The sequence below is a fragment of the Ambystoma mexicanum genome, chromosome 12 (genome assembly GCF_040938575.1).
Source record: "Ambystoma mexicanum isolate Mex_15411 chromosome 12, UKY_AmexF1_1, whole genome shotgun sequence".
In the NCBI taxonomy this organism is placed as follows: domain Eukaryota; kingdom Metazoa; phylum Chordata; class Amphibia; order Caudata; family Ambystomatidae; genus Ambystoma; species Ambystoma mexicanum.
The window spans coordinates 1,138,348,962-1,138,493,140 of record NC_090936.1 but is presented as its reverse complement, the minus strand read 5'-3'; positions in this window follow the sequence as shown (position 1 = coordinate 1,138,493,140).

Sequence of the window (144,179 nt, the reverse complement as noted above, 5' to 3'; positions counted from 1 at the left end):
CAGGAAACGCAGAGAGAGAATGAGGCTCTCTGCCAGTATAATGATAGACTCCAACAACAGGTAGCGATGCAGGAGAGACTGATAGAGTCTAGTAAGGCCTTAACTGAGGAACTGAAGGCGCAGGCTCTTGCATTGCAACAGGGAGCAGGGGCGGATAGAGATGAGGTTCGCTGGGAAAGAGAAACTCCTGAGCATAACCCCAGGAGCCCTAGTACCAGAGGCCTTTATTTCTCTCAGTCCCTGGACTCTGCCACCCCCATGTCCCCTGGCGCACATGAGCACAGGGCCACAGGGATGGCAGATTACTATCCAGCCAGAAGCATGGGGCTCATAGGCCAGTACCACCCAGGAATGGAGGGGCGGGCATCCGGGTATGGGCACCCAAGCACAGTGCAATTTAATGGGGAACCCCAGGAGAGTAGGCCCATTAAGGGCATCCTGAAAACCTCTGCCCAGTTAGGTCAGTGGGGGGGTACCCATCAAATCCTGGCAGCAAGGAGGGATCTGAAGACTCCTCTGAGCGGTACAGGACACAAGAGACCAGGTCCCCACATTCTGCCAGCCATTCCCAGGCTCGCAGAATCCGGGAAAACCTGGAAGAACAGACGGGAACCTCTGGGAGCAGTGCCTCTGAGTCAGAAGATGAATGGACCAGGGTTACCCGGACCAAAAGGGCCAATAAGACAAAAAGGGCCTTGCTTAAGGACCCCTTAAAGCAGATTAAGGCAATCAGGAGCGTCATCACGCCGTATCATAAGAATGCCAAGTATTCTGTTTGGGAGCACTTAGAGTTGTTTGAGCAAATGATGGAGACTTTCCATTTGAAGGACAGCCAAAGCTGTATCCAATATGTAAAGTGGACATTCTCACCAGAGTACTCCAGTTTCTTTGCAGGGCTGGAGGACCAAAATCATTCCAGGTGGTCCACCTATAGGGCGGCCATATTAAAACATTTTTCTACTCATAGAAATCCTCAAGAGGCTCGCAAGGCAGCCTACAATTTACAATGTGGGGAGGATCAGGCCCCACAAGAATTTGTGCAGGAGTTAAAGCGTGCTTTTGCACAGACCACAAGAAGGGTGCGCACGGATAGCAGAGAATTTATTAATACGTTTTTCCATGCCTTGCCCGAATACATAATGACCCAGCTTGTGAGGGATTTTCACGAGAAAAGATCTTTAGACTGGGTCATTGGACAGGCGACCCGGATCTATGAGGTGCAGAAGCCAATAGAAAATAAAAATAATGCGCCCAAAAACCCCAAAGCCAACAACACCCCTGCTGCTGCCAAGGTGACAGAGGTAAAGGTCACCCCCGTTTTAGAGTTGGAGATGGGGGGGCCTAAAAACCTACCTGCACCTAATAATGCTAGGCCCAGAAGGTCCTCGGGCCAGTCACAAACAGGGAGTCAAGGAGGTAGTCCCACAAATGGGGTCCCTCGCTCTCCTCACTATGTAAGCCCCCGTTACAAGGGAAACAGACCCATCCTGGGTTATGTGTGGACTCCTCCAGCCCAAGGGGGGGGATCCAGCCAAGCACCTAACCCAGGGAACTTCCCTCCTAACTTCCCACTGGATGGCAGAAATTCTCCAAACCCTGGGCAGAACTTCTTCCCCAGGTATCCACCCAACTTCCAACCCCAAAATCATCCATCCTTCTTTCCCCAATTCCCTGAGCCCAGACAACCTAATCCGGGAGAGGGGAGGCCAAGGGTGGAGGGGTATCCAAATCTTCCCAACCAGGGGTACTACCAAAGAAGGGATAGCTACCCGTCCCGGGATCAGCCCAGGGGAGAAAACAGGGCCCCGTATCAGCCTGGGCGGGTTTCCCAGTTAGAGCGCCAGGTTCAAAATATGGCACGGGATCTGGGTCACATACTGAGGGCGCAGCAGAACCCTCAGATGGGCATGCCGGCACAGAATGCCCCAAACTCTGGACCTGGTGCTCCCGAACAATGACGGGGGCAGCACCCCGATAACTCACCGGTTCCCAGGAAGGAGGCACAAGGGGAAGGGGGGTGTAAAGCCTTGGAGGAAGCTTCCTTCCTCCCTTGTAAACAGCCCCTGGAAACGGAAACAAAATCTCTTGCCCCTGAAAGTCTGCCTCCTAAGGAGCAGAGGGGGGGTAGGAGAAACAAAAGACCCAAACAGACTCAGTTTGAGGAGGAGGTACAGATCTTCCAATTTGAAGGAGAGGGATCCTCAGAAGATCCTGGGAAAAGGATCTTCTCCTTCAGAGAGGGGGGAACTCCTCCCAAAGAAAAATGGGTCCCTAGGGATGCAAATCCAGACTGGGGAGATGTGGAGACTGAGCTACCGCCGCCCACCATCTCATCCCAGAACCAACAGCAAGAAAATCCCCTGGTTCCAACCCATCCTGGTGACTGCCTCCAAAAAGGGGGGGCGGCCCGGAACCGGAGCCAGGGGAACCCACAATGGCTCTGGTCTCCAGTTGCCAACTTTTTCTTTCAGATTCCCAAGGCTCTCCACAGGAGTCTGCCCAAATCTCTTCGCTGGCGATGTCCAAAACCAGAAAGTTAGCCCACCAGTTGTCCAAAAATGTGCATTATCTGTGCCCCCTTGAGGAGAAGGAGGGAAGATACTATGCCCCGGTACAAGTACAGGGACAGGGTACAATTTTGGCACTGGTGGACACGGGATCTCAAGCTACCCTTCTGTCCAGAAGGGCCTTTGATGAACTGAATGCAGGAAGGGGAGGGAATTACCAAATTCCTCTCACCTCACTTCCTGGACAACTCCAGAACTTTGACGGGAAGGAAATTCCCGTCGAGGGGACGGCAGACTTCGACATTAAAATTGGGCGACACAATTTGAAACACCCAGTCATAGTAGTGACTCCAGAGGGCACTCCTTGTTTACTGGGGAATGACCTCCTGAGGAGGTTGTCACCCTTAATAGATTGCGTAAACAAGGTCCTCTGGACCCAGACTAGCCGACCAATAAAATTAAAACAGAGTGTCAACCATGTTAGTTTAAACGGCACCTGCCACATGGTTGAACAAAAATCTGACCAAGTAGAATTTCACTTCCAGAATAGCCAAATTCCAGACGTGACAGTAATAGCAGTAGGACAACAGACTGGTGATGGGGGGTCCTCTCTATTTCTGAAAATCAACCTTCCTTCCAGTTTAAGGTGGTATTCCACACTGGAAGGAAACACCCTGAAATTCTTTACCAATCCACAATCAGAAACTCCCACTCCTATAGTCCAGAAAGATGTGAAATCAGCTCAGAGCCTGGCTGATATTCAGCAAATTGGAGAGCAGTTGTTCATCCCTGTTCAGTTAAATGATGGGAAGGACTCTGTTCTCGCTCGAGTGTGTGTGAACAACGGTAAGAGCTTCATCAGCGAAGCCATGTTCCGCCAACTCCCAAAAGATCCAGCCATTCCCACCTTCAAACTGATAGACAAATGGGAAATGGACCTGAAGCACCTAATTCCAAACATCTCCTGCCAAGCAGGTGTATGCTCAAAATCTCCATTGGCAACAAGAGCATAGTCCACAATTGTTGGGTCGTGCGAGACGTCCCTGCCGCCTTTTACTTAGGCAGTGACATTCTCAATCGCTTTGCCATTAGTTTGGACCTAATAAACTTCAAAGCTTGGTCCCGATTAGCGGATAATCCCATGGGCTTTGATGATCCAGAAAAAGCATTTAGGTCAGCTCAATTGCTACCTTATGCAGTTGAAATTCAGATCAAAGAGGAAGTCACCATCCCAGAAAGGACCCGACAATTCTCCCTGGAAGTGAAAGTTAAAAGAGGACAACATTTGAAAAATCCTGATGCTTACATTCATCTAAACGCTTCTGTCCAACAGCAAGGGTTGGGGGTAAACCCAACTCCATTAGTCAACATAGAACATGACACCATTCCAATAGAGGTGGATAACAGCGACTTAAAGAGTATTACTCTAGCCGCAGGCACCATTATTGGAATGGCGATTGATGACCGACGTTTTTCCATAGATTTAGGTAATGAACTGTTAGGGCCAATCCCCAAGGACTGCTTTGACAGTGACAGTGATGACAATACAACACCAGACAGGATTTTTACCCGGCATGGGGGGAACTTCCTGGTGTACACTTCTTGCCCTTATGGTAAGGAAGATGTGACTTGTGACTTCAGGAGGGATGAGGTGATTTTCCAAGTCCATGAGGGCTGCCTTTCCCACCTGAAGCCTCCAGTCCAAATCAGCACTCTGACCAGGGACTTCTCCACCCAGCTGGAGGAGGCCGCTGAGATAGCCAAACCAGAAGTCTTCCCAGGCTTCAGGCAGATGGTGGAAGAGAGAGTCAACCTAGCTGATGCCTGTGTGACTCTGGAACAAAAGCAAAAGTTGAAACAAGTTTTCTTGGATTTCCAAGATCTCTTTGCGGTAGACTCATATGACTGTGGTCGCACCGACATCCACACAACAACAATCCCCACGGACCCTGGCATGACTCCTGTGTTTGTGAAGCAATATCGCTTGCCTCTCGCATCAATGGAGTCCCTTACTGAAATAATTAAGAACCTTGAGTCCCGGGGAATAATCCGTCCAGTCCACAGCACCTTCAATAATCCGGTGCTGGGAATATTAAAGCCAAACGGCCAGTGGAGACTCTGCGCCGACCTCAGGGAGCTCAACAAACGGGTCCATACTTCCCGATGGCCTCTTCCCTACATTGACCAAGGGCTGGCCCAGATCCAGGGGTCACAGGTATTCACTGCAATAGACCTGACCAATGGATACTGGACTGTGCCTGTCAGTAGGGACGACCAATACAAACTGGCTTTTACCTTTGGGGGCCAGCAGTACACATGGACCCGGACTCCCTTCGGATACCTTAACTCCGGTAATGAGTTTAACATTTTCCTACATAAGGCCATGCCCGACCTGGGTGCGAGGGGTAACCTGGCTTATGTAGATGATGTCCTCATCAAAAGTTCATCTGTGGAGGAACACATAGCGGAGATCCGTTATGTTCTGACCCAGTTGAGGGCCGCCGGAGCAAAACTTTCCTTTCAGAAAGCACAGTGGTGTAGAACCCGTGTTAATTTCTTGGGGCATGAGATTACTCCTCAGGGTCTCTGTCCCCAGGAAAAGAAAGTGGAAGCACTTCAGAAACTGAAAGACCCCACAACTCTGCGGGAACTAAGGAGCCTCCTTGGACTGACTAATTACAGCAGAAAGTTCATTGAGGGCTACGCAGAGATCACCAGACCCCTGATTCATCTCCTGAAGGGGGGGGTAAAGTGGGAATTGGGTCCAGAACAAGCCGAGGCAGTAAAACAACTCAAAAGAAGCCTCTCACAAGCGCCTTGCCTAGCTTACCCTGTCAGAAACAAGGAGTTCTTCCTGGAGACGGGGCTCTCTAATACGTGCTTGACGGCAGTATTATACCAAAAGCATGACAAGGTCAATAAAGTAATCTCCTATGCGAGCAAAACTTTATCCTCTGTGGAGGAAAAATTCAACGATTGTGAGAAGGCACTCCTGGCAACGGTGTGGGCATTGAAGAATTACCGCCCGTTTATCCAGGGGGAACACATCATAGTGGAGACTCCACACCAGCCTCTGCAATATCTCCAAAGTGACAGAATCCGGGCCGGAAATGTGAGTAATTCCCGAATTACTTCCTGGATTCTGTCAATGCAAGGCTTTCCTGTGGAGGTCAGATATGGCCAAAACAAGAAGAGTCCCCTCGCGCAAGGTCTGGCTGACTTGCATGATTGTGCCAGAGAAAACTGTCTCGAGGACGAAAGTCTAAAAATCAAGGACAACACGGAGGCATACCTTAATTCCCCACACAAAGTCTTTGAAGAAGACAAGTGTGAGGGAATGCCCACTGTGTATGTGGATGGATGCTCTTACCATGTTGACAACGACGGGGAGAAAGAACTGGTGGCCGGCGTAGGGAATGCATGGGTGAATGAGTCCCCAGAAACCTCCGCTGGATACAAAATTGGTCCCCGAAGTAGTCAGGTGGCAAAATTGATGGCTGTGCATCAGGCCATCCTCACTGCTGTCCAGCATCAACTCCACGAACTGGTCATAATCACAGATTCGGATTATGTACGGAACGGGTTCGTGGAGCACCTGGTTAATTGGAAAACCAGAGGCATGTTATGTGCTAACAACAAACCCTTGAAACATGGGAAGTTGATCCAAAACATTGATGATCTGGTCACCTCGAATGAGATGACCATCTATTGGAAAAAGATCAAGGGTCATTCCAAAGTAGAGGGACCAGACAAAACTGGAAATGACTTAGCTGATCAGCTGGCCAAAACCGGGGCCATCCAAGGGGATCTAATTGAGATTGAGTCGCTGTTGGGGGAAATCCAGGTCACTGTTATCACTAGGTCCCAGACAAATGCTCACAACGGCCTTTCAATTGCACAATGGAGTAAGGAGACCCCTGATGCTGATTTGATTACAGCTCAGAAGGGGGATCCAATTATTGGTAAGTTTTACCAACACCTTGAGGACCCTGAGAACTTTCCCCTGATGGATACCGATTACATTGGGAAAGAGGACCTAAGAGTGTTGATGAAATGTCCAAAAATGTTCCGAATCCAAGACGGTTTACTGGTAAGGAAATCCAAAGCTGGCCACGATCAGTGGGTGGTTCCTACCTCATTCCGAAGCCTGATGTTAAGTCACGCCCATGATGCGGCCACCGCCGGTCATAGGGGGTTTCACACAACATTGGAAATCTTAAGAGAGGTTGCATACTGGCCACACATGGGGCAGGACCTTGACCAATACTTGAAGGGGTGTCTTGTGTGTGCACAATTTCAGCCATCATCCCTCACGCACCGTACGCCTCTCCAAAAGAGGGGGATGACACTGCCATGGTCAGATTTACAAATCGACTTTGTAGGCCCCGTGATTCGCTCTGCTAGGGGGAATAAGTACATGTTGACTGTGACATGCTTGTTTACCAAGTGGGTGGAATGTCTCCCAGCCCCAAATTGCAAGGCAGAAACTGCAGCTGCCCTGATGATTAACCACATCTTTTCCCGTTTCGGTCTACCTCAAAGGATTGAGTCAGACAGGGGTAGCCACTTCACCAGTGAAGTAATGACAAAGATGTGGGAGATACTGGGGGTCAAAAGGAAGTTGCATATTGCTTACCGGCCAGCTTCTTCTGGGGCAGTAGAGAGATATAACCGAACCATTGTGAGCATATTAAAGAAGTTTGTGGCAGATTCTGGGCCAAGTTGGGATATCCGATTACCTCTGGTCCTAATGGCCATCAGATCTACCCCTTCATCTGCAACCAAAATGTCACCATTTGAGTTGATGACTGGGCGCAAGATGGTGCTTCCGCAGCATTTGCTCTATAGGACCCAAGAGCAGACACTGATAAATGCCTCCACAACTCATGAGTATGTGGAGAATTTAAGGAAACATCTTCAGCATGCTTTTGCTTATGCTCAGCGGAATCTAGAAAGATCAGCTGATAGCATGAAGACCCACTATGACCTGAAGACTTCCAGGAAGGAATATCAGGTGGGGGACCGGGTCTATCTATACAATTTCCAAAGGAACCAGGCCAAACAGCGAAAATCTTTGCCTACATGGAAGGGACCCTTTGAGATTATAGACAAAATCTCCCCTGTGGCCTACAAGATCCGCATCCCCAAAGGCGGTTCGGCAGAGGGGGAAGACAAGTGGGTCCACATAAACCAGTTGAAGTGTTGCCATCCCAGGCACACTCTGCAACAACTGGAGGAATCCTCTGGAATCCTAGCGGGTACTGTCTCAGACTAATTCAGTTCCAACCATAAAACATACCACATCTAGTCTCTAAAATATTGTGATTTGCATGAAACTGTCTCTTAGTTATACTGTTTTTTTTCAAAATAAGAATGTAATGTTTCGTTATGATGAAATGCATATGCTGCCCCACTATCTCAACAGTGGTGGAAAAATGTCTATGAATAGGTATTGCCGCTCTTCCTTTGTCGTCCTAGGAGAAAGAAAACCTGGAGATGGGACAAGGAGGACGATCCGGAGACCGGGAGCAGAGACGCAAGGGGCCCGGTGTACCGCCCAATATTCCCATCAGGACCGGCGAGAAGAACCGATCGATCAGTACCGGATGGAGGAAAAGATGCTGAACTGTGCCATTTGCAGAATTGGAAGAAGATTATGCGGACAGACCAGAGCGTGGGTCAAAACCCTTGTGCACCCGACTCCCCATCGACTCAAACTCAAAGGGCAGTCACGTGGGGGGATCTGTTGGGTGTCCTGACCCACGTTTGGACTATTATGCTACAACATTTGGTGCTGTGGGCTTAGGAAATCCAAGATGGCCGAAAAAGCCCACATGTGCGCCAGAATCTATGAAAACCGCGCAGTTGTGCACACTAAAATGGTTGCCTAACCTGCCACCCGCCAGTGCGAGCATGATAGGCCGGGGTGCCATGAGTGAAATGGGTTGCCAAAGGAAAAACAGTAGCGCCGGTTAGCTTCAAAGCGCTTTAAAATTACCTTTGGTTTTCCTGAATGCAAGCTTCAAATGCCCATTTTAAACATTGCAGGATATGCAAAATTTTCACTGAACACCAGCAGACATTTGGCAGAATGGAGTTTTGTGTGCTTATAAAATCTGGAAGATGAAGAGCCCAGAACAGTGTTGATACCAGAACTAGCTGAGCTATGGAGTCAGCAGTTTTAAATTAAACTGAACTACAGACACTAAAAATCTAAATGTTTAAAAGAAATGAGTGACCTACTTCTGAGTGTCACATAGGCTGCAATTGTTTAAATGTCATAGTTTTAAACTTAGAATCAGCATTCTAGCTGCATATGTAAAAAATTGTTAGTTATTTGAATGCAGAAAACTGGGGAACAGAAACGACATGTGGCTAAAAACTGGCTTAAAGAGATTCCAATTTTGCCTGGCAACTACCCCCATCAGGAGTGAAACTTGATTCACAAGTAACTTCCCAGGCCTGGCTGTTTCCTGCTGGCCACACTAAGGATATGCCATCTCTCTGATAATTGAATTAAGGGGAGCCCCCACAGAATACAGGAGCTCTGAACAATGCAACCCCCTTCACCCAGGCAGATGGTTTATTGCAGATGTCGTAAAACAGCTTCCTCTTGGCAGAAGCTGGGAGGGGCAGGGTCGCTGAGCTTGGCAGAAACTGGAAAGACTGGTTTCTGTACCATGTGACCTGAAAGGACACAACCCTGTAGCCAGAATATGGTTTTAGAAAAAGATGGATCATTCATAGAGCGGACTTGTGAAAATTATTTAAATGATACCATAATTCTTGTGATTTTTCTGCCCACATTTGAAGACGTGTTAGGACCCGGTGGTATGTTCAGGGGGGTTTTAGCGGAAAAGAGGATATTACTCAAAATGTATGCATGTTAAAAATCTGACACTTCATCAAGTAATGTCCATACTCCTTGCGCACATGTGTGTAAATTTGGGGTAATGTCCGATATTGCGAAACCAGTTAAAAAGTGCAAATGTCGCCATTTCTGAATGCAAGCTCCCAGAAAGAGCAGATTTGGACAGGGTATACCTCCTTTAATGCATGATGGGTGCATATGATTTTAAAACAATATGTACCTCTGCAAATATGTATTTGGTTCAAATCTAGATTTGTGTGCAAGTTGACAGGAGGAGTGGACTTTCTGCAGGCTGTAAAATGACATCACTCTGACACAACTTAGCTCCCCCAATCAGGGGAGAAATGAAAGCTTGGCCAATGATAAGTGGAGAGGGGTAGGGTCTAGTGATGCTGCATACACACCCATTTTAAAAACAGATAAAAGCAGACAGACAGGACAGATAGGGACATTCAATTCCATCTGCTGCGGGACGCTCTGCCGGGAAAATCCAGACTTCAAATCCATCAATCTCTAGAGAAAGCTGTGCAGAAAGATCCAGACTTCAAATATATCAATATCCAGAACCCGAGACCCAGACCAGACCAGCAGAGCAGAGCTGACCCAGATCACTGTGAAGTGCAGAGACCAGACCAGAGTCCAGTCTAAAACCTGACCAGATTCGTGGCGAGGCCCATCTAATTCAAGAATATAGTGTGAGTACCTAGCAAGACTGTGCAGAACCCATCTCTTAGTTAAAATAATATAATTCAAGTTATTTTAATCTAAGTAGAACTGCCTCCTAACTGTCACCTGTCTTTTCTAGTTGCTAGCTGTCACTTGTCTTTTTGAACTTTAACATTTCAAATCTGAAAAACGACCTTTATTTAATCGCTCATATCTCCGTGACCGTTTGTGCTAGAGACTTGCAGTAACTTTCCTCTGAAAGCTGAGAATCGTGGCTTTCCTACGAACCTAGGACTGTATTCCTACCCCCGATACTTTTGCTGTAATCGCGAAAAACGCACTCGCGAATTTGCCACGATTTGCAAAATTTCTTCACGTGTGAAAACAGCAGTTTTCTTGCTTTCAGTTGCCAAAAATTCGTTTAACCTGCTAGTTACTCCTAGATCCTTGCTAAAGTGAGCCTGGACTAATATTAACTTGATACCACTCACCCTGAACCTCTAGAGGGAATTAAAAGCATTTTAGCATATTTTTACTTCATTGCCAGCACATGTAAAAGCATTTTGGGCCTGTGTTTAAAACTCCGATCTGTAGTCTAAGCTTGCTGGGGTGAACTGAATTACATTTGATTGCATTTCTGAGAACTGTGTGCTTTCCTTCCATTTCCTTGCATTGCATAAAGGGGGGAGGGGATTGCCAGAGAAAAGTGATTACATTGTTTTGTTGAACGCATATTGAGTATTTTCTGTACTGCATTTTCATTCCACCTTGCATCCATTTGAAACCATAAAGGATTGTTGCTATCTTATATCCATCCTATAACCACTCATCATTGATTATAAAGAAGTGTGCTAGTGCCAGACTATCCATTATTGATTACTGCTCAGATTCAGTGTGATATTCAATTATTAAATTATTATAAAGTGTGATATATATATCTATTGTTTAAATTATCAAATAAATCTTTTCACTTGCAAAACAGAACTACTTCTTGGCTCAGTGGGGTCAGGGGGATTCAAAGAGAGGGGTGTTATATAGGGGTAGTCATCCAGAACGCATGAACTGGACATAAAGATATATCAATAAGGGTTTCCATTCAGTATCCCAGACTAGGCATTGTCTTAGCTGTAGTGTTGAATTGAATCCTCTTACAGTACGTTGGGTGCTTGGTTCTTTCGGGGGTGGGGGGGTCTTGTATGAACCAGTTCATCCCTAAGATTCTTGCTCCTCTAGTAGACAAATACTGGCAGTTGGTCAAACAATTTCTGCACTCTAACATCATTCTTAAAAATACTCCAATGTTTTTTGATGGATTCTTGATCTTGTTACTTTGAACAGAAAATCTTGAACCATATACAGGTGATTTGAGTTTTCTTTTAGGTTTGGTGGTACTGGACAACAATGTGTCGCGATCCTGAGCATTCACCTTCTGGCATGCTTAATCAAGTTCTTCCTGCTTGTAGCCACGTGACAAAAATGTATCCTTCATTTCTGATTGTTGGGCTAAACATTCTTCAGGATCACTGACAATTTTTTTGACTCGCAAGAGTTGACTGTACGGTAGATTCCTCAGGAGACTGGGTTGATGGAAGCTAAGACGGTGTAATAAGTTATTCCGATCATTGGTTTTGCGGAACAGAGTAGTGCTGTAGCTGGTATCTTTCTTCTCTACTAGAACATCAAGGAATGTAATTTTGTCTTTAGATATCTCACTTGTAAACTGGATGCGCGGGTCAATACTGTTGAGGTATTCAAAGAAGACATTAAACGTGGCTTCAGTGCCTATTCAAATTCCAAAAATGTCATCAATGTAGCGTGACCACAAATGTATACTGTGGTTCCATTCTTGGTTATTTAGTATATGGTCTGTTTCAAATTTATGCATAAAGCAGTTGGCATACGATACTACCATGGTGGCACCCATCGATGTACCGGAGGTTTGAAGAAAGAACTTGTTACAATATTGAAAATATGAGTTTTCTGCAATGAATTGGAGGAGAGTTAGTATAAATTCCTTCTATGCACGAACTACTGGTGTTTCAAGTAAAAGCCATTCAACAGATTCTATGCCAAGATCATGGGGTATGGATGTATATAAACTCTTGACATCAATAGTGAACATCAGGTGTTCACGTTGGAAGGTCGTGTTGCTGAGTTTCTGCAGAAAATGTGTTGTGTCTCTGATATAAGTGGAGGTTTTCTGTATACGAGGTTGAAGAAAAAAGTCTATGTAAACTCCCAAAGGTTGGTTAATGCTGTCTATGCCAGCCACTATTGGTCTTCCTGGTGGTTTGGACTGATCTTTATGGATTTTCGGTAAAGTGTAAAAGTTGGGAATCCTGGGATGCGTGTTATTAAGGAATTTGCAGGTATGTTCATTTATCCAGTCGAGTTCCATAGCTTTATCCAGTAGAATCTCAAAATTGTGTTTGATAGATGTAGTAGGGTCGTGATCTAAAGGTGCGTAGACTGTCTGATCTTGTAGTTGTCTGGTACATTCTGTGTCATAATCCGCGGTATTCATAATAACCAGAGCCCCTCCTTTGTCTGTTGGACGAAGGGTTATGTCTTTGTCACAATAGAGGTCTCTAATTGTTTTCATCTCATGTGGTTTCATGTTCTTATGTGGTGGAATTTTGTAACTGATGCGTTCAAGATCTCTGGTAACCATTTTCTGGAAAATGTCTACCGTCAATAGTACCGTCAATAGACATTTTCCAGAAAATGGTTACCAGAGATCTTGAACGCATCAGTAACAAAATTCCACCACATAAGAACATGAAACCACATGAGATGAAAACAATTAGAGAATGTACCAGACAACTACAAGATCAGCAAAAGCTCAAGTCAGAAAACATCACAGCGGTGGACGGGTCTCAACTGTCGTCTGGCCCTGTGATGCAACATACTGACAAAGTCATGCTGATATGTCAGGGCGGCCATCGAGAAGACATTATCTTCGACCTTATTGGAGCTCCACAGTTCCATATGATCTTAGGAATGCCGTGACTGGAAACACATAACCCAAGGATCGACTGGCAAACAAGAGTGCTGACTTTTCCTCCAGAATGCACTAACATTTGCTTCCACCAAGAAGAGAAGATCAAAAAACTCAAAACCAAATCCATTTTGGGACATTCTGATTCTCTACCCCTGGAATATCTGGATTATCAGGATGTGTTCCAGAAGGAACAAGCAAATACTCTTCCTCCTCACAGGCCTTACGACTTCCAAATCGATGTGGTGTCGGGGGCACAAATTCCATGCAGTCGAATGTATGCTCTAACTGAGCAAGAAAATCAGCATCTGAAATCTTACTTGGACCAGTACCTAGCTAATGGTTTCATCCGCCCGTCTAAGTCCCCTGCCTCTTCAGCTCTATTCTTCGTACCCAAGAAGGAAGATGATTTGAGAACTTGTATAGACTATAGAACACTGAACCAAATCATCATAGAGAACAGGTATCCCTTACCACTTATCCCGGAATTGCTCGATCAAGTTAAGAATGCCCAAATCTACACTAAATTGTACTTACGAGGGGCCTACCATCTCGTGCGGGTAAAAAAGGGGGACGAATGGAAAACGGCATTCCGAACCAAGTACAGGCTTTTCGAGTATCAGGTCATGCAATGCTTCTGCTGCATCTCAGTTCTTCATGAATGATGTACTTCACAAATTGTTGGATGTTTGTGCACTTGTGTACACTGATGACATTCTCATTTATTCTTCATCCAAGGAAGAACACGTCACTCGTGTAAGAGCAGTTTTGGAAAAGCTATGTCAACACCGGCTGTTTGCCAAATTGGAAAAGTGCTCTTTCCACGTCACAGAAGTCACATTTTTGGGCTTCATGCTTACCCAACGAGGTGTTCATATGGATACACGCAAGGTGGATGCAATTCTACAATGGCCATCACCAACATCCATCAAAGGAGTGCAGAGCGTACTCGGATTTGCTAACTTTTACCAACGATTCATTCCCGGATTTTCACTGATAGTCCATCCAATCACTTCCTTACTGAAGAAAAATAAAAGATTCCTTTGGTCTTCTGAGGCAGAAAAAGCCTTCCAGGCACTGAGAAAGGCCTTCACTTCAGAACCAGTTCTCCAGCATCCCTCCCCTTCTTGACCTGTCATATGTGATCGAAACAGATTCTTCTAGTATTGCCATGGGAGCCGTCTTATCACAGAGAGATCCGGATACTGGACAACTGCACCCCATAGCCTTCTGGTCCCGTAAGTTCTCTGCGCCAGAGTTAAACTAAGCAATTACCGACAAGGAACTATTGGCAATCAAAGGGGCCTTCAAGACATGGAGACACTATCTTTTAGGAGCCAGGCACACGGTCACGGTTATTACAGATCACCGAAATGTACAATATTTAAAGACAGCCAAGGCCCAATCCTCGCGCCAGCTCCGATGGGCTCTTTTCTTTGCAGAATAATATTTTGTAATTACATACAGACCAGGGGTGCGCAATGGGAAAACTGATGCCCTATCCCGCATGGGAGAAGACAAGGAAGCCTTCACAACATCCGAGCCTGTGGCCATTATACCGGAAGAGCGAATTCAGAATCAAATCGCTGCAACCTCCTGTTTGGAAGAATTGAAAACTGATCTTTGATCTCGAATGAACCCAACTCGACAACAGGAATGGCTAGCTCAAGGAAGCCAGTACTCCATTAAGGGCGATTTGCCCTATTTCCGATAAAGGTGATATATCCAAGACAAAACCTTGCAAAGGCAGATAATAGCGAATTACCACGAATCGCTAGTGGAAGGGTATCCTGGAATTGCCAAGACTCGGGCCAAGATCCAAAAGAGCTATTGGTGGCCAACCTGGATAAAGGACATTGCACAATACATCGCCACCTGTGGGGTGTGCACACAAAATAAATCTCAGAAGCAAAGCCTTGCGGGGCTATTACGTCCTCTAGCGGAACCACCAGCACCATGGCACACACTGTCAATGGATTTTATCACCGACCTTCCTTCTTGCAACGGGTTCAATACAATTCTGGTTATTGTAGACTTGTTCTCCAAGATGGCTCATTTTATTCCTTTGAAGGGGCTTCCAACTGCTTCCACCCTTGCCACTGTGTTTTTAGAGCAAGTTGCTAAATTACATGGCTTCCCGTCGGTGCTAATTTCAGATCGCAGAACACAATTTGTTTCTGCTCTCTGGAGGAGATGCTGCAAAATAGCCAAGATTGACCAGACCTTAGAGCAATACCTCTGGTGCATGCTGCAACAAACTGAGGAGCCTTGTAAAAACATTCTCTGGTTAATGGAATTTGCCTACAATAACTCAGTCCACACTAGCACCGGCCAGACCCTGTTTTATACAGTCCAAGGTCGTCACCCTCGAACATCCATCTTTGATTCTCCTGACGATTTGGAAATGCCAGCAGTCAAAACCTTACACAAGACTATCTCACAAACTCTAAAAAAGACTGCAGAGACACTAACCAGGGCTAAAGAACAACAGAAAAAAATTGCAGACAGACACCGAAAGGAAGCTCCACATTACCAAAATGGGGATAAAGTTTGGTTGGCATCCAAGAACATCCCATTGAAAGGACCCTGAACCTTCCGACCTAGGTACCTGGGACCCTATCCCATCAAGGCTATTATTAATCCTGCAGCCATTAAGTTAGATTTACCAACTAACATGCAGATCCATCCAGTATTCCATGTCTCCCTCTTGAAACCAATGAAGCCAGATACTCGGATTGAAAAACCACCCAAACCAGATGTCATAAAAGGGGAACCAGAATACGAAGTCAAAGACATTTTGGATTCTAAGGTAGTACGATCCAAACTGTACTACATAATTGATTGGAAAAGCTACGGACCACAAGATCGAACTTGGGAGCCCCATGAATTTGTCCATGCCCCACGGCCAGTTAGACAATTTCATCATAATAATCCCACCAAACCAAGACCAGGAGGGAGGACAATCGTGAGAGGGGCCTTGAGGGGGAGTGCTGTCATGGCCACTGGACAGGAACCCCAGTTCACAACCCCTAAAGGGTCCATTGGCGCCAGGCTCATAAGAAAGTGTGCTCTGCACACTTTATTCCTTGGGCACGTGATATTCCATCTCATATTGATCGTCCACGTGCTTCTGGACCAGGCGTGGCCATTGGAATCCATGAAGCTGCATGTGCAGCATTATTTGGGAGTGGCAGGGTGGAACCATCTAGCAGAGCAAGGGGGCGTGGCCAGGAACAGACTATTTAAGCCTGCCCTGCCCGCAGGCCCACGCTTTGCGTTATTCTGCTTCAGCAGCATAACACTCACTGCCGCCTGAGAAGCATCTTACCTGTTTTCCAGTGAAACCATCTCGGAGAAGCCTCTTACCTGTTTCCCAACAAAACCATCTCGGAGAAGCATCTTACCTGTTTCCAGCTAAACCATCTCGGAGAAGCATCTTACCTGTCTTCCAGCAAAAACATTGCAGAGAGGCATCTTATCTGCAGAGTCAGCAAAACCATTGCAGAGGCGCAATTTACCTGTTTTCTCCATCAGAGCCAGCAGAACCATCTCTGACGCGTCTCTTACCTGCTCACAGTGACTCGATCCGCAATCGACCAGAGCGCACTTACCTGGCTCATGGAATACTACCACCAGCTGCGCACCTTACCTAACCCTCAGCTCAGACACCAACTAGGGAGTTCTACATGGTCTGCTTCATCACGGTCGCAGGCACCCTTCACCCGCAGACAGGTCTGCACACTGTTACTCTTCTCCAAGCGCCGCCAGACTATACCTGCAGGAGGAAAGAACAAATAAGGTTAGAAACCTAATAGGGACATTTGTTAAGGTCACACGCCATCGCCTTTAGCGCTTACCTTAGGATTACAACTTGTCATCTTCTTGGGAACACTTCGAGTCCTCCACCGGCGCAACGGCTCAGCTGGGACGCCATCATCTATAAGGGAAAAACAGACATTATTAAAGATACAAACTTAAATCATGTGACAAGACATTAATAATTATATGAACAATAATCATCACAAAAACTCCTACCTTCGAAGTGGTTCGGTCACAGCCGGCCTGGGCCACTGCATCTATGGACCAGTGAAGCAACTGGGTCATCTTGAAGCGCCCGTGCTGATGAGAAGCAGGACGGAGAGCTCACCCTCACTATATATCAGGTGAGTCTATATGGGTAAACGCTTACTCACCTCATTTTGGCACGAAAGGTCAAATGGGAGTCACGATACCTCCCTTCTCATTACCTCTCGTGTTCTTGCAGGGGCAGTATCAACATCCAGAGCAGTGTACTTGGCAGCAGCTGGGGGAGAGAACCGATGCCAGGGAGCCGAATCCAGGGAGGGCTCCAACCGTGCCCCAACGTCCCCGCAGATACCAGGTGAGCGTAACAGAAAGAGTGTGTTGACAAATGTGAGCCCGGCCGAGGGATGTCCACTAAGAACTGTTTGAAAAGACATTAGGAAGACAAGGAGAAGTGCACTGCCCTGCTTGTCATTTTGGGGTCCAAGCCCAGAAGAAGGGGGCCTCAAGGGGTAAAATATCACCCGAGAAATAAGTAAAGCAGAACTTTGTGTTTGCTGTTTTTCTTGAGAATCCTATCGGGCCCACAGGGTAAGGAAGTGAATGACAAAGGGGGACAGGGACAAGAGAAATAACTTTGGGGTGAAAAATAAAATACATTTGGGGTGGCAACTTTTAAAAAGAAAAAAAACAAAAAGAAAATATTACCAATGGATTAATGGGTCGCACTAGAAGTACTGGAGCGTCACTCAAGTGGCCACCTCTGCTCATGGTGGCAAGGTAACCCAGTGTGCACCACATAAATACATAAATGGGTAGCAAGGCAATCACGCACTTGCAACCTGTGGAATTGCACCGCTGGAACATATAGGGCCTCATTACGACCCTGGCGGAACGGGTTAAACGGTGCCGTAAAAGGCTGCGGCGCCGTTCAACCCGTTCCGCCACATTACGAGGTCCCCTTGCGGGACACATTAAGCACGCCTGGGAAAACCAGGCGTGCATACCGGGTCCCGCGAGGGGAAGAGGGAGCAAACAACGGGCCATCTCGTAATGGCCCGTTGTTTACTCCCTATGGGGGCTGAAATGGGAATGGGGATGAACCGTGTCCTCGAGTGAGGAATTACCGGGCCATCCGAACTCGGAAAGGTCCGTTAAGTCCTCATTCCGAGGACACGGACACGGATGCGGTCTTGCCGGCAGCCATGCCGCCAATAGCGGCAAGGCTACCGGCATACCTCGTAATGAGGCCCACAGTGTTTATGAATATTTTGTACTCTGATGTCTCTACTTCTGTCCCCTCCTAGGAGTGTAAACAAGGACAATCTGATTTCCTGCATTATGCACCTGAACAAACATGTCCCCTACATTTTTGCAGCAATGATCTGACCCCTTACTAGTGTCGTGAAGAGATGAATCAGCTTCAATAGAACGTCATTTTCAATTTTAAAATAAGAGTGCTTGTATGACCAATTTGGCCCACACCACTAATGATATATATCGTGCCAGCATGTGACCCATGTGGGGAGGGAGGCTTCAATGGAGGGCTGCCACATGTACTCTCCCACCACCAGGCCATGCCAACACTGTTCTTAAGGACCTTTGGCTTCACCCCTTTCCGTTAGCATCTCTCTGCCTGGTTCACTCTTGCCAACCTTTACGAAACAGTTCGATATGGGTCTTTTAGACTTCGCCCCTTCGTGTTAGCATCCCTATGCCGGGTTCATTCTGGCCAACCTTTACGAAACAGTTCACTGTTCATCACATTCATTTCACCAAGCAGGATTAATTTCCCTCAGTTTCCCAATCATCTGTCGGTCAAAGACTTTCAACGGTACAGAGGATTTTACAAGACCTCTGTATGACCCCTTTGACATCTTCTCACCTTTTCCCAAGGCTTTCAGTTACAGTAGTTTCTACCATCGGGTAATTGGCCAGAGTGTCCTGCTTGAGCACCCACGTGGTGCCGGACTCCTCTCTTGCTGGTTTTCCCCCTCTTTCCTTAATAGTATCTTTTGCTTTTCAAAGTTCAATTTAGCCATTGGCTACTTTTTGTTCAACACAGTTTGGTTTCTTATCGACACTCCCCTCGACTCACCAGCTATGATGAACCGCTTGGCTTTCTTTCTCCTTGGAGTCAAGGTTGGTACCACAGAGACAAGCATCTCTCCCCGGCTTGGTAATCGTTGGAGGAGGGTCTTGTGTACCACCTGCTGCAACACATGCTGGCTATTGTTTGTGGTTTTATGTTTCCGTCTGCAGCGGTTTCACAGGCCTTGATCAGAAAGAGCAAGGTCGCTTCTCTCCTGTTCACCCTCTCGGTATGTGCCATCTTTCACCTCCTCTTGAACTGCTGTGCTGAGTTAGCTCTCACGTCGTGTGGTCTGCCTTGCTAATTCTGTGCTCTCGTGCTCCACCTTTTATCCCTGTGGGGAAAGGAAAGGGCAGTCCGTTATGTGTAATTTTTATCAATTCATATATCTACACGCTATATACAGTGTGTAAACCTATTTTCTACATCAGCCCTTATGCACCCTATCCATTCCAAGATGGCGGTCCGTGAACTTCTTTCTTTAAATGAGAGCATAAACTAAGCTTTTACAGGCAGTGCGGTTGCCTTGACGCCCATTCAAGCTACAGCCAGCTTCGCCGGCTTCTGAAATGCTGTGTTCTCTTTGATACATAAGTAAGCAGTTTCTCTACACACGATCCCACACTATCTATCACCCGATATAGTGCAAATAAAGTTAATAATCTGTATCCACAGGTTCCTCAGAACCACAGCGATCGAGTGATCGTCAGTGTTAACATATTACACAGGTTTTGCTCCATTGCTGAATGCCCTGTCTCCAGCGAATCACCAGCTTGACTCCTAAAATGACAGTGAGCAGATTTGATCTTATTAGCAGGCACCATGCTCTGACAATAGGATATTTCCATTGGTTGTCACACAGGACTGTGCTTTATTCTTTACAGATGGCTTTTATCTACCAGGCGAAAAATCATTGATTCAGCAGATTACATCTCAGGAACCACTAATAACCATAATGCTCTGGGTGAACTCACTGTTTTAGGTGCGTACATTAACCATAACATTGATAAAACACATGACCGTGTTGTGGGACCCAGCGCTTTGTTTTGAGCGACTGGTCCCACATGCAGTCATTTAAATTTTGGCTATTTAAGATCCTCTACATTTCGCCTTTAGAATCCCTGCAGATTTTTAGTTTGCTGCTGCTCTACGTCTGAATCAGATGTAACTGAATATTTCCCTTGACCACTGGGCTAGTAATTGAAACACATGTCAGTCATTAATTGTCGAACTCACTTAACAGAATTTGACCTATTAGTATTAGAATCTAAAATCCATATTATTTACTTATGTATTTCAGATACTTCATTATGCTTTGTAACTGATGAAGGTCTAAGCCTGAAACACGTACGCATAAAGGACAATACTGTACCCCACAATCTTTACGCAGTTTTTAAAATTGTCCACACAAAATCACATATATTTTTCTATGCCAAAATTGTTGAAATAATTGGGTTTATTTCTAACATTGCTGTTAATTGTTAGAACTTAAACGTCCTATTTATGATTGTTGTTATGTATTTATGTTGAAATATGATTAATGCATTTCCAATGTAAGTTTGTACATTTATGTTTTAAACTATGTACTTTTTGATTTAACCACATGATTAAATTATATGTCTGATTGTGCTTGTGGCACCATACTACTGATCATGGAACGTTGTTTCTGATGTATATCAGACAATAGTGCCCTGCTGTTGTCCCCCCACAAGCGGACAGACCTTTGCTCTCTTATTTGAATTTTGATCAATTGCCTGACTTTGCCTGACCCTTAGGTTGGCACATGTCAGGTGAACAGCTCTGGAATTAGTCTGTTGTTTTCCTTGGTGCAGAAAAGTGTTTGTGTTGGAAGGGGGTTGGGGGCTAGAGTATCCTACTGGATATGGAGAGGAAGAGGTGTTGTATGGGATTATAGTTCTCTTCCTAGGAGTTTGGGTACATTTGTAAGAGTGAGATTGCTAGGGTTTGTGGAATGAGTAAGAGGGTTTGTGGGAACTGTAGTTGTTGGTTACATTCGACTGGGAAATAGGAAAATGACAATCAGAGGGACAGGATCGGTAGGATTTATGAAGCAAACAGGGATAGCCGGGATCGTGAACTGAACAGTGGGGATTGCGAGAACAGTAGTGTTTTGTCAGGGTAGATTGGGTGTCTGGAAATTAATTATCAGAGGGACATGGAGAAGAATGGTTGGGGTTGTTCTGGTGGGCAACATAAAAACAGTGATTATGAGAGAGGTTGTTTCCTACTGTAACAGGGTTTGGGTTTTTAATTAGTTTACCCAAGGTGTATGGGTGGTGGGATTTTAATAAGGGAGTTTTATTGGGAAGAAAGGAGATAGATGTAGTACAACCTACAAAGGTTTCAAGGATCTCATTCTCCTCTCCTTCTTCCTCTGTATAATACTCTGTGTCACCTAGGGCTTTTTCACAAGCACAACCATGGGCTCCCCTAACAAGGTTATCCTCCCTCGCTCGTCCACCCCCAGAGTTGAGATCTGAGAGTCCCAACCCTCTCTTGGCCAGGTCATCTTGGGAGAATACCCTCAGGTTTCTCACAGGTGGTTCCAGAGAAAGCAGGCTACACTACGATGAATGGAACAGAAGATATTGCCCCATGAGGACAATGATAGAAGATTGCTCGAATGCAGATTACATACTGAAAGGCTCAGACAAAGGAATTGTAACGCAAGTGGAAATGCAGTGCCTCAAAGGTGGATGAAGAGAGGTGGGAGGACTGCCTGAATGCTGAATAAAAAAAAAACAGCTACCAGTATATGGACACGGGTTTGCAGGAGAAGAATGGGTCAAAGTCTGCAGGGATGCATAGCACAAGTGATCTTAGCAGTTCCAGTGGAGATGGTGCAGAGAGAGAAGGATGAATACATGAAGGAGTGGCAAGAAGTTCAAGCTGCTCACATGGGTAGAAAACAAGTTATGCCTCTGTCCAGAATGCCCTCAGGAACAATGCCACTACATTGCCAGGATGAAGGTTCAGTAAGGATTGGAGAGAGAGAAGGCTGCAGACACATCTGAAGGGTACATGACACAAGAGGAGGCAACAATATTTGTAGACCAACATTAGGCCTGAAGCTCACATGCATATGCCACCCAAATGGAGGAGAAGAATGTACGCTGGTGCTATTGAACACACCAGCTTTGATGGTGCCCCAGAAAGACAAAGAACTGGATGATTTCCCAAAACTGGATGCACAGTGGAGGAAGAAGAGGTCAGAGAGAGAGAGCGGTCAGAGGGAGAGGAGGTTGCTAAAGCTGAGCAGGGTGAAGAGGAGGAGATGACTCAGGACATGAACCAACCCAGAAGGAGCTCAAGCGACCTCAGGGGGGTGGCGAAGGTGTGGAACCACAATGTAAGCTGATCCCTATTCAACTCTCCACTAGAAATCAACGGCTCAGGTGTAACGCTCACCTGCTATCCACGGGGATGTCACTCAGCCTGTTCTGACCTCTTACAACCTCGAATCCTTCCCTGGAGGCTATTCTACTGGAGACTGGGCCTGAAACACAGGATTGGTACAGTTTAACTCCCTATTGTCTCTGTGTGCTTGAACCCCTTCTTCCCCGGGGTCCAACCCATCCCTTTGATCCACAGCTCACCTTGTTTTCTTGGATAGTGTGCTCTCCGTCCTGCTTTCAGCGCAGGGGCGTGTTGATAGATGCAGGCTCGTTGCTGCCTAGTTACTTCACTGGCAAGAGTCTGACAGGTAAGTATAATGAGTCTTTTGAACAGTTCTCTAGCTTTGTTCCTTTCCTTCCTTAGATGATGGCCGGCGTCCGGGGATGGTGGCGTGCTGCTGAGATGTGTAGCGCGCTGCTGAGATGTGTAGCGCTGAAGGTGAGTGAGAGCGTGATGCGCGATGCACCCCTTTCGTATTTGTATTGAACTGAGTTCTTTTCCTGTGTCTTTTAGGTGCCACAACGTTTTCAGCATGGATGCCGGTTATGAAGAACAAATGCGGTGTGTAAGCACGGTATGCGGCGCCTCTAGATGTTTCCACGCTAACCTGGAGTGTCTTTTCCCTCTTGCAGATGGATGAGAAGTTCCGGAGACAGAGTTCCCCCAGAGCGGCTGGGATTCAGGTAAGCGTTTGAAGCTCATACAGTATTTAAAAATAAGCGAAGATTTGCAGAATGCTTACTAATGCCTTTTTTCTGTTCTTTTCCCTTTTCCTTAGGAAGCGGCGTGCCGGGATGGGAATGACACCGCCGAAGATGCCTGCAGAACAGAAGGAGCGATGAATGATGGGTAGAAGCGCCGCAAGGTAAGGCTGTTCCTAACAGTGTTCTTGTTCTTGCAGGAGCTGAGCGCAGAAGAAAGATGCAGTCCTACTGGAGACCGATCCGAACACGGTGAGTGTCACACTGCAGGTGCAGAAAACACAAAGCATGTTTCTCAGCCTGGGCGTGGCTTAAATAGTCTCTGGGTATCCCAGGTGTCTCTGGGATGAACCACACCCAAAAGACTAGACTGCACATGCAGTTCTGGGAACCGAAATATGTGGGGGCATCCATCTTGTCCCCATCAATGCACTACAAGTCCAACCCCCAATGTTATCCTATGGGAGTGAGTGAGTCTGGTGCCACAAGCGCCAAGTCTGACTCCAAGTGGGTCTTTAGAGGGATGGAGAGGCCCTTGAGGGCCATGTAGGTGATCGTGGCCTGGCTCCAGCCTGACATCTTGGAGTGCTGGGGACATGAGGGGCAGGAATCATGACATCAGGTCACGAACCTTCAAACACCTAGACACCAATGCCACCACTCAAGGCAAATCCACTCCCATGAAACCTACAGTGGAAAGCCCACCAACATTTCATCATAAAGCCAACCCAAAAACCAACAAGTATCAAGTCACCCCAAATAAAAGTAGCAACACTCATGCTGTACCTAAACCGCAAACCTAACCCATCACTGAACTCAAACTAGCACTTGTTAACACACGTTCCATTGCTGCACATGCCACAGATGTACATGATCATATAATCGATCAGGATCTAGATATTCTCATAGTAACGGAAACATGGCTTCACCAAGCCTCTGGGCCTATCCTTACCATTGCCATTCCACCTAATTACACCATTCTTAGAATGGATCGAATCAAACCAGTAGGTGGAGGAGTAGCCATTATTGCAAAAAAAACCTTAAACTAAGGGAATGCCTTATAGACAATCCAGAACGATATGAAATTCTACTCACTAAACTTGCCACTAATCATAAAACCACTATCAACATAGTAACGATATACAGAGCTCCAAATAATAACTCTCAGCCCGATATAGACTTACCATTACTGCTACTCCCATTTATCAAACTGCAAACAAAATGTATTGTCCTAGGTGACCTAAACCTTGCATTCAATGATAGCAATGATCACAAAGCAGATGCGTTACACAAAGCATTCAAAGACATGTTATTCACACAATTGGTGAATGCACCCACCCATAACAAAGGGAGAACACTCGATTGGATACTAGCCCTATAAACTTCAGTCTCCATAGAAACTATCACGCCTCTGCCGTGGACAGGCCACGATAGCATTAAATTCTCCTTTTTATGCACTGAATCTGCCCCAACCAAACCCACTACCATGGAACCATATGTAACAAGAAATATTCATAAACCATCAGCTGAAAACCTCAACCTCATTCTAAAGAAGACCCTTACGGGGAAAATAATTACAAATGACAACCCCTGTGACCTAGGAGATACATACCATACCTGCCTCACTAACACAATAGATACCCTAGCTCCCTGTGTCACCATAACCGGACAGTTAGACAAAAAAAAACCTTGTTCTGGTTCAATGAGGAATTAGTAGCACTAAGGCGACTCAAACGCTCATGCGAAACATCGGTACATCAAATCTCAAAGTCCTGAAACAACTGAAGCCTTCAACTCTGCTAACAAAAAGTACAGAAAAGCCATCATTGCACATAAAGCAATTGCAATCAACACCAGGATTAGCAATGCATCCTCAGACTCAAAAGAACTCTTCTCCATCCTTGAAGAGTTGGAAAACCCCATCCCGATCATCAACACTGTCCAACCAAGCAAAGAATGGTGCACTACCATTCAAGTTGCCCCCGCCACCAAAATCCAATAATTACAAATTAAATCACAACTAAAAGAAAAATACTAGCGGAAAAACACACTATGGCAGACGCTAACGCTAGATCCATAGTATGTAACACCCCAGCCTTCCATTTCTCACCTGTCTCCCAGGAAACAGTGCTTAACACCATAAGTAAACTTACTTTCCCAGCACATCTAATTAAACTATGTGACCCCACCCTCACCCCTATTATCACAAATGTTGTCAATGCCTCCTTCAGCAACAACCTGGTCCCTGCCAGCATTAAAAAAGCTTGGGTCACACCTTTACTAAAAAAAACCTCGCTCGACCCACTAATTCCATCTCACTATAGGCCTATAACCACAGCCCTGTTCCTTCTAAGAATTATCGACAAATTAGCGTACAACCAAATTCAGACGCATCTCGAACAAAACAAACTCCTAGGGGCCAGACAATCAGGGTTCAGACCTAAACACAGCACCAAAACAGCCCTCACAGACCTCAAAATACAAATAGACACCATTAGAGACACAGGAAAAATGGCCATACTACTACTGTTGGACCTCTCAGCAGCGTTTGACATCGTAGACCACGACAAACTATGTGACACGTTAGCCAACGACTTCAGCTTCTCCACTAATGCCACCCTCTGGATCAAATCATTTCTTGCTGAACGAACATCCAGAGTAGCCATTGGGAAAGATGCAGCCGACCCTATAGCGGTCGCCATCGGAGTACCCCAAGGTTCGTGCCCCTCCCCTACTCTGTATAATGCTTACACCAAACTCCAATTCTCAGACTTAGACGATATCGGTGTCATCTACACAAACTTTGCAGATGACACCCAAATCCTCATCCCTATCACTGGGGACTTGTCATGAAGTCAGGGGCACAGGGATGCAGGGGTCGCATGCACAGGAGACCTTATGAACAAAAGTAAACAAGAATATCCATTTAACACCAAAAGGTTTTTATTATGGACATAGCACTTCAGATGCATTAACCTTGAACATTCCATCCATTAAACAGGATGCATTAACCTTGAACATTTGATCCATTAAGCAGCCCCAAGTGTATTCTTGGGTGTGCCTGCTAATGGATTGCCTTTGCACGTGCTCACTCTCTAGAAGTGGCAGGGTGTGGCTGGTAAGCCGGCCCTAATGGGCGTGCCCACGATCTGAGCTATATAAACTGCCCCGATCCTCAAGACAGATGCTTTGCGTTATTCTGTACTTGCAAGCATAATAACGCTCAACGTCGCCTGAGGTCAGACTTACCTTTGAAGATCCTGCTTCCTGGACATCCTGCTTCCTGCCAGCATACTTACCAACTGGGGGAAGCTGTTCTTACCTGTACATCACTTCAGCGAACCAAGTATTCATCTTTACACTTTCCGGAATGCCGAAATCTTCATCTTGGCACCGCAGCATGACACGCTCCATCATGGACAGTAGTGCCTGAAAGGAAAAACAGTAGACAAGGTTAGACATCGAAAAAACAGTCCATTTAAGGTTGCGCTTTGCCATACTTCACGCTTTTCCTTAAACTATCACTTACCTGCTGTCGAACAGTGTGGTAGAATCTCACAGCTGCATTGAGGCCGCATTTCCATCTAAGGAAAGAAAACAGAAGAGAGACATTATTGCGAGCATAAATTGGAGCAACATATAAAGACATTAAACAGAACGAACAGCATCACACAAGCTCAAAAATGACTCACCAATCATAAGGAAAAGCATAGTCGCAGCTGGACTGGACTAATCCTTATTTAGGGATCAGTGAAAGAACTAGATCCCATTCGATGCACCCCTGCCAGAAGTAGTAGGACGGAGAGCTTATCTTCCATAATTCAGAGATGAGCTTTATGGCCGGCGAATGCTCACAGAAACCATACTTTGGGACGAAGGGTTCGAGAGGTACAACAATCACAGATTGGCGCACTCACACACTGTTATCTCCACGCAGGAGCAGTATCACCACGTACCACCGCTCACAGCTTTTCTACTGAGGGAGAAGCCTGAAGGGGGTGATTCAAGTTCAGGGAGGGCTGCAACCGTTCTCCAACGCATCCGCAGAGATCAGGTGAGCGTAACAGGACTACACCAAAGACACTCTAACCATTAACAAAATCTACGCTATCATCCAAAACTGGATGGCATTGAACAGCCTTTGCCTCGACAATGAGAAGACTGAGGTTCTCATCGTAGGCTCCCGGTCCAGAATAGGTTCCCTCCATCCAGAGTACGCACATATCAACATCGACGGCACTCTAATTCCAGTACTCAAGCATGTTAAAACTCTCTGTGTCCATCTAGATGCCAATCTCACTATGTATAAACACATATCTGCCTTAGCATCCTCCAGGGCTTACACAGCCAAACTCATTGCTCTGAGCCGCCAATTCTTTACACCCGCCAATTGCATAACACTAGCCAGAGCCTTGATCTTAACCAAGCACGATTAATGCAACATACTGTTTCTAGGAACTTCCAATGCCAATACAAGCAAACTACAACTGCTATAGAATAAAGCACTCAGAGCAGCTTTAGGCATAAAGAAATCTGATCACATTTCCAACATTAGGCGAGATAACCACTGGCTACCCATCAAAGCCTGAATCATTTTTAAAAACTTGTGTGTGGTATACAAATGCCCCACCAACAAAGCCCTGAGCTACTTAAGTAATGACATAAACAAAAAAAACATCAATCGAACACTCAGATCGAATAACAAGGCACTACTAGAAATCCCACACCACAAAATCACCAAGGCTGGAGGGAGCAGTTTTAGAGTCCTGGCCCCCACCCTGTGGAACTCACTACCACTCAGAATCAAAAATGAGGAAACTATCTTTAGCTTCAAAAAATTTCTGAAAACATGGCTTTTCAACAAATATTGATTAACTAGCCTCTCCGTCCAGCACAATCCTAGACAGATTCGCCCATAGACTATCAAATGTGTATAACTGTTTGTTTTATTATGCATTACTGTAACATTGTACAAGAAACTTTATAAGCTGTCTGTAACCTTGCCGTGATACCCTAGGGTCTGGGCGAGTAACAAATGAAAATAAAAATAAATTAAAAAAAGACACCCATCAATGGGGAGAGGCTTTGAGTATGTGTGGTCCAGACTGTCTGGAACAGAGGGGGGATTGTTGAGTGGTGCCCCCTACCCAGCATACCCACAAGATGACATATGCCATCCACTGAAGCAGCTCCACAGACCATAACTGGATGACATCACCAAAGTAATCATGTAAAGACAACATGGCTGAACACAGCCGTAGATGCATTAGCCAGGTGTAAAAGAACACACATGAATTGGTTGCAGAAACCTACATGAAAAAAGCAACTACATGAACAGCTATGAAAATAAAGATGGAAGCCACAGCTGCTTTGAAATGAATGGAAGACACTGGAAAGTCTCAAAACACAGGGAGGGGCCTCACACATTGATTACCAGCATGAAGCTGGAGGCTGGAATGCCCTTGCTCAGGGCTAGAGGAGTCAGAGAGGTGGTAACATTGGTGGGAAACAGGTGGGACCCTGAAGCCATTCTTTCCACCCATTATTGTGCTCACATGCTGGTAAATTTCCCAAGTTAAGAAGGCTCACACTGGCTTCCTGTGGGTGGTGCCAGACAGAGCTACCTTATATGGCCAGGCCAATCAGATCATCTAACCCCTATAGGATGTAAGTCTGGCTATACTGTTCACCCAATCCCAGCTCGCCCAAGGTGCAGAAATGTAACGTTTTGATGGTGATGTAACGGTGGAACCAAACCTCGCTACCAGCCTGTAATGCAGAAATACGTGTGCCTATCCCTGCTTTTGAATTAATAAAAGCAGCAATTTGTCACATTTCTGAACTCCTTTGTTTCTTGGGCACGGGGGATTTCACTCGAGCCAACCTCTGGTTTTTAATTCTGCTACAGTGCAAATGTGACACCAGCTGTCTGGAGGTTTGTACTCTGTCAGAGGATGTCAACTTTGCACGGTTGGAAGGGAACATTTGGCGTAAGGCCCTCTCACAGCCCAAATATGCTCCAATCCCAATCTAACTATATGAATCTGGGCATCGCTCTCTTTATGTGACATATTTATGGAGGATGATGTTTTTCCTTACAAGTATTATATCTTCCCTAAGGAATATTCTCTTTTATGATTTACAATGCCAGATGGAGAATCCTAACCCAGGTATTATGAGAACTTTTAGAGAGAAGTGTGCTAAAATGTTGGACATATTAAAATTTAGTCAAGAGGACATTCGCTTGAACCCGATTGCTGCTAAGAGGAAACGGGGACTGGTGCAATACCTGTGATATACTCTATATAAGATATAGCACAAGAAAACAAAAAACTTGGCATTTTTCCAAATTACTTAGAGAACTATCCAGATGGGCACTACATGAACTACTTCGTAAGATTTAGATTATATCTTATCTCGACTAGGGAAATAGAATATGTCAAGAAGATTGCTGTTGATAATACCTGCAGATTCTGTTTAAGAAAACAAGAAACTGAGACCCTTCGACACATTGTGATAAACCGGCCAGCTTTGCAAACCCTCAGACAGGAAATATTTATAAGATTTGTATATGAGGAATATTGGCTAATTGCGAGATTCTGTCACTTCTCCCCAGGGCGAAGCCTTTCCCTGTGAGGCTTGGGAGCTGACCCCGCTATGCAATACCCTGCCTAGTGGTAGAGGCAAGCGGGTCCTCGGCATGCGATGAGAAGCAGAAGGAAGATCGGGCTTGCAGCGTTCTATGCAGACTGAAATCCCTAGTACAGCAGTGGAAGCCTGGCAATGAAGAGGAACAGAGAAGCTGAGTATTGAGAGGGACACAGGGCACAAGTGGTGGCGTGACCACAAACAAGCCCTGTTGGACTAGTCGGGCCAATCACAAACACCAACAACACTTTTGCTGAGAGACCACAGCAAACTGAGGGAAGAAGTAGCAGATGAAGTGAGTGAGAATCATTATTTGAACACTCATACTCGTACAAGTCAGGACAGTGTGAGATACCTGTTGGTATTCTCCCACCTACTTCCCCGGGATCTTCCATTCAGTTGACCATGGAAAGGCCATCTCTTTTGGATTCCAGCTCTGGGGGAGGACAAGCGAGGGAGGATCACCTGAGGGTCATGGGGGATCGGGAGCAGAATGCCAAAGGGCGAGACATGGTATGTCCCCTTTTCCCATTACACTTCAACCCACTCTCCCTCAGTCCTAAAGGGGTATTTTCAATCACACCCCATCTCCCCCTCCCCATTTCCAACAAGTACTGGGACGAGGAAAAGGCGAATGAAGATTACCCAGAGGAACAACATAGGGATACAAAGGGAGGACTACCATGTAACACCTCTGAATTGTTCCCCCGGATGGAACCAGGAGGCCAAGGAGAAGGAGGGTGCCAGGAGTGGAGCCTGGACAAACCTGGACAAACCTGTAGAGTGCAGGACGCCAAGACGCTGGCCCGGTGTGTGAGAAGGGCTGCAGCGTGTCGAGGGAGACATGTCTCCAGGGAGCAGGGCGGTAGGCAGCCTATCAGAACTTGTTTAGGCCAGTGCACATTCTCCTGGGACATGTGAAAGTCCCAGGAGTGTCTGAGGGGCAGGTGGTGAGACCCTGACCTTGACCCAAACCCATTTGAACTGGTTTGATCTGCTCGCCTGCGCTGCGCTAGTGTGGATGATTTTCACGAAACAGAGAGAGAAGCTCAGTAGCGTGCGGCTGGCCAGAGCGGGAGGAGCAGCGCCATGAAAGGAAGAACCCGTTGAGCGAAAGCGGGAAGAAAGCAAAGCAAAGGAGTGCTGTGAAAGGAAGAGCCGGGTGAGAAAATGCGGGAAGAAAGAAAAGCAAAGGGAAAAAAGTTAACAGCAAAGCGAAGCAAAAACGAAAGCTTGAAAGTGGCAAGAGAAAGAAAGTGAAATGTGGGAAAAGGTGTGCAAATGCACAGAGTGAAAGAAAGATGGAACAAGTCTGCTGGTGGCGCAAAAGCAGCTTAGAGGGCGTGCAAGTGACCCGAAAGGAAGGAGAGGGGCACAAGCGACCCGAAACAGAGAGAGACAGTACAGAGACAGTGAGAAGGAACATTTTGGAGAAAGTGTTGTACGATTGCCAAAATCGATCTGCGGTTGTCCACAAGCCTTCACCCTCCACTTGATGGGCAAACTGAACAAACCAACGAAACTTTAGAGCAATATCTCAGGTGTATGTTGCAACAGTCTGAGGATTCTTAGAAAAATATACTCTGGATAGCTGAGTATGTATACAACAACACAGTTCACACAAGCACAGGGAAAACTCCATTCTATACTGTGCATGGAAGACATCCGAGGACATCAGTATTTGATCCACCCGATACCCTGGAAATGCCAGCCATAAAAAACTTGAATGAAACCATCACTCAGGTTCTTAAAGAGGCGACAGAGCATCTGACCAAGGCTAAGGAAAGACAAAAACTGTTTGCTGAATGACATCGGAAGGAAGCTCCCGCCTACCAGATTGGAGAAAAGGTGTGGTTAGCATCCAAATATATTTCCCTGAAGGGGCCAAGAGCTTTCCGCCCAAGATACCTGGTCCCCTGTACTATAAAGTCCATAATCAATCATGTCGCCATGAAATTGGAGTTACCATCTCACATGAAAATTCACCCCGTATTACATGTCTCTCTCCTCAAACCAATGACGTCCAATGAACAGCTTAGTTCTCTGCCAGAGCCCGAAGTAATAGATGGAGAACCAGAATATGAAGTCAAATCCATCATGGACTCCAAGGTGGTTCAATCAAAATTGTATTACCTAATTGACTGGAAAGGTTATGGACCTCAAGACCAAACTGAGGAACCCAGTGAACACGTCCATGCTCCGCATTTAATCAGACAATTCCATCGCAATAATCCCACCAAACCAGGACCGGAAGGAAAACCACCCTTAAGAGGGACCTTGAGGGGGAGTGCTGTCATGGTCATGAAGTCAGGGGCACAGGCATGCAGGGGTTGCATGCACAGGAGACCTGGGTGGACACTGTCCTTGTGCCTTTGGCGCCAGGCTCATGAACAAAAGTAAACAAGAACATCCATTTAACACCAAAAAGCTTTTATTATGGACATAGCACATCAGATGCATTAACCTTGAACATTCCATCCATTAAGCAGGATGCATTAACCTTGAACATTCCATCCATTGTGCAGCCCCAAGTGTATTCTTGGGTGTGGCTGCTAATGGATTGCCTTCGCACATGCTCACTCTCTAGGAGTGGCAGGGTGTGGCTGGTAAGCCGGCCCTAATGGGGGTGCCCACGATCTGAGCTATATAAGCTGCCCTGATCCTCAAGGCAGATGCTTTGCGTTATTCTGCACTTGCAAGCAGCGTAATGCTCAACGTCGCCTGAGGTCAGACTTAACTTTGAAGATCCTGCTTCCTGCCAGCATACTTACCAACTGGGAGAAGCTGTTCTTACCTGTACATCTCTTCGGCGAACCAAGTATTCATCTTTACAATTTCCGGAATGCCGATATCTTCATCTTGGCACCGCAGCACGACATGCTCCATCGCCGACAGCAGAGCCTGCAAGGAAAAACAGAAGACAAGGTTAAACATCAAAAAAACAGTCAGTTTAAGGTTGCGCTTCGCCATACTTTGAGCTTTCCCTTAAACCATGACTTGCCTGGTGTCGAACAGTGTGGTAGCATCCATCTTCCATCCGACCATGTCTCACAGCTGCATTGGGGCCACATTTCCATCTAAGGAAAGAAAACAGAAGAGAGACATTATTGCGGGCATAAATAGGAGCAACATATAAAGACATTCAACAGAACAAACAGCATCACAAAAGCTCAAGAAAGACTTACCAATCATAAGGAGAAGCATAGTCTATCATCTAGATGCCAATCTCTCTTTGTGTAAACACATATCTGTGTCATGACCCTTGCCCCTGGCCCTCACTGGCAAGTCAACCTTCCAGTTAGGGCCAGGTCAAAGGCCTTAAAACCTCATCCAAGGCTCTCTTGGAATCAGTCCTGGCGCCTTTGGCGCCAGGCTCATAACCATCATGAAGACCAACATTAGAATGGGACTATTTACTTGGGACTATTTAACTTGGGGGTGTTCAGCCAACATGGAGGCACACACACATAGCTCAGTTACAAGGAACTGAGCTATGCGGTCTAGTCTTTTGGATGTAGCAGGCCTGGGACTACTTTACCTGGACCACTTTGGGTGTGGCAGGCCTGGGACTATTTTACCTGGACTTCTTTACCTGAGACTTTTTAAACCACACCCAAACAGCAGAACATGCTTTGCGTTATTCTGCTGTGGGCAGCGTAACGCTCACTGTGTCCAGTTCTTTTATGCCAGTTTACCTGAGACCAAGGGCCTGCAGAGAGAAGAAGAACACTACGAAACTTACCTGGAACAGTATCCTGTCTTCAATCCATCGCCGACTTCAGTTCCACTCACCTGAAGGTACGAACTCCATCATCCGGCACCGCATGCATCCTGGAATACCATAACCTGGAAAGAGGAGAAAGAAAGACAGCATTAGTAAGCGTTTACTCACGTTTCCTCCCAAATGAAGAAAGCTACACAATTCTTACCTCGGTAGTCATCTCCTGGTCAGTATCATTGCTGGAACATTACGGCGCTCGGCGAGGAACATTGCAACCTGCAGGGAGAGAAAAGACACAGGTTAGCAATATAAAAGGCGAAACAGTGCCGCGCATCGTGCATTACTCACCGGACAGCATCGTGCACACCGCGCTTTCGCCTACCGGCCCATGCTCATCTTCAAACTGCATGACAACACCAAAATACCTTTCCATACCTAAAAGGAAAGAAGCAAGACATCATTATTCAAACTAAGAGGAACATAATAACTGCACATAATGACTGTAAAGCAGCAAACCTACAGAGTCTCAGCAGGCCTCACCAGTGAAGTAACTTGGTCGCTGCTTGCCCCCCCACACCAACGCGCCACGAGGAGCAGAACGGAGAATCCACCTTTTACAATATCAAGACCCATTTTTAACCAGAGGCCTTACCAAGGGACCGGGAGAGGGTTCGAGAGTGCAAATCATCCAATCAGGGCTGGGTGGCGTCGCCGTGGATACCAGGTGAGCGTAACAATCTGCCTTAGCATCCTCCACGGCTTACACAGCCAAACTCATTGCTCTGAGCCGCCAATTACTTACACCCGCCAATTGCATAACACTAGCCAGAGCCTTGCTCTTAACCAAGCGCGATAACTGCAACATACTATTTCTAGGAACTTCCAATGCCAATACAAGCAAACTACAACTACTACAGAATAAAGCACTCAGAGCGGCTTTAGGTATAAAGAAATCCAACCACTTTTCCAACATTAGGCGAGATAACCACTGGCTACCCATCAACGCCCGAATCATTTTTAAAACCTTATGTGTGGTATACAAATGCCCCACCAACAAAGCCCTGAGCTACTTAAATAATCCCATAAAATAAAAAAAGACACCCATCAATGGAGAGAGGCTTTGAGTATGTGTGGTCCAGACTGTCTGGAACAGAGGGGGGATTGTTGAGTGGTGCCCCCTCCCCAGCATACCCACAAGATGACATATGCCACCCACTGAAGCAGCCCCACAGACCATAACTGGATGACATCACCAAAGTAATCATGAAAAGACGACATGGCTGAACACACCCGTAGATGCATTAGCCAGGTGCAAAAGAACACACATGAATTGCTTGCAGAAACCTAAAAGCAACTAACATGAACGGGTATGAAAATAAAGATGGAAGCCACAGCTGCATTGAAATGAATGGAAGACACTGGAAAGTCTCAAAACACAGGGAGGGGCCTCACACATTGATTACCAGCATGAAGCTGGAGGCTGGAATGTCCTTGCTCAGGGCTAGAGGAGTCAAAGAGGTGGTAACATTGGTCCGAAACAGGTGGGACCCTGAAGCCATTCTTTCCACCCATTATTGTGCTCACATGCTGGTAAATTTCCCAAGTTAAGAAGGCTCACACTGGCTTCCTGTGGGTGGTGCCAGACAGAGCTACCTGATATGGCCAGGCCAATCCGATCATCTAACCCCTATAGGATGTAAGTCTGGCTATACTGTTCACCCAATCCCAGCTCGCCCAAGGTCCAGAAATGTAACGTTTTGATGGTGATGTAACGGTGGAACCAAAGCTTGCTACCAGCTTGTAATGCAGAAATCCGTGTGCCTATCCCTGCTTTTGAATTAATAAAAGCAGATATTTGTCACATTTCTGGACTCCTCTATTTCTTGGGCACGGGGGATTTCACTCGAGTCAACCTCTGGTTTTTAATTCTGCTACAGTGCAAATGTGACACCAGCTGTCTGGAGGTGTGTACTCTGTCAGAGGATGTCAACTTTGCACGGTTGGAAGGGAACATTTGGCGTAAGGCCCTCTCACAGCCCAAATATGCTCCAATCCCAATCTAACTATATGAATTTGGGCATCGCTCTCTTTATGTGACCTATTTATGGAGGATGTTATTTATCCTTACAAGTATTATATCTTCCCCACGGAATATCCTCTATTATGATTTACAATGCCAGATGGAGAATCCTAACCCAGGTATTATGAGAACTTTTAGAGAGAAGTGTGCTAAAATGTTGGACATATTAAAATTTAGTCAAGAGCACATTCGCTTGAACCCGATTTCTGCTAAGAGGAAACGGGGACTGGTGCAATACCTGTGACATAAGGGGTCAATATACTCTATATAAGATATAGCACAAGAAAACAAAAAACTTGTCATTTTTCCAAATTACTTGCAGAACTTTACAGATGGGCGCTACATGAACTACTTCTTAAGATTTAGATTAAATCTGTTTAGAAAACAAGAAACTGAGACCCTTCAACACATTGTGATAAACCGGCCAGCTTTTCAAACCCTCAGACAAGAAATATTTATAAGATTTGTATATGAGGAACATTGGCTAATGTGACGAATTGTGAGATTCTGTCACTTCTCCCCAGGGGGAAGCCTTTCCCTGTAAGGCTAGGGAGCTGAGCCCGCTATGCAATACCCTCCCTAGTGGTAGAGGCAAGCGGGTCCTCGGCTCGCAATGAGAAGCCGATGGAAGATCGGGCTTGCAGCGTTCAATGCAGACTGAAATCCCTAGTACAGCAGTTAAAGCCTGGCTATGAAGAGGAACAGAGAAGCTGAGTATTGAGAGGGACACGAGGCACAAGTGGTGGCGTGACCACGAACAAGCCATGTTGGACTAGTCAGTCCAGTCACAAACACCAACACCACGTTTGCTGAGAGACCGAAGCAAACTGAGGGAAGAAGCAGCAGATGAAGAGAGTGAGAATCATTATTTGAACACTCATACTCGTCCAAGTCAGGACAGTGTGAGATACCTGTCGGTATTCTCCCACCTACTTCCCCAGGATCTTCCATTCAGGTGAAAAGGGAAGGGCCATCTCTTTTGGATTCCGACCCTGAGGGAGGACAAGCTAGGGAGGATCACCTGAGGGTCACGGGGAATCGGGAGCAGAATGCCAAAGGGCGAGACATGGTATGCCCCCTTTTCCCATTACACTTCAACCCACTCTCCCTCAGTCCTAATGGGGTATTTTCAATCACACCCCCATCTCCCCCTCCCCATTTCCAACAAGTACTCGGACAAAGAAAAGGCGACTGAGAATAATGAAGATTACCCAGAGGAACAACATAGGGATGCAAAGGGAGGCCTACCATGTAACACCTCTGAATTGTTCCACTAATAGAGTCAGGCAAGGTCGGGCACTTTTCCCCAACTGTGCACACCTGACTCCTATTAACTCTTACCTATGGTATTTAAAAGGTGATTCTACCTGGTTCATTCAGCGAGCTTGGGTTGCTGGATGGAACCAGGAGGCCAAGGAGCAGGAGGCTGCCAGGAGAGGAGCCTGGCCAAACCGGTAGAGTGCAGGACGCCGAGACCCTGGCCCGGTGTGTGAGAAGGGCTGCAGCGTGTCTAGGGAGACATGTCTCAAGGGAGCAGGGCGGAAGGCAGCCTATCAGAATTTGTTTAGGCCAGTGCTCGTCCTCCTGGGACGTGTGAAAGTCCCAGGAGTGTCTGAGTGGCAGGTGGTGAGACCCTGACCTTGACCCAAACCCATTTGAACTGGTTTGATCTGCTCGCCCGCGCTGTTCTACTGTGGATGATTTTCACAAAACAGAGAGAGAAACCCAGTAGCGTGCGGCTGGCCAGAGTGTGAGGAGCAGTGCCATGAATGGAAGAACCCGGTGAGCGAAAGTGGGAAGAAAGCAAAGCAAAGAAGCGCTGTGAAAGGAAGAGCCAGGTGAGAAAATGCGGGAAGATAGCAAAGCAAAGGGAAAAAAGGTAACAGCAAAGCGAAGCAAAAACGAAAGCTTGAAAGTGGCAAGAGAAATAATGCGAAATGTGAGAAAAGGTGTGCTAAAGGCACAGAGAGAAAGAAAGACAGAACAAGTGTGCTGTCGGCGCAAAAGCAGCTAAGACGGAGTGCAAGTGACCCGAAATGAAGGAGAGGGGCACAAGCGACCCGAAACAGAGAGAGACAGTACAGAGACAGTGAGAAGGAAAATGGACAATCATGAGTGGGTGAAAGCAACCCAAAACTGAGAAAAGGGTGCAAGCGACCCGAAGGAAACATAAAGCGTGCCAGAGAGCACTGTGAGGAAAAGAAGGTGCAAGAGAGCACAGTGAAAAATAAAGAGAAGGGTGCAAGAGGCACTGAAAGGGGGAAGGAAGGTGCACGGGTGCACAACAAGAAAAGAAGGTGCACAGCAAAGGAGAAAAGGACAGAGTGAAAGAGGCACAGAAAAGGAGAAGGTGCTGCAGAATAAGGGTAGGGGGTAGAGGTCAGAGTGGTTGCGCCTTAGTGGAGCAAAGGACCCAGCATTCTCAAAAGTCTCTGATACTACCCCCATGAAAGAACTGTACAGTGAAAGGTACATCCTGACAAGAGGAACTTTTTTAGTTTGTTCGAGACCAGAGGGGCCTACACTTGGGGAATGGACCCCTAAGAGGCCCACCAGAGGCATTGGTGAACGTCGTAAGAAAGGGCCTATGCTTGGGGAAGGGAACCATGGGAGGCCTAAGCGGAACTGTGAATCCTAAATTGAGTTGTAAAGGAAGAAACTGTGAATCGTTTGACCTAGAGGGGCCTAAGCTTTGGGATGGGAACCCTGAGAAGCATAACAGGAACTGTGTCTTTTTGTTTGTAACTGGAAAGATCGACGCTTGAGAAAGGGAACCCCAAGAGACCCAGAGACTGTGTGAACTTTATTGGTTTGCTGCAAGAGCCCTACATGGAAGGTTCCAAGGGCGACCATTTTGAGTTGAGCTATTTTGAACTGGCAAAATTACATCTGTTGGTAAGACTACTTGAAACCAACTTAAATTTACATTTTCTTTTGTGGAATTCATCTACCAGCCCAGCAGAATCCCCCACCTCACCAAGTTCCATCTCAGCAGTCACCAGCAGAATGGCTGCGCTGGGTCTGTTGAGCACTATCGCCTTGAATTAAAACTGCGCTTTGCCGTCTCCAAAATGATGGTTGTGCCATTTTACCAGCCACACATGGGGCAAGATGAAACACAGAGCACCCCAAGAATTGCTGCCAGTATTTTCTTCAATTGCACCAAAGAAAAGAATTCAAAGACAGCACTGCTATGCTGCCAGCTCAAAACTGTTTCACCGAGAAAGAAAATAGTCTGCCTTTTAAAATAATTGCGCCCTGATGCTCTTTTTAATCTGTTCAACAATACACAGTTCTGATTCAGTGATACCCAGCTAGGTCCCTCCATATTCAGGTTGTGCTCCAGCAAAAAGGGGGGCATTTCTCATTGAATGACAGGCTGTGTCAGGCAAGATCTGTGAAATAACAAAGGACTTCACTTCAAGCCGTACGCAAAATGCTTTTCTGTTTGCAACAAAATGACACAGATAAACCCTTCATAAGAAGCTTTCTCTCTCTTTGCTGACAGCAAACGAAAAATGAACCACATGTAAATTGGGGCTTTTTACAAACAAGAAAAGATCTGTTCAAAAGTGAAATGTTGGCTGAAGGCCCTGTCCTTGCATAGAAATGTGATGGGGGTTTGTGTTAAAACATATATAGGATGTTTAATGCCAACAGTCTTGCTTTCTGGTTCAGGAAAGAAGAAAAAGAAAAAGAAATAAAGTTACTGTGAAACCATCAGGACAGGTTTCTAGGCCATGGCTTCTAAGGACTGACTACAGGATCTACCTTCCCCCAAGTGTGCCAGCATGTGGGGCATATGAATAGGCAAGGGTGATGCGTCTCACACCCTCATCAGACTCTGTTGCAGTGCTCCAGCCGGGTACAATGGATTTCTGGGAAACGTAGGTGTGACTTTTTGAGCAGCACCTCCCCTCAACTTAAACTGAGGAGCTTCAAAGACAATTCCATGACAATAGGGCTAGTGCCTGACAGTTGGCTGTGGGTGAGGGAAAAAAGCCCTTATTTGGAAGACAATGCTGCCCATTTGTGGCAAAAAACAGTTCTGAATTAATAGACTTCAGGACTTTTATTTCTGCAACTGGGAAACGCAGGCATGCAAACGTTTAACAGTTTAAGTGTAATTTTTGTGGCATTAAAACAAGATATTGTGGCTTTCCCTAGCATGTATGCGACGCAAATGGCAGAAAAATGTAATTCATGTTAAAAGTGTAGATGATGCAACCTTAAAATGTAATGCAAACATGCTCTGTGATAATAGGTACACATATATAAAATTGTAGAATTTTAGGTGAAATATTTCCCACTGAAAAGTGCGAAAGATTATTAGGAGAGCAAAATGACAAAGTACAGACTTGGGAGTCGGAATGCCATGCTCTGTATGAAATGTGTCGTTTGCCTATGTGATTTTCAAAAATGACACAACTGTACTAATGTGCAATTTATGTCATAACTTATTTTTGGCAAAAATGACTGTGGGAGGGCATGGGCAATTGAAGCTCACACCATAAAACGGATGTCCTGTCCTTGAATCCCAACCAGTTGACAGAAAGGAGGTAACAGTAAACCCTGACCAATCCAGTTGTTAAAGGCATGTCAAGCCAAAGGCCTGCCCCCATGGTAAATCTTGTGAAGTCACCCGCCTTATAAAAGGGGGCGACTCAGAGAGACAAAGGACACTCTCTTCTGAATTTTCCAGCTCTTGCGCATCCAGATATTCCATCTTCACTCTGCAAGATTCCAAATTCCACTGCCAGGCCAGAGAATAGTTGACCCTGTCCAGACAGGACCATTGATCCAGAAAAAAACCCACTAAAAAATCCCAATAGCTCAGGGAGAAAGGGGAAAGGTGGCTGAAACCTCATTTGGATATCTCGTGCTGCCTGCTTGCCCTGCCACCTGCTCTATCCAGCTGAGGTGCTGCTGCCATGACCAGACCTTTGCCCAGCTGTTTTCTTCTGGGAGAGCTTGCCACTGTGACCAGTGACCTGATATTGCCTTGCTGTCCAGAAACCCGGTACGCTGTCCAAAATACTGCATTCAAGTGCTTGTTGTGAGTATTTCCCTTCCCCAACATCCACAAACTGCCTCCCTTGCTCTGTACTTTGTATTAGATTCCACCCCATAGAAATGCCATGACTACCTTAGTAGAAATCCTTAAAACTGTCAGAATCCTCTCTGCATCCTGTCCTTGATCTCCAAGTGTTAGCGCCATTCTTGCACTCATTTATGTCTTATGTAAGTCCATGGTACTATTTTTATCAAATTAATTAATTCCCACATAAAAAGCCACACAGCACGAAGGGGTTACACTTGCAAAGAAACCTGTGTCACAGGCGGCGTCTCTCTTTTCTAGCCACTAAAATATAGTTTCTGTAAAACTTGTCCTTTCCTTTTTAAACTGATTTTCTCTGTCAACTGCTTTTATTTTTAAAACCGAATTTGATATCCCATTGAGAATCTCATCCTGTAATTAATTTAGAGTCACTCTTTCATTTGCATATTATCCCTGTGATGTGCATCATTCATTCAGCATAAAAACCACATTCTTATTCTGTCTATTTCACCCGTTTTTCAAACCATTTTGACATTTATACCTGTGTAAATGAGCAAATGCAATTTCTATCCGTGTGATTTGGCCGCACTGTGTTGTCACTTCAAAGTTGAATTTTGAATTGTATGCCTGTTGTTAGGAGATTGCTTGTAGTTTGCTAGTGTTCCTACATCTGTGATAGTGCTATACTCACATTTACCTCATTTATTCAACCACACAGGTAAAACAAATATTACTAATTCTGAGTGCTATTATATTGCAATTGCAAAGGTTCTTTGCATCCCATTTCGTGGGGGGAGGTCAGATTTCACTTCTGTTCGCTGCCTAGTATACTTGAGTCCTTGCTACTCCTTTATATCTAAAATTCGGTTAATCAAGGTTTGAGGGGGCATTGCAGGGGGAAATCTTAACTCGGGTGCTATCTACCCAAACAGTAAAATTGTTCCCATTCAATTGTGCTTTGGATATGTTATAGTAGAAGGTCAAACCAAGTGTATTTTATCAACTTACCTTGTAATTATTACCCCTTTGGTGATTGCTGCCCACTATTAAATTTGTGTGATTTTCTTTGAATTTAAAATAAATAAATATTGTATTACCACCCACTGGTCTGGTTCATGGTCCATTGTGACCGGGGGTATTTGTAAAAGGGGGTGTGAGACGGGTTGGGTGCCAGCTCGATCCGAATTCTAGGAAATTGAGTAAAAGTGTTTTAATTGTGCGCTGCATCCGAGCTAGTGGCAAGAGTCCTGGTCTGGTGTGTGATGCCTGATTAGGATCCTTAACAGATTGGGGGCTTGTGCCGGGAATTGAGAAAGTGTGCCACCTGTGACAGCTACAAAACCATTATATTAAAAAAAGACAGTCACAAGGGGGCACGGATGGGGTGGTGTTCAAACAGTTAGGATGCATGCTGAGCAGTCGAAAAGCAGAGCTTCAGGGTATATGGGTATGGACCACTTGGATTCTTCATTTGGTAATGGTTTAATGCGCTTAACACAACAGGCTTACTTTCAAGGTAGTGATACTTTGTGGGGTAGAAAGTACCAGGCCTGTGTGTAAAATTAAAGCAAAATCAACCCCAAACTATACAACATGTAACAGAATACAGGTTACCCATATGTAAATAAATTAATAAAGAAACAACAATCTCCATAATGACCACAGTAGAGATCAACATGGCTAGGCAGCACCTTCTGCACAAGTTATTTGTCAGAGGGGAATGGACACAGCAAGATGAGGAGGTCTGGCTAGAAAAAATGACAGACAGAAGTGGCTTGGCCTGACGAACCAATCCCCAGCACCCATATAAAAAAGAAAAAAATGTGCCTGTAGCACTATTAAGTCTTTTTATCCATTCTCTAATGTCTTAAGCAAGAAGAATAAGACATTGAGACATCTATGGAAAATTGATTCGCCATATGATTAGTTGTTTTTATTTAAAGATTGTGATAAGCCACACCAAATGGAAACAATAACATTAAAAATATTTACATTGATTTCCATCACTAGTGTGCACTTCGTTTTTAGCTTTTGAGTTAAGTAGTGAGAGAGGATTGGGCAAGCCCTTTTCTATCCCCTAACCCTTGTAGGCATTACAGCAGCGCATGACTAGGGCAAGAACACCCACTGTAGGGATAGAAAGAGCTCTTTACAGGGACAATGAGTTATTTATAGGGAACTTAGCTTGAGGAATAACCTTGAATAAAGATATTCTGTCTTTTTTGTGTTTTAAAAGTTTGGGTGGAGACAGGATCGCTAACCCAGTGACTTTAATTGTCATTAACTAGAAAAAATGATGCAACAGGTCACCGGCATGGACATGGATACGTGGCAGCACGGTGGCCTATTACATCAAGCTCTGAGTGAGTTGTACATGACTCCGAAAATTAATGAGGGGCAGATTAAAATTGTCAGAATCAGAGCCTACATGTATCTCCATATGGAAGTGATGCAGGCAAAACATGAAGAAAACAGAACCCTTGTGCAAAACCATTCCGGACTCTTAACTCAAATCCAGACTGAGCTAACATTAGTGCGAGAGAAATTGCAAAAGAGCCAAGATTCTGAGGTCCAAGTTGAGAATGACATCAAACAGCTAAAAGAGGACTTGGCTCTATAACAGCAACATAATTCAGACAAGAGGCCCAATTAAATGCATTAAGAGTGAAGTGTCAAGAAAAGGTTGACACTTTGGAAGAGAGTCAACTGAAATTAAACCAAGTGAGATACAATAACATCAGCACAGAGCAAATAGTCACTTTACAGAATCAGATAAAAAAAATTGGAAGAGGAAAGTCATAAATTAATTATGAAAGAACTCCACTTTCAATCAGAATTTGCCATAACACAACAAAGGGATGACCTGGCTGAACAAAGGGGCGCTCTGTATCAGGAAAAAGAGGCCCTATAGCAGGAAATGTGTACATTAAAAACCAATCTGGAGAGAAGGGAGTCAGGCCTTCAGGGGCTTACTGGCATGAATGAAGAATGTGAAAAAGTAATGGGACGTAGGAGACAAATGGAACTCGAGTTAGAGCAGGCCATAGAGGCTCTAAATGTGCAGAAAAAGGAGGTTTAGCTCCTGCAACAGGAATTGTCTCAGTGTTCCCAGACCATTCAGGTAGCGCAAAGAGACAATGAGGCCCTCTGTGAGGAGAACAATGGACTCCACAAGCAGCTGGCAGCTCAAGAGCGGGTCATAGAGGCCAGTCAAGCCCTGATAGCGGAGCAAAAAGCTCAGACCTTTGCCTACTATCAAGAGGTAGGGGCTGAGAAGGAGAAACTAAGGAGGTTGGAGAAAGAGTATGCCAGTCTAAATCCAAACTTGAGGGACCCCGAGCAAGTAAAGAGGGACAGGGCTACCCCTGATCACAGTGTGATGCCCTCTGTACTAAGGGACTCAAACCCATTTAATACTTTGTGCACTGCTGACTTCATGTCTACTAGTTCACATGAGCTAGAAACCATGAGGCCGTCAGAATTAAATAGGCCTAGCATGATGGAGCAGACAGGTCAGCGGCCCTCAGAAATTGATGGACGGGCGACCCTGTATAAATGCAAAAAATTATGGCTGATGTCTCTGACGGTTCTAGGTCAAAGTTTTGAATGCATAGGATCGAATGACCAAAGGGTTGAATCAAAAGGACCGAAAACCAAAGGGTCAAATTAGTTTTTTAGATTTTTTTTTTGGGTAAAAACCACTTTTTTTTCCAAAAAACGGAAACCCAAAAATAAAAATATTAAAAAATAAAAATTCTACCCTTTTGTTTTAGGTCAAATTGAGTCGACCCTTTGGCATTCAATCCTTTTGTATTCGGTACTTTAACTGGACACCATCTCTGACCAGGAAGCCTCCTATGAGGAGAAAGTCAGAAAATTAGATCTGCAGAAGCACTATCTCCAAAGGGATCATTTGGTTCGATTTGCAGAAAAACAGCATAACATGAGGCCCCAAAAGAGAATTCTGAAGACCTCCACCCAATCAGGGCAGTGGGGGGGAGGAGGGACCTCCGCCAACCCTGGAAGCATGGAGGATTCAGAAGACTCTTCTCCTGTGCGCCACAGGGGAGAATAAACTAGGCCCCACCATTCTGTGAGCTCCTCACAAGCTCACAGAATCCGGGAGTACCTAGAAGATCATGAGGGGACCTCAAACAGTAGCGGCTCAGAGTCTGAGGGCGAGTGGACTCAGGTGATGCGGCAAACGAAAGCAAATAAACAGAGGAGAGTTCTGGTGAAAGACCACATTAGGCAGATCAAGGCTATTAGGAATTTCATAACACTATGCCAAATTGACGTTCTCTCTGGAGTACACCAGCTTCTTTGCTTGACTGGAAGATCAAAACCATTCAAGGTGGTCCACCTACAAGGCAGCCATCTTAAAGCACTTTTCCGCCCACAGAGACCCCAGGAGGCTCGCAAATTGGCCTACAATTTGCAATGCGGAGAAGATCAGGCCCCCAAGAGAATTTGTGCAGGAGCTAAAATGCGCCTTTGCACACACTACCAGGCGGGTGCGCACGGATAGTAGAGAGTTTATAACTACCTATTTTCATGTGCTCCCAAAATACATAATGACCCAGTTGGTGAGGGATTTCATGATAAAAGGACCCTGGACTGGGTAACAGAGCAGGCTACCTGGCTCTATGAGGTCCAAAAACCTACAGAAAATAAAAACCAGATAAAACCCAAACCAACCAACACCCCCGCTGCTGCTAAGGTGGCGGATGTGAAGGTTGCCCCCATTTTAGACCTAGAAATGGGGGGGCCTAAAAACCAACCATCCCAAAATCAGCCAAATCAGAGGCAAAGAAAGTCATCTGATCAATCAGCAATAAGTGGCAGTCAGGGAGGTAACCCCACCAATGGGACCCCTAACTCACCTGATTACATAAGTCCCAGATACAAGGGCAACTGACCTATCTTGGGGTATGCATGGACTCCCCCAGCCCGAGGACGGTGATCCAACCAGGTGAGTACTGCCCTAGGAAACTTCCCTCCTAACTTACCTAAGGAGGGCAGTAATCCCCCAAATCCAGGGTTAAGTTTCTTTCCCTGGTATCTACCAAACCCCAACCTGTAGGACAACCCTCCTTTCTTTCCCTGCTTTCTGGAGAGCAGACCACCCAATCCGGGAGAGGGGAGGCCAAGGGTGGAGGGTTACCAAAATCCCCAATACCCATGGTACTCTGGAAGAAGGGATAGTTACCCTTCCTGTGAACCACCTAGGTATGAACAAAGACCCCCGTACCAGCCGTAATGGGTGTCCCAACTGAAGCACCGGGCCGAGAACCTCACGCAGGATCTGGGTCACATGTTGAGGGCTCAGCAGAACCCTCAGATGAACATGGCGGCTCAGAACCCCTCAAACCCAGGGTCTGGCACCCCAGAACAATGATGGGGAGAGAACCCCAACAACTCACCGGTTCCAGAGGAGGAGGCACGGTAGGAAGGGGTGTGTAAAGCCCTAGAGGAAGCTTCCTTCCTCACCCGTGAAAAGCCCCAGGACACCCCGGAACCGGAACTAAAATCTCCTGCCCCCGAAAATCTGAAACCCAGGGAACAGAGGCTAGGTAGGAGAAATAAAGAAATTAAAAAGGCCCATTTTGTGGAGGAAGTTAGTGTCCTCCAGTTTGAAGGGAAGTAAATCTTCTCCTTCAGGGACGGGGGAATTCCTCCCAAAGAAAAATGGGTCCCAAGAGATCTGAATGAAGACTGGGTGGGTGTGAGGACTGATTCAGAGTCACCCGTCCCTGAACCCCAGAATTGTCATCCTGAGAAAAACATATGAATGGAGGGATCCTCCCCACAAATTGGTTCTAGTGACTGCCACTAGGTAAGAGGGGGCAGCACATGGCTAGGGGAAAAAGGGGATTCCAAAATTCCATCTATTTCAGGATGCCAAATTTTTATTACAGATTCCCAGACTACGGCACAGAAAATTGTCCAAAACACCACTGTGTCAGAGTCCAAAACAAAGACATTGACCACCCAGCGTGCCCAAAAAGCCTATTACCTTTGCCAGTTTGAGGAGAAGGAGGGGAGATTCTAGGCCCCCTTTCGAGTGCAAGGGCAATGTGCATTTACAGTACTGGTGGATACTGTATCCCAAGCCACTCTTCTGACAAAAAGGGCCTTTGAGCAGCTAAACTCAGGATGGGGGGAGAGACACCAGATCCCTCTCACCCCTCTTCCTGGACAACTCCAGAACTTCGACGGGAATTAAATTTCTGTCGAGGGGACTGCGAATTTGGAAATAAAAATTGGGCGACATTAGGTGAAACATCCGGTCATAGTCATGACTCCAGAGGAATAGACTCCAGAGATAGACTCCATGTCTATTCGGGAATGACGTCCTTCAAAGGTTGTCTCCCCTAATACACTGTGTGAACAAGCGTCTCTGACTCAGACTAACTGGCCAATAAAATTAAAACAGAGTGTCAACCATGTTAGTTTAAATGGCACCTGCCACATGGTTGAACAAAAGTCTGATCATATTGAGTATCATTTCCAAAATAATCAAACACCTGACGTTACAGTTATTGCTGTAGGACAACACACTGGTGAAGGAAACTCCTCTTCATTCCTGAAAATCAACCTTCCTTCCAGTTTTAATTGGCATGCCACATGGGAACATACTTTGAAATGTTATACCAATTCATAATCTGAAAATCCCAACTCTATAGTCAAAAGTGATGAAAAACCAGCTCAAAGTTTAGCTGACATTTAGAAAATTAGAGAACAGTTGTTCCTCCCTATTCAGTTAAATGAGGGGAAAGAGTCTGTTCTCGCCAGAGTGTGCTTGAACAACGGAAAGAGCTTCAGCAGCGAAGCCATGTTCAGAAAGCTACCAAAAGATCCAACCATTCCCACATTTAAATTGATTGATAAGTGTGAAATGGGCCTGGAAACTTTAAATTCCAAAAATCTCCTGCCTAGCAGGTGTATGCTCAAAATGTCTACAGGTGACAAAAGCATATAGTATAATTGTTGGGTCGTGCAAGATGTCCCTGCTGCATTCTATTTAGGCAGTGACATTCTCAATCGGTTTGCAATTAATTTGGACCTTATAAATTACAAGGCCGGACCCGGACTAGTGGGCTTTGATGATTCTGAAAAAGCATTTCGGTCAGCCCAATTGCAGCCGTATGCGGTTGAAGTTCAGATTGGGGAGGAGGTCACCATCCCAGGATGGACCTGACAATTCCCACTTGACTTAAAAATTAAAAGAGGACAGAAACTGCAAAATCCTGACGCCTTTGTACATCTCAATGCCCATCTCCAACAGCAGGGGTTGGGTTTAAACCCAACACCATTAGTCTGAATGTAGAACACAACCACATTCCAATATTGATGGATAACAGCGACCCTAAGGAGTATCACTCTGGGCCCATGCACCATTACTGGAATGGCGGTTGATGACAAACATTTTTCCATGGATCTAGGAAATGAACTGGTAGGTCCAATCTCCAATGACTGTTATGATAATGACAGTGACAATGACATACCACCAGACAGGATCTTCACCAGACAAGGGGGGAATTTCCTGGTGTACTCTTCCTGCCCTTACTGGGAGGAAGAGGTGACCTGTGACATCAGGTAGGATGAGGTGATCTTCCAGGTCCATAATGACTGCCTCTCCTACCTTAAACCCTCTGCCTAGGTCAATACTCTAACCAGAGACCTCTCCACCCAGCTCAAGGAGGCTGCTGAGATAGCAAAACATAAAATGTTTCCAGGCTTCAGGCAAATGGTTGAAGAGCGGGTCAACCTCGCTGATGCCTGTGAGACTGAGGCACAAAAGCAAAAGTTGAAAGAGGTTTTCTTAGATTTCCAAGATATCTTTGCAGTGGACATGTACGACTGTGCTCACACCGAGATACATACTACCACAATTCTCACGGACCCTGGAATGACTCCAGTATTTGTGAAGTAATATCGCTTGCCTCTCGCATCTATGGAGTCCCTGGCAGAAATTATCAAAAACCTTCAGTCATGTGGGATAATTCGTCCAGTCCACAGCACCTTTAATAATCCGGTGCTGGGGATATTAAAACCAAATGGCCATGGAGACTTTGCACAGACCTTAGGGAGCTGAACAAACGGGTTCACATGTCCCGATGGCCTCTTCCCTACATTGACGAAGGGCTGTCCCAGATCGAGGGATCAAAGGTATACACCACTATTGACCTGACAAATGGATACTGGACCGTGACCGTCTGTAGGGGGTACCAATACAAGCTGGCCTTTACCTTCGGGGGGCACCAGTACACGTGGACCCGGACTCCCTTAGGATACATAAACTCCAGCAACAAATTCAACATCTTCTTACATAAGGCCATGCCTGACTTGGGTGAAAGGGGTAACCTGGCCTATGTGGATGATGTCTTGATTAAAATCTCAACTGTGGAGGAACACATAGCGGAAATACGTTATGTTCTGACCCAGTTGAGGGTTGCCAGAGCAAAACTGCCCTTCCAGAAAGCACAGTGTTGCAGGACATGTGTCAACTTCTTGGGACATGAAATAACTCCTGAGGGTCTCTACCCCAGGAGAAGAAAGTGGAAGCACTATTAAAACTAAAAGACCCCACCACTCTGCATGAGCTAAGAAGCCTCCTTGGACTGACTAATTACAGTAGAAGGTTCATTGAGGATTACGCAGAGGTCACAAGAGCCCTGATCCATCTGTTGAAGGAGGTGTTAAGTGGGAGTGGGGTCCAGAACAAGCTGAGGCAGTAAAGCAACTCAAAAGAAGCCTTTCACAAGTGCCTTGTCTAGCTTACATGTCAAAAACAAGGAGTTCTTCTTGGAGTCAGGGTTCTCGATACATGCTTGACTGCAGTATTGTATCAAAAGCATGACAAGGTCAATAAAGTCATCTCCTACGCAAGCAAAACTTTATCCTCTGTGGAGGAAAAATTCAATGATTGTTCGAAGGCACTCCTGGCAATGGAGTGAGCATTGAAAAATCACCACCCGTTCATCCAGGGGGAGAACATCAAAGTGGAGACTCCACACCAGCCTTTGCAATACCTCCAAAGCAACAGAATCCGGGCTGGAGACTTGAGTAATTCCAGAATTACTTCCTGGATTCTGTCAATGCAAGGCTTTCCTGTGGAGGTCAGATATGGCCAAAACAAGAAGAGTCCCCTCGCGCAAGGTCTGGCTGACTTGAATGATTGTGCCAGAGAAAACTGTCTCGAGGATGAAAGTCTCAAAACCCAGGACAACATGGAGGCGTACCGGAATTTCCCACACAAAGTCTGTGAAGAAGACAAGTGTGAGGGAATGCCCATAGTTTATATGGAGGGGTGCTCCTACCATGTTGACAACAACAGGGAAAAGGAACTTGTGGCCAGCGTTGCGAATGCCTGGGTAAATGATGCCCCAGAACCATACGCTGGGTACAAAATCGGTCCCTACAGTAGTCAGGTGGCAGAGTTGATGGCAGTTCATCAGGCCATCCTCACTGCCATCCAACACCAACTCCACGTACTGGTCATAATCACTGATTCAGATTATGTCTGGAACAGGTTCGTGGAGCACCTGGTTAATTAGAAAACCAGAGGCATGCTGTGTGCTAATAACAAACCATGTAAACATGGCAGGCTAATACAAAATATTGATGATCTGGTCACCTCTAATGGGATGATCATCTATTGGAAAAAGATTAAGGGTCATTCCAGAATAGAGGGGGCAGACAAAACTGGAAATGACCTGGCTGATCAGCTATCCAAAACCAGAGTGATCCAGGGGGATCTGCTTGAGATCGAGTCCCTGTTGGGGGAAATCCAGGTCACTGCTGTCACTAGGTCCCAGACAAATGCCCACAATGAACTCTAAACTGCACCGTGGAGTAAGGAGGACCCAGATGCTGATTTAATCACGGCATAAAAAGGGGATCCGATTATTGGGACATTTTATCAACACATTGAGCACCCTGAGAACTTTCCTTTGACAGATCCCAATTAAATTGGGAAAGAGGACCTCAGGGTGTTGATGAAGTGTCCCAAAATGTTCAGAATCCAAGACGGTTTGTTGGTAGAGAGATCCATCTCTTGATGCGACCAGTGGGTGGTACCTACCTCATTCCGGAGCCTGATGCTAAGTCACGCCCATGACGCGGCCACAGCCAGGCATCAGGGGTTTCACACTACTCTAGAAATCTTGCGGGAGGTTGCATACTGGCCACACATGGGGCAGGACCTCCACCAATATTTGAAGGGGTGTCCTGTGGGTGCACAATTTCAGCCAACTTCACTCACACACTGAGCTTCCCTGCAGAAGAGGGGGATGTCATTGCCTTGGTCAGATTTACAAGTAGATTTCATCGGGCCAGTGATTCGCTCCTCTAGGGGGAACAAGTACATTTTAACAGTAACATGCTTGTTTACCAAATGGATGAAATGTCTCCCAGCCCCAAATTGCAAGGCAGAAACAGCAGCTGCCCTGATGATCAACCACATCTTCTCGCGTTTTGGCCTACCCCAAATGATTGAGTCAGACCAAGGAAGTCACTTCACCAGCAAAGTGATGACAAAGATGTGGGAGATATTTGGGGTAAAATGGAAACATCACATTGCAAACAGCCAGTCCTCTAGTGGGGGAGTTCAGAGGTACAATAAAATAATTGTGAGAATTCTAAAAAAGTTTGTGGCAGATTCTGGGCCAGGTTGGGACATCCGATTACTGCTTGTCCCGATGGCCATCAGATCTACACCATCTTCTGCGACCAAAATGTCTCCATTTGAGCTAATGGCTGGACGAAGGATGGTGCTACCTCAGCATCTGCTCTACAGAACACAAGAGCAGACACTGATAAATGCCTCCACAACTCATGAATATGTTGAGAAGCTAAGAAAACACCTTCAGCATGCTTTTGCATACGCTCCGCGGAATCTGGAAAAATCAGCAGAGGGGATGAAGACTCGATATGACTTAAAAACAACCAAAAAGGAATACCAGGTAGGAGAGACGGTCTACTTGTACAATTTTCAAAGGAACTAGAATAAGGAGCGAAACTGTCTCCCCTCCTAGCGGGGTCCGTTTGAAATTGTAGGTAAAATCTCACCTGTCACCTACAGATTCTGCATCCCCAAAGGAGAGCTGACAGAAGAGAAATGGGTCCACATTAATCAGTTAAAGAGTTGTCATCCCAGGCTCACTTTGCAGCTGGTAGAGGAGCCCAAGGAAAGTCAAATAGAGGAGACACCTGGAGAATAAGAAGCCAGAGAAAGAAAAAGCAGGAGGGGATAGGTAGGTACATAGGTATATCTATCTAACAGGGAGTACTTTTCTTCACTACCATTGCAAAAAAGGATCACAAAACATGGTGTAAATGTGGATAGTTATCTTTGCCTTGTTAAATAATTATTTGTTGATGTGTTTAAGTACTTTAATTAATGTAACATCTGTTTGTCCCACTGATGTCAACCTTCCGGGAAGACAGTCAGTGGGAAAGTGTTGTAATCTATCTTTATCCACTTGTTAGTACCAATTCCATCCTTCGTAGGCAAAAGAGGACTTCCCCAGGGACCCGGAAAGGGGGTGTCGCTCCACACTCCAACGAAAGACAAAGGGAACCAAAAAGGGGGTGTCGCTCCACACTCCCACGAAAGACAAAGGGAGGATTGTGGCGTACCGCTCCCTGATGGAATAAAATAACTTTGCCCGATGAACCCCACTTTGCCTACTTTCCCTCAACAAGAAGTCTCGGGGAAGCAGGGGTGGAATCTGTGGGACACATCTCCAGCCCAGCAGAATAGCCTACCTCACCAAGTTACATCTCAGCAGTCACCAGCAGAATGGCTGGACTGGCTCTGTTGAGCACTATCACCTTGCATTAAAACTGCACTTTGCAGTCACCAAAATGATGGCTGCGCCGTCTTACCAGCCACACATGGGGCAAGATGAAACACAGAACACCTCGAGAATTGCTGCCAGTATTTACTTCAATTGCACCAAAGAAAAGAATTCAAAGACAGCACTGCCATGCTGCCAGCTAAAAACTGTTTCACTGAGAAAGAAAATAGTCTGCCTTTTAAATTGATTGCGCCCTGATGTTATTTTTCATCTGTTCAACAGTACACAGTTCTGATTAAGTGAGACCCAGCTAGGTCCCTCCATATTCAGGTTGTGCTCAGTAAAAAGGGGGCATTTCTCATTGAATGACAGGCTGTGTCTGGCAAGATCTGTGAAATAATAAAGGACTTCACTTAAAACCGTACACAAAATGCTTTTCTGTTTGCAACAAAATGACACAGATAAACCCTTCATAAGAAGCTTTCTCTCACTTTGCTCTTGTCAGTTTCATTGGACCCTTGCTTTGAACAGATTCCTGTGCAGTAGATATTGACTAGGGCCATGGAAATGCTCAGAATAAAGAAACCAGGAAAAAATGCATTTGAAAGTGACAGCAAAGGAAAAATTAACCACGTGTAAATTGGTGCTTTTTACAAACAAGAAAAGATCTGTTTAAAAGTGAAATGTTAAATGAAGGCCCTGCCCTTGCATAGAAATGTGATGGGGGTTTGTGTTAAAACATATATACAATGTTTAATGCCAACAGTCTTGCTTTCTGGATCAGGAAAGAACAGAATAAATAAATAAATAAAGTTACTGTGAAACCAGTAGGACATGTTTTTAGGCCCTGGCTTCAAAGGACTGACTGCAGGATCTACCTTCCCCCAAGTGTATCAACATCGGGGGCATATGAATAGGCAAGGGTGATGCGTCTCACACCCTCATCAGACTCTGTGGCAGTGCTCCAGCCGGGTACAATACATATCTGGGACACGTAGGTGTGACTTTTTAAGCAGCACCTCCCCTCAACTTAAACTGATGAGATTCAAAGACAAATCCATGACAACAGGGCTAGTGCCTGACAGTTGGCTGTGGGTGGGGAAAAAAAGTCCTTATTTGAAAGACAATGCTGCCCATTTGTGGCAAAAAACAGTTCTGAATTAATAGACTTCAGGACTTTTATTTCTGCAACTGGGAAATGCAGGAATGCAAACATTTAACAGTTTAAGTGTAATTTTTGTGGCATTAAAACAAGATATTGTGGCTTTCCCTAGCATGTATGCGACGCAAATGGCAGAAAAATGTAATTCATGTTAAAAGTGTACATGGTGCAACTTTAACATTTAATGCAATAATAGGTGATAATAGGTACACATATATAAAATTGTAGAATTTTTGGTGAACTATTTCCCACTGAAAAGTGTGAAAGATTATTAGGAGGGCGAAATGACAAAGTACAGATTTGGGAGTTGGAATGCCATGCTCTGTATGAAATGTGTCATTTGCCTATGTGATTTTTAAAAATGCCACAACTGTAAAAATGTGCAATTTATGTCATAACTGATTTTTGGCAAAAATGACTGTGGGAGGGCATGGGCAATTTAAGCTCAAACCATAAAACTGATGGCATGTCCTTGAAGCCCAACCGGTTGACAGGAAGGCGGTAACAGTAAACCCTGACCAATCCATGTCAAGTCAAAGGCCTGCCCCCATGATAAATCCTGTGATGTCACCCACCTTATAAAAGGCTCCTGCGCATCCAGATGTTCCATCTTCACTCTGCAAGATTCCAGATTCCACTGCCAGGCCAGAGCACAGCTGACCCTGTCCAGGCAGGACCACTGATCCAGGAAAAACCCCACTAAAACATTTAAATAACTCGGGGAGAAAGAGGAAGGTTGGTTGAATCCTCATTGGGATATCCAGTGCTGCTTGCTCGCCCTGCCACCCGCTCTATCCAGCTGAGGTGCGCTGTGCCGTGACCAGACCTTTGCCCAGCTGTTTTCTTCTGGGAGAGCTTGCCGCTGTGACCAGTGACCAGATATTGCCTTGCTGTCCAGAAACCCGGTGTGCTGTCCAAAATACCCCATTCAAGTGCTTGTTGTGAGTATTTCCCTTCCCCAACATCCACAAACTGCCTCCCTTGCTCTGTACCTTGTATTGGATTCCACCCCATCGAAATCCCATAACTGCCTTAGCAAAAATCCTTCAAACTGTCAGAATCCTCTGTCAATCCTGTCCTTGATCTCTAAGCGTTAGCCATTCTTCCACTAATTTCTGTCTTGTGTAAATCCTTAGTACTATTTTGATTAAAATAATTAATAACCACATAAAGAGCCACACAGTAGCACTCCTTTGTGCATCCTCTTCTCAGGAAACCCACAGCTAATCCTTCTTGTCCAGCTAACTATCGCCCAATTTCCATTACTCCCTTCCTGGGCAAACTCCTGGAAAGGTTGGCCATCTCTCAGCTTAACCTTCATTCCAGTTCTGTTGGCTGTCTCCATGACCACAAGTCTGGCCTCAGAGCTGCCAGAAGCACGGAAACTGCTCTCCTGAACATCCGTGAAGATCTGCTCTCGAACCTTGACTCTAACATTCCCTCTGTCCTCATCCTCCTCTATCTCTCTTCTGCCTTTGACACGGTCAACCATACCATCCTGCTCAGCCGTCTCCATGAAAACATGGGTATCACTGATCAGGCTCTGGCCTGGCTGACCTCTTTCCTCTCCGATCGACCCTCCCAGGTCTAACTTGGGTCCTTCCTTTCATCTATCCTCCTCTCTACCTGTGTTCCCCAGGGGTCTGGCCTCTCGCCCTGGCTTTTCAACCAATACCTGGCAACTCTCGCCCACTGCATTGCCACTTTCTGCTCAAATTTCCAGTGCTACGCTGACGACACCCAACTCATTTTCAGGCTGCCCTCTGCCACCTCCTCTCCCTCTCTCATCTCTGATTGCCTAACTGCCATTCAAGATTGGTGTGCCGACAATGATCTTTGTCTGAATGCCAGCAAGACGGAGATCCTCCTCATCGGCACACCTTCACCATCCTTTCCCCTCACTCTCTGACCGGCCTCCCTTGGCCCTCCTCCTACCCCCACCTGTGAGGCTAAGAACCTCGGGTCATCTTTGACTCCACCCTTTACTTCGCCGCCCACATCTCTGAGGTCTCTAAAAAGTCAAATGTCCTACTGCACCTCCTCAGAGGTACTCTGCCTTTCCTCTCCTACCCCCAGAAGCTCATGGTATCCCAAGCTCTGGTTCCCTCTAGCTTGGGCTATTGTAACAGCCTCTTTCTAAATCTCCCTGCCTCTACTCTCGGCCCTCTGCAACTAATCCAGAACAGGTCTGCGAGACATGTCCTTGGCCTCAAGCCCTGGGATCGTATCTCTCCAGCTCTGAAATCTCTCCATTGGCTTCCAGTGGATGCAAGGATTAAATTCAAAACCATTTGCATTGTCCACAAGGCTTTCTGGGGCTGGGTCCAAAAGACCTTCAGCTATCCCTCTGCAAATACCTCCCCTCTCCAGCTCTTCACTCCTCTACCTCCAACTCCCTCAGGGTCAGTCGTTTTTCAAAGAAACAAGCTGGGGGTAGATCTCTGTCTTCGGCTAGGGCCTCCTTCTGGAACAGCCTCCCTGCCACTCTAAAACTTGAGGAGAACCATCTCTGGTTCCGGAAGCACCTCAAGACCTTCCTCTTTTCTTCTGCCTTCGCTCCCCGTCTCCCCTGCTGATCTGTTCTCTCTTGGCACTATTCACCTGGCCACACTCTGTCCTCCAGGCCCAGGTACCTGCTCAACCTGCCACCCTCCCGCACTGTCTCCGTCCCACCCCTTGCACTGGGATCTGTATCTGTACCCATACAGCCCCCCCTTTTTCTACCTGCACTTATCAGACGTACCCTGCCTGCTGCCTTAAACCTAGCACTTGCAAATTGCTGGCTGCACTACCACCGTTTGTTGCCTTTATTATTTATTTATTGTTATTTATCTGTTTCTCCTCTGCTTCACACTTTCTACTTCTCCCCCCTTCCATGCACTTTTCCCCTCCCCCTCTGCTATGCAATTGCACGTTCTCAATGTCACTGGGCCTAGTAATATCGCTGTTTTGTTCTCCCCTGCTCCCCTCCCTTGCCTTGTCGCGCTCTGAAACACTTGTGTACGAGCGCAATAGAAATAAAATATCAATATCAATATCAACACAGCGCAAAGGGGTTACACTTGCAAAGTAACCTGTGTCGCGGGCGGTGTCTCTTTTCTAGCCACTAAAATATAGTTTCTGTAAAACGTGTCCTTTCTATTTTAAACCGATTTTCTCTGTCAACTGCTTTTATTTTTAAAACTGAATTTCCTTTCCCATTGAGAATCTCATCCTGTCATTAATTTAGAGTCACTCTTTCACTTGCATATTATCCCTGTGATGTGCATCTGTCATTCAGCATAAAAACCGCATTCCGATTCTGTCTATTTCACCCATTTTGCAAACCGTTTTGACATTTAAACCTGTGTAAATTAGCAAATGCAATTTCTATGCGCGTGATTTGGCTGCACTGTGTTGTCACTTCAAAGTTGAATTTTGAATTGTATGCCCATTGTTGGGACATTGCTTGTAGTGTGCTAGGGTTTCTACATCTATGATAGTGCTATACTCACATTTACCTCATTTATTCAACCACACAGGTAAAACAAATATTACTAATTCTGAGTGCTATTATTGTGCAATTGCAAAGGTTCTTTGCCTCCCATTTTGTGTGGGAAGGTTTGATTTCACTTCCGTTCACTGCCTAGTATACCTTTATATCTAAAACACAACATATTATTAAGAATAGGTAAAGAGAGTGAGAAACTATACCGGAGTAATCCTATTCATGCAAGTTAAGGAAAAGGGTGGACATTGAGTAAAATGAAGTCTTTAAGTCTGAATGAAGAGAAGAGAAAAAAGAACCAAGAAATAAGACACGAGAAATGTGTAAAGGACATAAGGAATAGTGAAAGAGGAAAGATACTTGGAGCATGTAAAGAGCCAGTGTCAGACCTGTGGGACTTGATAAAAGTAGTTACCAAGAACTACATAAAGATCCAATATTGAACTGAACATGGTGAAGAATAAGCTCAGAGGAGAAGGGAGTAATTTGCCTGTGCTTTATGTGTTTCTAAAAGTGGTAGGGTCAGAGTAGGGTAGATTTTGGACAGAGGACTGATATTGATTTTGGTCTAACACTGATGACCGATGAGCACCCTAGTTAGTTTGGTTAGGTAGGGAACACCCTTAGTAGTGTAACAGTTTATTGAGAGGCCACCATCAACACAGGGAGTTCCTTCCCCCCAATCTAGGTGTCACACAATAAACAGTTTAATGTCAGTGCTTTATTCCGCCCTATTTCTGATGCATATTATACCGCTTGAATCCCTCCTCCCGAGCGAACAAGATCCAAGAACCAGGCTGGTATACAAGAAATATATTTGTATTTATTTGGACTATGGGTAATAGAAAATCACACTAAAATGTCACACACCACTTTATCCATGGCACAACACAATAAACATCTCTACATAAATAACTCACAATTTGGTTGGGAAAACTCAAATCACAATATTTTACTTTATACAAATTTCAAAATAAATGGTCATCAACACTGGTCACCGAATAACATCACTTTAAATTTGCACTGCTATACAATTTTGGTTTCCATGCATGCTTAAAAAGGCTAGCAGTAAATAAGCACAGGGTGATTGAGCAATGCGATTTTCAGACCCCTCACACATACTTTGGTCTGTGTTGGGGAAGTTGGACAAAATAATTAGGAAGCTGGATGGTAAAAATTGGGATGATTTGAGAATTCTGAATTTCAGACCTCCTCCCCTCCACTTAAAGGCCTCTGTTGGGGAAGCTGGGTGGTAAAAATTGGGATGAATTGAGAATTTGGGATTTCAGACCCCCTTTCACTTAAAGGCCTGTGTTGGGGAAACTGGGTGGTAAAAAATTCGATGATTTGAGAATTTTGGACTTCAGAACCCATACACTTAAAGGCCTGTATTGGAGAAAATGGGCCCATAGGATTACCCAATTAGACTACAGTCTGTAGTTTTCAGCACACACTGGGAATGATCTTTGTTAATTTCAAATTTTAGCAAAAGTACCCCATGGTGCTCCGTCAAGGGCTATTAATTAAATTAATATTTTTAGTTAAATAGGCTAAGGATCTACAACGTTTTGCCCCACCCTCTACCCAGTATAAGGGAAAGGATTTAAGGCCAGCAGATTCCCCCACCTTTGGGTTGCAAAGGGTCCAAGTCTAGTTACATTGAAAACCTCTGTTTAAAGTTCAGGAAAGGCAGCTGCATTTTAGGACCCTCTAGAAGGACAGTGCAGGTGTGTGGTCACTCCATGCTCAAGGCTGGTCCCCAGCTCTCCACCATAGGACCCAGTCAGCTTTTACGCCTTCCCAGCAATGGACAGCTCCACTCAGATGCACTATCAGCAGAAATCTCCTTTTGGTGTTTCCTTGTGGCTGTCAGATGGTCAATTTCAGAAGCTCCGTACCTTCCTCATAGTGCATCCACTTCATATACTAGTGATGACACCGTCAAGTTTACAATTTTGGGCAGTACCCTGCAAGAGTTCTTGCACATAGGATTGGACAGTTACCCTTCTCTCTTATTCCTAATCCTGCCCCTATCAAAGGATTGGTTAAGGAGTCTAGAGCAGACATATGGCAGTTCCCATTTGCAATCCCCTTTTGTTTTCATGTCAATCTTTTGCAGAAATCTAGTTATGTGTCAAAAACTTTGCAATTTGATAGTAACTGCCATAATATACAGATATTCCGCTTCAGCTACTCATGGGGAATCTACTCATGGGAAATTTTAAACACGACCGCCAGGTCCACACTATGTTGCAAGACTTTGTGGCCATTTTCTGCCTTTTACACCAAAAGCATACTAATTATGAACATGTAATTTTCTCCACCAGTTCACCAACCCTTAAATCTGGGACCTGTTCATAGCAGCCAGGTACACCTTTTATCTAGCTATTACAATTCCCTAAGTCACAGGTGGATGAATTTTATTTAAACAAAAACGTCCGCACAGAAAAAATGACACATCAATCAGGAAAGTACGAGTTATGGTTGCTGAGAAAAATGCCTACATGATAATAATCCTTTTAAATTAATAGCCAATATTTAGGTTATGCAAATTGGAGGCCTCCTGTCTCCAATGCCATTTGCCTCTCTGGGCCAGTGTTGATATTAGTCTCTTTGTTGTTTGAAGTGTAGGGTAAAGATCATAAATGGGGGATGCATTTGTCCTCTGATCTGAAGGGGACCACCTTTTGATCTGAAAAGCTTCTATATTTCTGTATTTTATTCTCCAGAGTTCAGCCTTGATTATAGCCCCTGTGTTCACACATCCCCCCTACAATCCGTTCATGCACCAGCTAGGTCATCTGCCCTGCACATAAATGAGCTTCCAGAGACACCAAATCTGAGGAAAATTTGTTTTCAACATCTTTTGAGCAAGCCATATTTTATTGCAGTTGTAGACAGTTGGGATGCACAAACCAGGCATTCAGTGGGGGAAGATTTTTTGTTTTTGTTTTATTACTGTATTGCGCACCAGGCCCGTAGGTTTCAGGGCGCATTGCATAAGAGAACTTTAAGCTTAGTTACACAGAGCATAGTCACATTTACAAATACAGTTAATTATACAACAAAAGAATCTATATACATCAGATCTTATATGTGACACTATTGAGGATGTCATCCGTCAATATACTAGGGACACAGATAATGTAAACACAAATATGCACAAGAGTGCGAGGGTAGTCCAGGGTCACCCAGCGGTAGGTTAGTCTGAATGGGAAATCATGGCTTTACTAGTAAAGTATCTTACTTGTCAGAGTCTTTAAACCATTTTATGAGATTTTGATGGAATTTTAGGTAAGATTGCTCCTCTCGCATAGGAGGGGGTAGTGAGTTCCATAGTTGGGCTGCCTTGACCATGAAGCTGTGGCCCCACACTCTAGAAAGTTTAAATCTCGGGACTAGTAGGCAATTAGTGCTAGATAGTCTGGTGAGTCTTGTGGGAACTTTCCTGGTAAATCTCTCAGTCAGATAACAGGGAGCAGCATTGTTCAAGCATTTATAAGTGAGTGAGGCGGCTTTAAGTTGTATTTTATCATGTGTTGTCAGCCAATTATTTAGATTTCTGGTTTCGGAGATATGTTCTCTCCTGGCAATACCAATGGCGGCTCTAAGAGCATTGTTCTGGAGGGATTGGATTTTTTTGATGATCTCCTTATTTGCTCCGATGTAGACAGAATTAAATAATCCAATTTTGACACAACGAGGGCTCTGGCCAGGGTCAAGCAGCTGTTGTTGGACAGGAAGGGTTTGCCTGCTCTAATCAATTTGCAAGTGTATGCAGTGGCGGATGCCATTGCATTGACCTGCTTCTTGAGGGAGAGGGTGGAATCCAGGTAGAAACCCAGTGTTTTCACCTCACTTGCAACCTTGATAGGGTTATTATCAATGTTGAAGGTAGAATATTTAGGTCCCAGTTTTTTTAGGGTTGCAGGGGTCCCCAGGATGATAATCTCAGTCTTATAATCATTCAGCCATAGTCCATGGGTGGCCATCCATGCATGGATGATGAGATAGACCTTGCTCACCAAGGCCAAATCCTTTTCATAATCCCCAGTAAGTGGAATGAGAATCTGGGTATCATTGGCATAATTAATGTAGGTGATACCAAGATTGTCCAGATCGTTGAAAAGGGGCTTCGTGAAAATATTAAATAAGGTGGGTGAGACACATGATCCCTGAGGCACCCCGCAAGTGATAGGGATGGGGTCTGCAGCCGCAGTGGTGGAGAAGACCCTCATAGTCCTGTTGTTGAGAAAGGATTGTATCCAAGTTATGGCTTCCTCAGAGAAGTGAGAAGCTGAGTCCAAGTGGCTGCAAAGGACCTTGTGGCCCACAAGGTCAAATGCATCTGATAAGTCCAGAAGGAGGAGTAAGGCTGAGTTCCCCTAATCCCTAAACTCATCAATCTGGGCCTTAAGGTCTATTAAGGTTTTTTCAGTACCATGTTGTGGTCGAAAGTTAGATTGGCGTGCTCCTAGCAAAAGGTTGCATTCCAGATGTTTCTGTATTTGCAGATAGGCCATTTTATCTATGATTTTCAGGAGACATGGCACTGTTGTGATAGGTCGGTATGGCCGGGTCTAGGGTCTGTTTCTTAAGTAAGGGGAGCACCCAGGATTCTTTGAGGTTGCTTGGTATAGTGCCCGAGGTGAATGAGGCATTAATGAGTTTGGAAATGAAGGGGGATAGATCTCTGGCTGCATCCTTTATCAGTTGGGCTGGACATTGGTCACCCTGACAGTTGGATGGTTTGAGCGAGAGTATCATCTTTTCAGTCTCACTGATAGAGATTTTAGAAAACTTACATCGGGGTGGACAGGCAGTATTGTTAGGTAGATTGGTATTATTGGAGATGATAGGGGGAGTAGTTTTAGATAGTGATATTTTTTTGTGGCAATTTTATCTTGTAAGTTTATGACTTTGTTAGTTAATGCTTGCTGTATATTAGAACACCAAGGTTTATCTTTTACACAGTTGTCTGGCACAGGGATGGGGGCTTCTAATTCTTTTAAGTTGACGAAGAGTTCCTTCATACTTGAGTTGGCTTGTGCTATTCTAGTATTATAGGTTTCGCGTTTGGCCAGGAGTATTTTATGCTTGTAGAGTGCGTTTATAGTCTTGAGGTTGATTTTGTTTTCCTCCGATGGTAGTAATCTCCAGGATACCTCGCATTGTCTTTTATTGGTACGGATTGTTTTCAGATGTGGTGTGTACCAAGAGTTAAGATGGGCTTTGGGTTTACTTTGTCTCAGCTTGTATGGCGCAATTAGGTCAAGGGAGGTGGATATAATTTTATTATATTCATTCACTAGTGTCTCCGGACTCAAGTTTTCTGGCAAAGAATTGAGTGTGGGGAGAAACAGGGGGAGTAATTTGTCAGGGGTAATATTTTTTTTATTTCTAGTTTGTATAGGTGGAGCCAACTGACTGGGTATAACGGCATGTTTGTTCGTTGCTAAGGAGAATGCCACAAGGTGGTGGTCTGTCCAGAGCTGGGGGGTAGATTGACGAGATAGAGGTGTTATAATTGTAATCTGCCACCCAGTCAAGTATTCTCTCTTTGATATGGGTAGAGTGGAGTACTCTCTGAGTAAACCCGAGTATTGGCCACGTTAGAGGCATGCAAGTCTTTAGAGTCTTTGAATTCCCAGTTAATGTCCCCTAAAAGAATGACTTGAGATGAGTTTTTTAGATTATTTGATAGGATGGTTGCAATTTCCTCTTCGAAGGTACCCATAGGGCCTGGAGGTCTGTATAACAAGTGGATGGTGAGAGTCTGTGAATTGTTGATAGATAGTTTGGCTGTGAGACTTTCACATGATTTGATGTCAAGGGTGGGAGCCAGTCTAATTGAGAGATTAGCTTTGACAATGAGGGCTATACCTTCGCCACGTGCCTCAATCCTATCAGATCTTAGGATAGTGTATCCATCTGGAATAGCTAGCATAAGGGTGGGGCCTGCAGCAGTGTGTAGCCAGGTTTCCGTAATGACCAAGAGGTCAAAGTTTTCGCTTTGTATGAGGTCAGATATCTCAGTGGCGTGTGCAACCAAGGATCTAGCGTTTATTAGGGCGCATTTGAGATTAGAGCAGTTGGCTATAGATATACTTGGGTTTTCTGTAGATAGGGTTTTAGGAGTGTTGCGAGTGCGAAGCCTATGTGCTGACGATGGGTTGCGTAAGTTTTTGGCACTGGTGTTAGCAATAGCAGTAGAAGGGCTAACTTTCTTGCGATTAGTCGTGGAGAGAGTTCTAGCTAAAGGTTCGAAGGCGCAATCTTTCATTTCTAATTGTAGTGTTACATGGTTGGGTGTCATGGGTGGGAGGATACTGTGTACATGCAAGGTCGTTTAGGTTGATCCATGATTTGGTCTGGGTCAGGCTAGTCTGGGTCATTGTTATGTTGGGAGTTGAGGAGAGGTCCGAGGTTAGGTGGATTATATAAGAGCAGACTAGGGCTAGTCGTGTTATGAGGTAGAGCAGTAGTTGCCCATGTACTCTCATCCTGAAGAGGAGTATGAAAGCCAAATAGTCTAGTTTCAAGGCGGCAGTCAACTAGGTACTATATGCATTTGATCAAGGTTCGAGTCACAGGGGCACAATACAGTAAAATTTCAGTTTACATTTGCAAGGGTAGCATTGAGTAGGCTAAATCAATATGTAGTGGCAGCAATGGTGCAATTATCACATGCTGAGGACATTAGAATAGGCTATTTCAAAATATAAGAGGCAACAGTGAATAGACTGGTTCAATATGAAAATACAGAAGTGAGTCAGGTAACGGGTGCAGGAAACAGTAAGTTAGGCTGTTTTGAATTGCAAGTGGCAGCAGTGAGTAGGCTAGTTCAATATACAAGGTAACATTGAGACACGTATCAAATTCAAGGAGCAATGGAATAGGCTATTTCAAAATACAAAGGCATCAGTAAATAGGTTGGTTCAGTATGCAGTCAACATTAGGTTAAGTTCCAGTGTTAAGAAGCAGCAGATAAAGCTATTTGAGATGCAAGGATCAGTGAGACTACAGAGTCAATGTGCAGGCAGCAGTATGTTGGACCTGACGTGAGCAACAACAAAATAATTATTTATAAACGAGTAATAAATTGTTTCAATATTCACGGGCAGCGAAAGGCAGTATGGCAAATGGATTACAGAAAGCCACAAATACGGTGGTTTACTTTGTAGGACAAAGGTTGCAATGAGGACAGGGAGCAGGTATCAAACTGTCATAAGAGGGTTCTGGAGTCTGAATTATAGAGATAGATGTTCGATCAGTGGGTGAACAGCTTAGGCGCCAATAGTAATGTCCAGGAAGTTAATGGTTGGTGTATCTCGCTAAGCGACTCTATGTAGCCCTCAAGTAGGCGCAATCGAGGTGGTGGCCAGTTGTACACATACGCTAGGTCAATAAGGGATCCAAGTGTTATTCCCCCGTGTACGATGGTAGGCGGAAGACTAGTTGAATGTGAGGTGTGAGGGTTCGTTTTACCAGATAATATTAGACTTTGGGTAGAGCATGTTGCGCACCCATGCCAACGGAGCGCCAACAGGGGTGCTAACAGGGGCCTTTTCTCGAAGTCTTTTGCAAAGTTTGCCGAAAGACTCACCATTTGTCCTTGGCTGAAAGGAACTCACATATTGCATTTTCTTATATCAGCCTTGATTCTTTGACATACGGTGTGTTTTACTGATCAGGGTTCACTTTGCTTCTGCACTGAAAGTACAGGGCTGTTTCGTTTAGTCATTAATAAAATACACTTATCTGCTGTTTATTTTTTTTGCAGAAAATTGGGTCTGAACTGTCACAGTGCACCACTTTTTGAAAATTCTGCATTTATTTCTCAGCCAGCAGTGTGATGTGATTTTCCAATCTCCACCTGGATTACATTTTTGTGTTGGCTTAATCTGAATTTCACTGCAGAAAGACACCCACATAGTTTGCAGAAATAGGCCTTTTTTTCAGCGTGCAGGTTTCTCAATACTGGTAGGTCCTTTTCCGAGTGGGCCCTTTAGCTCTGTTCATTGGCCTTTGATTACACCCCTCTGCCCACCTGTTCTGCCATGATTCTTTCATGGGGAAGAGCAGGTGAGAGTGGAGTTTTCATCCAAAGTCCCCTTTTGATCTTAGATTTTAGATATGTGTCTTGCTGTTCGAGCCCATCCAGCTCAAATTCCCTCAGTAGGGAGTGGGGGCTCCACCCTCCCCTTTGGTCTTTGGGTTGGGGGTGTAGCATGGCACCCCCTTTCATCCTTCATTAGGGAGTGGGTACTCCAGCCTCCCCTTCCATCTTTGGTTTGGGAATGTAGCATGCCACCACCTTTCTTTGTGCCTTACAGGGTTCCTGGGGTTCTCACAGGAATCCCCTTTCGCCTCCAAGCTAGAAGATAATGGAGTTAATTATCTAACAAATAGAAAAAAAAGAGGTTCAGTACTTTTTACACAACATATTTCCCCCGAAGATGGACACTGCATTCGAGAGAAACATATTACATTGAAATAGACCATCACATTTCAAGACTTCCATTTGAAAGAGAAAAAGATTACATGCAACTAAGATTCAAAGGAACATGGCCCTTACCTGGATCTGAGCTCACCATACTGATTTAGGTTCTCTGAATTGTAGGTGGCTGCAAGAAGAGTGACACACAGGAATTCGGGCCAAGGTTCCAAAGTAATAGGAAATTGTACAAAATGTACAAAAAGGTCCTGCTTTTTCCTTTTTAACATGAATGGGTGACCACTGAACTCAGCCCTGAGGAAGACCCCATTGGGTCGAAACACGTGTAGGCTGACACCACACAATAAACCTCTTATATTGACTGATTGATGTGGACCCATTTTTCTTCTGTCTGTTCTTCTTTTGGGATGCGGATCTTGTAGGTAACAGATGATATTGTATCTACAATTTCAAAGGCACCATGCCAAGATGGAAGAACCTTCCACTCCTTGGCCTGATTCCTTTGAAAGTTGTACAAGAAAACCTTTTCTCCTACTTCATACTCTTTCTTGGTGGTCTTTAAATCATAATAGGTCTTCATTTCTTCAGCCGACTTTTCTAAATTGCACTGAGCATAAGCAAAAGCGTGCTTGAGGTGCTTCCTTACATTTTCAATGTACTCATGAGTAGTGGACGCATTTATCAGTGTCTGCTTCTGAGTTCTCAAGAGCATGTGCTGAGGTAACACAATTTATCATATGGTCATGGGCTCAAATGGAGACATCTTTGTTGCAGAAGTTGGTGCAGGCCTAATAGCCAACAGGACAAGCGGTAATCGGATGTCCCATCCAGAGTCTATCACAAACCTCTTTAAGATACACACTATTTATTTATTTTTATTTATTGGACGTTTGTAAGGCGCGAATACACAAGTGTTTATAGACACCACGAGACAAGAAGGGCGGGGTCATGGGATATCATAAGAAAAAAAAACTGCAACACAAAAACAAAGAGATGGTTATATTGGCCTTGTGACAATTCTACCTTGCAAGTGCTTCAGTAGATAAGTGCAAGGAAGTGTGGGTAGAGGGAAAAGTGCCATAGAGGGGGGCCCAATTAAGGTGTCGGGGAGAGCAAGTGCTGTACAGGCCAAAGTGGCAAGTGCCAGGGGAAACAGGGTGGAGGAGAGGCAAAGTGCAGTGGGCAGCCGGACTGGGTAGGAATAGTCTGGGAAAGGAAGCCCAAGGGCAAGTGCTTGCAAAGGATGCCAGTAGGGACTGGTGGGGGGGTAGGATCCCTGTATGTCTCATAAGGGACCAGGCCCCAGTCACAGCAGCAGATGGAGAGCTTAGCAAGGGAGGGGCCTATGGAAGGCAGCAGAGAAAAAGTTCTTGAGAAGTTTCCGGAACTTAAGATGATCCGGCTCAAGTCTGATGGGGAGAGGGAGGCTGTTCCAGAGGGAGGCACCAGCCGAGAAGAGGGATCTACCACCAACTCTCTGCTTGGAGAAACATTTGCCCGAAAGGACCGAAATGTACTGGCTTGGAGGTATTTAGAGATGGAAAGCTGGATATAGAGAGGTCCCAGGCCCCAGACAGCCTTGTGGATGATGCAGAGGGATTTAAATTTGATCCTTGCAGTCACCGGGAGCCAGTGTAGAGACTTTAGGGCTGGGGAGATATGGTCTCTGGGCTTGAGGCCAAGGATAAGGCTTGCAGCCCTATTCTGGATTAGCAAAGGGGGGAAAGAGGAAGATTACAGAAGAGGTTGCTGCAGTAATCAAGCTTAGATAGAACCAGGGCTCTAGAGACATTGAGCTTCTGGGAAAGGCAAGAAAAGGTAGAATGCCCATGAGAAGATGGAGCTAAAAATTGGACTCCTTGGCAAGGTCTGTGATGTGTGGGGAGAAGGAGAGAGAGGAGTCAAAGATGATCCCAATGTTTTTTGGCAACCAAGGAGTCTGGCCAGAGAGTGAGGGGGAAGCTGGCAGCAGGCGTCCCAACGAGAAGGATCTCAGTCTTTCTGGTATTGAGGCAGAGATCATTGGCAGAACACCACACCTGAATAGCAGTCAGGCAATCAGGTATAAGGCAGGAAGAGGTGGAGGAAGGGGTAGGGAAAGGCAGCCGGAGAGAGAGTTGTGTGGTGTCTGCATAACACTGGAAGTGAGGGGAGTATATGGAGATCAGGTGGGCCAAACGGGCCTGGCAGATGTTGAAGAGCCTTGGCGATAGGGTAGAGCCTTGAGGGACACCATACGTAGAGAGTGAGATGGAGGACAGAAAAGTACCCATTTGAACTGTTAGAGAGGAAAGAGGTAAGCCACGCCAGTGCCCTGTCCGTGATGCCTAGGGTATCACATTGACAGTTTATGAGGATGAAGTGGTTGACAGTGTCAAAGGCAGAAGAGGATTAGCACAGATGGAGAGTTAGAGTCCAGGTTGGAGAGTAGGTCTTCTCGGGAATTCATATCATATCATATCATATCATATCATATCATATCATATCATATCATATACTTCAGGAGAGTGGTTTCAGTGCCTCTGGCTGCTCTGAAACCGGACTGGTGGTCATGGAGGCAGCCAACCATTTCAGTGTGGAGGCTCAGTTGGGGGATGACCAGCTTCTTTATGAGTTTGGCCAAGAAAGGGGTGATAGAAATAGGATGATAGTTAGCCAGGCAGGAGGGGTCAGCAGACAGCTTTTTAAGCAGAGGGTGCACAAGGGAGTGCTTGAGCAGTTGAGGGAAAGAGCCAGTGGCAAAAGAGTTGCAGAGGACAGCTAAGGCAGGGGCAAGAATGCAGATGTTGTCCTGACGGTTCTGGAGGAGCAGGGTAGCACCTGTTTAGAGGAGATGTTCAAAGAGTGGATGACTAGAGATCTCATCTGGTGTAATAGGAGAGAGGGATGAGAGTATGGGGTGGCGGGCAGTTGGGCCAGAGGAGGTTTAAGACATAAGGGGTTGGGAAGAGTGAGCAGATGAAAGAGAAGAAATGATGTCAAGAGTATTGGATGGAAAGTGGGAGGTCAGTGTGGAGCATAAGGCCTTGGAGGGGTGAGGAGAAGAGGAGACTGCTGTAGGATTGGCGAGTTCCTTGCAGATTGTGAAGAGTTCAACGGTGTTGTTTGTTGCTCCAAAGATGTGTACTTGGACATGAGCTCTTTATTTGGAACAAAGGGAGAGATGGGTATTGCCTTTGGAGTAGTGGTCAGACCAGTTTGTCAGGGGATGAGCTAGATGTCTGCCACTTCCGCTCTACCACTTTGCATTTTTGTTGCAAAGCGGCTAAGTCAGTGCCATACCACGAGTTGCATTTGGTGGCAGGCTTCATGCAAATCCTCCTAGCAGGGGCAAGGGTGTCCAGAGGACACACGCCTCATCGGTGGCATGACGGAGAAGGAGACTGACATTGCGGGGGAGGGAAACTAGGGACAGTGGAGGTCAAGGAAAGAGGGGAGAAGATAGTGGTCAAATCAGAATAGAGGGGTAGTGAGGGGGATGGAAAGTGGCATGCATGTCGAAATGAGAGCATCCAGGGTGTGCTCTGCAGAATGGGTAGGACCAGAGAGTAGGATAGAGAGGGAGAGAAAATTGCAGTGGTCACGGAAGAAAGAGGGGGCTGCATCACGGGAATCAAGATGGATATTGAAATCCCAAAGGAAGATATGTTTGGGGGAGGTGGCAAGAAGAGAGGCGAGGTGGGCCCATTCAGAGAGGAAAGGGATAAAGGACAAGGTGGTCTGTAGATGGTAGCAAGAGTAACACAGAAAGAAGGAGGGACAGACACCCTGCAAACTAGGATTTCAAAGGAACAGTAGGATTGAGTGGAGATGATGGAGGCAGGAGTCCAACAAGGGAAGATCAGTGCCACACCACCCCCAGATTGAGCAGGCCTGTGGTTGGATATTATCTTGTAGCCCTCAGGAAGAAGGGTGTCAAAAGCAGTGATGGCGCTGGCCATGAACCATGTCTCAGTAAGGGCGAGGATGTCAAGGTTAAGGTCTTCAAAGAGGCGACCGATGTCAGAGGAGTGTTTAATGGCAGAGTTGAGGGTAGCTAGGGTAGGTGGTGAGTGCGTTTGAAAGATTTGCGAGCGGGGTAATAAGGGTGCAGTGCAATTCCTGGGGTGGAGAGGATGAGGGGGATAGGGAAAGGGGGGGAGGAAGGCGAGGGTGTGAAGGTAAAGAGGGAAGGAAGGTGCCTGTCCAGAAGGAGAAGGTTGGGCTGAGACCCCTGGGCCATGATAGTGCCATTGTGATAGACATAAATGGTGCATTTGGAAGATACAAAGTGAGCCAAGAGCACTTCCCATCTAGTGCCACCAGTAATGGGTGAGGATGAGAAAGGGAAGAGGACAGAGACCCTATGGGCAGGTCCATAGGTTAAAAGAAGGAACAGCTGTCATGATGCCTACCTCTAAGGAGCCAGGCCGGGCCCAGCAACCCCAGAGGCAGACATCATTTTTCCCAGGGAAGTCTCAGCGGGCCCAAGTCGGGGCCCTTTGGACTCAGTCCTGGCGCCTTAGGCGCCAGGCTCATAGCGGACCCCAGTCCTGGCGCCTTGGGCGCCAGGCTCATAGAAGAGGATATGTGTTTAAGTGCTTGGGTGCACACTTACCTGATGCAGACCTTGCTGCTTCATCCAGGCCCTCTTGAGGCCTGAATGGGACTACTTAACCTGTAGGCCTACTTCACCACCCGGCCGTGGTCGGGGAAGGATACATACCAGATTGGTGGAAGGATACATACCAGGAACTTCTTCCAAGGCTATTTAAACCCCACCCGAACAGCCACACATGCTTCGCGTTGTTCTGCACCTAGCAGCTGGACGCTCACCGTGTCAGCTCCTGCATCCTGACTTCAGCCACGCCTGCCAGCACCCTGGAACACCTGCAAGGGGAGAAAGGAAGAGAATAGGAGAAGAAAAGCCCTTACCTGCTAAATCTGCATCCCGGAGTCATTTCTCCAACGGCCCTGAAAAGGAAGACATCATTTTAAAGGCATTTCGTTTCGATCGCTGCAGCGCTGCATTTTACTCACCTTTGCAAGGCGCTTCCATCTTCAGCCCCGATCTTCCGGATTCAGCTACGCCCCCGCGCCTAGAGGAAAAAAGACAAGAACAAAGGTGAGAGGGAGAAAAGGAATAAGGAAAGCTCAGTTTCCTTTTAAGTCTTACCTGTTGGATTATTCCCACTGCATTTCGGGTCCTGCCGCTTCCTGGCATCTCCGGACCCCGGCCCCTATGGGGAAAAAAGACAAAGACATTGAATGAGCGTATGCAAAGACATTACCTGAGCGCTCATCCAGAACTGTTTCACTTCGGGTCGGCGCCATATCTCCGGCACTCCGAACCCCGGCCCCTAAGGGGAAAAAGACATAAGCATTAGCGCTTGCTGCAATTAGACAACGAACATTATTATTAAGCTTGAACTTTTGAACAGAACTTTTACAGCGCCTTACCTGAACAGTCAAGCTTACCTGAACTCCCATCAATCCTCAATCCAGTGAAGTAACTGGGTTTCAACGCGCCCCTGCATCAGAAGCAGGATGGAGAGCTCATCCTTCCAAACCCTAAGGTGAGGCTTCACGGGGAATCGTGGAGGAGGTATCGTGGAGGGTTGGAAGGGAGTTGGAGGCTTGAGCATTGTTCCACAGTTGGTAATACTCCCTTTTCACGCACAGGAGGGTATCCAACGAGCCAGGGAAGCCAGAATAGAGGGGCCCTTCCTGTCCATCTCCAGAGTTCTGCGCCTTCGACGCCGCGCCTCTGTGGGAACCAGGTGAGCGTTACAGAACGCGAAGCCTTACCACAATTTCCCACCTGGGCGCTATGGAGACTTCCGAGACAGATCAGCTGGCCCATCTTTTAGGGGAATTACGGGCAGAAGTGCACTCAGCCCGCCAGGAGACTAATGCTCTCAGAAGGGAACTAATCCTATCCAAGGAAAGAACTGATGATCTGGCCAAAAGGTTATTGCAGGGCCAGGCAGAGCACACTCCTTTACCTGTTTCCGGAGATATTTCTACAACAATGGGTTTGAATAACCCGGTACAAATCAATCTACCTGGACACATGCCTTTGGCCCCGCCGGAACGTTTTGCGGGGGATCCCAAGAAATATGCCGTTTTTATGAACCAATGCCGTTTACACTTTTTATGCAGGCCCGGGGCCTTCCCCAACGACCAGACCAAAGTAGCCTTTGTACTATCTTACCTCAGTGGCTGTGCTGCCGAGTGGTCTATTCCATTGGTAAATCAGGATGATCCCATTCTCCGGGATTTCCAGGGCTTCCAGGCCAGCATGGAAAGATTGTTCGCTCGACACTCGCAGGGACAGGCCCTTGACAACGAACTGCTATCCTTACGACAAGGTAATCAGGATCTTTTGTCCTATATCGCCACCTTTAATAGACTAGTTGTGGAAACCGGATGGCCTGAAAATAAAAGGATCACATTGTTTCATCGCGGCCTGCGCGGAGAGCTTAAAGATGTTATAGCTCAGATAGTAGATCCACCCCAGGCCTGCGCAGACTACATAGACTTAGTGGTTCAACTTGATCACAGAGTTCAAAATAGAAAAGCAGATCGGCTCAAGTATGAAACCAGAGTACCTATCAAGACCCACGTTAACTCCAAGAGTACTGACGTTTCCAAACCTATGCAAATTGGCAGTGTTAAAGGACCATTAACGCAGAAGGAATGAGAGAGAAGGCGACAAATGCAACTTTGTCTGTATTGCGGAACTTCCGGTCACTTTCTTCAAAGTTGTCCAGTTAAACCACCCAAGAAGGTGGTTGGAGCCACTGATAACGAGTTATTGACACCTGGTTCGGGAAACGACCTAGCCCGACAAGCGTAGGGGTCCGCTTGCCGAGCTTGAAAACAAACTCTTTGACCTCGCATTTTGTCATGCCAATGGTGCTTGTGAACCCAAAACAGCCTCAGCAGTTGCATGCTATAAAAGCATACATAGACAGTGGAGCTATTGGAAATTACATAGACCGTGAATTGGCTTCCAGGATTAAGCTTCCTCTCCGCCCGAAAGTAACCCAAGATGTAATTACTACAGTTGATGGAACCGAAATAGCCTCAAGGCCTGTAACGCATTCCACAGTTGAAATCACTCTGGTGGGTCAGGACGGACATCGGGAAGCAATCGTGTTTGATGTGATCAAGGCCCCACAATTTCAAGTACTTCTTGGAATCCCTTGGTTAGAAACACATAATCCGAGAATAGACTGGCGAGCAAAGAAGATAACTTTTCCTGATTGTGAACCAACCTGTTACCCAAGGAATCCAGCTATGGGTCTAGCCTCTGTAACTTCCACCCCTGTACAGCTACCATCTGAATACCAAGAATTCCAAGACGTTTTTCAGAAAGAGCAGGCTAACACCTTACCTCCCCATCGATCTTACGATTGCCAAATCGACTTGGTACCCAATGCACAACTACCTTGTAGTAGGATTTATGCTCTTACTGAACCTGAGAACCTGCATTTGCGCCAGTATTTGGATCAATACCTGGCCAATGGTTTCATTCGCCCATCAAAGTCACCAGTCTCTTCCGCTTTGTTCTTCGTACCTAAAAAGGAAGGAGACCTTAGGGCCTGTATTGACTACCGCGCCCTAAATCAGATAACGATTAAGAATCGTTACCCTTTGCCCCTGATACCTGAGCTTATCGACCAAGTAAAAGATGCTTGTGTGTACACCAAGCTAGATCTCCGAGGAGCTTACCACCTGGTACGTATAAAAGAGGGCGACGAGTGGAAGACTGCATTCCGCACCAAATTTGGGCTCTTCGAATATCAAGTAATGCCCTTCGGTTTGTGCAACGCACCTGCCACCTTTCAGTACTTCATGAATGATGTTCTTCGGGAACTTATTGATGTTTGTGTCATCGTTTATATTGACGACATCCTGGTGTATTCCTCCTCAGAATCTGATCACAGAAACCATGTTAGGGCAGTTCTTGAGAAATTGCGCCAGCACAAATTATTTGGCAAGCTCGAAAAATGCGTTTTTCATACCACAGAAGTGGAGTTTCTCGGATTCATCCTGACACCTCAAGGAATCCGAATGGACTCGCGGAAAGTGGACGCCATTCTCAAATGGCCATCTCCTAGCTCTGTGAAGGGAGTGCAAAGCATGCTTGGCTTTGCCAATTTCTATCGAAGGTTCATCCCGGAATTTTCTCGAACTGTTCAACCCATCACAGCTCTCCTAAAGAAAAACAAACGCTTTGAATGGACTCTTGAGGCTGAACAAGCCTTTCAGGACCTGAAAACCAAATTCACCTCTGCACCTGTATTGAAGCACCCGCGCCCAGATCTCCCTTACATCGTGGAAACCGATGCATCCAGTTCGGCCATGGGAGCTGTCCTGTCGCAAAGAGACCCAGAAACTAACCAACTACACCCTGTAGCCTTTTGGTCCAGAAAATTCTCTCCACCTGAATTCAATTACGCAATTACCGACAAAGAACTACTGGCTATTAAATCAGCTTTCAAGGCTTGGCGTCACTATCTTCTTGGTGCAAGACACACCATCACCGTAATTACGGACCACAGAAATTTGCAGTATTTAAAGACGGCCAAAGCTCAATCTTCGCGACAACTCCGATGGGCTTTATTCTTTGCGGAATTTGATTTTGTAATTACCTATCGCCCTGGCTGCAAGAATGGTAAGGCAGATGCCTTATCCCGGATAGGCATGGAAGAACCCAATTCGAGTTTAGAACCTGTGCCAATCATACCGGAACAAAGAATTCTGGGCTTGACTTCATTGCAAACCATTGAGGACATCCAAGCTCAAGTAAAACAGCTTTTTGACTCTTCTGCCTTACTGGAATGGAGTCAAAAGGGTCCTCACTACACCGTTAAGGATGATTTACCCTACTTCCAAGAGCGGTTATTTCTGCCAAGTAAAGAATTGCAGGAACTTGTCATTACCCGTCATCATGAATCATTAATGGAAGGACACCCCGGTATCGCGAAAACAGAAGAAAAGATCAAACGCCACTTCTGGTGGCCTTCTTGGAGAAAAGACATAAAATCATTTGTGTTGTCTTGCGGAATCTGTGCCCAAAATAAGAGTCAAAAGAAAAGGCCAGCCGGCCTACTTCAACCTTTGGACATTTCACCAGCACCTTGGCACACCTTGTCAATGGACTTTATAACTGACCTGCCTCCTTGTGGTGGTTACAACACGATTCTCGTAATAGTGGATCTATTCTCCAAAATGGCCCATTTTATCCCTTTAAAAGGATTGCCGTCAGCTTCCACCTTGGCCAAGGAATTTATGGAAAATATAGTGCGGTTACATGGTTTCCCTTCCATATTAGTCTCAGACCGTGGAAGTCAATTTATCTCCCACTTTTGGAAGAAATGTTGCCAACTAGCACAAATAGACGTGCGGTTATCCACCAGCCACCACCCCCAGACCGACGGACAAACTGAGAGAACCAATCAGACTCTCGAGCAATATCTGCGGTGCATGTTACACCAATCCGAGTTGAATTGGAAGGACATCCTTTGGATTGCAGAATATGCATACAACAATTCAGTGCATTCTGGAACCGGACAGACTCCTTTTTATACCCTGTATGGTCACCATCCTCGGACCTCTGACCTAGATCCACCTCTGACCCTGGAGATGCCTGCAGTAAATCACCTACATTCCACAATAACCCAAGCCTTCAAAGAAGCTACAACCCACTTACAGCAAGCCAAGAAAAAGTATAAAGAAAACGCTGATTTGCACCGAAGTAAAACTCCTCCTTACCAAGTAGGAGATCAGGTATGGCTAGCAACTAAACATCTACCCCTCAAGGGTCAGCAAACTTTTAATCCCAGATTCATTGGGCCTTACCCCATCAAAGCTATTATCAACCCAGTGGCCTTTAAACTCGATTTACCATCCAACATGCGGATTCATCCCGTTTTTCACGCATCTCTTCTAAAACCAGTACAACCTGGAACCAGACTGTCTGAGCCCCCAGGCCCTGTCCAAATTGATGGAGAATTAGAATTCGAAGTGAAAGACATTTTAGATTCCAAGATAGTTAAGTCGAAACTCTTCTATCTTGTTGATTGGAAAGGATATGGACCTCAGGAAAGATCTTGGGAACCCAGTAACTATGTTCACGCACCACGATTAATTCAAAGATTCCATCGAAGATTCCCGCACAAACCAAAACCCCCGGAGGAAAAGACCTTGGGAGGGGCCTTGAGGGGGGGTACTGTCATGATGCCTACCTCTAAGGAGCCAGGCCGGGCCCAGCAACCCCAGAGGCAGACATCATTTTTCCCAGGGAAGTCTCAGCGGGCCCAAGTCGGGGCCCTTTGGACTCAGTCCTGGCGCCTTAGGCGCCAGGCTCATAGCGGACCCCAGTCCTGGCGCCTTAGGCGCCAGGCTCATAGAAGAGGATATGTGTTTAAGTGCTTGGGTGCACACTTACCTGATGCAGACCTTGCTGCTTCATCCAGGCCCTCTTGAGGCCTGAATGGGACTACTTAACCTGTAGGACTACTTCACCACCCGGGCGTGGTCGGGGAAGGATACATACCTGATTGGTGGAAGGATACATACCAGGAACTTCTTCCAAGGCTATTTAAACCCCACCCGAACAGCCACACATGCTTCGCGTTGTTCTGCACCTAGCAGCTGGACGCTCACCGTGTCAGCTCCTGCATCCTGACTTCAGCCACGCCTGCCAGCACCCTGGAACACCTGCAAGGGGAGAAAGGAAGAGAATAGGAGAAGAAAAGTCCTTACCTGCTAAATCTGCATCCCGGAGTCATTTCTCCAACGGCCCTGAAAAGGAAGACATCATTTTAAAGGCATTTCGTTTCGATCGCTGCAGCGCTGCATTTTACTCACCTTTGCAAGGCGCTTCCATCTTCAGCACCGATCTTCCGGATTCAGCTACGCCCCGGCGCCTAGAGGAAAAAAGACAAGAACAAAGGTGAGAGGGAGAAAAGGAATAAGGAAAGCTCAGTTTCCTTTTAAGTCTTACCTGTTGGATTATTCCCACTGCATTTCGGGTCCTGCCGCTTCCTGGCATCTCCGGACCCCGGCCCCTATGGGGAAAAAAGACAAAGACATTGAATGAGCGAATGCAAAGACATTACCTGAGCGCTCATCCAGAACTGTTTCACTTCGGGTCGGCGCCATATCTCCGGCACTCCGAACCCCGGCCCCTAAGGGGAAAAAGACATAAGCATTAGCGCTTGCTGCAATTAGACAACGAACATTATTATTAAGCTTGAACTTTTGAACAGAACTTTTACAGCGCCTTACCTGAACAGTCAAGCTTACCTGAACTCCCATCAATCCTCAATCCAGTGAAGTAACTGGGTTTCAACGCGGCCCTGCATCAGAAGCAGGATGGAGAGCTCATCCTTCCAAACCCTAAGGGGAGGCTTCACGGGGAATCGTGGAGGAGGTATCGTGAAGGGTTGGAAGGGAGTGGGAGGCTTGAGCATTGTTCCACAGTTGGTAATACTCCCTTTTCACGCACAGGAGGGTATCCAACGAGCCAGGGAAGCCAGAATAGAGGGGCCCTTCCTGTCCATCTCCAGAGTTCTGCGCCTTCGACGCCGCGCCTCCATGGGAACCAGGTGAGCGTTACAACAGCAAAGAGAACATCAGTGATAGTTTGTCTGGAAGAAGCATTGATGTAGGTGTCTGCGATGGGTAGACCAGGGTTGGATCTCAGGAGTGCCTTTTTAATTTTATTCTTTTCAGACTTAGTGCGAGAGGGAGGGTACGAGATTGAGAAACAGTGTGAGCAAATAGGGGCGATGGAGAGCACCATGAAGGGAGGAAGCATGGGGGGGAGATCAGAAGAAGCAGAGGGAGGGAAGAGTCACTATAAAGCAAAATAATCACACCAGGTGGCCAAGAAGACAGAATACAATAGGTGTGATGCAGGGGCTAAGGTGTATAGAATCAAGACAGGTTTGTAAAGGTTCCTAAAATAGATTTTTAACAAAGCACTATAAAACCTTCAAAACGGAAATGGCTGCACAGACGGAAGGTGTGCCTAAATTCGATTTTAAACAAATAATTCAAAAACTAACAGAAACGAAAATGGCTGCACATATGGGTTAATCTCTGTTTTTACGACAAGGAGGTAGGACAGCACTGTGGGAGCCGACTTTACAGTGCGTGACTGCACATAGCGCTGTTGATGCTAGAACAGGAGATGCAGAAAATGGGGAAAAGAGCAGCAGCAGCCTCTGTACGGAACGAAATGAAACTGGAGGTAGGAAAAGCCGCATGGCTGCTTACCAGGGCAAGAGGAAGTACGTTTAGACCTTTAGCGGAAACAGTTCGGAGAGGTATAGGAGCTCCTTCATGCTCAGACAGGGACCTTGGAAGTGGGCTTTGGGAGGGGACCGGCGTTCGCCTGCCGGCTTCCAGGATTGGCCTGGATATCTCGATCTGCAGCTTATCACAGCTGCTGAAAGAACAAAGCCCAGGCAGCCTCAAGTGGTGGTAAAGAAGGAGGCCATTTTAAAGAGGCAAACAAGGCAAATCAAAAGTAGGCCAGCAGGAGTAACAAAGGGGCTCAAGGGCTTCCACGGGCATGGAGGCACCGCCCGATGAAAGAAAACTGCCTTGTCGTATCTCTCTACCCCCCTGTTTGAGGCCAGGCGGTAGGCAATGTGGAGTTTTCTTTTTACCCTTAGAATCTCTGACATTTTCACCATCACCTCACTAGTAAAATGACTTCCTTGAACCGACTCAATCCTAAGCAGGAGGTGGAAATGAGAGAAGATGTGGTTGATCATTGGTGCAGCAGCTGTCTCTGCCTTACAATTTGGGACTGGAAGACAGTCTACCCACTGTGTGAACAAGCATGTCACAGTCAACATGCACTTGTTTCCTCTAGAGGAGTGAACCACTGGCCAGATGAAATTGACTCGTAAATCTAACCAAGTGAGTGCCATTCCCCTTTTTTATAGGGGAGCTCTGTGTGTGAGTGAACTGGGTTGAAATTGAGCACACCACTGGTCGCAGCCAGATAGGGTTCTCCAAAACAAAAAAAACGTCTTGGATCCAGAACATCTTGGAAAACTTCATCGACACCCGGAGATCCTCAACACCAGTACAATCCGACTCTGTTACAGGAAAACTCACGGGGTCTTCAATGTGTCGATAACATTTCCCTATGATAGGGTCCTCTTTTGGTGCAGGGACCAAATCTGCATCTCAGGTATCTTTACTCCACTAGGCAATCGAGAGTTCACTATTCACATGAGTTTGTGACCTGGTCACAGCAGCAACTCGGATTTCCCCAGCATGGATTCTGTTTATATGAAATCCCCCTGCAGGACTCCGGTTTAGCCAGCTGGCCAGCCAGGTCATTCCCAGTCTTATCTGGCCTCTCTGTCTTGGAATGACCTCTTATCTTCTTCCAATAGATGGTCATCTCATTGGAGGTCACCAGGTCTTCGATTGACTTGATCAGTTTGGCATGCTTTAGGGGTTTATTGTTGGCACACAGCATATGACTTGATTCTTCCAGTTAATCAGGTGTTCCACAAACCCATTCTTGACATAATCAGAGTCAGTGATTATGTCCAGTTCTTCACATTGGTGGTGCAGTGAGGATGGCTTGATGAATAGGCATCAACTCTGCAACCTGACTGCTTCGGGGTCCTATTTAGTAACTAGCAGAAACTTCTGGGGTATCATTCACCCAGGCATTCCCAATACCTGCCACTAGTTATTTCCACCCGTTGTTAACAACCTGGTAGGAGCACCGATCCACATAATCTGTGGGTATCCCCTGGCACATGTCTTCATCATAGACCTTGTGTGGGGAAGTTAAGTACGCCTTTATGTTGTTGTTGGTTATTGAACTTTCGTCCTCAAGACAGTATTCTTGAGCACAATCATGCAACTCTGCCAACCCTTACGCTAGGGACTCTTCTTGTTTTGGCAATATCTGACCTTGACAGGAAAGTCTTTCATGAATATAATCCAGGAAGTAATTCTGGAATTACTAACATTCCCTGCCCAAATTCTGTCACTTTGGAGATATTGCAAGGGTTGGTGAGGAGTCTCAACAATGATGTGCTCCCCCTAGATGAATGGGTGGTAATTTGTCCGCGCAGACACCGGTGCCAGGAGTGTCTTCTTGCAGTCATTATTTTTCCTCCAGAGAAAGGAGCAAGTAGTTGGAAGGAGCGTAAGCGAGATGGGGCACAGGGTGGAGACGGAGAAGTGAGTAAGAAAAGCTCTGCAGAGCGGAGTGTGCGAGAAGGAGTATAGAAAGTGAGGAGGGAGGAAAGGTAAGGTGGAGCAAGACCATAGAAGGATTTGAAGACGATGCAGAGAAAATTGAATGTAAGCTGGGAGTGAAAAGGGAGCCAACCAAGTGTGGATAGGGAAGAGGAGATGGTGTCAAGGGGTGAGAGAAGGAGAGCAGAGTGATAGACCGATTTGTGGGGGGTAAGGTGAGAGGAGGGGAGTCCGAAGAAAAGAGTGGAGCAGTAGAAGAGTCTGGAGAAGATAAGGGAGGTGATTAAGAGATTAGTAGCATGGAATGTTAGGAAGGGTCGAATTTTACGGTTGTTAAAAGGGTGAACGCTGCAGGATCTAGCAGTAAGAGAAATGTGGTGAGAGAGAGAGATTAGAGCCAATGTGAAGACCAAGGTTACGGGCATGGGGAGGTAAGGGGAGTTGGGGAGGGGAAAAAAGAATGAAAGGAGGAGGGGAGGGAGGAGGAAGTGTGTTGGCAGGGAAGAATAGGACTTCAGTTTTGTCCGCATTTGGGGTAAGGAAGTGAGAGGACATCCATGATTTTAATAGTGGAGAGAAAAGAGGAAAGCTTAAGATGGATGCCAGAGGTGAAAGAGGAGAAGGAGAGGAAAAGCTGGGCATCGTCTGTGTAGAAATGGTGTGAAACACCGAAGGAGGAGATGATAGGGGCTAAGAAAAAAGTGTAAAGTGAGAAGAGAAAAGGGCCAAGGAAGCAACCTTGGGGGACACCACGGTTGAGAGGATAGGTTGGGGAGGTGGAGCCACCCCAGGAAACTGCAAAGGTGTGGTTAGAGAGATAGGAGTAGAACCAGTTGAGGACAGAGTCTTTGAGGCCAAAGGATGAGAGAGAATTAAGGAGGCGAGGGTAATCGACAGTATCAAAGGCGGCAGGAAGGTCGAGGAGGATGAGAATGGAGGAGTGCTTAGAGTAGCGGGCAGAAAGAAGAGAGTTGAGAACAGAGATAAGAGCAGTTTCTGTGGAGTGATGAGGGCAGAAGCCAGATTGGGTAGGAGGGAGGAGAGAAAGGCTGGAGACGAAGGAAGAGAGTTGAGAATAGACAATGCGTTGAAGAAGTTTAGAAAGAAAGGGTAAGAGGGAGATGGGGCGGTAATTGGATGCAAGGTGGGGATTAGCTGAGGGTTTCTTAACAATGGGGATGATTGTTGCATGTTTGAATGGAAGAGGAAAGGTGGATGTAGAAAGACAAGTGTTGAAAAAGGAGGTAAAATAGGGTAAAAGGAGGGGGTAGATTTTAGGAATAAGGGAGGCAGGAATGGGGTTTGAGGGGGAAGCAGTAGGATGAGTTTTAGATAAGAGGAGGGAAACCTCAGATTGAGTGACAGGAGTGAAGGAGGACAATGTAGAGGGTGGAGAAGGGCGGGGAGGTGAACGGGGAGAGTAAGAATTTAGTATTGGGAGATTTACAACGCGGGCATGCCTCGGTCCCTTGTCCGGAAAACGTGCACAGCCTATCTAGGGTGTAGTGGTAATGGTATAGTATTTTAAGTTGTATTAACTGATATCGGGAGTTATAACACACCCTCTGTGTCTGCATGCAGATGTCCGCTCCTAGCTCATTCGTGACCTCAATCTGGAGGTCTTCGGCCGACTTAGGTCATACATTGTGACGTGGTGTGTGTGAGTGGGTATGAATTAGGTGATATAGGGTGGATACTCGACTTCTATTCTCACCCGCTGTCAGGACAAATTCTAACATGGGGTCGTTTGGAGACTGGATCGGGAATGAGCTCCAAAGTTTTCTACAGGGTCTGCGCTGTCCAGCGTACAGCAGCCACTTCAAGTGTACATTGTGATTAGAACCTGGGGAAGCCATGGTTTGTATGAAGTTGTCTTCCCTGTACAGAGACCCCAATGTGTGAAACTCCTTGTGCTCCAAGATGGCGGCAAGCCTGCACAGACTCGCAGGAGGGAGGGCACACAGTTCCAAAGTGGGAAATTCTCGTGGAATGGGTTGTGTGTGCCTGTCTCATCCCATATTTTACACCAAGCTAATGCTGTCATGATTGCAGGGTCAAATCCAAATGTATCAGGGAGAACCATGATCGCAGGTCTCTGTCACCGGCCGAGTATTGTTCTAGTTGTGTATGGGGTGAGGAAGGGCCATCTCCAAACCAGCAGTCTGCAAATTGTGTTTGCGCATCCATCCAGTATAGACGAAGGTTGGGAGCTGCAAAACCACCCGTTCAACTTCAGTCGTATTGCCCCGGAGTGCCAGATGAATTTTAAAATTTCACTTTCTAATTCTTGAAAAAATGGGCACCCAGGCCATATCGGTATGTTAAGGAAGAAGTATAAGAGCTTAGGAAGAACAATCATATTGAGGTGCGCTATCTTGCCAGCTATTGTTATGGGGAGCTGGGTCCAACTGGACAGCTTAGATCGTAACTAGGTCATGTACCTTTCATAGTTGCAGTCATATAGTTTCGAGCTATGCCTTGCAACTGTTACCCCTAAATAGCGCTTTGACTCTGAAGCCCATTTGAATCCCTGTAGGTCTTCAGGTTGGGTGGTGGTGTCTGTGAGGGGGAAAAAGTTCAGATTTACTGCAATTCCCCCTAAAGCCTGATAACACCCCATAATGTTAGATATCTTCCATAAAAGGTCATAGATGCACTTGAGAGTGTTGAATGTACACCGGTGCATCACCTGCGTAAAGCGAGACAATCTGGTTCGCCTGCTATTCTGATCCCTCTGTACCCAGGTCTGAGTCTTCTCATGTCCGCCATTGGTTCAATGATGATAGCAAATATCAGAGATGACAATGGGCAACCTTGTTGGTGGCCTCTGCCGATCTCAAATCGCGGGGAGAGCAACCCGTTGGTATTAACCATAGCCGTTGGTGCTGTTTATAGGAGGCGTAAGGCCGCAAGGAACCCCTGACCCAAAAAGCATTTGGTCAATGCAGCATACATGAATCACCATGAGACGGAGTCAAAGGCTTTCTGGATGTCTAACGCGGCCCCTGAAGCTTGAGCTCCAGGATCTATCTGAGCTAGAATATTGAACATGCAAATTTCTTTCAATGCTGTGGACCTGCCCGGGATAAATTCCATTGATCCAGATGGACGATGTGTGCCATGAATGGCATCAGCCGAGTGGCTAAGATTTTCGCAAACACCTTTACATCCATATTAATTTAGGACAGGGGTTGATAGGATCCGCATTGGTCCGCTGGTTTTTCAGGTTTTAGCAAGACCATGATAGCTACCTTGCACATGGTAACTGGGAGTGATAGGGATACAGGGGATTCCTGCCAGACCTGGAGAAGGTCTGGAGCAAGAGTTTCTTTGCAACGTTTGCAAATATCGGCTGAGAGACCATCAGTACCCGGGGATCTTCCTGATGTCAGTCGGTCTATCGCCTGAGTAATGTCGGAAACAGAGATAGGGAGGTCCAGTACAGCCTTAGTATCTTGCGATATTTGACTAAGTGGGAGGGCATCAAGGATTGCATCAATTTCTTCCTATGTACATGTGTCCTTATTAGCATATAAATCATTATAAAACCCAGCAAATACCTCATTGATAGCAACGCGAGTGTGAACGGAGTTCCCTGAGATGTTCGTTATGAGGGGATACACCGGTTGCCATTCTCATGTCTTGCCATACGGGCAAGAAGTCTGCCCAGTCTGTCCCCTTCCCTGCATCATCTAGCGGCCATCGGGGAGTCTAAAAAGTTAACCTTGCGATCTGCATGTGACCTAAAAGTGTCCAAGGGTTCTTTGATCTGTGCTAGTGTGGCAGTAGAGAGACTATTAGCTAGTTGATGCTACAACTCCCGCAACTCATTTTCACTTTCAGCTATGTTGCAACGGATGGTCTTAAGGACATTGAACGCTATCGCCATCGCCATTCCACGGATATATGCCTTAAAAGCCTCCCAGAGCACAGCAGCAGAGGACACTGAGCCTACATTTTGATTGAAGAATAACTGCACATGCTCGTCAATGGTGGAGTCAAACGCCACATCACATAGCACCAGCGGTTTAAAGCGTCAGATGCAGCAGGGCCTAGTGAACATCGGCAATGTTAGGGAGATGATGATTGGGGAATGGTCAGAGTATGTGCAAGGCAGTATGTTAGCATTGTTGACCCCCCACCCCCCAGGAATGTCTCAGTGATAAGCCACATGTCAATACGGGAGTGGGAGTCATGGACTGACGGATAGAAGGAGTAGGAGTGGTTTTTGCTATGCAGTGCCCTCCAAGCATCTACCAGCCCTAGAGTATGCATGCGCTCAGTAATCACAGAGGCTGCTCGTGTAGGTGCTCCGTGGACGTAAGTGGATCTGTCCTGTTCCAAATTTAGAATAGTGTTAAAGTCACCCCCCCCCCCCCAGAGTAGAGGGATTAGTGGGTATCGGTCCAATTCCTCCAGGATTTTTGTTTAAAATTGGGGGCCATCGATGTTAGGGCCATAGACATTTAGTAGCAGTATTTCTTTCCCTGCAAGGACTCAGTACACTAACACATATCTGCCCTTGAGATCTGCCTTGGCATGCTTGCATTGAAATGGTAGAGATTTGTGTATTATGGTCATGACCCCTGTAGCTTACGAGGAGTATGTAGTGTAGAAGCGGTTTATCCCCCCCAGTTTTTAGCGAACCCTTTGCATATTACTGCAAGAGCATGGGTTTCCTGTAAATGTATCATTTGGGCTTTGTACCTTTCAATGTATAGGTGTATCATTCACCGCTTGTTAGGGTTCCCAAGGCCCCGGACATTCCAATTTAGGCAGGTTATGTCTCCCATTTGGGTGTAGGGTGGTCAATAGTGTGTCATATCATGTGTAGACCAGGCCCCCCAAGTGTCTTCCCAGGCCTGCTTGTACCTCCAAATATCACAGTTGTAGGTCCAGTTTGCCAGTGTGTACCAAGTACTTTTAAACAAACTTAACAAACTCTTCCCACTCCCTCGCACATCATCCCCAGAACTAGGGAGATGTTACCTCCCAGAAAACATCCGAAACTGTAAATGCAACATTACATGGGGTAACTGGTGCATGGAGACATCTGGGCCAGCACAGGACTTAGATACAACTATAGAGGATAAGTGTTCACATACTTCTCACTCGATTGTCTAGACAGGGGACAACGCACCCTCAATCATATGTTGATCCGCGAATATGAGGGCTTCCATTCTTAACAATTTAGTGGGTAATGCCCCAATAGTGCTTCGGGCATACTGTTTTCGGTGCGCAGTAGATCGTTACAACAAAATAGTTGGGGGCTGTTGGTTCACCCCATTGAAGGTAAGCCTCGGGGGCTGCGTTTGTTTGGCATCGGTCAAGGCATCGGTAGCGTGTTGTCCAGAAACTTCATGGCCTCGTCGGTTAGTGCGAAAAAGAAGGTTGTGTTGTTCCATTCAACACAAAGCTTGGCGGGAACTTCATTGCGTACTTTATATTGTAGTCATGCAGCAGCTTTACCGCTAAGAAGGATTATTTCTATTGCTGGACAGCTACGGTATAGTTAGGGTAGACATGTATTCTATTGGACCCCAGCATCAGGTTCCCTTGTTCGCGGCCTCTCGAAGGATCGTGTTGCAGTCCCTGTAGTTAAGAACACGGGTGATAATGGGTCGAGGAGGTGCCCCGGGTTTAGGCCTGAGAGCCAGGGATCTATGCACTCGCTCAATTGTGAACTGTGGTGGTAGTGTAGGATTTCCCAGGAGTGATAGTAGGGTGGTCTCTGTCCACTGCTCTAAGGCTTGTTCGGAATTGCTCTCGAGTACTCGTACTCCTCTGACGCGAATGTTATTTTGGCGAGAGCGCAATTCTAAATCATCATTCTTCCTTTCGACCTGGAGTACGCACCAAGAGAGTGTAACAAGTACATTTCTCATGGTGGACATATCATCTTCCGCTGAGCTCACTCTTGTTTCCATCTATGGCAGTAGTCATATCGTCTATCTTACTGTGCACCTTGGCAAACCCTTCCTGCATTCAAGCCATCATACGATGGGTTTCAGTATGCTCCGTTGGTGCTGCTTTATGTTCCATGCCTGTGGACGGTTGGCTGATGGGCAGTTGTCTAGAAGCAGATTTGGTGTACTGACTCATAGAGCGTTGATTTTGAGCACTTCCCTTGGTCATGCTGTGCGGCGTATGGGGTGCAATCCCTCTTCTAGATCGGCACTAGGCAGTCCAATGCTCTGATCTAGTAATCAGTTCTCACAGTTTGATGGCAGATCAATGATTTCCTGTTTGGTGTGTAGTAGCTTGTGAAGGAATTAACCCTAGGGCTGTAGAATGGAGCAAGGGGAGCCCTCCAACCTTAAATCAAGCCCCTCCACAGTACAAGGTAGTCGGAGCATGGGGTAATGTCAGTGTTGCAGGAGGTGCCTGTCTTTCTACTAGGTATTTGGTGTTGAACCTCACTTGGTTATTAGCAGGCAGGCCGTGACGGTTAGCCCCACAGTTGCAGTTCAAAGGTTCCCCAGGGTTCTCTCCTACGCACCACAGAGCTCACCTTTTGTGGATGGGTAAATCCCTGGGAAACGTTGCGCCCATGATTCCAAATCACTGGGCTTCACGGAGTGAAGATTAGAGGAAGGGGCCACAGGAACCCCCGATGCTGCCCCCCCAAAAGCTGGGCTAGTGGCTCTAGGATGTACTCTGTGGAGGGGCACCATCAGGGCACAGCACGTGGCAGTCCACAAGCTGATGCGTATTGTTATGTTCGTGGTCTCTGATTTTCAGATACAAAATGGTGGGAGGGACTTGGATCCGTTCTTGGTGTGCTTTCTCCCAAGTTGCACAGCCTGTAGCCCCCCAGATGCAGGGCTGGGTGTAGGGCCACCTGCCACTTGAATATGTCCAGGCTCTTGCAGGATAACACTAAGCGTATGAAGTAATAGTGGGGGGGTGCCGCAGGTGCACTCATCAGGAGGGGTAGGGATCCTTCAGCACACAGCCCCAGCCCCCAGCCGCTCACCACAACAAGGCGCTCAACTCCCCCCTCAGCTTGTGTTCTACATACGAAGTGGACTGCGTCGTGTTAGCTGTCCCTCACCTCTGCTCCAGAGCGTGCAAATTCGCTGTCCCTCGCCGCGGCTCCAGAGCAGACAGCTTGTTTCTCACCCTCTGAGCACCGTTCAGAATCGGACGAAGGACCGCAGGAAGCTCAGGTTATTGGAGAGCTTGCCTAGCTTATCTGGGTGCAGGAGGGTGGCTTAGAGAAGGAAGAATTCATCCCGGCCGGCCACGGGCATCGGAGCTCTACACAGACGCAGCCATCCAGTCCGTTGTGCAACAGCGCCCCCCACTGTGTCAGGCTTCTGATACAACACCGCTGTTAGGCAAGTATATGAGAAACCTGTCTCCAAGAAGAACTCCTTGTTCTTTATGAGGTAAGCCAAACAAGGAGCCAGGGAACAGCTTCTTTTCAGTTGTTTAACTGCATCAGCTTGTTCTGGACCCCACTTGCACTTGACTGCAGCCTTTAATAAATGGAGCAAGGGTCGAGTGACCAATGCGCAATCTTCAATTAACTTCCGACTATAATTAGTGAGGCTAAGAAGGTTTCTTAATTCTTTCAGCGTGGTAGGGACTTTTAATGTAATTAAGGCTTCCACCTTCTTCGCCTGGGGATTAAGGCTCTCAGGGGCCATCTCATGCTGTAAGAAGTTCACTTGTGTCTTACACCACTGTGCCTTCTCAAAGGTCAGTTTTGCTCTAGATTTCTGTAACTGTGTTAGAACATAATGGATCTCTGCTATATGTTGCTCCACAGTTGAGCTCTTGATCAGAACATCATCTACATAGGCCAGGTTTGCCCTTTTGCTGAATTCAGGCATGGCCTTATGTAGAAAGATGTTGAACTCATTGTTGGAGTTTAGGAATCCAAAGGGGGTTCGGGTCCATGTATACTGCTGCCCCTCGAAGGTAAAGGCAAGCTTGTACTGGTCTTCCCTACTCACGGGTACTGTCCAGTAGCCGTTGGTCAGGTCAATGACGGTGTACATGTTTGACCCTTGGATCTTGGCCAGACCCTGATGGATGTAAAGAAGGGGCCAACTTGACATGTGGACCCGTTTGTTCAACTGCCTCAGGTCTGCACATAGTCTCCATCTGCCGTTTGGCTTGAGTATCCCCAGTACCGGATTGTTGAAGGTACTATGGATCGGGCGAATTATCCCACAGTTCTTAATAATCTCTGTGAGTGATTCCATGGACGCAAGAGGTAACCAGTGTTGTTTCACAAATACAGGAGCATTCTCGGGGTCTGTGGGTATGGTGGTTGAATGGCTGGATGTGCGTCCACAGTCATATGAGTCAACTGAAAAGATATCTTAGAATTCCAGGAAGACATGTCTCAGTTTTTGTCTTTTCTCCTCGGTCTCACAGGCATCAGCAAGATTGATCCTTTCCTCAACCATCTGCTTAAAACCTGGAAGGACCACAGGCTTGGCAATTTCAGCGGTATCCTCCAGTTTGGTGGAGAGATCTCTTTTGATGGTGTTCACCTGGACAGTAGGTTCCAGGGATTTGAGGTAATGGTCCTTGGCTCTGAACTAGTGTCACAGGTCCCCTCTTCCACCCCAAAGGCGTAGGAAGAGTACACCAAGAAATTCCCCCCATGCCTAGTAAAAATCTTTTCTGGAGCAATACCGTTGGTGATGTATGTCGAAACATTCGGTTGGGATTGGTCCATGATTTCATGACCTAAATCAATAGAATAATGTTTGGCATCAACGCCATTCCAATAAAAATCTTTGCACCCAAAGTGATACTTGGAGAGTCGCTGTTATCCACCAATATTCGAATGGTGTTGTGTTCTAGGTCTACTAGAGGTGTCAAATTTAAATACAAACCATGTTGTTGGAGATGGGAATTTAAATTTATATGGGCGTCCTGATGTTTGAGGTCTTTCCTCACTTAATTTTGAGGGGAAGTGTGAATTGCTGCACCTGTCCTGGGATGGTAGCCTCTTCTCACGCTTCAACTTCAATGGCATAAGGCAGAAATTGAGCTGACCGAAATGTTTTTTCCTTGTTGTCAAAGCCCATGGGGTTACTTCCCAGTCAAAACCAGGCTTTATTATTAATTAGGTCCAAATTGTTCAGAATCGGTTGAGAATGTCAATGCCCAAATAAAAGGCAGAAGGGACATCTCTAACGACCCAACAATTATGCTCTATGTTTTTGTTGCCAATGGACATTTTTAGCATACACCTGCTAGGCAGGAGATGTTTGGGGTTTGGAGTTTCCAGACCTACTTCCCATTTGTCAATAAATTTAAATGTGCGAATGGTCTGATCTTTTGGGAGTTTCCTGAATAATTTAACGCTGATGAAGCTGCTTCCATTATTCAGGCATACTCTGGCGAGCACCAGCTCCTCCCCCTCATTTAACTGAATGGGGAAAAACAATGAATGTCCGTCAGACTTTGAGTGGGATCTTCCTTGTCTGGTTTCACAGGACGTATGTTTTCTTTGGATTTTGGACTGGTGTAAAATTCTAGGGTGTTCTCTTCCAGTGTGGATTGCTACTTAAAACTGGGAGGTTGATTTTCAAGAATGGAGAAGGTATCCCATCACCAGGTATTCTCCTACAGTACAGAGATGATAGTGATGTCTGGGACTTGGTTATTCTTGAAATGGAATTCTACTTTCTCAGAACATTGATCAATTAAATGACAGGTACCATTCATGCTTACATAATTGGTACTCATTTTCAATTTCAATTGGCCGGCTAGTCTGGGTCCAGAGGACCTTGTTTACACAGTCAATCAGAGGTGATAGTCTGCTCAAGAGATCTTCCCCCACTAAACAAGGTGTGCCCTCTGGAGTCACGAATATCACTGGATGTTTTATTCAGTGACGCACAATTTTGATTTCCAGATCCGCAGTCCCTTCAACGGAAATGTAATTCTTGTCAACATTTTGGAGTTGTCCGGGAAGTGGTGTGAGGGGAATTTGGTGGCCCTCCCCGTCCTGAGTTTAGTTGGTCAAAGATCTTTTTAGACAGGAGGGTGGCATGTATCCAGTTTCCACCAGAGCTGATAATTCACACTGACTATGCACCTTGACCGGCACATAAAATCTGCCTTCTTTCTCCTCCAAGGAGCAAAGAAAGTGTGAGTTATTTGACAGCACGGTGGTCATTTTCTTAATATTGAACTCCGACACTGTGTAATCTTGGGCAATTTTCTGTGTTGGAGATCGGGAATCTGTGAGAAAAAAAATGTACAACTGCCAATTGGCGGATTTGGGGAATCCTCTGTCTTACCCGATTCTTTGCTGTCCCCCTTTACCTGGAGGCAGTTCTCGCAACCAGTTTGGGGGTTGAATAGTTTCTTGTTTTGGGTCGCTCTCCATACTTAGCCAGTCCAATTCAGGGCCTTTTGGGACTCATTTTTCTTTTGGAGGTACCCCTCCATTCCTGAAAGTTAAGATTTCCTTACCTGAATCCTCCAGGGATTCTTCTGTTTGAAAGGGAATGATCCAGAGTTCCTCCATAACGTGGGTTCTTCTTTGGCCTCTCCTACTTACCCTTTTCTCTTCAGGTTCTAACATTTCGGGGGAAGAAGAGTCACTTTGAGGCTAAGAGGTTTCTAGTGTTTCTGACTGGGTGAGAAAGGAAGCTTCCCCTAGGGCTTGGCATCTGCCCTCCACCCAGGCCCCCTCCTCAGGAACCTGTGGATTGTCAGATGTTTCCTCCTGTCATTTCCCCCGGTGCATCAGTTCTGGGCGTTGGGGCATTCTGGGAAGCAGGGTTAGGTTGAGAATTGGACTGAGCCCTCAGCATGTACCCCAGGTCATTGGTCAGTTGCTGGATCTGTCGCTCCAGCAGAAAGATCTTTTCTGGTGGTAGGGAGGTCTTGAGTCATAAATCTACTGCTCCTGAAAAGGTTAACTGTCCCTTCTCCCGTAGTAGCTTGGGTACTGAAAATGTCTCCCATAATTTTCCATCCTTAATCTCTCCTCTCCCGGGTTCAGGGATCTATAGTCCTGGAACTGGGGCGAGAGAGGAGGATTATTTTGGAAGTTCTGGTTCAGGGCATATCTGGGGAAAAAGTTCAGATTGGGAGGTGGAGTGATACATCTCTCCTGAGGGAAGTTTGGGGGGAAGTCTCCTGGGGCAGTACTAACTTGATTGCCCCTCTCCCTTGGGCCGGGGGAGTGTATCCATACCCCAGGATTGGTTTGGTATCCTTTGGCTTATATAGTTGGCAGGGTCAGAGGGGCCATTGGTCTGAGAACCTGCCTGACTACCCTTTGATTGGGCTGGGTCCAAGGGTCTCCTCTGCCTTTCATTCTGCTTGGCAGAAGGAGTATTTCTAGGTCTCCCCTTCTACAGATCCAATGGAGGGGTCGTTTTTACCTCAACCACCTTTGCAGCAGGGGTGTTAGATGGTTTAGAGGTTTTGGGGGTGTTTTTACTCTCAGTGGGTATCCAGACCTCATAGATCCAGGTGACCTATTCAATCACCCAATCCAGGGTCCTGTGCTCGTGAAAATCACACACCAACTGAGTCATTATGTATTTAGGGAGCACATGAAAATATGTAATTATCAACTCCCTACTATTTGTGTTCACCCACCGTCAAGTCGGAGCAAATACCCACTTCAACTCCTGCGCAAACCCCCTAGGCACCTGATCCTCTCGACATTGCACACTATATGCAGCCTTACGGGCCTCTTGTGTGTTCCTATGTGTGGAAAAATGCTTCACAATGGCTGCCTTATGGGTGGACCATTTATAATGATTCTGGTCCTCCAGTCCCAAATAGAAACTGGAGTACTCAGGAGAGAACGTCCATTTCACAAACGCCATACAATTTATGTCATTTCTAATTCCAAATGAATCTATCATTTGTTCATATAATTCTAGATGTTCTCACACCGAATACTTAGCATTTTTATGGTATGGCGTCTTAAAGCTCTTCATGGCCCTAATGGGGTCTTTAACACAACCCTTTCTTTGTTTCAGTGTCTTCCTTTTTCTCAGCATCTGAGTCCATTCACTTCCTGAGAACCTGACTGACTCTTTTCTGCATCCATTTTTAACTGATGCACCTCCCTGAAACTGAGGGACAAGTCCTCGCGGCACTTTAACAAACTAAAGATGACTTTCCCTTCACCCTAATGCAATTACATCAAAATTAATAGTCTGTCACAATGTGCTTGTCATAAGTCAATAGTGGCCAGCCAAACCCGGCCACGAGCCCCCAACACAGGAAGTTCCTTCCCTCCCCAATCTAAGTGTCACACAATAAATGGTTTAATGTCAGTTCTTTATTCAGCCCTATTTCTGATGCATATCATACCCCTTGGATCCCTCACCCTGAGCTACCAATGAGCCAAGAACCAGGCCGGTGTAAAGAAACTATATTTGCATTATTTTGGATGATAGGTAATAGAAAAATCACACTAAAATGTCACACACCACTATATCCGTGGCACAACACAAACTTCTCTCTGCATAAATAACTCACACAATTTGGTTGGGAAAACTCAAATCACAATTTTGTACTTCATACAAATTTCAAAATAAATGACCATCAACACTGTTCCCTGAATAACATCACTTTACATTTGCAATGCTGTTCAATTTTGGTTTTCCTGCTTGCTTAAAAGGCTAGCAGTAAATATACCCTAGGTGATTTAGCAGTGGGTTTTTCAGGCTCCCCCACCAACCCCCCCCCAATTTGGTCTGTGTTAGGGAAGTCGGATAGACAAATTGGGATGATTTAAGAATGTGGCATTTTAGACCCACCTTCACTCAAAGGCCTGTGTTGGGGAAGTTGGACGGTAACATTTGGGATGATTTGAGAATGTTGGATTTCAGACCCCCTCCACTTAAAGGCCTCTGTTGGGGAAGCTAGACCCATACGATTACCCAATTAAATTACAGTCTACAGTTTTCAGCGGACAATGGGAATGTGCTTTGTTAATTTCGAATTTTAACAAAATCACCCCATGGTGTTCCGCCAATGGGAATGAATGAAATTCATATTTTTAGTTACATTCGCTAAAGATCTACACTGAGTTCCTACCTCCCCCATATGCCCCCCCCCACCCACCCACTATAAGGGAAAATATTTAAGGCTGGCAGATTCCCCCAGCGTTAGGTTGGAAAGGGTTCAAGTCTACTTACATTGAAAACCTCTGTTTAAAGCCAGCTGCATTTCAGAACCCTCTGGAAGGACAGTGCAGGGGTCTGGTCACTCTGCTCTCAAGGATGGTCCCCAGCTCTCCACCATTGGACTCAGTCAGCAGACATATGGCAGTTCCCATTTGCAATCCCCTTTTGTTTTGGCAACAATCTAGTTAAAGCTTTGTGATTTACTAGTAACTGCCATAATATACAGATATTCCGCTTCAGCTACTCATGGGGGATTTAATAAAACCACTGCAAGGTCCGCACTATGTTGCACGGCCATGTGGCAATGTTCCGTCATTCAAACCAAGACAGCCTTAATTAAAGCCTCTGTGTTCACACCTGCCCCTTACATTCCAGTCATGCACCAGCTAGGTAATCTGCCATGCACAGAAATGAGCTTTCAGAGACACCAAGTCTGAAGAAGATTTGTTTTCAACACCTCTTGAGCAGGCCACATTTTATTGTTGTTGTAAACAGTTGGGATGCACAAACTAGACTTTCAGTCAAGGAAGTCCATTGTGAAGTTTGCCCAGAAACCTACCATTTGTCCTTGGCTGAAGATAACTCACATACTGCATTTTCTAACATCAGCCTTGATTATTCGACATACGGTGTGTTTTACTGATCATGGTTCACTTTGCTTTTGCGCTGAAAGTACAGGGATGTTTCTTTTAGTTAGTAATGAAATACACTTTTAATTAACTGCTGTTCATTTTTCTGCTGAAAAGTGGGTCAGAATTGTCACAGTGCACCACTTTTTGATGGGTGTCAGTTTCAATGAAAATGCTGCTTTTATTTTTCAGCTAGCAATGTGATGTGCGTTTCCAATCTGCACTTGCATTACATTTTGTTTTGTCTTCCTCTGAATTTCCACTGCAGAAAGACACCCACACAGTCATCCTCAATAGGCTTCTTTTCAGCATGCAGGTTTCTGAAAACTCGCAGGTCCTTTTCCCAGTGGGCCCTTCAGCTTTGTTGGTTTGGGTCCTTTGATTACACCCCACAGTATAACGTTTTTGCATTTTTATTGAATAAGCCCATACTGAAATGGCAGACCAGAGTCCGTGCCCATCTTCTGACCTGCCAAACTAACCACAGATGCATTTTGGGAACATCTATTTAGTGGGAGAAACATTGTGCTTATGATAGCTGTAGTGAAGTTTTAAATATGGTTTCTATTTGATGAAATTTGCAAATAATGTAATGTAATAAGCATATATTTAATGTATGAATTTTTCATTTAATGAACTAACTTGTAAAGATTGTGGTATACTATGGAATTCATTTGTATGATGTAACTGTATGGACTTTTTTTAATTTATTTTTTATTACCTCTCTTCGGTATCACTTTGTATAAGGTTTTAATAAACCAATACAATAAAACATTTTTTTAAATTATAAATAAGGAAAATCATTATATAATTTGTTTACAGAAACTTCAACTGTTGTTGTTAAAAAATAATGCAAGGGTGCCACTAGTACTGTGGGAGTTCTTCCACAGTTGTGCATTTTTGTAGTATTTATCTGCATAGGAATGTGCACGTCTGGCATGCACCAAATACTGTTATTATTATACTGCTTATAGAAGGGTATAGCAACACGATGGTTCATAGTAAAATCCGAAAATCACATTTGACTGTAGGAACCTTTTGTTATTCATATTATAATACACCTTCTCCCTCATCTGCTGGTGTCAGTCACCGAGGAAACTGACTTGGGCCTCTCGCAACTTTTAAAAGCTCAAAAACACACATTATTTGACCACAGGGGGCGCTGCAAAAAACCCTGCAAAAAGTCCACTGCAGGAATACCCACTTTCTGACTATTTCATGAAATCGTTAAATGCACCTTCCCTGCACCAGTTATTTTTCTCTTCATGTTAATGTAACAGACTGGGTCGACGGCTGGGATTTACTGCAGTGGTGTGGAAAACAAAATGGGTCCGAAAGAACTATTCTTACAATTTAATATACTCTCAGCTTTCTATAAAGTCGTAAAGCTCAAACTCAAATGTAAGCCAAATAGTTGAGTGGGGCAGTAAAATAGACTTTTACGCTGAGAGACTAAGTTTTGCTCTGATAACTGGCGAAGTGATTAAAGAGCTGAGTTTTCAGTTGTTCCTGTCCTAGCAATAGGTGGCCTGCGCTCCCTGCGGCAATTCCGCACTTTTCTGGTACTTTTTTCCCCATCCCTCATTAGAAAGGTTGCACCCACTCATCTCCTGGTAGCAGCTGCAGGCCCTGCTTGCTCCAGATCTCTAACGCTACCATTTAGGTTCTTTTTATTGCCACTTGTAAAGATTTGTTTCTTGACGTAAAGAATGAATGCATCTATTTACTTGCACAGTGGATTGAATGTGGAGGAAGACTTTCAGCGCTTTTGACGTTTGGGCACATGATCCAAAACATAACCTAAACATACGAAAATATCTTCAATGGGATTTTCCCTTCTTAAAACATTTTTGTAACTCAGGCCCAGAGTGCACAAAATGTTTAAATACCACAAATTGCGCAAACACAAATACTAGACTAGATTGTTTATTCAAAGAATGGGAAGATGGGAATTAGATTTAAAAAAGGGATGTTAAAGACACCAGAAGTGATTGTAATATTTGGAGCAGAGCATTAAAGTACAATTACCATTAGTATTACAGCAGGTCACAGAATTAAACTTTGTGTGGTTGGGCTTTGGGGGGAGGAGGGGTTTGAGGGCGGGGGATGTCATACAGATAAAAGAAGGGCAAAGGGTAAAAAGTGAATAATGTGTACAAACCATACTGTGAAAAACAAGAAGACTATAAAAGAAGGAAGAATAATATTAATGGTGTAGGTCTGTCTACTCTTCCAGGTGGCCCTTCCATCCAGCATCCAGGGGGCCCTTCCATCCAGCATCCAGGTGGCCCTTCCATCCAGCATCCAGGTGGCCCTTCCATCCAGCATCCAGGGGGCCCTTCCATCCAGCATCCAGGTGGCCCTTCCATCCAGCATCCAGGTGGCCCTTCCATCCAGCATCCAGGTGGCCCTTCCATCCAGCATCCAGGGGGCCCTTCCATCCAGCATCCAGGGGGCCCTTCCATCCAGCATCCAGGCGCCCTTCCATCCAGCATCCAGGGGGCCCTTCCATCCAGCATCCAGGTGGCCCTTCCATCCAGCAGAGGCTGACCTGATGATGGCATATGTGCCACAGTACCCCAGGATCGGACTGGGACAAGAAAGTGGCATACCACTCGCCTCAAAAAAGTGGCCCTTGCCTCAAAAAAGTGTCCCACCCCTCGCCTCAGAAAAGTGGCCCTCACCCCATCATCCATGAATCACGTCAATTCACGACTTTACAGAAAATGCTACTTATGGATGGTTCATGTGTCTGTTACATTACAACACGCCCAGAAAATAACTTAACTTTGCGTACAGTTCTGTGACAGGATCCACAGCTCCGAGGCGCAGGAGTGGCATGAACCAACCACCCCCCACTGCGGTTTTGGGACGTGCTGCAAGTCAATGCTTATACAGGGCTTTGCAACCCCAGCAGGGAAGGAGGGTTGGGGTGACGATGGTTGGATGGGAAGGGAAGGGGGGAGTAGGGAAACCGGAATGAGGTAAAAGGCCAAAATATAAAAGTTAGGCCTTGACCCTTTGCCACCCTATTCTGCTGTATCGTGATTAGCCTAGCTGCATGGAGCATCAGCGAGCAGAGCTCTTGCTTTGATATCCATGCAGAGCCTGCGGCCAAACTCAGCCTTTCATCATTCCAGGTCGATCAATGAGCACCCCACACATTGGGTAATAATAAGAAGTGCTCAGATACCTGAGGGTTCCTAGCGCTATATAAATGCTAAATTATTATTATTAAGAACATATTTTGTTAATCCCCAAGACAACCTTTGCAACAAGGAATAACGTAGTTTCCGTCTCTCGCATTCAGGCCACATGTGAAATTGTAACGAAAAAATGCAGTTTTGAATGTCCCTCAGGTGTACATTGGACCATTCCAGGAGCTTGGTATGTTCTGCCAGACATAATTATTTTCCCACAACGGCTTTGCTAGAGCCATTCCCCCCTGAAGCTTATTTAGTCCTAATTTGACTGGCTCAGACTGCAGTGCCATAGGAACTGGCATAGGAACTGGCATTTGGGCTCTAGAATAGAATGCACCAAAGAAATGAGCATCCGTGGCTCACACCCCTCCCACAACGTGCTGCAGTAACAGCACTATACCTGTGGGTCAGTGAAATGTGTGTTTATTGTATTAAGCAGCAGTTTCAATTCAAACATGTATAGAACATGGCCCATGAATATGCACGTATGGCTTTCACAACAGCAAGCCTTTGCTGGCAGGTGGAAAATACATTCTTCAAAGTGGGTGGAAACTTATTTCTACAGAAATCTGCCCTCTGCTCTGGAATCTGTTAGCTTATGAACGATGCGAAGATTTAATGCGTGTGGTCTGATGAAGTCACATGCATATCACCCATTATAGGGTAAGTAAAATCCAACCGCTCACCGCCGAAGGTGATATTTGTAGACTTCCACAGGCCTCAGTCATGCAACCTAAGAGGTCAGCAGGCATCCAGGTAAAGAAAGATCCCTTACACTCCTCACAGAGAAATGTGCCACAGAGGGAGATCTCGCCTACGCCTACCCTACCGTTGGGATCCGTGGGATCCCAGGCAGCCAGGCAGTGCCTGTCACTCTATGGCTCCTCAATGCCTCTTCCACTGGCAGGCCTCACCTGTGGGTATCATGCAGGTGCCAAGGAAGAGCAGCACCTAGGCTGCCATGATGAGGCGCTCCTCGCGACCACAGCTCCCCCTGTCCCCCGCTGCAGAGCAGCACCGCCCGGGGTAAGGCTGAGACCAGTGCCAGAACAGCAGCAGCTGCCTCCCCAGACACGGCACCAGGGATTCCGAGGGAGACGGGCACACAAAATACTCCCGAAGAATGTTTCCCCAGCTTTGGGGACTCCAATTTCTCAGAGGGAGATCCCGCCTACCGTACCGTGGGGTCCCAGCCAGCCAGGCTGTGACAGTCACTCTATGCCTCCTCCAGAGTGGAGCGAAGCGGACACAAAATCATTACGAAGAAAGCAGCTCACTGCTGCAACTTGTGGTGCAGGCAGAGTAGCTTACAAATCACTGGGAGGGAGCAGGCCGGGTTGAGGCAGCCCTGGCCCCGCCCAGCCCTGCCGCTCCAACCCAGTGTTTTGCAACATTGACTGCTGCTGGCGCCATGGTGCACACGTCAGTGTTACCTTTCTCCGCATCTGTGGCGGCCCGGCAGGGCCGCAAAGGAGCTGTATATTTACAGTTCCTTTGCAACTTACGTGTCTGGCGAGGCAAGGCCCTGGGGGCCAGTTCCTGAAGCCCACACCGGCCTAGGCGTGGGCTTCAGAAACCAGCCCCTGCGGCCTTGTCATGATTTCGGCCCGGCCCTCTATTAGAGTGGCACCCAGGCTTCCTCCCTCATCCCTTGCCCACTCGCCAATTCTTCCGCTTCTCTATGGATGAGCAGGTGATATTGTTTGAACCGTCGACAACTGTTTGGGTCTTTTTAGTTTCCTGGCTCTACTGTTTGCTGGCCACCCAGTTTCTAGGTTCCTTGTTGTCAAACCTGTGTCTTGCCCTATTCACGACCCACATTCCGCCTCGAATGATGCCCTCTCTGTGGTATCTTTGGGGTGAATGATGATATACCATGAACCGTGGTGCCCCAGAATGCACGTTGTAAGGAACTCATGTTGGCAACAGTAAAGACAGACACAAGTGATCACAGTTAAGGGTGTTTATTGAACTTTATAATGGGTAAGATAAACGCCTAATCTAAACCTAAATATAAGATGGGAGCAAGCTATGCCATCGAATAATAATAAGGCAGTCCTAGTAGCATCTTGTCTAATAAAATGGGCCTATACTAAAAAAAACACTATTGCCAATCCTTACCACTAAGTTACAAAAAGAGTGTGGTATAATGTTCACCAGAAAAGAAAGAAGTGTTCTCAAAATGTTAAGTCCGGTTGGTATGGCTGAGTCTCCCTTCCCCATGTTTCAAGCACGGGAAAAGGCGGAACTCCTGAGCACAGCACACTCCTGGGCTTCTCTAGCACAAGGCTCACAATTCCAGTTCAGCTATACCAGAATCTTCAGGGACTAAGACTCTTTCTTCAAAGTCTCTTGCCTTAGAAGGCCTGCTGATTCAAAACAACAAACAAACAAATGTTCCTTCAGTAATCTTGCAGCTTGGGTGATTGCTCATCGCCCCTAGGACCTCCCTCTGCCGGGCTCGGATCCTCCTTGCAAAATGGACCTCCCTCCGTTGGGTTCACTACAGCCTTTCAAATATAGGAGGATAGTCTCAGGAGGATAGTTCAGCAGCAACCTGCTCGCCTTGGAAGCAAGATGACACAGAGCAACATGGGTTTGATCCCCGGGTCCGGGCTTAGAAACCGCTGGGTATTAAGAACGTTATAAATAACATATCATATCATACAGTTCGTAACATTCAGGAGCCTTAATGTGTTTTTCAACAAACACCATTGTGGACAACCCTCAACTGGGTTCACTCTCATCGACACAATGTTCCCGGGTGTATTACTCTTCACCCCAACTCGCAGGCATCCCTTTGTCAGGTTTTCACTTGCCTTATTTCACAGTTCACAATCTTATCAGAAAACTGGGTTCCATTCCCCTAGCTTTCTCTCAACCATGGGTCAGAGACTTTAGATTGTACTAAGGATTTGACATGACCTTTGTAGAACCACTCTGACATCTCACGTCGCCCTTTCCTAGGGCATTCTGGTACTTGCAGTTTTCCACACAAAAGGGGCCAGCGAGAGTCGTTCAACTGAGCACTCCCCGGCGCCTGATCACTCTGCAGCTGGCCCTCATCTAGGCTTTCACAAAAGTTCAAATACACACAAGTTCTTTGTTTCAAGTTCCTACATTCATCTAATGTTGCCGCTTGCAAACTTGGGCTCAACACACGTTGGTTTGCTATCAGCTTCCTCCAACTCACCGGCTGTGTTGAACCCGTTGGTTTGTCTTGCCTGTGGAGTCAAGGACGGTAACACGGTAGCCAGCATGCCTCCCCACCTGTGCTATCAATGCTGGAGGCCCCCGTGCACCGTTGACATCTGTTCCTCCACACGCCAGCTGCAACTCCTGGTCTTATGATTTCCCTCACTGAGGTTTCACGGTTCTGAGTTGAAAAGGGCAAGGGCAGTTGCCCCTTCATCGTCCTTCCAGGTCTCGCTGCCTTTCTCCTCCGCTTGAACTGCCAGTTCGGTATAGCTGTGTCCTCGTGCATTTGGCCTTGCTCGTCGTGTGCTCTCATGCTCCGCCTTTTATCCCTGTGGAGAAGTTAAAGGGCTGTCAGGTGTGCGTGGTCATTGTCAATTGCCTGACTCTGCCTGACCCGTTTGTTGGGACATGTCAGGTAAACGGCTCTGCTGTTAGTCTGTTGTCTGTTATGGTGTAAAAAAAGTGTTTGTGTCGGGAAGTGGGGTGGGGTAGAGCTTCTAAATATCCTACAGAGTAGGATGGGGAAAAGGTGTTACAAGGAAGGGGGCACCACGTCTCAAACTTGGGTGTCCCCCTTCCCCTCCCGGAAGACCCCACATTCAGGTGATCCTCCCCCACTGGTCCACCCTCAGGAACTGGATCCAATAGTGATGGCCGTGTCCTGGCCACCTGGATGACAGATCCACGGGGACCAGTAAGTGAGACACCTTCAGATTTCTCACAATGTCTAGTGGGTCCCCATGATGGCGCCCAATTATTATGTATCAACAATACTCATACTTTACCTTTCGTCTGCACCAGTTCAGTGCCAGAGCTGCCAGGTGCTTAGCCCCAGGACCTATTTTGAAAGAGAAGCTGAGCACTGGCACTTCTGGCTGTGTTGTTTGGCACACATGGCTTATTCCATCCCAGCCCAGCTCTTCCAAAGCAGCTGCTTCTGACTCTCAGGAGATTTCATGGCAGTATTGGAGTAGGGGGGTCTCCTCAGTCTAGATGCATATTAATACCCAATGGAGTAGACCTCAATGTATCTCGCCATTGATCTTTGAGGTTTGAGAAATAGTTTAATAGCACTGTTATAATGGTTACAGTGGATTACTGCTAACAGCTCTGGAGATGAGTGAAGTCATAGTTTGCCTGATGCATTACCTCCAATAGGGAACCACAAAATACCTCACGATTTGGGAAACCCTATGTAAATCTCTAGGAGTTCAGAGGAATATGTCTTCCAGTTATCCTTCAGAGTCCAATGGTCAAACAGAGAGACTAAATCAGACGTTAGATCAGTATCTTTGTTGTTTTGTGTTGACCACACAAGATGACTGGGGTGTTCTTCTCTCTACTGCAGAATTTTCATACAACTCCAGACATTCAGAATTGGGAATGTCTTTATCACCCGACTTGGATCTCTAACCTACCACACGATAGTACTGAAAACCTTACGGTTGAAATCACACTACAACATTTATGACAAGTTCCATAAGAAACCTTGGTTGCATTACAAAAGGCCCAAGCTGTTGATAAACGATATGCAGATTGCAAAAAGGAACGACAACCCCCTGTACCACTGTGGGGATAAAGTGTGGTTATCTTCCTGTCACTTCCTAAGAAGATTGGCTCCAAATAATATTCCCCAAAATACTTTGGTCCTTTCACTATCCTAAAGTCATCAACCCAGTGACCTTCAGACTGAAACCTCCGCCCTTCTGGTCTCGTATACATCCAGTGTTTCATACTTCATTACTAAAAAGGTACAGTTTGGGAGAGACCTTTAGAAGACCAAGGAAGACACTGGCTCCTGTCCTTGTGAATGATGAATTTGAGGTGCAGCGTACCTGTGATGACTCACAGTACTTTTCGAGGTGCTTTACAGTGTTTATTGGATTGGAAAGGCTATTCTCCTTGTGACAGAACATAGGAACCTGCTCATCATGCCATACTCCGCCGTTGGTGAAGGAATTGCATTGCTGTTACCCCTGGAAACTGGGGGGACCCAACCTGGGAGGGAGCATGATGTCAGGAGTCGGCACAGAGCACTTCAGTCATGGTCGTTATTTTATTTTTATTTATTACATTTGTAGAGCGCACAAAAACCCAAAGGCACCAAGGCGCTGTGAACATATAGGCATGGTTACAAGAAGTTCCAGGTCAGGGTGGTCAGTAAGTTAAACAGAAATGTTTTGAGTTTTTTTCTGAAGATGGTCAGAGAGTTCTCCATTCTGAGATGGGGTGGGAGGGAGTTCCAGAGGATTGTGGCTTGGGCGGGGAAACTGGAGCCTCCAGCTCTGGGTCTTCTGAACTTGGGTGTGTGCAAGAAGTTGGCATAGGCAGTTATGGTGGGTCTGGAGGAAGTCGGTTTGATGATACACTCTTGAGAGGTATCGGGGCAGTGGTATTGATACAGCGATGGGTCAAGCGATGGGTCAAGGTGAGAATTTTGAAGGAGATACGGTCCTTCACTAGCAGCCAGTGTGCGTCCCCCCTGGCATGTGAGATGTGGTCTGATTTCTTTAGACCCAGGGAAGCACGGAGGGTGTTGTTTTGGACAGTTTGGAGTTTTAGCAGGTTACCTTTGGAGGTACCAGCAAGGAGAGAGTTGCAATAATCTAGCTGGGAGCAGATGGTGGCTCGTGCAAAGTGGAGGCAGTTGTCGGTGGAGAGGTAAGGGTGGCAGTCGTTGATGAATTTGATGGTGTATGCTGATGAAGAGGCGATGGAGGTCACATGCTTGGAAAGGGAGTGGAGCCCAGGTGGACACCCAGAGTTTTGACCACTGAGGAGAAAGGAATGGAGTTGTTGTCAATTGTGAATTGGGAGTATTCAGGGCCGGGGTTGGCTAGTTGTGCTGGGTTGCTGACAAGGAGGAGCTCAGTTTTGCCGTCATTCAAACAAAGCCCGTGGGATACTATCCAGGATTGGACAGATTCAGAGATGCATTTGACTTTGGCACCATCTTGGTGGTGAATGCCGGAGAGGGGGATGAGGGTTTGCGTGTTGTTGGCATAGGTAGTATATTTCATTTGGTGGGAGTCGAGGAAGTCAAAAAGTGGCTTGGTAAAGATGTTGCAGATGGTGCGGGAGATGCATGAGCCTTGGGGATCCCCACAGTTGATGGCAGTGGGGGGCAGGGAGAGTGGTTGCCAGCAAAGACATGTGAGGTGCGATCAGACAAGAAGGATGACATCCATTGGCAGGCTTCGGGGGAGAATAGGGCGGCAGTGGAGAGGTGGTTGCAGAGTATGGTATGGTCAACCAGGTCAAAGGCCACTGACAGGTCTAGTAGCATGAGGTTGCCAGAGTCACAGGCATTGTCTAGTTGATTTTTTAGGTCCAGGAGGGCGGACTCAGTGCTATGACCAGGGCAGAAGCCGGATTGGCGGGGGCTGAGGAGGTGGTGTTTTTCTAGGTGACCTTGGACCTGGATGTAGGCGGGGCAGTCTATCATTTTCAAGAGGAATGGGACGGACGTGATGGGCCTGTAGTTGGCGGGGATGGCAGGGACAAGGGATGGTTTCTTCAGGAGGGGGGTGATCCAGAATACTTTGATGGTGGACGGGATGGAGCAGGAGTCGAATAAGGCGTTGATAAGAGGAATCAAGGGGTCGGAGCATTCTTTGATAAGGGGAGCTGGGCAGATGTCTGCTTTGCATATGAAGGGCTTGAGGCTGCTGAGGAGTGATGCAACCTCTAGGGAGGTGATGTGGTGGGGGGAGGGTGGATGGAGGAGCGTTTGTGCTGGATTTTGATCTGGACGAGGGCGATTTTGTCCAGAAGGGCTTGCTGGACGCTATTGCAAAAGGCATCATCTTTAGAGACGGTGGAGGGGGGCGCAGGGGACTCCAGTTCTCAGAGGATTTAGAAGAGTTTGCAAAAGTCTGATGTTTAGTTAACGATTCTGGAGGAGTAGGCAAATGCTTTGGTGAGGTGGATGTCATTTTTATAGGCTTTGGCACTGGAGGCAAATCTGGCCTTGTTCTCAGTGGAAGGGCAGGATAGCCAGGCACATTCGATAGCCCACTTTTTGGAGCGGAGGACATGAAGCTCAGGGGTAAACCAGGTGTTGGTGGTAGACGAGGACTTGGCGGAATATTTTTTTAGGGGGGCAAAGATGTCTACAACCGTGGTGAGGGTGGTGTTATACAGAGTGACAAGTTTGTCGATTTTGTTTCCAGCAGTGGTGGTGGGGGGGCGGGTTTAGAAGGGGTAGGATGTGGTTACTGATGAGGTTGCAGGTACGGCGGGAATACATGGGTGGGGGCAAGAGGGGAGCAGGAGAGTGGGATGGCAGGTGGGGATGGAGAAGAGTATAAGGTGGTGGTCTGCCCAGGAACAGGGAGTGGTGGATATGATGGAGGGATGACAGTTATGGTCAAGCAGCCAATCCAGGGTGCAACCAAGATTGTGTGTGGGATTGAGTATCATTTGGGAAAAGTTGGGGGAGTCCATAGAGGAGGAGAGGGATGTGGCCTCTTTGCCAGATGGATCTCCATAACCAGGGTTGTTTAAGAGGAGGTGTGTGAGTTTGTCAATGGGCTTGGACGAACAGACGGACACTGTTCCAAGAAGGCCAGCCCTGTAGAGTACCATGCCCTTCACATCTGCATGACGTCAGGACAGGCAGATGCCGTGACTCTCCTCTGCCGTATGAAACGGAAAGACAATCGGCTTTCTCGCTTTTTTGAAACTTTCCGCCCTCAGTTGCCAGTGCGCTTCTTTCTGCTGCCCTGCCTTACCCATTTCCCGCTCCAGCTCTCCTCCCTTCATGCTTCTGTTGCTACCTTTTCTGTGGTCCTGTTGTTCCTCTGTTTCTTGTTCCCTGCTTGCTAATTCACAGTTCTACTCATTGCCTTTCTTGCCTGCTACTACTGATAGCAGGTCTTTGGTGTCTAAGTTTCACCTACTGCTGCTACATCCAGCTTTTCCCTCTGCGAAGGTTTTTCCTTGTAGGTTTGGCCCCTCTATTGGCCTTGGCTCTCGCTGTCTTCAGAGATAGCACTGGCTACGTGTAAAGACTGGAGGGGGGTGTCTGTACTTCTGCTCTCTATATGGTAGAGGAGAGGCACAGAAGACCCCAGCCAAGATTCTCTATTATTGGTAAACGTGGTCGAGCAATCAAGGCCTAGCTTCTCAGGAGGTGATGCAGGCTGGTTCTTAAGTACAGTGTAGTCCCCAAGCCCCCACAAAGGAATGTCCACACACTTTATTACTGGAAACACAGTCTTTGGGCCTCATTACAACCTTGGTGCTAAGTGCACCAACTTTACCACCATGGTGTAAACTCTGTTTACACCATGGTGGATGGCGGATTTACCGCCCCATTCCAAGGTGAGTGGGGCGGTAAATCCCCATTTCCCATTTTCCCTTCCCCATTCCCATTTTTGCCCCATAGGGCATAATGGGAGTGGGGAAGGCGCTAATTACGCCGCCGTAAATTACGGCGGCGTAATTAGCACCATGGCAGGTTAGCGCCATGGATTTTAACGCCTGCTAAAAGCAGGCGTTAAAATCAGAATCAGGCGTTAAGGGTTAACGGTGGCGTTAACCCTTAACGCCTGAGTTGTAATGAGGCCCTTTATATAATTAATATTCAATGTTATGTACACTGTCACAATAACTCACTTTGTACTCAGAAATCAACAATGGTAAATATATACAGTTCTAAAGTGGTACCACCAGTATTATCAGATCTCATTAAAGTGCATCAACTAAACTGTCAAAATGTCACACAGATCAATAAAAAGGAAACCAGCAATAGACATATGAAGGAAAGCAAGATGGTTGAAACAATAAGCAGAATACTGGCCTCTACCATTAAGCACAGTTCTGTGTGGAGATCCCCCCACCTGGGCAACCTGTAAAATAAAGATATAACACAAGCCCAGTCCTTATATTGATCAATAGTCTTATTCTCTCCTATAATGTTTTTACCCCCCCAGTGTACCTGGTGGAGCAGAGTTCTTCGAAGAAGCAAAGATGGATCCTTCTTGAGTGACTCCCTTTAAAACAGAAGCTACGGATCGTCGAGAGGCGTCGAAGAAGGTGAACTTGGCGTCGATGAGAAGTTCGAGGGTGCCGAGATCACGGCGTCGATCCAGGCGGTGCTCCTCGGCGACGTCCTGCAAGGATGAGGTGTACGGGGCACCTCAGCGTTTAATAGTTCTGGACCGCAAAGCGTTTCAGAAGAACTGTGTCCCAAAAAGGGCATCGAGTCGTCGAAGTCTTTGTGGCCTTCAGGTGGCGGGAAACCCACTGGCGGATCCTCCTGGGCATGTCGGCGTCCTCGACTTTCTCCGGTGGGAAAAAGCGGTCAACCGCGCGGACAAGGAAGTCCTTCGATTCAATAATCTTAGGCAAAGGAGCGGACGGCTCTGGTCGTCGGCGGCACCGCATCAGGCGGTCCCTTCTTCTGGGGCAACACGGCATCGACGGGCTTCCAGCGGTAACGGCATTACTCCAAACCCTGGGCGACGGCAGTGGACTTCGACGGTGGCGATGTCCGGGTGCTTTGATTCGTTCTCCTCGGCGGTCCCCGTCTCCGGTCGGCAGCCTTTCGAGGGTCTGACTTCCATGGAGCTTCGGTGAAGGTTAGCGGTGCTCGATGGTCCCTCGGAGCACAGGAAGAGGGCACCTTACCACGTCCTCTCTCGGATCAGTCCTCGACGAATTCGGCAGCTTTCAGATCGGGTCGAAGCAAATGCAGCAGCAAGTCTTCTTCTTCCAGCTGGACGTTGAGGATCAGCAGTTCCAGTTACTCTTCAAGTGTAGACACAGCTTCTGAACAATTTTCAGTGGTGAGAGGTCCCCAGATATACTATTCTGCCTCTCATCCACACTGCTGGGTCACACTCAGCAGCCAATCATACAGAAGGGCATTCATGCAGTCAGTCAGCCAATCAGGCATACAGTGCATTCAGGCCATCCTCCTCCCTCTCAGACACTCACAACAAGGAATGTGTATTGGGATAAGTACCCAGCCATTCAACACTACACACTGCATTCAGGCTAGTTTCGGGCAGGGCTGTCTCAGTCTTTGTCTCTCATACCAGAAACCAGACAGCCACAACAAGAAGTGCATATTGGTCACACGCTCCATTCACCCAGGTCCCACCCACAGGGTGTACCCACAACATAAAGTCACTGGGAAGGCTCCAGCCAGTCTGGCCTGGACTTCTCACCAACACCATATATGGAACTTCCACCCAACAGCCAGTCAGGGGGAAGGGACAGAGTCAGGGCTTCCCAGGACTTTGGGAAAACAAGGTAACAGGCAATAGAGAGCAAGAGGCCACATGGGCCATCTTGTTTCCTATCAGGAATCAACTGATTCCAATGGCAGGGCCTGGGTATCCCAAAATGGAGGATACTCAGAGCACCTGTCAAATTCAGCATGGAGCTGCCACCAGCCCATACCCTGCTCTGTGGGCCACACACAGGTGCCCAAAAACATACACTATGGGCACAGGGTTGCACCCCTCCCATGGGTGCCATAAGGGTAACCCATTGGTCTGTACACCAAACCAAAACCAGGAAGAGCTGCACTGCCAGGAGTCCCACATGGACTCCTGGGCAGGAAACATTACAGAACACAAATGAAAAAGAACTACAGGACAAAGTCAGGGAGGCCCTGTCCCTCCAATGCATTTCCAGTATCACAGTCGCCCCCCCCCCAGACTGAGGTTAGGGTGCCTAATCTCCCACAAGATAGACACCCTCATCCAGACTGTCAACATACCTTCTGGAAAGGCCATCTGCATTATCGTGACTCTTCCCTGTTCTATGCTCTATGGTGAAGTCTAACCCTTGTAGGCTAATGGACCACCTGAGCAGTTTCGGGTTTTCACCCTTCATCTGCATAAGCCACTTCAGGGGCTTATGATCTGTTTGGACCTTGAAGGTAGACCCCGTAAGTCTCCCAACTATACTGAAACATTCCTTTTCAACAGTAGCCCACCTACGTTCTCTAGCCTTGAGTTGTCTACTGATGAAGATGATTGGATGTTCCCTCCCTTTGTCATCTAACTGGGACAAGACAGCTCCAATTCCATTGTCACAGGCATCCGTCTGGAAGATTAAGGGTCAGTTGTAGTCAGGCGCACACAACACAGGTGCCCTACACAGACTTTCTTTCAAGCCATCAAAGGCCTTTTGACAGTCTTCAGTCCAATTAACCTTCCTTGGTTGTTTGGGTAACGTCAGAGCTGTCAGTGGTGCAGCTATGGTTCCATAGTCCGCCATGAAATTACGATAATACCCAGTGAGGCCCAAGAAGGCCCTCACCTGGGTTTGAGTAGTGGGAGTCTCCCAGTCCTGTACATCCCGTACCTTACTGGGCAGAGGTTGGATTTCACCCCCTCCTGCCTCATGACCAAGATATGTGACTTTCCCCTGGCTATCTGGCACTTGGTGGCCTTAATAGTGAGGTTAGCCCTTTTTAAGGCCTGCAACACCTTATCCAGATGTGTCAAATGCTCTTCCCAGGTGGAGCTGTAGACGGCAATGTCGTCTAAGTAAGCCACACAAAAGGCTTCCAGCCCACTGAGCGCATGATTTACCAATCTCTGGAAGGTGGCAGGGGCATTCTTCAACCCAAAAGGCATGACCCTAAACTGGTAGAGTCCCTCAGGTGTTGAGAACGCCGTCTTTTCCTTGGCATGGTCCGTCAGAGCTATTTGCCAATAGCCCGAGGCAAGGTCAAAGGTGCTCACAAATTTGGCAGCACCTATGGTGTCCATGAGCTCATAAGCCCTGGGCAATGGGTGCGCGTCAGTTTTAGTGACGGCATTGACTCATCTGTAGTCCACACAGAACCCCCAATCCTTGGTACCTGCCTGGGAACTTGCCTTGGGGATAAGGACCACTGGACTGGATCAGGGACTGGTTGAGGGTTCAATAACACCCAGATCCAACATCTTGGCGACCTCAGCCTGGATGTGGTTCTTAACTGTATCTGACATATGGTAGCACCTGCTTTTGACAGGCACACTGTCACCAGTGTCAATTTCGTGCCTACACCACGGTGTAAGGCCTGGTGTCAGGGAAAACAGAGAGGCGTACTGCCGGAGCAGAGCCCTGCAGGCCCTCTGCTGCTTTGTTGTCAGATTGGGAGAGAGATGTACTCCCTCCACGGAGCCATCCTGAGGGTTGCGATGCAGCAAATCAGGGAGGGGCTCACTCTCATCCTCTTCTTGCTCTGAAGCTAGCAAGAGACATGAGACTTCTGCTCTCCTGTGGAAAGGCTTGAGCATGTTAACATGGAATACCTGAGGGGCTACCCCTGGGATTGCCATATCAACCAGATAATTGACTTTGCCCATCTTGGAGATAATGCTGAAGGGTCCAGCCCATTTATCTGCCAAAGCCCGAGGCTTGGTAGGCTCCATCACGAGGACCTCCTGTCCCAGGGCCCAATCCACTTGCGATGCTTTAAGGTCATGCCAGTACTTCTTCAATTCCTGGCTGGCCTTGAGATTCACTGTTGCCTGACCCATCATCTGTGTTATCCTCCGTCTGCTGCCTAACACATAGTCCCCCACTTGCTTGGCGGGACCTGGAGGGGTGGCTTCCAAGCCTTCTCTGATCAAGGCGAGGGGCCCCCTCATGGGATGTCCAAAGAGTAACTCAAAGGGGCTGAAACCAACACCCTCTTGAGGTACCTCTCTGTAAGCAAACAGCAGGCATGGCAGGAGGAGATCCCATTTCCTCCTTAGGGGCTCTTCCAAAGCACATATCATGCCCTTGAGAGTTTTATTAAATGTCTCAACCAGACCATTGGTCTGGGGATGGTAAGAGGTGGAGAACTTGTAAGTTACTCCGCACTCTTTCCACATGGTTTTCATGTAACTAGACATGAAGTTGAATCCTCTGTCAGAGACAACCTCCTTAGGGAATCTAACACGGGTGAAAATGCCCAGGAGAGCCCTGGCAACCACCTTGGCAGTTACAGTCCAAAGGGGTATAGCCTCAGGGTACCTGGTGGCATGATCAACCAAGACCAGGATGAACCGATGTCCACCTGAAGTGGGAGGGTCAAGGGGACTGACAATGTCGATGCCCACCCTCTCAAACGGTGTGCCAACCACTGGCAATGGTTGCAGTGGGGTGATGACACTGCCTCCAGTCTTGCCAGATAACTGACAAGTTGGGCAGGTCCTGCAGTGGGACTCCACTTCTACTCCCATCCGAGGCCAGTAGAAATGGGCAGAGAGCCTCTGCTTAGTCTTCTTGGTACCAAGATGACCAGCTAAGGGCACCTCATGCGCCAACTGCAGTAGGAAGGGCCTGTAAACCTGGGGTACCACCAACCTCTTGAGGGCACCAGGTTCAGGCTTAGTGGGCTCACTAACAAGGAGCTCACCCTCCCAATAGAGCCGGAATGTCCTAGGCACTTCTCCCTGTGCCTGGGACAGGGCCTGTTTCCTCAGACCCTAGAGAGAGTGGCACTCTCTCTGTCCCTTACAGAAGTCTGCCCGGGAGGGTCCCCCTTCAGCTAACAAGCATTGAAGGTTGGGATGATCCTCCGGGCTGAGAACCTCTCCCACAGGAAAGTCTTCTGGCTCTTCTCCCACAGGAGTTGAGACGGGATTCACCACTGGACCCAGCCCGTCTGGAGCATGGGTCCCAATGGGCGCTGTCGGAACAGCAGGAAGAGCAGGGGCTCCCTACACAAAGGTGGCCTTCTTACTCTTCCATTTCATTCGTGCCTGGGGTTTCCCCGTCGGCAAGGATACCAGGCTCGCAGCCAGACCCTGTGTGACCTGCGATCGGGTGACCACTACTGCAGCCATGGGTAGACCATCCGTGATCATCCCCAACTCGACCAAATCGTTACCTAACAAAATGTTCGCAGGCACGTTGTCCTGAACCAGGACCGGAAGCTTCACTGTCTTGTCTCCAATTGTAATGTTGACTAAGGCTACAGGCGATAATTTAGGAGGCCCACCAGCTAACCTAGTGGTTCTCAGAGGAGCACCTACATAGTCCTCTGGCTTGAGCAGGGTCCTGTCCACCACTGTCATGCTTGCCCCAGTGTCTCTCAAACCAGTAGAAGGCTGGCCATTCAAGAGGACACTTCTCAAAAACCTACGAGTGTTCTGTGGGATAGTCGCTAGTACTTCTGCGTACTGGTCCCAGGACCTAAAGGACACTAGGGAAATCTCTACAGGAGCCCCGAAGCTGATCCCTCTAGAGGAGGGGAGGACGGTGGCCTCCACCTCAGGTACGGAGTAGGGGTAGGTCAGGCTGACAGCCTGGACTCCAAGTGCCTTACCCTTACACTTGGGGTCACCCCTTCGGTGATCCAGAGCCCCACAATCCCAACAAGTGCCAGGAGTGCGGGGTACGGTACTGGAACCACTGGGACCCTGCTTTGCAGCAGGCGGACCACTACTCTTACTCCCACCCACAACAGACTTATCCCCACTAGGTTTTTGGGTCTTCGTAGAGGAAGCTTTTGGTTTACCCAACTGTGATACTTTTGGGACTCCTCAGCTTTCTGAGAGGCTGTCGTGAATCGGCCTTATGTCATCTCACGAAGACTTGCGATTGCCGCTTCAAGTACTTGGAGGATTCTTTGGCGTTTAGCGCAACGCCGAAAACATGGCAGTTCTGTGCGGACTGCATCATCCAGCATTCCGGGGTAGTACTCGAGTCAGGCGCTATGGTCACGTGACACGCACGGACCCTTGTTCGCGTCTGTATGCGAATAGTACTTATTCTTCCTGCGCGCACGGAATGGGTGCTCCTTAACTGAGATGTCTGCCAGTTTTGTAGCATCAGTTTTTTGGCAATCTCGTTGTTTATTGAATCCTGTTTTTTACTCCTTGGCCTGTTACTTCGGAATTACCTCTTGGAACCGTCCCTGATTTCTGGTTTTTTGGCCCCTTCGGATTGATTCCTGTTACCCCCGATGCGGCTCACGTTACCTGGATTCCTTCTGCCTACCGTTTTGGTTACGTCGCATTCCCTGAACTCTGCAACCCAGCATATCGCTTCCGACACCTGGCCCAGTACCTCCCATTTTCCGCCTGGACCCGTTACTTACCTGCATTCTGCTCCCCTTCAAGTTTCCTTTCTTTTCTCCTCCGCTCTTTGTCTATTTTGTCCCTTCTTCCACACCCTCATACACGGAATCACTTGCCTACTCCTTGGGACGCTTTGCTGAATCACGAGGGTTGTTTACCTTGTATACCTTAGTGACTACTGTGGACGCTCTCCTGTTTTCTTCTTCAGTCACTCCTTACACTAATACCAGGACGCTCTGCAGTACAACACAAACTCTTGTCGGCTTTTCCATTGGGATTACGGGACTTTTCTTGGAACTTCATTATTTGGTTCTTCATTCCATTTCCTCCATTGTGGTCAAGTAGGCTACGGGTCTTGTTCTTCACGGTGCAGGTAAGAGTGGGAAAAAGGGGGGTGGTGTCTGATACGGTTGATATATTTGAACAAAGCATTAAAAGAGCTCTTATTGTTGTTTCCTCTAGCTCTGTTGCTGCTGCTCCTGCCTTTTTACTCAAGCCCCTAGTCTGTTAGGTGCTTTCTCATCCTCCTACAGACTGTGCTCTTGTGAGGAAAGTCTGGCTGCAAATTGGCTTCAGGCAAAGAGAGGGTTGTGATAAGGACTGTCTGGTTTTGACATAGGCCCCCTTTTCTTTGTCCTTGTCCTTCCCACTGGAGTCTTTAGGGGACACCCGGTGGGAGACCCACTTGTCAGCCAACCTAGCCAGCTTAAAGGGGTCCAAAATGTTCTGGTCAGCAACATACTGACACAGCTCTGGTGAACAGGCTTCCGAAAAATGCTCAAAAAACAAAAGGTGGGACAATTCAACAAACATTTTCACTTTGTAACCATCAATCCACCCCATCATGTTCATGTGCGCAGCACTCCCCCAGTCAATCCAAGACACATTGGGCCTCATTACGACCCAGGCGGTAAGGGGTTAACGGCGCCGTAAAAGGTTGTGGCGCCGTTAACCCCTTACCGCCTAATTACAAGGTCCCTTTGCGGGTCCCTACCTTAACGGCTGGTTTTTACCAGCCGTTAAGGATTTGACCCGCAAAAGGACCTTGGAGGTAATTACGGTACCGCAATTTGCGGTACCGTAATTACCACCTTCCCCATTCCCATTGAGCCCTATGGGGGCAAAAATGGGAATGGGGAAGGGCCAATGGTGAATGGGGAATTAGCGCCCCGCCAACCTTGCAATGGGGCGGTAATTCCACCATCCACCATGGCGCAATAGTTAAAATACCGGCGTCAACCATGGCGCTAATAGCGCCATGGTTAACGCCTGGGTCGTAATGACCCCCATTCTCTCATTTCTTAAAATCCCTGAACCGTTTAAGGTATTGGGTAGGCATCTTGCCAAACTTGGCAATTAAAGCAGACTTCATGCACTCATACTGACCCCTTTCTTCCACACTCAGCTTCAGCATACAGTCATATCCAGTTTGAGGCACTCTGCTTAACAAACCCTTAGCCCAATCTCTCTTATCAACATCATGAATTGCACAAGCCATCTCAAACGCTTCAATCCATTGGAGGATATCAGAACCCTCCAAATACACACCAACCAAATCTTTCATGAACTTGGTTGCTGGGGACCTGACACTCTCGACTGGTTTCGCTGAAGTCTCCACTCGAGCTTTCTCTAACTGGATTCGCTGACATTCAGTGTCCCGGTTCTTGATTTCAAGGTCCTTATCTTTGAGTTCAAGATCCCTATTCTTGAGCTCCACTTGCTGTGCCAACTCCTCTTTCTTAAGCTCTCCATCTATTTCTAACTTTCGATATTCAAAGGCCAATTTCATCCTTAATAACTCAAGCTCCAAGGAATGGCTGGGGTTTGGAACAGAGGCTGCAGGAATGGCGGCATTCCCAGAATCGGATTCGGCGACAACCCTCGGGGTAGAGCCCTCATTGGTTGCATCCCCCCCTTCAAGAGTTTCACAATCAGTCTGGTAGTCCACCAGGGCAGCTATCATCTCAGCCCTAGACTTATCCACAAAGTCTAACTCGCTGGCTTCACAAGCACTCTGGAGAGCCTCTAAGCTCATCCGAGTCAATTTACCATTTGCAATACATTCCATTGCTTGTAATGCAGTTATCTTGTACACAACTAAACCTCAATTTAATAAAGTGCAGATATTTTGTAAGTGGCACGGTTATACACTGATTCTTAAAACCATAAGCATCCCACCACTGCCACCAGTGTAAATACTGGAGGGGGGTGTCTGTACTTATGCTCTCTATATGGTAGAGGAGAGGCACAAAGGACCCAAGCCAAGATTCTCTATTATTGGTAAACGTGGCCGAGCAATCAAGGCCTAGCTTCTCAGGAGGTTATGCAGGCTGGTTATTAAGTACAGTGTAGTCCCCAAGTCCCCACAAAGGAATGTCCACACACTGTATTACTAGAAACACAGTCTTTAGATAATTAATATTCAATGTTATGTACACTATCACAATAACTCACTTTGTACTCAGAAATCAACAATGGTAAATATATACAGTTCTAAAGTGCATCAACTAAACTGTCAAAATGTCACATAGATCAATAAAAAGGAAACCAGCAATAGACATAGGAAGGAAAGCAAGATGGTTGAAACAATAGGCAGAATACTGGCCTCTACCGCTAAGCACAGTTCTGTGTGGAGATCCCCCACCTGGGCAACCTGTAAAATAAAGATATAACACAAGCCCAGTCCTTATATTGATCAATAGTCTTATTCTCTCCTATAATGTTTTTACCACACCAATGTACCAGGTGGAGCAGAGCTCTTCGAAGAAGCGTTGATGGATCCTTCTTGAGTGACTCCCTTTAAAACAGGAGTCACAGATCGTCGAGAGGCGTCGAAGAAGGTGAACTTGGCGTCGATGAGAAGTTCGAGGGTGCCGAGATCATGGCGTTGATCCAGGCGGTGCTTGTCGGCGACGTCCTGCGAGGATGAGGTGTGCGGGGCACCTCAGTGTTTGATAGTTCTGGACCCCAAAGAGTTTCAGAAGAACTGTGGCCCAACAAGGGCATCGAGTCGTCGAAGTCTTTGTGGCATTCAGGTGGCGGGAAACCCACCGGCGGATCGTCCTCGGCGCATCGGCGTCCTCGACTTTCTCTGGTGAGAAAAAGCGGTCGACGGTGCGAACAAGGAAGTCCTTCGATTCAACAGTCTTAGGCAAAGGAGCGGACGGCTCCGGTCGTCGGCAGCACAGCATCAAGCGGTCCCCACCTCTGGGACAACATGGCTTCTACGGGCCTCCAGCGGTTATGGCGTTACTCCGCACCCTGGGTGACGGCAATGGACTTCGACGGCGGCAATGTCCGGGTGCTTCACTTCATTCTCCTCGGCGGTCCCCGTCTCCGGTCGGCAGCCTTTCAAAGGTCTGACTTCCAGTGAGCTTTGGCGAAGGTTAACAGTGCTCGATGGTCCCTCGGAGCACGGGAAGAGGGCACCTTACCAGGTCCACTCTCGGATCAGTCCTCGACGAATTCGGCAGCTTTCAGACCGGGTCGAAGCAAATGCAGCAGCAAGTCTTCTTCTTCTAGTTGGACGTCTAGGATCAGCAGTTCCATTTACTCTTCAAGTGTAGACACAGCTTCTGAACAATTTCCAGTGGTGAGAGGTCCCCAGATATACTATTCTGCCTCTCATCCACAGTGCTGGGTCACACTCAGCAGCCAATCATACAGAAGGGCATTCATGCAGTCAGTCAGCCAATCAGGCCTACAGTGCATTCAGGCCATCCTCCTCCCTCTCAGACACTCACAACAAGGAATGTGTATTGGGACAAGTACCCAGCCATTCAACACTACACACTGCATTCAGGCTAGTATCGGGCAGGGCTGTCTCAGTCTTTGGTCCTCATTACGAGGTTGGAGGCAGCCATGGCGCTATTAGCGCCATGGCTGCCTCCAAACTCGTTCCGACTCCGCCCTGGTGAATGGAGCAATTACCGGTCCATTCCAAGGTTGGCGGGACCAGTAATTCCCCATTCACCAGGGCCATTCCCCATTCCCATTTGAGCCCCCACAGGGCTCAATGGGAATGGGGAAGGCGCTAATAATGGTACCGCAAATTGCGGTACCATTATTAGCTCTAGAGTCCCTTTGCGGGTCCCGTCCTTAACGCCTGCAAAAACCAGGCGTTAAGGAAGGACCCGCAAAGGGAACTCGTAGTGGGGCGGTAAAGGATTACCGGCACCGGTGCCCTTACCGGTGCCAGTAATCCCTTACCGCCCACCTCGTAATGAGGCCCTTTGTCTCTCATACCAGAAACCAGACAGCCACAACAAAAAGTGCATATTGGTCACACACTCCATTCACCCAGGTCCCACCCACAGGGTGTACCCACAACATACAGTCACTGGGAAGGCTCCAGCCAGTCTGGCCTGGACTTCACAACAACACCATATATGGAACTTCCGCCCAACATCCAGTCAGGGGGAAGGGACAGAGTCAGGGCTTCCCAGGACTTTGGGAAAACAAGGTAACAGGCAATAGAAAGCAAGAGGCCACAGGGGCCATCTTGTTTCCTATCAGGAATCAACTGATTCCAATGGCAGGGCCTGGGTATCCCAAAATGGAGGATACACAGACCACCTGTCAAATTCAGCATGGATCTGCCACCAGCCCATACCCTGCTCTGTGGGCCACACACAGGTGCCCAAAAGCATACACTAGGGGAACAGGGTTGCACCCCCACCCAAGGGTGCCATAAGGGTATCCCATGGGTCTGTACACCAAACCAAAACCAGGAAGAGCTGCACTGCCAGGAGTCCCACATGGACTCCTGGGCAGAAAACAATACAGAACACAAATGAAAAAGGACTACAGGACAAGGACAGGGAGGCCCTGTCCCTCCAGTGCATTTCCAGAATCACACTACGTCCAGGGACAGACCTTACTTGCATCGAGAAAAAAGCACAGTCGTCCACCCCAGGTAAGGTTGATCGCTAAAACGTTCTCTCTCTCTGTCTCTCTCTCTCTCTCTCTATCTCTCTTTCTCTCTCTTTGCTTCTTTTTCCATCTACTCTGTCCCCTACCCAACTCTTTTCTCTTGTGGATCTGTCCTTTTTCCTCTTCCTCTTTGATCTTGGCCTTTCCATCATCTTCCTTGCACTGCTCCTTTGTCATTCCTGCCCCTTGCTGACTCTCTGCCTGAGCCTCTTGGCTCACATCTATCCATACATACTCACTTATGCAATGGGCCTCATTACACGGATGGCGGTAAGGGTTTACCGGTACCGGTATTTTACCGGTACCGGTAAATCCTTACCGCCTTACTACGAGGTCCCTTTGCGGGTTGGGGAATTTAATGCCTGCTTTTTGCAGGCGTTAAAAACCAACCCGCAAAGGGACCCAGGGAGCTAATTACAGTACCGCAATTTGCGGTACCGTAATTAGCGCCATCCCCATTCCCATTATGCCATATGGGGCAAAAATGGGAATGGGGAAGGGCAATGGTGGAAGGGGGAATTACCGCCCCGCCAACCTTGGAATGGGGCAGTAATTCCCCTTTCCGCCAAGGCGGTGCCGGTATTTTACCGGCATGAACCATGGCGCTAATAGCGCCATGGTTCTCCGCCATCCGTGTAATGAGGCCCAATGTCTTTGTTCCCTTTTATACTCTGCTTTATGAGAGAAAAGAGGCAATGATGACCTGACTGGCATGCTGCAGGTATGAGCTGTTTAATCTGCGTTCACGGTGGCTGGGTTACAGGCAAGAAATGGGTGATTCGTGTTTAATCTTCAGTTTGACTGTTCTCCTTTTTCTGAAAGGGTGTCAATCGGTGGGCGCATGATTGTTGGGTCAGAGGATATCATGACAAATTCATAACAAGGTTAGTATTTTGGAATGTGGTGTTTTTGTTCTCTTTGAGAGTATATTCAATGCAACACACCGTGTGACCTTTACTAAAAGCATATTTATTTATACGCCTTTTTTTCTTTTCCTTCTCTTTGTGGGTTGTAGATGACTAGATGTTTTCCCTTGCGGTTCCATGAATTCTCTGTCCTGAAGAAGGCTGAGTTGGGTAGAAAGGAGGGACCCCCAAAGTCGAAACTCAAATTGACAGGAAAACTGTTACGTTGTTGTAATTTGACTTCCAATTTTCAAAATATGGCCATAGTAAATGTAATTAAATACAGTTGGGCCTTTGAATCTAATAAATCAACACACTGGGCCTCATTACGAGAAATGCGGGAAAAACGCAGTCATTAGCGGAATGCTGCTATTAGCGCGTCCGTGTACCCTTGACGTAGCTAAAAGTGGCTGATTACGAGTGCGCGAGCACGCGCTAACGCCCATGCCGGTAATGGCTTCACCACCATGCCACTAAAGACCCCACAACCCCTCCATAGCGCCATGACGGGACCCGCCGATACCGCCTCCGCCCAGGAGCAACCCCTAAATAACGGACCCGGTAATATCATCTTGCAAATACCGGGTTCGTAATACCGGACCCGGAATTAATGTCATCGTTCCAGAACAGGAAATGCACCGGCGGCCATCTTTAAAAACACAATCCATTGCAATCCTCATAACACAGCACTTGTACAGAGTGGAGAGCAGGCCCAATAAACCCATCAAGTCCATCCCCAGCATGCGCAAGAAGCGCTTCTCTGACGAGGAGCTAAATATGCTGGTGGACACGTTGGCAACCAATGCAGATGAGGTGTTTCCCAATAACCTCAAACCTGAACCACAACTGTGCAAAAAGCAAATTTGGGAGGAGGTGGCAAGGAAGGTGACTGCGGTTGTAACCACCACCCGCACGGTGAAGGACTGCAAGAAAAGGTGGGACGACTTATGTCTCTAGGTACGCAGCATACTTGCAGCGAACCGCAGGAAGGCCATGGCTACAGGCGGCAGGGACCACTCACCCACCAAAATGATGAGATGGGAGGAGGCGTGCAGCACCATGATCAACATGGAATCAATTGAGGGCTTTGGAGAAATGGAGACGGGAGTGCCGACATGGGGAGATGGAGTTGAGTGTCCCCACAAACCCCAGAGAACCAAAGCATGGCGTAGCACAACAGATGTGAAAGTGAACCAAGGCAATGTATGGCCCATCATACACACATATTCAGATCCATGTCCAGATGGTGGCCCAAACCCTGGCACAATTAAATGCATGCTGCGTGCCAATCCCATTACCCACAGACACCCAACACACAGGGATCAATCACATGTCACAGATCAGGCAAATTGCAATACAACGGTATGCCACCTAGTACACATCAGTCCAGAAAGGAGAGTCCACGGCGTATGCCAATATGGCCCCCCATATTGCAAGTAATCTGAGCGTCACATCTATAACAAAGCAATGCATGAAATGTGAAATACTGAACAGCACCAAATCATGCATTTTGCACATACCACCATCACTGATGGCCTGCACCTCTTGTTCCCCCACAGGCACAGATGCAGAACATCCTCAAAGGGATCCAGGGCCAGACATGAAGGCACTCGACCATCCACCTCCAGGGCCACACCAAGGCCCAGAGTGCAACACGGGCCAGCAGTACAGGCCACGCCAGCACAGAAGGAGACAACACCAGCCGACGAAACACACCCAATGGAGTCGACAACTCCTGCAGAGGCAGATGGTGAAGGAACGCTGTCAGCTGCCACAAGTTCCATAGGGGAGGTAGCAGCCATTGCCCCCCTCAGCGACGTGGAGGGCCAAGCTGAGGAATTCGTAGACATGGAAAACAACATCCATGTAGTATGTCCCCTTACAAAGAGCCTCCAGGCTACCCCCTTGCACTCTACACAGGGCACACCACCATGCCCCATGCAGGAACATCCCGTTGTACTGGGGAGTCCGCATCTGTCCACCACTTCAGAGGGCAGTCCAGCAATGGCCCACCCTGCCCCTGCACCATCCACCTCCACAGCCCCCACCGACATGGAGGCCCACCTGACCAGGGTAGAGGCCCACCAGGACTGCATGATTGAACTGGTATGGCAGTATGTGGCGGAGGGAGAACAGACCCGCCGTGAGATACAGTAGGCAAATGCGGCTTCTATAATGGCCATGAACTCAAACACCATTGTCATCAGAGACAGTTTGGCTGCAGTTACACAGGTCCTTGGCAAGATACTAGAGCATATGTAGCAGCAGCAACCTGCGCTGGCGATCGCACAGCCATCCACCTCGACCCCATCCACCACACCTGCCAGCTCATCTCCCTCAAGTCCTGTGCACATGACCAGGCACAGTGCACGCCACACAGACATGCTGCCCCAGACCCGAAGAGAGGCCGGAAATAGCAGAACCACCCTGCATGTGCTAATGGCCACCTTGCTAAACTCACAAATGGCATATCGTGTGTGGGATGACAATGGGTGAGGGGGGAGCTGGTGTTGATGGTGTTTTGGGGGTTTTGGGGGTATGGGGTCTTGGGGGTATGGGGTGTTGGTATGGGGTGTTGGGAGGGTATGGGGTGTTTGGGGTTTTGGGGGTGGGGGAGGGGTAATGGGCGTGTGTGAAGTGGAGGGATGGAGCACATTATTGTTAGAATTGTTCATTTCGATTGTGTTTATTCAATTCATGACAGCGCACAGTGTCCAACTCCCCACACACCCTGTGTCCATGTCCGCAACATCCCTGTGCCCAGTGTAGTACTAACACAGATCCATCTGCATCCCTGTGGTTCAGAAGAAATCCTCAATCACTGATTCGCACACAGCACGGCCATCTTGTGCATCACAAACTGCCAGGGATGCTGGTCCTCCGACATCATCATCCTCATCATCCTCACCCGGTGCATGCAGGTCAATGTCAGGTGGCAGTGGTACGTTTCTCCGGTTGCACATGTTGTGCAGCATGACACAGACCATGGTGATCTTTCCCACCTTCTCAGGCCCGTAAAGGAGTGCTCCACCAGACCTGCTGAGGCAGCAGAACCGTGCCTTCAACAGGCCAAAGGTCTGCTCAATCACTACACGGGTACGGGAATGAACCCAATTGAACTCCTCTTCGTGCCTGTTCTGCGGGTTCCGTACGGGGTAAGTAGCCACGGCTTCAAGGGATAGCCACCATCACCTGCATGTGAGCACAATGAGGTATGTGTAAGTCAATATCTGACCTGAAAACATGTGAAATCACTGCTATGGCTGCAGCTATTCGGTGTTGACATGCACATGCTACTGAATGTTTGCACACAGGCTCATTTGATGCAATGTGTACCTTACTTTGGTCTGCTGGTGTGGATTGCGTTGCCCAAATGATGCAGGGTGTTCACTTGCATGCTGATGCAGATGTAGTGTGGATGCAGAACCATGTCTTGCCACCCATAGTTGCGATGTATGGCACGCTGCATTTATTGCCACTAGTGGCATTGTCACAGGTGTATTCATGTTTTGCCATCCATCGCTTGACATTACCATGGTGGCCTGCTTGTGCGTCTGGCATATTGTCATTGCTGTGCAGCATTGGTCTTATGTATGGCATTGATGTGTCATGTTCAGGTTGGGATGTTCAGGGCAACAGTGTTTAGCTGTATGTGCATTGTCCACTCACCACCCAATCTCACCCAGGTGGATTATGCATCCCCCACCCCATTTACACCCAGGTGGATTATGCATCCCCCCATCTGACCCCCTCACTGCACTGCCATGGGCCTGTCAGGCAACTTACCAAGCAGCCAGGCACGTCGTCTAGAATGTCGCTCCATGTAACGGGGTAGCGAGGAGTTACGCAGCATCATGGCATCATGTATGGGTCTGGGATATCGGGCACAAACATGTGTGATGATCTTGCTGGAGTCACATACCATCTGCACATTGATGGAGTGGTTTTGCTTACGAATGCGGTACACCGCCTCTATGGCATGATGGACCACCAATTCTACATGGGTGCAGTCGAGGGCACCAACGCAATTGGGCATGCCTGCCAGTGCGTGGAAGGAAACTTTAATGTCAGCAAGCTCCTGGGCAGTCCGTGGTAGGGATATGTGGGTGCTTGCTTGCTTCAGGAGGGCATCCAGCACTTGGATCAACATGCATGAAAAGAGAGGTTGTGAAATGCCATGCAGCTGCCCTACTGTGTGCTGGTAGGTGCCTGTGGCCAGAAAGTGGAGCACAGACACTACCTTCAGTAGAGGGGGATGGCAGTGCGGATTTCTATCAGGCTGACGATGTTGTCGTGTATCATATCCACTATGTTGGTGATGGTGTCCCAGTCCAACCGGTACAGGGTGTGGATCTGCTCAGGGGTTAGATTGAATGGACTGGCTCTGATGCGAGGGATTGGTGGCTGCCTATGTGGTACCACTGGCTGCACTGGTGGGACTTGCTGGGCCTGTCTCACCCTCCTTCTCCTCCTGCGTCTCCTCTGTGCTGCCTGTTGTTGTTGTTGTAGTTGTAGTTGTTGTTGCTGCTGTAGCAGTACGGGCATGTCCTCCAGCCCCAGGATTGCAACAGCTAGTGGGATCATTTTGGTGTAGGAAGGGGTGTGGTGTGTGGGTGTGCTCCTTTTGTACTGAGACAGGCTCCATTGACTCCACCTGTGGTGATTGTGTGCACCTGTGGCAGTTGGCTACACTGCAGGTTGCTATTTATGGGTGGTCCGCGATGCCTACATTGCCGCCATCGTGCAGGCCCTATTTACTGCCTTTGGGATGCCGGTAAGTGCATGCCCGCGTAACTTGTGATGTCCTCCTGTTAGCGGCATCCCAGTTTTTCCACCGCGAAGGGGCACATGTACGCGTGCATGCCGGTAAGAAGGGGCACGGTACGGGAGGTGGCGGTATTGCCGGGTTGTCAGCTCGTAATGGCCCGGACCCGCTCCATGCTCGTAATGAGGCCCACTGAGTTCTACTGTGATAGGCATTGGGATGAATCACTAATCCTGTATTATATGTTTCATTTGTTTTAATAAACCAGTTTGGGCACGAGTGAGAGTGGTCTGATTGTTATTGAAATGAATGGGTTGAGTGTGTGACCAGTTTACACATAGGGAGTATTGCACTTGCAATTTATTATCATGTGATTATGTGATTTGTGAATTTTGTATTGTTGGAATATTATTGTGTGTGCATTGATAATGTTTTTTTCAAATTTGTGATGAATAAATTCAGTATGTTTCATAAATGAGTTTCATTTCACTCATGTTCATTTAAATCCTTTTCTGAAATTGTCTACATCTTAAAACAGTGGTGGACACCATGGCCCTCATTACGAGTCCGGCGGAAAACGTGCTGGAAAAATCGGCAGGTAGCTGCCGGCCCCATAATAATTTACCGGCACCTGACTTGCCAGAATAACCGGGGAATTACAGCCCCAGCGATCCGGTAAGTCAGGCGCCTGTGAAATGTTGATCCCCATCCCCGTGGGAATGGGACCACGGAAGCACCAGCACCGTTAATAACGGTGCCAGTGATTCCATGAAAGTCTGCTGGCGAGTGCCGTTCCAACCGCCAGGGTGAGACCTGACAGTCGGAACGGCACCCGCCAGCAGACTCGTAGATTGCCGGCACTGTTGTTTCCGGACCGGCAAACTTGTAATGAGGGCCCTTGTGTTTGTTGACCTGATGGGGGTCACCTGGGCTGGGCCCTGTAAGCAGTATCCCTGTCAGATTGGTTGATGGCTGATGAGCCCTACTACACCTCAGGCTTACCCAATAAAGTGAGCAAAATGTGTGGTTGCCTTGAGACTCTTTGGGTCCAGCTTTTATCTAGGGGTTCGGGCATCTTAGGATCAGGCGAACCTGCCTCGGCAGCCTCCTGATCATGATATGGCTTCCTCATGCCAGCATATGCCCTGTTTTCTCTCTCTGCCGCCTTGTCTCTGTGTGATGCATTTGAAAGCTGCCTCTTGTGAGGGGCCAGAAATGTGAGGCAGACAACACTGTGAGTGATTTTCAAAGTTAGCCATTTAATTAAATGACACAGGTTGGTTAAACACCTCACTATCCTTACCCTAAAATAAACTAAAGAAAACACTGTTTTAAAGGATATCTGGCTCTCACACTCATACATTCAAAAACATGAAATACATGGCAATATCATTTAACAGAAAACAACCAGCCAGAGGTAAGGCGAGCAGAGGAAAGTGGATGGTGCAATCGCCACCCGACAGCAGATGCAGCCTGAAGAACCCGCAGGAGCAAGCTTGAGGACTGGAAATGCACCTACAACCAAATCAAGGTAACAGGTGGTGCGGGTGACCCAGAGGGGACACAGCGTGTGAGAAACCTGAGGGTATCCTCACTTCCTTGTCCCCAACATCCTCTGCTAAGGTGGCCAGGGAAGGGCCATCGCTCTTGGGTGAGAGTGGAGATGCGAGGGAGGATCACCTGGGTAGGGGAGACATGGGGAATGGTAGGGGGATGCCCTTGGGCGAGACACGGTATCCTCCATTTCCATTCCATGTTGAACCCCCATTTCCAACCGCCTTGATGGGATATTGTTACCCCTTTTCCTTTTTCCATGATAACCTTAGAAAGTACCACCAATATGGGGATGCTGGGAAAAGGGTGAAGAAAAGGATGTCCGCAGGTGAGGCATGGTATCCCCCTTTTCATTGTGGGGAAAAAACCTTGCCCTGCCCCTGTCTCTTAAGACTATTGTCAACCATTTCCCCTCATTCATACCAATATAGCACTGGGAGGAGGAAGAGGCGACTAGGAGTGCTGCACACTAACATGTCATTTAACCACTCTATTACTCAGACGAGGAAGAGGCATGCAGACTGTTGTGAAGGTCTGTCATGTCCAGAGAATTCCACTAACTATGGTGAGGCAATTGAGCTTGAGGATTCACACCTGCAACTTGTTAGGTGTTTGCAGGTGGATAAAAGGTGGAGTGACTAGCAGGGAAGAGACCAGCTGAAGAGAAGCGGGGCCGGGGCGCTGCAAGCCTGGAGGGAGAGAAACCCTGCAGGGAAGGAGGCCGCTGAGGAGGGTACTCTATGGAAACCAGGATGCCGGCAAGTTCCCGGGAGTAACTGTGGTGCCGAGGCCCAGGCGAGCCGTGAGAAGGTCACAGTGGTGGGAGCCTCCCTGGTCGGGTGCCCGCCGCAGGAGCTGCAGGGCACGGAAGAAAGCCAGTTACTGCAAGCAACTGTCAGCTCCTGCAACAGGTGCGCAGATCAGCAGGCAACTCACAGAAAGAAGACCGGAATGTGAGCATGTCTCGCAAAACTGCGAAAATGTATATGCGGAGTGGAAGAAAAAGAAAGCAGCCACTTAGAGGAGCCACCAGGAACCAGTGAGTGAACAAAAGGGAACACTCATACCGGGCGCTCCTGGGGGCTGGAGAAGGGCACTAGCAATTGCCGAACAAATGAAAATAGATGTGTGAAATAAGGGGTGCCCAAAGAGAAAGGTTGTAGTGATGAAAACAAACAAGATGAACTGTGAATGAAAGAATAATAATTGTGAACTATTGAATACCGAACTAAAGGAAAGCTTTCAACAAGCCTATGAATGCATAGCGAGCTTGTGTGAAATACAATGAAAAGCAAAGTATGAATCTTGTAAAATACAATGAAAATCAAGTAATGAATATTATGGAAGAGTGTGAAAACAATGTGGTGAAGGAAAAAGAGCACCACAGAGTGAACTGCATGAAAGAACATATTTTGGCAAAGCCAAGAGAAAGCTAAAGAGGAAAACCCATTGCGGCAAAGCCAAAAGACTGGCAATGAGAAAGTCAAGTGAATGTGAATCAGAACACAGGTGAAGTTGCAAGAGCACCTGTATGAGCAAGAAAGCCTAGGATTACTGGCTGTGTGACCTGTAATGGGTGGTCTGTGTGGTCTGACAACTGCACCTAGACCGGGGATACCCTATCTGTGAAAGCCAGGGAAACATACAGAGAACAAAGTCAAATGTATGAAAGAGATTGCTGAAGTGAAGCTGAAGAAAGCAATCTGTATGAACTGACAAGGAACCAGAAGGAGTGTAAAGTTGACCTGAAACTGGTTTTGAATATTGAGAGACTGAAACTAAGTATAAATTGGCAAACTGGAAGAGCTGGCGTCTTGGGGAACGGAAACCTAAGACATTATGAACTTTGTTACTGCCTTGAGGAAGGGAACCTCGAGGCCCCTTTTTTGGGAACTGTGTTGTCTTCTTGGGGAAGGGGCCCTCGAGATTTTGTGGAACTATCTTAAACTTGGGGAAGGGGAGCTGGAAAGTAAGCCCAGAGCTGGAATTAGCTCAGAACTTTATTTAAAACACTCTTTCTTTTGTTGCTGACATCCCTTAACATTGTTTAGCTTTAGTTGTGGGGGCAAGTATAGGTTTTGGACACAGACAGACTTTTAAGTTGAACTTACTGACTCAGAATTTCCTTAGTTTTTTTAGGTAGGGAATTCCCACCTAAGCATAGGGCAAGTTAGGCCTTCAATCATCCTGACATTTAAGTTAATAAACTAGTTTTGTTTGAACTTTGAATCTGTTGTCTGTGTCTTGCTTCATGATGCCTTCACAGGCGACACAAGCAAAGCAGGCTAAGACTAACTCCCCTCAACTCCTTGGACCACGAAAGGCCCAACGAGTAACACACCTCTTCTATGTCGTCCCAGTGGCCATACCAATAAGCCCACTGACCACCAGGGAAGCATCGAGGACCCCTACTATCAAGAATACTGTAACCATGCAATTCTTCCCTGTCCCGGTGGCCATACCAATAAGTCCACTGACCACAAGGGAACGGTCGAGGACCCCAACCAAGTCCAAATAAGCAACAAAGGAGACCATCCTCATCGTGGTGGCAGGCATAAGCCCACTACTCATAAGAGAAGGGTCGAGGGCCCAAACTTTAAGGGAAGTGAAGTATACAAAGTGTGCATCTGAGGAAAGCATCCTCGCCTCAGTGACAAATCCAAAACCACTGACCATCAGAGAACGGTCAAGGACCCCAACAATAAAGAACTGAGTCAAGGAGAAAATCTTCCTCAATTCAGTGGGGAGGGGAACCCCGCTGAACGCAATAGAAGGGTCTGAGACCCTGACGAAGGAAGTATGAAAAAGGTCTGGGACCAAGACAAAGAAAATACCAATAAGAAAAAGTGGAAGTTTGCCTAGACTTGGAAAGAATGGCAAACTCTGTTATATGACTGTGTAATATACCAGAGGAACTGGAGGGCATCACGGAAAGAGAGCAGGTCCCACTCGTTCCGAGAAAGGACGTGGAAGTCCACACCCAGTCCAGGAGAAGGGAGTCATTCTTCTGAATCAGGATCCATTTATCCATTTGTGTGAACTTTTGTGGGATAAGATATCGATGTCAGGGGAAGGGAGTCATTCACCCTGGCTTGGGAACATTTGGGACATTTGTCAAGAAGAACTCTCAGCATCCACCGGGAGAAGGGAGGCATTTCCCTTGGTGGGAGAACTGTTGTGTTATTGGACATCCTTAGTTGTTAAGTGTAAGGGCTAGAGATAGGCATGGACACCAGATGGTGACTGTCTGTCGGACATTCTGACAGCTCTTGTAGCTTTGGTTGAGGCAGGGAAACCCCTCATTGTGATACTAGCAGACAGGTTTTTCTTTAACATGTCAATAAATATTTGGGAATAATGTCCCCCCTTGTCAGCCTCTCTCTCCTGCAGCCTATCGAAGTCTCCCTTTTGACCCCAACATGTGTCCAGTTATAAATTCCATTCTTCTCACACCAGTGAGTGATAAAGACATCTCCCTGATGCTTTCACCATATCCCCCCCCCCTGGAATTCTTTTTGTAGAGTCCAAAATAGGGCAACTTCCCACTGCCAGCCTCAGTGCTTTTCAGTGACAATGGAGCCAGTCAGAAAGCAGACGAAAGCAGCAGCCTCACTGTAGAGGAAATAAAAAAAAGTTTCTTATAAAAGAAGCTCTATTTGCCAGGGCCAGACGCGTTTATATCGAGCGACGCTCGCCAACGCCTGAGAACCCCATTCAGGGCGACTTGGCGGGAACGTCTGCCATCCGTGTTCCAGTCCAAGGGCTCGAGAAGACATTGAAGCTGTTCTTCATAAGCCTGTCACGTTAATGTTACGCTCACGTTCAAACATGTTAAAATGGCGGTGGCACGTCCCTCCTTTCCTTGCACATTGACATGGGGGCTTGGAGGGGGAGAGGCTGTTCTGTGAATTTCCAGGGAACTTTGGCAGATGTTTAAAGGAAAATCCCTTGAGCTCTAAAACACACCACTGTAACCCAATGCTTTAAACTGGGGTTTTAGACCTACTTAGACCTTTTTTGCGGTGTTATTGATGTTTTTATTTTGTGGTTTTTCCAAGGCAGGAGCTAGGCCCTGCCTGGCATTGACGCGCACACCACACACTTGGTGGCTGCACTGATAGCTCAGGAGCAATGTGCTCGCCTTGGAAACAAGACGATGCAGAGAGCAACACAGGTTCGATCCCCGGGTCCAAGCTTAGAAACCTCCAGGTATTAAGCATGTTATAAATAACCAATCACAACTACATCATGGGTTGGAGCCATTGGATTAAATTAAATGCCCCTCCAATGGACTAGGCAGCTAACAATTGAAGGCAGCACAGGCATATAGATGGTGTCCATATGTACCTGGAGAAAGGTGCACGCTGCCGTTATGAGGATAGGTCGAAGGCGGGGGAGAGGAGGAGGACAGGGCTAGGTAAAATAAATTATGACAAAGTCAAATGAAGAATGGGATGAGGGGGAGCATTTGTTGCCAGAGGCCACTTACAGTTCTGCGCTAAACTGAAAACCTACCTCTTCTAATTTCCATGATATCCCACTGCATGACCCCTCTGCCCCCATCCCTGCAGTAGCCGACGACATATTCTCTGCTGCGTCCTTGCAACATTGCTAGGAAATCCTATTGCTCCACCGCTGTTCGACAGGGGGTTGTAGCGCCAAGATGCAATTGGATGGGCAGTGCTTGCTATACAAGTTAATAAACATAAACAACACACTCGTCCTCTTTCAATTGCCCACTTTCCTAAAGATCAGACTTAACCACATCTCAAGACACCCTGGCTCATTACCGCTTATCCAGCAATCTAGGTTGGGCCTTGTCAAATCAGAGGAAAACATTCTAATGTCTAGATTCTGCCCATTGCAAGTTTTTACCATATTTATTCTGCATATATGCTTAAAAATAGTTTAAAACGCAACAGTTTCTGCAAATGTCTGCTCGGTTTCCCTACAGAGGAAAGGGCTAGTTAAATGAGATTGATAAAACCACAAAGCTCTATGATGCGCAACCTGGCTATAACCCACACCAAAAAGGCATGCAGTTTAGTTTTGCCTAATAGGTGGCACTTAAGCACTACCTAGAAGCCGAAACGGTTGCATTGAAATACAGCTAGGATGTAGCTGACATGTGAGGAGGGACACACATCTTGTGGGTGATGTTTTGTTACTTACCTATTGACTGCCCATGGCCATTAATAACTCCTATGGCCATTTCAACCCACTACCTGCCCCTCCCTATGCAAAACACATCTTCCTGGGATTTCTATGCGCTAACTCTGTAAAGCAGTAACATCAAACTTTGGCCTGTCGTTATTGCTAAGTAGTCTGCTGAGAGTTAATGTGTTAATTTTTTTATTGCAGCATTAAATGTGCTACTGATGTTGTTACTGCAGCATTAAATGTGCTACTGATGTTGTTAATGTTAAAGGATACTTGTACCGCGCACTATCACCACCGGAGTGGATCCATCACGCTCTGGCGGATCTAAAAAAGGACGGTGTTAAAAAGGGATACTCTGGGAGTGGTTAGTAGGGTGCAGAGGGAATAGGAAAGTGAGATATGAAGTTCTGTTGGCAGCTTCAGTTCGGTTTGCACCGTTCGCTGAGCTTAGGTGCGATTTTCGAGTCTGAGCGCTTCCCATGTGCTGTTGTGCATGCTTATGTGTTGTTTGTAGGTTGTTTGTATTTTGTTGCAGTGTGGTGAAGTACGTGCGGTTTTCTGTGCAGAGATGTGGTCGTCTGAGTTTTTGTAGGAGAAGAGTTTGCAGAAAAATTAGGTTTTAGTATTGACTTAGCAGGGTTATTTTCTTACCTCTTTGCTTTGGTTTCTGGGGTTGGCATCTATGACCATCCTGTGTGCTTTGGTATTGTTTGGCATTCTAGTCGGCAGGTACATTGCGGTGTGGTAATCATCTTCTGTAGAAGTCTAGCAGTATGTGGACATGGGTCGTGGAGGGGTGTTCCCCACCCGCCCTACGGTTAGAGATGGTTAGGTTAGGAAGGTTATGGGTCTCTCCCTTGACTTGTAGCAGGGTCCCTGTCTACTGTGGTATTCCTCTGTAAACTTAGCGGTGTGTGTGCATGAGAGGTCCAAAATGTCCTCCTTACGCCCACCAGTTGGAGCTGGTTAACCAATGTGTAATACAAAATGTCCTAACCAACTGGGCCTCAGCCAATTGATATATATATATGTCCCCTGCACTGAGGTCCTGCAACAAACAAGCTTTGACAAAGACATCAGTTTTAGCGTGTGTATATGTATTAGACATTTGACAAGCCTTCCTATCATATGCCCAGGTAATCACCATTTCCAGCTGTTGACATCTTATGGCAAGGGAGTACCATTATGGCAGTGCCTGGCAAATGCCTGGCCCATACTGTGATGATTCACAGGATGTTACGCTCACCTGGCTCCCACAGAGGCGTCGATCTGAACTGGACAGCTGCGGTCTCCACCAATGTGATGCGTAGGGCCGAGATGACGGACTGGACTGGCCCACCTAGCTTTGTTTGCTTGGCCCGTAGGAATATTCTTCTGCAAATGGAGAAAGGGAATTAACCACCCGTGGAGTTGAGCGTAAACCCCCCACTCCCTGCTGTTCTCCCCACAGATCACCTTTGATGTCCCCTCTTATAGTCTCACCTGATGGTTTGAAAAGATGAGCTCTCCATCATGCATTGAGCGCAGGGGCGCGTTGATAACCAGTTGCTTCACTGGCTCGAAGGAATTGGTGAGTTCCAGAACAATATTGACTCCGAAAAGTATGTAGTTCGTAAGAGTTCACATGTCTGACTTTCACTCTTGTCCGATTCCTTGCAGTTTGCAGCTTGACCCCAGCGAAGAGTTCCTCGTGGTAGCTGACGAAGTTCAGATAAGGATTTGGCTTATTCTACACAGTTCAATAAAATAAGGCCAGAATGTAACCTGTGGCTTGCTCCTTTATTCAGGTGTGGAGAGAAAATAGGAAGTTCGGGGAATAATGCCTCCGCCGGTAAAATTAGGTAAGTCTATTGTGGTGGGAAGAGTTCCCCTTGTTTGTCCCTTCGTCTCACCTTGTTGTCCTTTTGTTCCCCTTAGGGGCCGGGGTACGGCGAGGATGCAATGAAGACTGCGCCGACCCGTGAAGAGGAATAGTACCCCCGGCGGTAATCAGGTAAGTCTATGGGAGTAGTTACTATTGCCTCTGTCTATTCCTTTGGCTCACCTTTGCTGTTCTTCTGTTCCCCTTAGGTGCCAGAGTGCGGCGGGAACGTGCAGAAGGATGCGGTGGATCGTGAGGATGCTGCAAAGGCCGGTGAGTTCAGTGCGGCGCTGCAGCAGGTGAGGCGGCGTGTGTAAAATGCTTCTTTCTTCCAGCTCGAAGGTGCGGTGGATCCGGAATTCAGGTAAGGATCGAAGGTTTTGCTCTTATTCTAACCTCTTCTCCTTCTGTTTCTCCCTTTTTCTAGGAGCTGCAGACTCGAGGCGGGCATGGCAGAAGACTGGATGCAGGCTTGCAGACACGGTGAGCGTTACGCTGCTGGATGCAGAATAACGCGAAGCGTGTGATGCTCTTCGGGCGTGGTTTAAATAGCCTCCAAAGTAGTCCCAGGTAAGTATTCCTCTCCAGCCCCACCCGAGTAAAAAATAGTCTCTAGGTAAAATAGTCCCTTCTAAGCCTCATTTGGCTTGGAGCTCTGCAGCATGGTCTGCATCAGGTAAGCTTGCAGCATGGTCTGCATCAGGTAAGCTTGCAGCTTGCAGCATGGTCTGCATCAGGTATGATGAAATGCGAGGTCTGAGTATCCTTCTTCAAGCTCGGCAAGCGGACCTCTACGCTTGTCGGGCGTGGTTGTTTCCCGAGTCTGACTCCATATGGCTTTTATCAGCAGCTCCTACCACCTTCTTGGGTGGCTTTACAGGGCAATCCCATAGAAAATGCCCAGAAGTTCCACAATATAGACACAATTGCATTTGCTGTCTCCTTTCTCTTTCCTTCTGGGTTAAGGGTCCTTTAACCCCTCCGATTTGCATGGGTTCTGAAGCATCTGCTCCTTTGGGGTTAGCGTGGGTTTTGACCAACACCCGATACTCAAACTTGGCTCGACCAGCCTTTCTGTTCTGAAATCTGTGATCTAACTGGATCACTAAGTCTATATATTCAGCGCAGTCTTGAGGTGGGTTCACGACTTGAGCCAAGACATCCTTGAGTTCTCCTCGAAGCCCTCGATGAAATACCGTGATTCATTTTACCTCAGGCCATCCAGTTTCCACTATTAACCTATTAAAGGTCGGGATGTAGGATAGAAGGTCCTGGTTACCCTGTCGTAGGGACAAAAGTTCGTTATCCAGGGCCTGTCCTTGGGAGTGCCGGGCAAATAGTCTTTCCATGCTAGTTTGAAAGCCCTGAAAATTCAGAAGAAATGGGTCATCCTGAGTAACTAGTGGAATTGACCAATCAGCTGCACTGCCACTGAGATATGACAATACAAAGGCTACCTTGGCTTGATCGTTTGGGAAGGCTCCAGGTCTGCATAAAAAGTGCAAGCGGCATTGGTTCATAAACACGGCAAATCTTTTGGGATCTCCGGCAAAGCGTTTGGGTGGGGCTAATGGAATATTTCCTGGTAGGTTTATTTGCACAGGGTAACTCGATAACACAGGAGCTGGATTTCCCCCGGAACCAGGTAGGGGTGCTTGTCCAGCCTGGACTTGCAATAGTTGCCTAGCAAGGTCATCAGTTCGCTCCTTTGACAAAATCAGTTCTCTCCTAAGAGCATTGGTTTCTTGACAGGCGGAATGCACTTCAGCCCTCAGTTCCCCTAGTAATTGGGTCAATTGGTCAGTCTCTGAGGTATCCATAACACCCGGGTGGGAATTTGTGGGTAGGCTTTGCATTCTGTTACGCTCACCTGGCTCCCACAGAGGCGTCGATCTGAACTGGACAGCTGCGGTCTCCATCAATGTGACGCGTAGGTACGAGATGACGGACTGGACTGGCCCACCTAGCTTCGTTTGCTTGGCCCGTAGGAATATTCTTCTGCAAATGGAGAAAGGGAATTAACCACCCGTGGAGTTGAGCGTAAATCCCCCCACATCCTGCTGTTCTCCCCACAGATCACCTTTGATGTCCCCTCTTATAGTCTCACCTGATGGTTTGAAAAGATGAGCTCTCCATCCTGCATTGAGCGCAGGGGCGCGTTGATAACTAGTTGCTTCACTGGCTCGAAGGAATTGGTGAGTTACAGAACAATATTGACTCCGAAAAGTATGTAGATCGTAAGAGTTCACATGTCTGACTTTCACTCTTGTCCGATTCCTTGCAATTTGCAGCTTGACCCCAGTGAAGAGTTCCTCGTGGTAGCTGACGAAGTTCAGGTAAGGATTTGACTTATCCTACACAGTTCAATAAAATAAGGCCAGAATGTAACCTGTGGCTTGCTCCCTTATTCATATGTGGAGAGAAAATATAAAGTTCGGGGAATAATGCCTCCGGCGGTAAAATTAGGTAAGTCTATTGTGGTGAGAAGAGTTCCCCTTGTTTGTCCCTTCGTCTCACCTTGTTGTCCTTTTGTTCCCTTTAGGGGCCGGGGTACGGCGAGGATGCAATGGAGACTGCGCCGACCCGTGAAGAGGAATAGTACCCCCGGCGGTAATCAGGTAAGTCTATGGGGGTAGTTACTATTGCCTCTGTTTATTCCCTTGGCTCACCTTTGCTGTTCTTCTGTTCCCCTTAGGTGCCAGAGTGCGGCGGGAACGTGCAGAAGGATCCGGTGGATCGTGAGGATAATGCGAAGGCCGGTGAGTTCAGCGCGGCGCTGCAGCAGGCGAGGCGGCACGCGTAAAATGCTTCTTTCTTCCAGCTCGAAGGCGCAGTGGATCCGGAATTCAGGTAAGGATCGAAGGTTTTGCTCTTATTCTAACCTCTTCTCCTTCTGTTTCTCCCTTTTTCTAGGAGCTGCAGACTCGAGGCGGGCGTGGCAGAAGACTGGATGCAGGCTTGCAGACACGGTGAGCGTTACGCTGCTGGATGCAGAATAACGCGAAGCGTGTGATGCTCTTCGGGCGTGGTTTAAATAGCCTCCAAAGTAGTCCCAGGTAAGTATTCCTCTCCAGCCCCACCCGAGTAAAAAATAGTCTCTAGGTAAAATAGTCCCTTCTAAGCCTCATTTGGCTTGGAGCTCTGCAGCATGGTCTGCATCAGGTAAGCTTGCAGCATGGTCTGCATCAGGTAAGCTTGCAGCTTGCAGCATGGTCTGCATCAGGTATGATGAAATGCGAGGTCTGAGTATCCTTCTTCAAGCTCGGCAAGCGGACCTCTACGCTTGTCGGGCGTGGTTGTTTCCCGAGTCTGACTCCATATGGCTTTTATCAGCAGCTCCTACCACCTTCTTGGGTGGCTTTACAGGGCAATCCCATAGAAAATGCCCAGAAGTTCCACAATATAGACACAATTGCATTTGCTGTCTCCTTTCTCTTTCCTTCTGGGTTAAGGGTCCTTTAACCCCTCCGATTTGCATGGGTTCTGAAGCATCTGCTCCTTTGGGGTTAGCGTGGGTTTTGACCAACACCCGATTCTCAAACTTGGCTCGACCAGCCTTTCTGTTCTGAAATCTGTGATCTAACTGGATCACTAAGTCTATATATTCAGCGCAGTCTTGAGGTGGGTTCACGACTTGAGCCAAGACATCCTTGAGTTCTCCTCGAAGCCCTCGATGAAATACCGTGATTCATTTTACCTCAGGCCATCCAGTTTCCACTATTAACCTATTAAAGGTCGGGATGTAGGATAGAAGGTCCTGGTTACCCTGTCGTAGGGACAAAAGTTCGTTATCCAGGGCCTGTCCTTGGGAGTGCCGGGCAAATAGTCTTTCCATGCTAGTTTGAAAGCCCTGAAAATTCAGAAGAAATGGGTCATCCTGAGTAACTAGTGGAATTGACCAATCAGCTGCACTGCCACTGAGATATGACAATACAAAGGCTACCTTGGCTTGATCGTTTGGGAAGGCTCCAGGTCTGCATAAAAAGTGCAAGCGGCATTGGTTCATAAACACGGCAAATCTTTTGGGATCTCCGGCAAAGCGTTTGGGTGGGGCTAATGGAATATTTCCTGGTAGGTTTATTTGCACAGGGTAACTCGATAACACAGGAGCTGGATTTCCCCCGGAACCAGGTAGGGGTGCTTGTCCAGCCTGGACTTGCAATAGTTGCCTAGCAAGGTCATCAGTTCGCTCCTTTGACAAAATCAGTTCTCTCCTAAGAGCATTGGTTTCTTGACAGGCGGAATGCACTTCAGCCCTCAGTTCCCCTAGTAATTGGGTCAATTGGTCAGTCTCTGAGGTATCCATAACACCCGGGTGGGAATTTGTGGGTAGGCTTTGCATTCTGTTACGCTCACCTGGCTCCCACAGAGGCGTCGATCTGAACTGGACAGCTGCGGTCTCCATCAATGTGACGCGTAGGTACGAGATGACGGACTGGACTGGCCCACCTAGCTTCGTTTGCTTGGCCCGTAGGAATATTCTTCTGCAAATGGAGAAAGGGAATTAACCACCCGTGGAGTTGAGCGTAAATCCCCCCACATCCTGCTGTTCTCCCCACAGATCACCTTTGATGTCCCCTCTTATAGTCTCACCTGATGGTTTGAAAAGATGAGCTCTCCATCCTGCATTGAGCGCAGGGGCGCGTTGATAACTAGTTGCTTCACTGGCTCGAAGGAATTGGTGAGTTACAGAACAATATTGACTCCGAAAAGTATGTAGATCGTAAGAGTTCACATGTCTGACTTTCACTCTTGTCCGATTCCTTGCAATTTGCAGCTTGACCCCAGTGAAGAGTTCCTCGTGGTAGCTGACGAAGTTCAGGTAAGGATTTGACTTATCCTACACAGTTCAATAAAATAAGGCCAGAATGTAACCTGTGGCTTGCTCCCTTATTCATATGTGGAGAGAAAATATAAAGTTCGGGGAATAATGCCTCCGGCGGTAAAATTAGGTAAGTCTATTGTGGTGAGAAGAGTTCCCCTTGTTTGTCCCTTCGTCTCACCTTGTTGTCCTTTTGTTCCCTTTAGGGGCCGGGGTACGGCGAGGATGCAATGGAGACTGCGCCGACCCGTGAAGAGGAATAGTACCCCCGGCGGTAATCAGGTAAGTCTATGGGGGTAGTTACTATTGCCTCTGTTTATTCCCTTGGCTCACCTTTGCTGTTCTTCTGTTCCCCTTAGGTGCCAGAGTGCGGCGGGAACGTGCAGAAGGATCCGGTGGATCGTGAGGATAATGCGAAGGCCGGTGAGTTCAGCGCGGCGCTGCAGCAGGCGAGGCGGCACGCGTAAAATGCTTCTTTCTTCCAGCTCGAAGGCGCAGTGGATCCGGAATTCAGGTAAGGATCGAAGGTTTTGCTCTTATTCTAACCTCTTCTCCTTCTGTTTCTCCCTTTTTCTAGGAGCTGCATACTCGAGGCGGGCGTGGCAGAAGACTGGATGCAGGTTTGCAGACACGGTGAGCGTTACGCTGCTGGATGCAAAATTACGCGAAGCGTGTGCTGCTCTTTGGGCGTGGTTTAAATAGCCACCAAAGTAGTCCCAGGTAAGTATTCCTCCCCAGCCCCACCCGAGTAAAAGATAGTCCCTAGGTAAAATAGTCCCTTCCAAGCCTCATTTGGCTTGGAGCTCTGCAGCATGGTCTGCATCAGGTAAGCTTGCAGCATGGTCTGCATCAGGTAAGTTCTACTCTATGAGCCTGGCGCCTATGGCGCCAGGACTGACTCTCCATATGAGGAGGGGTAGGCATCATGACACAGGATCTTGTCACTTCTTCCCAGAGGGGAGCCCTTCCCTGTGAGGCTAGGGTGCTGAGGCTGATACCCAATAGTCTGCCTATAGGTGGTGGAATGCGGGACCTCACAGGGAGAGATGCCTGTCCCGTGGAGGACCTCCCTATACCTGTGACCATGGTAAAGTCATCTGACATCCAACCTGATAGTGCTACCATTTTCTAGAGGAGGTCCCAAATAGAACCTGCACTCCCATCGCCCATTTTGAAGTACCAGGAACGTTCACACCAAAATATGTGATGTATGATGAGCAAATAAACCAGCAGAGAGCCGCAGTAGGGCTCTGCCCAGTACCCATCAGAAGAGCAACACCTATTGAAGTACCAATACCCAGACAACCATGGACAGTAAGTTATCCATTGAGGAAACCCTACCAACAAATGAGACGAAATGAAAATTGCCTAAGTACCGTCCCGGAAGAAACCAAAAATGTCTTAACGGAAGACCAATGGTGACGTCACAAGAATCCTGGACGGACTCACAGATAGAACAAATGACGAAACAAGAATGACACAAGGAGACGAAACGCCATGAGAAAAGAGATTGTGAGCTTAAAGTAATAGAAAGCTATCAAAGCTTAAGAGAGTTAAGCTGTAAGCAGGATGAAGATATTCAACCAGCTAACGCCTGTACATATGCTTGAAACCGAAAGAAAGCTAATAAAACAGTGCGGCTTGCTATGCTAAGTAGAAGAATAGCGCGGCAAGCGCCTTTGTACATAATCTACCTCAAAACGACACACATTATTATGCGTGTGATTCCACCTTACACGAAAAGCAGAATCAACTCAGGTTACTAGAGGCCAAACAAGACAAGATTCATATTCTAGCAAAATGAGAAGAGACGGCTGTATTGAAACTCAGCAGATGCAACTCATGCCAAGAGAGCCAAGGTCATACCAATAGAAGGAATGAACAGTAGCTACATCTAATTGAAACTTAAGAACAGAATATCCTTTCTCTGAAAGGTCAAGATGAGGAAGTGTAGGCAGGTGGCAAGCCAAATAAGAATTAAATGCACAAACTGAGAGAAACTAGGAAAATTCACGGTGTCCGCATCACGTGACCATCCGAGCAAGGAGAAGCACGATTTCACCCCTATGCTTGGCATCCACCCAGGAGGAGATATCGGAACTTTCTCAGACAGAAGATACAGTCTCGAGGCCAACCACAGTAACATAATTGACACATTGTTGTTGAAGTGATGATTGATTGTAACCTTAATTGGAGGAAGGCCGGGTAGATGAGGGGGCTCCCTGCACCTGGCTGACCATTCTGCGTGCTGCTATGTAAAGTGGAAATTTATGCATGGGGTTGGTGCCAACCCAATCACAATGGACCACACAATCTAGGGTCCTATAGTGGTAGAACCAATGGGATGTCGTACTTTTAGTGACATCTACAGTGTTCATTTTGAAGGAAGGGCTTGGATGCCCACCTGACAGTATTTACCCAATCCCCTCACTCCGTTACCATATACAGATATAGCACCTATATTAAAGTTACCTTTTCCGAACCAATAGAAATGCTTATTAACTTTGAGTGTTACAGGTCACTTATGACGAATTTTCAGTATAAATGATGTGTTTTTTATGAAGTTCATTGGAGTTGAAGCGAGACGGACTATCGTATCACTGCTGATTGCCATGACTCTCCGTTTTTTGTACTTGTCATTAAACAGACTCCCTTTGCCAAACCATTGAGTTGTCCTTATTGATTGGTGTTGGAGTGATAAATTTGCACCCCCATCCATCTCAAGGTGCAGTTATCTCATCTTAAAGTACTCTCGGAGCAAACCTCGGCTCTATGGGCCGGCCGGGGGTCTCTTGAGTACACTTGTTAGCAGAGATTTGATGGTTATCGATTATTGATTATTGAATTGAATAAGACACCTATTGACCGACGACATAAAGTAACTCTAGGTCTTCGGCAATTTTACGGGTCCTTTGCTATCCGGCTGAGGAGACCGTGAAGCTCCCTGTAGACAATGGTAGTGTAAATAGACTGCAGACAGGGCCTGAAGGGACCCGTGTACCCCCACGCATCCCTTCTCATTCCTACGGGCTGCTGAACGGGAGAAAAACTGAAGAAGGTGGTAACGAAGGCGGTGATCCCGAGGGTCCAGAGAGAAACCATGCGAAGAGTGAGTGGAAAAGACTAATGTTCTGGCAAAAGTGCATGCTTTAGAACAAGTAACGGGAAAAGGTCACGGAGGGAGGTGGGAAAAAGAACACTCTAAATATAGTTAGAAGTAGAGAAGACTGTATATATATATAGAAGGGGATAATGGTTCTAGAGTAATAAAAGTAAACAAAGGGTTACCAGGGAAGACACCCGAGAAGAGAGAGGTTACCGGGTAAGACACCCGAGAAGTGAGAGGATTCACCTTATTCCTACGCCTTAATATAGCAGCTAGAAGAAACGTGTACCCAGAGTCCCACATAACGGGGAACAAATAGACTACCACAACGTTTAAAGACGTCGTGAAAGGGGTACGTTTACACTCCATGAAGGGGTAATGTTTAGAGGAAGAGATATCTGTGTCCAGCTGGTGTCCATCTAGTCTGTCAAGCGTCTGTCTTACATGTTTTTTGTTGTGACATCATATGTAAAAAAAAGAAATTCTTAGAGAAAACTGATTTAAATTTTATGCGATTTAATAGCTGAGATACAATCACATGTGAATTGATGTTTTTTGAGTAAATCAGAAGGTATAACATTTTGTGAAAATTTGAATTGGAGCTTGCAGTGTTTGGTGCTCGCTCATATTGTTAGAAGTTGTTTAAGCCACACGAAGGCGTTGACAAGTGTTATATAAGAATGAAGGGAACAGATTTAAGCATGGAAGATATGACTCCATTGGCACACTTATGTAAGCTGTTGCCAAAACACGCACTCAAGCTAAAGAAATATAGTACCGAGTGGGTTAAAGGTACCGTCCACAAGATGTTTATGCCATGGCCACAAAATGGGTCTTTATCTAAAGCCGTCTTACAACATATGACGACATATTTGCATGCCACATATACAGGCAAGAAGTGAGAAAAACGCCTTGCTGTTCTCGAGTTGTGGAAAATGTATGAACAGGGAAAGGAGGAAGAGCCGCCAACAGATTGGATACTTAATGTATGCACAGAGGGGTGTGAGATGCCTACCGTGCCACCTGCCCCACCCAAAAAGAAAATTGAAGAAAGTAAGGACGAGGGATTATACCCACTGAGAGAACTCAAAGCAGCCACGGGGTACAGCAATCCCGCATATGAGTCACCTACACATAGTAGTGATGAAAATCAAGGGAAAGATAAGGATAAGAATATTGCCTTCACAATCCCACGGGACAAAGGGAGACGTGATGACGAAAGAAGAGATCAGGCACAGACAAGCACATCTCTCGACAAAGAGAGAGAAGGGAAAAGATCAAAGGGAAACGAAGATAGAACTGATGAGATAGCATTCGCAAAGGACGAATGGATGGGAGGGCACATTTTATTGAAACTCGATGGCAAAGACATTGATGATGTGAAACAAAAATAGAGATTAGATGAGACACAGAGAAAGGGGAAAGAGAAGGAGTTGAGAAACGAAAGGATAAGAAAGAAAGACATACAAAGACGGGAACAGCTATATCGCGAAGAGCAAGAAAAACAGCACGATCGCAGACCAAAAGCAGCCAATGACCAAGACAGAAACAGCAAAGGTTACAGGAAGAGCAAATGATACATGAGAAAAGAATAAAAAGACGAAGAGATGAGGAAATTCAAAGGGCAGATGAACGTAGAAATGAAAAGAGAAAGGAAGCATATAGGGACGGCGAAGAGGCGAGGAAACACAAAGAATTTGATGACGATGTAGAATGTAAGCGAAGACAGAGAGCATGCGATCTTGAATATCTGGGGAGAGAGGTTAAAAAACCTGCTCCAGTTGTAGACTGGGAAGACATCGTAGAATCATTTCCTGAGTATGATTCAGTACCAGGCACGTCTAGGGAAAATATTGATGATGACTTTGACACCAGAAGCATCAGAGAAACGATCGATAAAATATATGATGAAATGGGGCTAGAACATATACCCCAATGGGAGACGGAAGACAAGCACCTGGAGAGCACTCAGCTGTATGACACTGAGGATGTCACCCGAAGTAGTGGCAATAGAGAGCTATCCCTGAATAGATTATAAATAAGTAGGAACAAATAGGATACGAGAAGTCGCACTAGTTGGGGACAGACAATATCTGACTCGGAAAGGGAAGAGCGTGAGGAAAATGAGGAAGAGGGACGGAGCAAAAGACGACTCCCAAGGGAAAAAGGAATAAGATGGTCAGACACTAGCGAGTCTGCACCAAGGGTATCAGAGTCAGCCACACAGTCTGACCGACATGAAGAAGTATCTCATGGCCAGAGGGGCGTGTCTTCACCGCCCTATATAGACAGGCTCATGACATTGACAGGTAGACGGCGATGCAGGAATATTACCCCTGCAGTAGACAGGAGAACAATGAGAGAAGAGAGAGAGGGCTACACATTCCAATTTCCGTTGCTCGAGAAGGGGGGAGTAAGACCGCAATATATTCCATGACCACACATGGATCGAGAACATTTGAAAAACAAGCTTCCAATGCTGACATCGGGAGCCGGAAAGTGGATACATGAGTTAGAAAAAATGACAGGAGGAAATACGTTAGCCATAAGGGACATCAAGGGTCTCCTAATCGCCATACTTGGTGAGAGAGCAGACGATGTGTGGGCACGAGCAGGCTACCCTGGCGTAACCACAATTAATACCGCACACGATGGAGCTCCATTTAACAATTGTAGAGCTGCATTATGGAAAGCGCTACGAGTCCCATACCCAGATACTTCCGATATGGGAGCTATAATGACGTGAAAGATGAAGAAGTCTGAAGATCCATTAATTACATACAGAATTTTCAAGACGCATGGGTGCTCGAGACTCATGAATCTTGGACGAAATCTACACCTGTGTTTTACCATATACTGTGCCAAGGGCTGCCAGAGCCGGTACAGAAACAACTCAAAAAATTGGTGGGAATTGAAGCCAAGCCTTGGGCTGAAATACAGTTGACCATCGCACATTATTGTAGACTGCTGCAGGAAAATAATTGCAAAAAGAAAGCAACACGAAAAGGTGAGGAAGCGAAATTGGCGCAAAAGAAATTCTCAAAATATGCTCTTTATTAGGGAGCCCTGATAACTAGCACAGCTGAATCAAGCATGCAGCAAGTGGTTAGTCCACAGCAGACTAATCAGGGCAATACAGGGTTTTATCCACAGGGAAGAGGATTTAGGGGAAGAGGATGGCAGAGCAATTAGGGAGGTTTCCAAAATAATCAAGGAGGCTTTCAAAATCTGCAAAATGGTAACCAAGATATGTCGAAAGGACAAATGATCCGACCACCGCCAGTATGTTGGCTGTGTGGAATGAGAGGGCATTTGGCGTGCACATGCAGAAATCAAGGCATTATGCAGAGCGGCCAAGGAACAGGAGCAGGCATGGCAAATCCACCTGCAGTTTTACAGCAGGGTGGTGCACAGAATCACACGGTGCAACAACAAGCGCAAGTAGCGCAACAAGGGGTGCAATCGCAAAGCATGGGGAATTTTCCACACGGACAATCCCAGCAGGCACTGCTGCAACTATCGCAGATGATGAGCACAGGGCAGACTACAAACCCTGGAATGGGAAGTAACAATGGGAATGGGGGAGATTCACCAGCACACGGTGGGCCAAATTTGTATATAAACTAGGACAGCTCACTGGGAACCCTGATGTGTTATATCCTATCAGTGACACCAGACCCTCACAGGGATCCTAGGGGGGATGTCGTTATAGGCGATAAAGAATATTCCTTCTTAGTTGACATGGGTGCAACACGCTTGTGCATACGTGAAGGCAAGTTTTCCTTGTCCGGCGAGGCCATAGATACTCTGAGTTTTACAGGAGCTACCAGTCGTGTTCCCTTCACAAATGCACTTCCAGTCTCCATAGGAGAATGTGAAATGAATGTACCTTTATTATATTCTTGGCAGACCCCAGTAAACATTTTGGGTCGAGATTTAATGACAAAGTTAAACATGACAATCTCCTTCACGGAGAAGGCCATAGTATGTTCCACTCCAGGAATGCACTACTCAAATGTATGCAAAATGATTAGAGCATACTCAGGACACATAGCCATGAGGGCCATACCATTAGAGCCAGAAATATTTGCATATGGTATGCGTGGGCTTATGGCAGGATTGCCAGGCCTTGCAGACAAAATCATGAGAACCCCTGATGAGTTCTTATTCAGACCCAGAATACCGATGCATGAGGAGAAAGGACAAGTATTTCCCTTGATGATACACACGGCTGCAGTGAAAGGGAGAGTGGCCTTGATTGATGGTTATGACGTCGAGGGCCGACAATGGTGTGCAGTAATCGCCATTGAAGAAGGATATTAATTGACTGACATCACCGATGACGATCTGTTTGAAGAGCAAACAGATATAGGAGAGACAATGGTGCAAGTGAGTCTCACCTTTTGGGTAAGGATGATTAAAAGAGAAGTACCTCAGAGAATGATGTTGGCTTTAAATCGTCCTGAATATTTTGATGGCGACATAGCCAAGGTGCCTGTCTCAGTATGGACTACAGGCCCCTATGACGTAGGCCTTTTGAAGGGGGTTGGAGAAGTGAAAATTAAACTGAAACCAGGAGCAATTCTACCAAGAACCCGACAATATCCCATGTCCAGAGAGGCAGATGAGGGGATTTTAAAGACAATGGGCCTCATTCCGAGTACGGCGCTAACCAATGGCGCTATTAACGCCTTGGTTGACGCCGAACCCGGACCGGCAGCGCCTTGGTGGATGGCGGAATCACCGCCCCATTCCAAGGTTGGCGGGGCGGTAATTCCCCATTCACCAAGGCTCTTCCCCATTCCCAAATGAGCCCCCATAGGGCTCAATGGGAATGGGGAAGATGCAAATAACGGTGACCGTTCATTACGGTCACCGTTATTGGCTCGGAGGCCCCTTTGCGCCCTCGACTTTAACACCTGCTCAAAGCAGGCGTTAAGGGCGAGGGCGCAGAGGGAACTCGGTGTA